We start from the raw sequence: 141610 nt of genomic DNA on the forward strand, positions 1-141610 counted from the left end.
CCAAACACTTGCAGGTTGCTATCTAGCATACAATAGCAAGACACTGTCTTTAAGTGGTGACAGATTATATCTAACCAGTTATGTTCCCTTTCTGCGTTAACAGCAGAATTAGAATGAATTCAAGTCAGTGTTAAAATTTCTGAACCTGTAAAATATTGTCATGACATCTATGGATCATATTAGGAGACTGCACAGGTAGTTCCCATGGTAGAAGGTCATCGCACCTTATGTCCTCTGAACACATAGGAATCCTGTACTTCTGGACATTGTTATAAAGGAAGCACCACTGCACAGTTTAAATGTGCCTATGATATCCTTGATTTATCTGCAACCTCCTGGTGAAAGTTGTCTGTAGTCAAAGGCTTGACAGTATCCATGCACATCTACTCTTCTTGGTGAAGGAATTATGATTAGCAACCACAGGGAGAAAACAGTTGTATCTTTATCTACAATGTCACTATATCTACAAGTCAGCCATGCAGCACCTCTTTGCATTCCTCTCTGGCATTATATTTTATTATTTTTAAACAAGTGAGCAACATTCTGTAGTCATCTGTGCAACATTGACATACTTGCATACAGTTGCATTGACTCACAAAGGGTCTTACTCCTTCTCCTTCTCAAACATACGCACATCCCTCTCACTCCTATCACAGTGTTCATGTTCTTTCCCTCCGTCCCTGTCTGTTTTTGTGGGAGTCAGAATATACCAATGTCATACTCAGTTATTGTCACAGTAAAAAAAAAAAAAAAGTTTGAGTTCCTAATGCCCAATTATATATTTCAATTACACTGAAAACTGTCGTTTGTATCCATTTTATCCACCCCTGAATTCATTTGCATGAGAACTCCACTTGCTTTGATTTTCTACTTGCTGTGAGGGGGAGGTGATGGAATTTTGCCAAACACACGTTGTAGTTCGGTTGGTTTGTGCCTCTGGTGAGATGACAGGGATTATCTGTTCTTTGTTGATCTGCAGTTTCACTAAGCAGGAGAGCCAGTTCTAGTCTTCATACATCTGGAACCTGTTGATTTCCTTCATCTCTGAAGATCAGGATGGGACTGTACAGGACCAGCACACAAACGGCTGGCCTTACTCATGTAATGCTTTAGTTTCATGCCTGGATTTATATTTCATTAAATCGATTACATTTTAGAACCATTTCAAATGCCATTTTAAAAAGTCACTCAAGAAGTCTGATCTTTTTCCATTTGGATTTTATTTTTTATCACCATGTTAAGTGTGGGATTCCGCACTGAAAGAGGAAAACTGGATTTAAGGTGGCAGCAGCTCAGATGAAACGGTGAGGTTTAAGGTGGCAGCAGCTTAGATGAGGTACCCAGCTGCTGGGTAGAGCAGCAGGGAGCCGAGTTTGTGCTCAGTGGGGACGGTGGCCTGCTCGTGGGCGTGCTTGCGGTAGTACCTACGCAGGGCGGGGCTACCTGGGTGGCACTGGCGCACGTGCAGGAAGTATTCCTCGGGCCGCGTGGAAGTGAAGCCGCAGTCCTCGCATACGAAGATCTTGGAACGGCGCTGGCGGTAGGCGTACTGCTGCCGCACTCCGTGGATCTTCCGCAGGTGGGACTCCAGGGAGCACCGCTGGGTAAAGGCCTTTTCACACAACTCACACCTGTAGGGCCGGATACCTGGAAGACACGTGCAAGAAAAGTAGCGGGTTACTCTGTGTGTGTGTGTGTGTGTGTGTGTGTGTGAGAGAGAGGGAGAGAGGGAGAGAGAGAGGGAGATTGTCACCTGTCAACAGTATTTTTCTCAGTCATGTCTGTGTGTCTCTGTATTCTTAGCGGTTTTGTGTAAACTCACCTGCTTGTGTGTATTTTAGGTGTGCAGGTGAAAAGTTCTCATCTCAGTGTTTTTTTTCCGAACGAAGAAGTGGTGTGTGTGCATGTGTGCCTCTCTCACCTGTGTGGGTGCGCATGTGCCTCTTGAGGTCGAAGGTATCGTTGAAGCCCTTGCCGCAGTACCTGCACAGGTGTCTCTTCACCACGCTGTGGCACTTGAGGTGACGGGTGAGCATGCGCTGCAGAGGGAACACTTTGTGGCAAACGGCACACCGGAAGTCCCCTGAGCTGGGGGGAGCGTGTGGCTGAGGAGGAGGAGGGGAGGGGCGAGAGAGGCAGGAAGGACGCAATGAATGACTTGAAGAAAGCTCAGTATTTTTTACATACAGTACATCACGGAATGAGTGTGAATGAGTACATTATTGTAATTTACATTTACATTTATTCATTTAGCAGACGCTTTTATCCAAAGCGACTTACATAGGTTACAGTTCTTTACAATGGATTTTACAATGGATTCTTTACAGCTGGATATTTTTACTGAGGCAATTGTGGGCAATTGTGGGTTAAGTACCCAAGGGTACAGCAGCAGTGTCCCAGTGGGGATTGAACCGGCAACCTTTCGGTTACGAGTCCTGCTCCTTAACCACTATGCTACACTGCCGCCCCGTGATGTAATTGTATCGTATGATAACTTGTCCATTGCATACTGACCTTTACGCGGGGAACCACAGCTGGTGCAGTATGGGGATTGTAATGGCTATGACTGGGCTCCATCGGGCGGTGTTGTAAGAGAGCATGCCACGCCTGGCTTGCTTGTCCCCCTGGGCCTAGAGCTGAGGGTAGGACAGCAGGCTTAGGGCACGGGGGAGGGGCAGGGGGTACAGGGAAGGACACTGGAACGATCCCAGTTCCTGAGAAGCAAAGGAAGAAAGAAACAATTTGGATTTAGCCTTCAACTGTTGAACATTTTAAATGTGATCAATTACACTGTACTCTGTACTGGACTAAACTGCTGCTCTATTTTTTCATATACTGCAACCAAATACAGACAGTAGCAGCAACTGACATAACATAGTCCTTACATTTTCAATGGGTAACCTTTGTCTGAATATCTAAGAGACTACTCCTTGTGGATAGAGGATAAAAATGGATAAAGTGACCTAGCAAATTACTGAATTCTCTGAATACAAATTATCATTAAATTCATTTTTATAATAATTAATAATTCTTGCTGCCAATTAGTCGATTCACTTTTTCCTTAATAGAATACAAGTACCACACTTGTATCTGAACTTCTGCAAAAGTTGACTAAACACTTGATAACATCACACTTTATGGCAAGGCAGTGCAGCTGTAACACCTCCTTATCAAAAAAATATATTTGCAAGGAATGAGTATAGTGACATTAAAACAATCATTGAATATCAGATAAAAAAAGTAATGCAGAAAATAACAAGACATAATGAAAATGTATCACTACAATTTTGAAAGCTGGACAAAGAGGGTGTTAATCCTGATATCCTTTCTTACTTACCTGTTTGGGAGCTTTCTGTACATGTTTTTTCTTCAGCATCTCTCCATCTCCATCCTCCACACACCCCTCGTTTCTTCTTCACCAGGAATGAGCGGGGCATCGTTGGCTTCTCTTGCCTACTGACTTCCCCTGCGGCTCCAGTGTTCTTGTGTGTACCTGCTGATGCTTCACCGCCAAAGAACTGACCCAGTATTCTGTTGTGTCTCCATTTAGTCCTGTCTACAGCTAAAGCGGTGGGTGTCAATTTACCTCAATCCCCGTTTTGCCCTCCCACCCCTTCCTTGCCCAGACCTGGTAAAGAAAATCACAGCGCTCATTTCCCTAGCTTTTCCCTGACAGGGTGCACCTGTACCAGCGTCTACGTGCGCTGCTTTAACTGGTCACCCACTGGTTTGCATGCCAGGCAGTGAGAATCTGGCCTCCCCATTCAAGCAGCCCTTGCATGCAAATGGGTCCTGGGCCGTTGCTGTGCATAGGCCACGGTTCGAGTAACAGAGGCTCACGGGCAGGCCCACAGCCTGAACTGCTAGTAAAATCATCCTTTTATCGGGTCTGTGCTCCAATTGTTCAGTAGGCCCCAGTCAGTCAGACATGGATAAAGGTTATTCAAATGGGAAACAATGGCAGAATCTTTCACTGTTTACTGTCTGCTTCTCTTAGTTTAGGGAAACTAACCGGTTTCAGCTGCTCCCCCACCTTTCTTTTGATTTCGCTCAATCACTGAAAACAGCTGTCAAACTTAAAAACGTCAGAACAAACAATGGGCCTACCAATATCAATAAAACACTATAACTTATGATTATCCCTTGGGGACACAGGAACACAACACTGTCTTGTTCTGACAAAGTGAGGAAAGCCTGGACTTAAATCTGGTTCTACCCTTTCCACCCTGTCAGGGGAGGCTGTGGTGGTTAGGCAAATATTATAGAGGTCAAATGAAGATCAGGGCCAGCTCATGGAAGATAGAACCAGACATAATGTATCCAAAGTACAGTATCCCCTATGCATGGGCTTTTGGAAACACTATTGCAATATTTGTCTTTAATAAAAAGGAGGGGGTTAAACAGTACTGTGTTGGAGTGCTGTGGGGAGCCAGGTGGTGGAAAGGAGGGTAATGATGAGAGTACTGTCTGATGCTGTCTCCAAGACCCGCTCTAACTGTATGCAAATGTATGCCTGCGTGCTGCAGCAGAGGAATCACTGTGCTGCATGAAACGCTGAAGATAGATCACTATTCCACAGGGAGGGGCAGGAAGGACCCTAATGCTCCTTAGAATAAACTTGCAACAAATGACAAGAATCTTTAAAACACCTAATCAGGTTGAATCAAAGCAGGCAAGGTGCACTTTTAAAATGTGTTGCCTCTAATGAAGTTAAACGTAAAAATAAGAAATTTAAAAGAGGAAAAGAAAAGCTTTGTTCAATTCGTAGAGGATATACAGCGCCTACACAGCGCCGGCACTGTGGGATCGTGGTTTGTGTAGTAACATTGAAAAAAGAGAGGAATTCTGCCTTTTGTGCAAAGTCAAATGAAAAGAGGCAGCCCGTGCACACAGACACTGCACACCTGCTTTGCATAGGTGGATGTTTACTGACCAGCCAACATGAGTGCAGGGGGAGCCTGTTTGACTGTTAAATATTTCTCTTTGCAAAACCAACCACACCTTGTGAAAAGACTCTCGAAAGAAAGGCAGTCAACAGCCCAGGGAGTGGGACCACTTGTTATTTCAATGTAATGATCAACACAGATTCATCAACAGTGGATGTAATTAGGACCCATTGCATAGTGACCATTATGCATGCATTTCTGACCCCAAGACTACTAAGATATTGTGAACCTGCCATTAATAATCTATCCCGGTGTTGCATACTATTTAATTCACTGTTATTTTTGGGCAAAGACAATACTACCGCATTTTGATTGTAAAGCTCACTAATGAACTTGAGGATTCCTTGTTTTTATGACACCAGTTTCACATATCACACTGAAGGACAGTGCATTTCATAAACTGCTGAAAGTTTCCTGCTTGAGAGCATCCTCAAGTTAATGTCAACATTTCCCAACCAGGGATAGTTGAACCTCCATGGTTCAAAACTGACATACATATACATACACACATATACAACCACTCTGGGAGGGTAAACTCTTGACATGCGATGCTGCGGAAACATAATTATGTCAGATCTCCAGAAATTACTCAAAATTACCCAGCCCTGGTGCATGGCCCTGGGAATGCGCTGGTTTTTAAATGGCTTTAGTCAAAAATTTCGAGTACCCCCTCCAACACTGCAGGTGGCAGTAATGCACCTTTGAACCGGCCGATGCAAAGGATCTACGGAAATACTATCTATTAACCCGGATAGCGGCTAGACCGAAGCTGAGAGCGCGAGTGGAAGGAAATTCAATTAAACAGTTCTCGCAATTCGTTTCAGTCAAAGTCGGCCTAAACAGAAACATGTAAGTTAAATAATACAGTTAATGTTATTAGAGTAATGTTATAATTTCAGAATGATCGGTAACCATTGATAATCTTGATAGATAGCTACCCAATTGCTCCACGCCTTATTAGCCAACGTAGCTAGCTAAGTGCAGCTAATTTAGCCAATTATATTTCTAAATTAACTAACATATGTACGTAGAAAGCTGGATTGCGAATCTTCTGTTTCAGGTCGAGGCCGATGGGTAGTGCCTGGTTAGCTATTTAACGTGATAAAGATAGCTTGGATATTAGTGTGTCAGATGTCTAGGTTGAACAGAAGCTATTAACTTATCACGTGTGCCGTTCGGTATGAATTTCTCTCTCCAGGAGTCTGTTGAATAAGCCTAAGTCGGAGATGACCCCGGAGGAACTGCAGAAACGAGAGGAAGAGGAATTCAACACGGGACCACTGTCCGTGCTCACCCAGTCCGTCAAAAACAACACACAAGTCCTTATCAACTGTCGGAATAATAAGAAGCTGCTGGGCCGAGTTAAGGCTTTTGACAGGTATAGGACGTCCATGATCGCACAAAATACAGTCAGAATCTGTAGTATGCAACGGAGTAAACCACAGTTCTAACAGTGACCATGTTTATTCTTTGTGTGTGTATGTAGGCATTGCAACATGGTCCTGGAGAACGTGAAGGAGATGTGGACAGAGGTGCCAAAGAGTGGCAAAGGCAAGAAAAAGTCCAAGCCAGTCAACAAAGACCGTTACATCTCAAAGATGTTTCTGCGAGGGGATTCTGTGATTGTGGTGCTGAGGAACCCTCTCATTGCTGGGAAATAAGACTACTACCTAAAAATGTCCTGTCTGTTGTCCTTGATCCTGGCCCTCACTGAACCTCCCTCCCTCCCCTCCTGATTGGTGTATGTCAGAAAAGGTGAAAGCTTAAGAGAGATAAAGGAAAATCTGTAAGAGGGGGCTTTGACCTGTCTAACCTGGGTTTTGTGGGTGTGAAAAGTCACATATTGGACTATATGGATACAATAGGTGGTCTTTTAATAACATACATTTTGAGAGTCTCAAGTGACTTGTACATTTTGTTTTGTTAAGACCTTTTTTTTATTAAAATGCAGAAAACGGAATGATGTTGATCTCTTGTTCACCCTCCCATTTATAATTGTTTTCAGATGTGTGTTGTACACCTTTTCCCATCTCTACATTGTGACAGCTTGCCAAAATTGGACGTTGGGCCTGATATTCAAGTATTCAATGAACAACTCAATCAAATCTAATTTGCAGGAAGCACGGCTGGAACAAAAGCCACCATACATGGCATGCCTCTAGGGTGCGGTTTGGGAAGTACTAGTCTAATGATCCATGCCAATCGGAATCAGAAGCGGTCTTTATTGGCCAAGTATGGTTTCACACATACAAGGAATTTGACTCCAGTTGCAGCGTCTCTCATAGTGTGTTCACACAATGATTTACAAGGTGACAACAACAATTGCCATCCAACAGTAGTGGAACAACAAACAACAAAAGTAGTGCAGGACACATACATAGAATCGTGTACGGATGGAATGAATGAGGTATATGAACAGATACTGCACAATAAGTTAAAGTGTACAAGGCCGTGTGCTAAGGGTCTGTACAACAATTTGTTTTAGATGAATCCGAGTATCCTTTCATCCATGTGGCACGAAAACTAAACCCTGCATTCATAGCCATGCCTTAATTGTGCACCAGTTGTTTTTTCCTTTTCTATTATTTTAGTAAATTGATTTGTGTTTGTCAGTACACAGGTCTTATGAGGGGATTTATGCAGTGCTAATTTTAGCTGGATTAGACACTTCATTGTATTTTTGCTGTTAAACCTTAACTACAACATAACAGATTATCTGCCTTTCACTTTCTGTAAGTAAATGTAACAGAGCAATAGGGGGACAAATGAAACACTACTCACGTCACTGATTCAACACAGTACAATACTGTTGAACAGATGCACACGTACAGGGTGCCCTTATATGCATTAATGAGGAAAACCACTAGATGGCGCACTTTGCAGTAAGTTTAAACAAACAGTTTAAGCACCCACAGCTGCGGAGCCGTATCTTTAATTGTGCGGATTGTGCCATTTTCACCTGTAGTAACTATTTTATAGAATTTTCATGTACATTTATTTTATTTACTATACTCCAAACCCAACTGTTTACACGTACTCTGTTTGATAGTTTGTTGGACCAAAGTGATTTGTCAAACTGTGTTTAGGGTCCACCTAACATTAGATAGTCCAAGACCAGTTCAGTTCTTGAGACTCCCTCATCAATGCACAGTTGATGCTTTATACACAAGCCGAATTATCACACTCACAAACAACAGGCTGGAGTGTGGCAGATTTTGCCAAGCAAACCTCCCACATTCTCACATTTGTCCCCATGGGCCAAACAACCAAAATTACTCAAATGCATTTTCATATACAACACACTTATCAATAAATTCATCACTGCAATTCTGCTGTTTCTCACTAGTCACATGCCTGTCATGCAGGAAGTAGAAGCACTGAGAACTGGCAGAGCGGAGGAGTGGTGAACCTCAATTTTCCCCCACTCGTAATCAACTTCCAGATGACCTGAGATTTTACAGCAGCACCAGTTTCTTGCTTTTGTTTGTGTGTGTGTGCCTCTGATACACACACACACACACACATACACACATCCATGAGTACTTTTCTCTATCTTTTCTCAATAACCCAGATAATATTGAAGGAAAAACATTATTAAATCACAATCAATTAACATTCCTCAGGATCTGTAAAGAGGAATCCTATTTAACTGTCATGTGAATGTGTGTTCATCTTCTCCCAATAGGATGGGCACTTTTTTCAATGTGAAGAAATAAAAAAATACAAAATTTTTCATTTATCATGCAACTTTTGTCATTTTAGAAGAAGAGATTATTGTATACTGTATGTGCGAGGACTGGTAGGTTTTGAAAGTAATTATGAATGTATGCAGAATAATTTTTTCCACACAAAAGATGGATAGTTGTACGTAACCCTGTGTTTTGTTAATGAACTACAAAAAAGCTATGAATCTGAGACCTCAACTTCCTGTTTACAAAAAAACTGTCAAAAGACAGAGGAACCCAATGATCCTCTGCATCCTTGTCAGTTATACATTTTTTTGCACTGCCACCAATTTATAAAAAAAAAAACTTTGCATACAACTAGTTCCTACAACACTCACAAAGCTAATGTCAAGGGAATAACATAAAACCATAAGTCTGTGAACCTCTGTCTCAACCTTGTCTTTCAGAATAGGAGCATGGCATGCAATTTTTAAAACTATTTTATATTTAAATATTTTTTATCAGGTACAGAGAGGGATAAAATTAATATACATGTTTAGGGAGTTCACATGTCAATATTCAATTACACAGATATTCACTGCACAAGTACTTCAACATTGCATTCTATGTTCTCAACAATGTATTTATTCTGTTATACTTACTGAAAATGGAAAGCACCATGTCAGATGAAAGGACATTTATAAGATTCAATTCATTGCTGTACCTGTTGGAGGCACAGGGATGGCATACATTTGTTACATTACATTTGTTTAGCTGACACTCATCCAGAACAATTACACAGGTAACTATTTTTACATTGTCTATTTTGTACAGGTAGACATATATTAAGGCAATTTGGGTTTTACACCTTGTCCAAGGACAAAAAAGCAGTGGCCCACCTGGGAATTGAACCTCTGGGTTCCAAGCCCTGCTTGCTATCAATACACAATGATGTTGCTTTTAATATTCTACTGGTATGAGATGTTCAGCAAAGAAAAAGTGAGTAGCTCCCCAGCCATCAGAACAATGTTCTTGCAACATGTCTGTACTGTTTTAACAGTTTACAAAAGTAGTTGTGAAAGCTAGTGCCTGTAGTTTCAGGTACACTTCTGCAAATGACCCTGCATTCCTTTCTCATCAAAAGGACTATTGATTTGAGAAGTGCTGTTAGCTGCTAGTATTTTTATTGTTGTTATTTGACCACTGCTTGTAATATGAAAACATAATAGAATCTTTCAATGTATGCATCCAGGTGTTCTGCGTCAAGACTTCCATAATCACAATCTCTACACAAATGCAGATGATGCTAATGACAGAACATGAGTGTGTGAAAAAGAGCAAATTGGTGTGTGTGTGTGTGTGTGTGTGTGTGTGTGTGTGTGTGTGTGTGTGTGTGTGTGTGTGCGTGTGTGTGCAGTAGTGACAGACAGGAAAGAATGTGGGTTCATTAACTGGTGCACTTCCTTCCTTTGTCGCTTTGTTGATTGTACTTATTTCTCACGGAGAACTGCATTATCTCCTACTGTCTGTAGAGCTGTATGTGAATAAAAAAGGGACCGCTAAGGGGCACAGGTAAGAAGAACAAATCTTACACCGTGTCTACACTTTTCGCTATGTTTATTTTCCTAGACATATTTTGGCCATGTCTGTGTACAGTATATCAATAGTGTATTTGCTGTTGTCTGTCATTAATCATTTCTGCAGTATTTATGTTGCTTTCTTTTAAGTCACCGAATTTACACCGTTGCCGAAAGATGACCATCATTGCTGCTACCCTTTAAACCAGTACTGCAGATCTGGCTGCAAAGCAAGGGAAATTACGACTTTTAACTGTAGGGACAGTAGCATTAATGAATGCACACTCATTGGGAAGAGACGGAAAGAAAACTGTTGAATGTTCACAGCCATTGACCAAAGCGTCGGAAGGATTGAAACGTTATGAAAATTACACGAAATCATATTCAAAAGCGGAAAAAATAGCCTGTCCTTCCGAAAGGTTATTTAGAGAGAGATAAGTATAGCTATTGATTGGAGCTGACAAGTGTGCTCCGCTAACCTACTGTAACGCTACTCACTTTTACTCGCCCACGACAAAGACCAGGAAATTGTCAAGGTGTGTTTTTCGCTCCCTTTGCTTTGTTCACAATATCAAATACAGCATGTTATGGACATGTGTCTATCATTATTATTGTTTTACATTACTAATTTTCTTTTCCATCGCCGGTCTCAGATCTAACACCGAAAACACAGCGGGGGAGAGGACCTGCGCTCTAACCTAACAATGAGGTACGGGTAACGTAGCTGAAAACTCATTTGCGTTGCTCGTTAACTTAACGCCAACTGCGTTCACCTGGTTTGGCTGTACCTAAAATAGCTTGCTAGATACTTATCTACATTACAATGCACTGCGTGTTACTAAGTTATGCAGCCTGGCTAGCAATATGTTACTGATTTTGGTTTGTGATATCTATTCAACACGTGTTTATTTTGTGAGCTGCCTGCCTGCATAGCTAGCTAGCTAACGTTAGCTAACGAACTGCATGGATATCCAGTGAGATGTTATACTAGCTCATATAGCTGCAGACTGCAGGTCAAATATTTCAGATATTACGTGGGCTAACTAACAACTGGTTCATGTGCATCTCTCTGTGTATAATCTGAACTTTCAAGATAGACCAAATTGTGAGAACATCAGCGCTAGAAGACTAACAAGCACGCAGCACCTGACACTAGCTAAGAGCTGCTTATCCTGCAATGAAAACTGTCAACTTTTCTCGTCTCGTTCATTGTCGCTAAAATGTGTTGCGAAGAGAAATCGAGATTTTTTTTAGTTCGTCAGTTCTACTGCAAGATGACTAACTGGCAATCCTGAGTATATATTCACTGCAGTGCCCCGCCGTGTGTGGTTTTTAAAAGCAGGATCTTGGTCTGTATGTCTGTTGATTTGTTTCCTCTTCAAAACATTCCCTGAAATTCAGATTTCACATTGGTTGACGCTGTGTTGCTGTTTGGTACACTGTGCACTGCTGAAATTAATTTGTAAGTGAGGAAATAAACTTCTAACTACCTAACATTAGCCAACCAACCACGTGCTACCGAACTCTATGTCATGTTATGTGTTTTCCTGCACTTTTTAAAACGCTTGGCACCATACCCGGAACAACACTCACGTTAACATTCAGTAATTAACTTCTAACATGCAAAAACTGAATTCATTATATCATGAATTGACGCATGAACGAGTGAAAATTGCATGTAAGTTATCAAGAGTTGCAGAGGAGAGAGCAACAGAGAAGGGAGCAGAGGAATTGGAGAGGAAGTGCTGCTTGAAAATGCGTTACTATCAGTTTGTAACAGTAATCTTGGTCTGTTAAACACATCATTGTAAACAAGGCACATTTGCGTGCATGGCTTAGTTATATAACATTGTGGTTGTTATTTGCATGTTAATGAAAGTGGAACATGGCACGTAGTGACACATTATTAATTTTTTGTGCAGGCTTTACAGAATTATCACAGCAGGGGTTTTTCCCGTGTTATCTTGTTTGTACACACTTATGGTTATGTAATGTACACAAACGTTTAGAACAAGAAACACAGGCATTAGTTGACAGTGTGATGGTGCCAACTTTCTTGCTCTCTTGTTCTGTGACCAGTGCAGTGGTGCTAGTTCTCATTAAGGAAACCGTAAGAGGAAGTAGGTCTCACAACTGCAGTGATGACAGACATAGATTTCTTTAAAATTCTCCACATAATATGCTTGCAAAACAAACTGCCCTTTGTGCAAACCTTGTTGTTTTTCTAGCAGCAAGTTGTTGATAGCTTCCCAGCATTATTTCTTAGGGAAACTCCACTGGGTCCTTCAACACCAGCATGATTGTGTGGCCTGAATGACCTTTGTCCTGAAGCCTGGTGCCAGTGGGTGGACTAATGGCTCCACAGTGTGGAGGTGTACATAGGCAGGGTCAGGAGTATGATGGCTGTGCGCTTACAGTAATAGTCACACTGAGTCAGTGATTATGACTCAGTGTTTGTGGTCCCCGGTATTGAGGTGGTTAGTGCTCACATTCACCTTTCAGTGTTAGTGAGGCTTGATGTTCAGAGTGGTCCTAGGCTCAGTTTAGTCATTAATGGGAGAACAGACATTGGGTACTGATGACTGGACCCTGATCACAGAAACGTGTTATGCCAAGAAGGAAAGCGCCTCAATCAACTCATCACTTTTGAGATTTGTCTCACTGCCTTCACCCCTCTGCCAGTCTGCCCAGATTTTACCATGTGACCACTTGGTTCTGAGATGGTGGGAGGCTTTTCTTCTGCCAGGTGAGCCAGGCAAGACTCCATTGACAATATCTCTACAAAGTTCTGCTGTTTGAGTCAGGTGAAGTGTTGTCATTGCAATGTTGTAACTGAGGACCATGTGATAGAAAGTAAGTCCCTGACCCTTGCAGGGACCCTTGCTTGCATGTCCATTAGTGGGCCCATTGGAGGGAAGAAGGCTTAAAATGGAATGAGACACGCTTTACATACATATAATGAGAAAGTGTAATGGGATGCATTTGAAGCATGCATCTTTGCAATCATTATGTGGTGGAATCTTTTTTGCAGATGGAGACCAATGAAATACACTGACAAAGAGAAATGCAATCACTTGACAATAAGTGGGCCATATCATTGTGCTTGGCCTGCTCACTAGTCACACAGAGCAAAGTATTGGTATTGCTCAGGGTTAGATTGCTTGCATACCCGTCCCAATCTCTCTCTGACTGACAGCAGTAGACTGCAGACTCCCACAGCTGGGATCTGTTTCTTCACTGTGAGAAGCAGGAGGATAGGGTACAGCAATGGCCTGGGAAGGTATTAACCTATCCCCATTGTCCTCAGTGCACACTATTCGGTATGTTCATGACCCATATGACTAGCAAGGCAGCAAAAGTCAAGGTGCTTGCAGTCTTATCTGGCAGAGTTGGAACATATCTGCTGTTGCTCATATATTTTTGCCTTTCTTGCCTTGTGGTCACTGTGGCTGAGAAAGAACTTGGGGGTTTATTTTGAGACTAGATCAAGCAGCCTGGTTTTGCGCTTTTGAATGTGTGATGACTGTCAGTACAAGTTAAGGGCTGAATTGCCATTGTTTTTATCATAGTTGAGCACGCACATCTTGGTCAAAATGTTTTCACGTAGTTTTTTTAGATTCCATGTTCGAGAATAGGTTCACTGCAGACCTCTGTTGTCGAAGCAGATCTGCAAATGCAAAATGGGGTGCTCTGCCAATCCGCTATAGAAAGACTTTCAATGCATGTTATCAATACATTAGCCATAGTACATCCTTTCACCCTACTACAGAACAACTGATGGAGACACATTAATAGGCCAGAGAGAATCCTGTGTTATATAGTTTGTGCATCAGAGTTCTACAATGACATTACCACTGTGTGATTGTGAGAGAAGAAGGTGGGGAGTGTCCCTGGTATTATTATTCCTGAGCAGGTTCCTCTTTTCTGTCAATCACTGAGGTGTAACTTTCAGTCATCCTCTGCATGTGCTGAACCCTACTAACATGCACAAATAACCCTGTTAGTTTCCCTACGAATATCATTCTGTACCTCTACAATGTAGAGAAGCTAGTTCTCTTCCTCTTCCCACCGTAGTGCATTCACTGAACATGTTCCGCTATTAATTTAAAAGAACTGCTGTTTCATAGTTTCCTGTCCCTCTGTTATTTCAGTTCATGGTAGCCTCCCAGCCATAAGGGCTTTGGCTGGTCCTCCAAGGAAATTATGGCAGAAACCTGATGGCTGACAGCACTGCCTGAGTGCCAGTGTTCATTCAGGGCCGTTGCTGTTTCATGTTTTTTGTACCAGAAGCCTTGGGCATGTCATCAGCTGCAGTTAAGGCAGGTCAGAAATGACAGCACAACTCAGCATGAATCACATGGCACTTTTCCCTAACAGTCATTAATGTGCTCTACTTAGATGTCCCGAGTTGTGCTACGCTCTGCTATTGTAGGGCGGTTAAACCAAGGCCCAACATGTGAGTTTCCACAGTGAAATGACCTTGGTAGCCTGTCTTGGCATTGCGTGTATTTGTAAATATATTCATCCCCAGCGGTAGAGAATTTGAGGAAGTGGAGCTATGTTTTCTCTCGCGTCACATAAAAGCAGAAGTCTTTCTTTCAAGCGGAAGTGTCACAGTGTCTCACACGGCACCCGACACGGGGTGGTCACCTCCTGTACTGCCATTGCATGTTCGTGATGCCCACAGGGCAAGGCACTTAGTCTATGAATTAGTACCTGTCCCACTAGTCAGTTTGATTTCGGTGTACATAGATGCAGTGCAGATAGTCAGACTCTCTTGCCCAGATGCACCACACTAAGCATAATAAATCCCTGCACATAAGAGACAGAGCCAGTGTGCGCCTTTCCAAGTGAATGCAGGTGTTGGTGGTCTGATAACGGACATGCGGTTACCGCCAGAGACAGTCACACCTCCCAGACAGCTGCGTGGGGGGTGTGGCAGTGCTTCCTGACTGGGTGAGAGTGATGATCACCTCACCATCTCTTTGGCAAGGCGAGCGGCCTTGGGTGTCTGCGTAACAAGACAATGAAAGCCATCAATACATAATGGCGAGTTTTCATCAGAGTGGTAATTTGCCCTGGAGACTGTGCCAGGATTACATGTTGGTAAGGAATGAATGGAGCTCTGCTGTAGCTGTTTGGTCGATTACAATGGTCTGTGTGTGTGTGTGCGTGTGTGTGTTTGCATGCATATAGAGAATGTTTTTCACTTCAGTTCTGGTCTCAGTTGTTCAAACACTATGTGCAGAACCCATCACCTCTTACCCACCCCACTTAACAGTGGCAGGACTCCCCCGCAGATGCTTCACAAGGTGAGGCCTGAAACCTGCAGTGCTGAACCAGGCTTTGCACGTTCCGAAAACATCACCAAACCTCATATATGCTTATGCCGACATTTCTGACTATGCACTCCAGCAGTGCACCACAGTTTCCTGTTAACCCATCAGGAACCATGATGATCGTGGCTACCATGGCAGTTCCCACTGAGCCACAGCTCTGTCTGCATTTGATCCAGACTACATGAGTGAAAACCTCTCCTCCAGAGCAGCTACATAAAGGAGGTATACCTCACATCAGATTCTGCAGAAATTTACGGGACAGTTATGGCAAAGGTCCGCATTGGCAGCTCACCAGTGTAAAGTTGGTATCACCAACTTTGTCATGATACCAAAATGCATTAGGAAAAGTGGGGGAAAAAACAGGTACAAATGTGTACTCTGTGAGTTGTTTTTTTTTTCTTCAGAGAACTCACAATTGCCGTTGAGTGGGTATAATTATTCAAGAACTAACTAAAGTAATGTCTAATGAAAATATTTATGGTCAAACCCTCTGATTGAACAGTCTTTGAAACCTTGAAATAACAAACTGTCCCATAGACATATGACAGTGTATGACTTTATTTTTTATTTTGAATGTTTTGTTTTGCTAGTTAGTGTAGTTTGGCTGAGGTAACGCGAGTCTTCAGAAGACATAGTAACAGAATTAATTTTTACTTCTCATATTGTCACTGATGTTTTATTGACAGCGTTTTATCCCGTTTCTAATTTAATTTATTTTTTGACGTATTCTGTTGGCCTCTACGTGATGACTCATTATTGTTTAATTATAGTAACAAAAGCAGGATGTATGCAGTGAATAACGATTGAAGTAAACGCAGGTAAAGGTTTTTAAACCGCAAAGATATCCACTGGCCATGCTTGCTACTGCATGCGACTGTGGTTTGGTGAGAGAAAGTCAGAATCGTTGAGAGTTGCAGACATTTCCTCTCTCACTACCATACTTTCTCCTCTGGTCCTGGGAAAGGCCTAAGATGGTCACAAACCGAAGCTTCATTTTGCCAAAGGGGTTTTATTATTTTTGAGTTTATTGAAACTAGGATTAATGTAGCTTGGAGGTATAGGTTGTAGTTCACTGCTTTTCTTCATTACACCTTGAGTTTGAACTCAAGCCACTGTGCACTAACCATCAGAGCTACCATGGTGACTCATCATTTATTACACTTTACTGCAACGGTCTGCTCAAGTGCACCTTTATGTCAACGTTGATCAGTTCCTGCAATATTGCTGTCAGCACAGATGCAGATTTTGTTCAATTTTAACATGTTGGTCTACTTTAGTCTAGCAGTGTAGTGATTCATGTGAAGTTTGGGAAGTGATAGTGTATGGGAACAATCAAGATAGTGAATGTGCTTTCAACGCGTGTTTACCTGTGCTACAGTGTCAGGTATGATCCTTCATGTGCGTGTCCCAGTCAGGGAGCTCTGCATGTCCATATTAGGCAGTGCTGCAAGCAGGAAGTGGCCGGGGCCACAGTGCTGTCACAGGAAGTTGGCGATTGTATCACATTTTGCATTGAACAGGAGGCGAGGAGGGACTTTATCACACACACTCCATGCAGCTTTGAAGTGTTTGTCTCTACCACCTCACTGATCTTGGTCGTTCGACATCAGCACAGCACAAATGACGGTGACACAACAGTGTTTCTTTGTGTCACTGTGTCAGTGTGCCATGCACACTGATGATGTGTCATTCAGTGTGTCACCATGTCAAAATACCAGTGAACCTGCTGTGAGAGTCTGTCAGTTTCACGTCTAGCTGTAGCTATGTGTCACTGAGCCCACAAGCAATCAACTGACTGATTCTGACTCATTCACTCTTAGTCCCAGTGTATCTGACACAGTGGCATCATTAGGTCCGATCATTCGGGGCTATAGCCCGGAATATTTTAAGCCTAGCCCCAAATATTTTCGCCCTGAAAAAGGAGGTGTTTATAGCAAAACAAGACTATGTGACAGAGCGGAACTTGACTTGCAGCGTCCGAAGGTGTGATATTTATTTATTATAAAGGTAGATATAACCTCCCCAACCTACCGATGCCGATCTCCCTTCAAAAAAAGACAAGCCCCAGGCAAACATGACTTAGCCCCTGATCTTTTCAGTAGCTAGAAACGCCCCTGGTCTGACATGTAGATTAATCTGTAGATAACGAATTCCCGGATTGTGTGGATAACCTGCACATTCTAACTGCTCTGCACCATACTCAAAGGGGTGATGTAGAGCAGAACTGCAGGGTGTGCACTTTCCTTTGCCTGACATGTTGTCACAGCAGCAAGGGCTATTTCGTGCTTCTTTCACTTCTTACAGCACTACAGAATGAACAATGTATTGGATTGTATTGATGGGCTAGAAGCGCAAAAGTGCAGATTGCCATAGACCTGTGACACTCCTGTTACAAATACCTTGTGCTTTGCTTTGCATGCCAGCAGCAAGACTGTATGGGGTTTGTTTTTACTTGGGTCGTATTTATGGAGTGATGTTGAAATGTAACTGCAGATCCACAGTAAACTATGCTGACATGTGTTATGTTGCTACCGCTGTGTGACAGCTAATATCTCCATAACCTTTCTTCTACTCCCCACCCCCTTTCAGCGAGTCCAGTATCTGCCAGGCCCGGGCCACTGTAATGACCTACGACGATGGCAGTAAGAAGTGGGTCCCAGCCGGCACAGGTCCCCAGGCCTTTAGCAGGGTGCATATCTACCACAACTCTGCCTCCAACACCTTTAGAGTGGTGGGACGAAAGTTGCAGACAGACCAGCAGGTATGGGGCACGTGATGGGCACAGGGACATACCAGTGAGTGATTCGCTAAGCTCGTCCGGACAGAGTGTGTCACTTGCCACAGACTGGGGGTTGTGTGAATTAAGGTCTGTGCTGAAAAGTGGATTAGTGGAGATGGGCAGGGGGTTAGTGGCACCAGTGGAACCTTGACACGTGTGTGGGGGTGTGTATCTGTGTCTGTGTGTGTGTGTGTGTGTGTGTGTGTGTGTGTGTGTGTGTGTGTGTGTGAGTGTGTTCTGGGTCTGCTTGTCTGTGCTCTTTATCACCCACAAAAACATTGAGCTGTGTAGTTTCACTGTGACTGTTAAAGCTGTGGGCTCAGCGACTCTTTCTGACTCACTCTGCCTGAGAACGTTGATGTGTGTGCATGAATGTACCTTCTCACTTCTCACAGTGTCTGAAGTTGCTCTCTAGTGCCCCCTGGTATGTCTGGTAGACAGGAGGACTCATGGCAGGTTAGCACAGAGCCCTTCTTAGTACCTCCATGTTCTTCGCAACATGAGAGAAGTGGAACAGAGCTTGTCAATCAGTCAGTCTAAATTTCCTTAATAGGACTCCTAACAAACCAATAGTGAAATTACACTTTGTGGAGTACATTACAGAGAACCAATGCCAAGTATAAAATATATAAATTGATATTAATGGGGCAAGAAAATCAATACAATGCCAACCGTGCTTACAGAGAACAAATTGCCAAGGGCAATAACTATATGTCTATACTGTATATTAGATGCACGCACTGGTTTATGAGTAATGAGATGCAAAGATGTGGCACTGTGCAATCATGTATTGAAATGGTTAAGGTTCTTGAGAGGGTGAAAATTATGGGGAAATTAGCTTATCATTGGACAAATAAGTTAGCTTATCATTGGACAAAAAGTGTTTATGAAGTGGCAGCCAAAAATCAATTGAAAGTCTGCGGAAGTGGAAGAAACCAAGAGAGCTAGCTTTCTCTGACACTGTTCTTCCTGGCCCCCATGTCAGATCAGTGTTTGACACCATCCTCTCTGGCCTCCATGTGAGATCAGCCTCTGACACCATGCTCTCTGGCCTCCATGTAAGATCAGCTGTGTTTTGCCTTGTGCAGATCTGGAGTAATCCAGGTGTTATCCAGGTGTTAAAGTGAATATATCATCTCAACAACTTCTACTGAGACATGACGAAAAATAACAGAGAGAAGGGTTGCTTATAGGTCCCCAATGGTCTAATATTTGACAGTACAGTTGTGGCTTTTTGCCTGTATTGTGCTCTGCCTCACTTGTAAGTAGCTTTGGATAAAAGCCTTAAATGAGTAAATGTAAATAGAAATGGAAATGTACAGATTACTCCTGTAGTGATGATAAATGCTGTCAAAAGTGATAGTAATGTTGACAAATAATGATAAATGACAGGAAATGATAACAATAACCTATAAAATAACAGTTATATTACTATAGTGAAGGACAAATGACTTGACAGATGTGGTCTTTCACTTACGTAAACACTCATCTCTCTAAACCTGGACATAGCTTACTGAGAGTAGTGGGGAATTTCAGATAGTAATTGGATAGGATACACTGACTCTCCCACAGTTACACACACACACACACACACACATACACTTTCCTTCACATTCCCTCTCCCATTCTCTGCTTTTTTTTCTGGAGTTTTTGTCCTTTTCTATTTCTCTGCTACTTGACCAAGGTCATGGGAGGAATGTGGTATCAGTGCAAGTCCTTCGATGAGACTCCACAGGGATAGTTGCTCCTCCATTCTCTGGAATGTGAGGTTATAAAGCAAGCAAGAAACACCCGTGCCACCAGGGCACCCACTTTCACACAATGTACATGTCCTTACAAGTGCAGTTGTGGCACCTCCCTCTGGATTTAAGTGACATTGCACCAGACTTTATCTGTGCATTTGTGTGAGATGTCCATAATTGTGTCCTGTAAGTGAATTTATCTGCAGCAGGACATTTGAGTAAATGAATATGTGTTAATATACATAATTCTTATCCAATATGATTTGAGTGGACAGAGGACCACATTTCATATCTTGCCTCTTAAAATATGTTTTTTATTAAGAAGAGAAACTGCATATTTGCCTCTTTTATGTATACACACACTCACAATCTTATATTTACACAAATTTAGTGTATATGACTATATCTGTACAGAGTGTATATTGATGTCTTTCATGTGACATGCCTTGCCCTTATTCTCTTCCAGGTGGTGATAAACTGCCCAATCATGAAGGGACTTAAGTACCATCAGGCCACTCCCAGCTTCCACCAATGGCGGGATGCACGGCAGGTGTGGGGACTCAACTTCAGCGGCAAGGACGAGGCAATGCTGTTTGCCAACAGCATGATGCATGCCCTGGAAGTGCTCAGCGGAGCAGCAGGTAGCGTTTTCAGTCTTGACACTCTGACCCTGGTAATGTGGCACAGTGAAGTGGCTTGTGTAACGGGTGGGATCTTGCTGCATTGTGTATTAGATGGTACAGGGATCAACGAGCGAGCGAGTTTCGAACCGGGGCTCTCACTGCTCGCTGCCAACCCCTTACAGCCAGAGCCGTTGCCAATCGAGCTAAAGCAACAATGCTATTTAACCAGGTCTCGGGGAGTGACGTTACCGCGGCAACCGCTCAGCTACCTGCTACCCACTACCAAGGCTTTTATGCAGGACTCACACAAGCTGTTAACTTCAGCTCTCCTACACTTGCACCTCTCTGCTTTCATCCCTGGCCTCCCTGAGTTAGTTGTGAGTTTCCCCTAACAGTTCTGCGCAGGGCATTTCATTAATGTCCTGGGTATTGTTCTCTCCTTCCTCCATGCGATGGTCTGTCATCGAGTACAGTCCTGTATCCACGAATGACCTGTATTCAACCTTGACAAGGGTGCTTAAATCAATAGTGGTGAGGGAAGTGGACTTGTGGCCAGAGAGTTTGAATCCTGTTGTGCTATGTAAACGCTCACACTGATACAGGTACCTGTGCTCATGCAGACAGTACACTGAAACAGAGGTTCATGCATGCACGCACACACACACACACAAACACACACACACACACACACAAATCTATGATGATACTGAAAGGATGCAGAACTTCCAAGCAATGGATCACCTATTCAGTGTAGATTTGGAAAGTTTGGTTTGGAGTTTCAAGCGACTTGTTTAGAAAGTCTCCTTTGTCTTTGTGTCTCTCCCTGTAGGCGCATCCTCTCTCCCACGCCCTGTGCAGAATGGACCCTCCCCTGAGGAGCTGGAACAGCAGAGGAGGTACCTCTGTTTAAAGAACTACTTTTTGACTTGAAAATTACTTATACTGACATTAGCTTAGCCGGAACAGTGAGTGTCAAATTAAATTATTCATTTGTGTTTGAGTGTATTTATTTCTGTTTGTGGGCACACACAGCTTCAAATGTTTGCACGAGTGACTTTTATCTTCAGAATAAATATATGTATGTTAGTGAGGATGAGTACCCATGTATTGCACACCAGAGATTCCTCCTCACCATTGAGCTCCGACTGTAGACAAGCTGAAGCACAGTTCACCCTCTGCAGCAGAACTTTCACACTTGTGTTCAAACACAAGGGATTAAGTGCATTTGGCTCTGCGTTAGCTTCTTAGATGAAGGGAAAAGGTGCATGCATCAAAACCTTTAAATCCAGCCTCATTCCTACTGGGACCCCTTACCCGCCCTGCTCAGTCTCTGCATTAGCTCTAATCTCTTCTGCTAGCAACGTCCTCAGCTGCGAGTAGTACAATAGGTTAGTGCGATAGTACCAGGCCCCTTTAAGGTACCTTGAGGAGAAGCAGAAAGAGGGTTGTGTGGGGTTATGATTTCTTGGGACCCCCTCCCTCCACACCTCCAAAGTTCCCACATTGTCCCGTGAGGCACTTTTTTTGTTTACCGTGATTTAAACTATAGCTTTTCATTTTGATATGGCACTTTGGAGCAGTAAGTTCTGCTGTGTCTAGAAACTAGAAGTCTGTTAAGTAGCAGAGCTGTGCCGAACTGTGCTAGGCTGCAAGCGTGGCTGTGCACCTGCAGCCTATGTTGGAAATTTACCAGACGGATGTGTATGTAGGACAAAAGAAACGATACGAGAGTTCTGAGTTCTTGGCTAATAAACCTGAACCAACCAAAACATGTTGACTCATTTCCTGTAGCAAGAAGCTTTGAAGGAGCACTCACCTAAAATCTCAATTCCGTTGTTTCTTAGCTAAAAAAATAGTTCAGCTCCATTATACTTTTTCAGTTAACCTGATACCTCCAAACTGGAATATGTCAAGAGTTATGACATATAGAATTTTGGTTATGACACATAGAGTTTTAGAGCAACTGAATCTTAAGGTATACGGGCCTTTTAAACTTTTTTCTAAATTTCAGCGTTGAGCTGCAGTGAATTTCTGAGTGATATCATTCCTTTTTTGATGAAGTGCTCCTTTGCTCGCTTTTGCTGAGGGTAGCACACCTGGGCAGATGTGATTTGTCTGAGTCTGGCCACAGTTTGCCGCTGAATGGGAGGGGCTGGACTGGAGCTGTAGGGGCAAGCGTTGCAGAGAGACAAGTTTGGGTTGAGTCGCAGACAGATTAATGGTCAGGAATAGGAGAGATGGGCTCTCCAGGACAGCAGGGACCACAAGGAATGAGGAGGAGTAGGCCACGCAGACCTGGGGAGCTAGACATGCAGGCTGATAAGGTGAGCTTTTGCTCCTGTTTTCTAGCTCTGTGCTATGGTAGGACTCTGCCTTGTCTATCTACCCTCCTCATTCTTGGATATGGGACTGAGAACTAAGAGCAAAATATCAGGTGCATACTACAGTACTAATCTTGATGGACACTTATTACAAGAATATGAACATGATGTTCTCATGTTTCCATGGAATGTAGTGTAGTTCTCTTCCAAACATTCTCTTTAGACTACAGTGGTCCGTGTGAAATCCTTTCTGTTTATGAGTCTTGGCTCCAGAAAACTTGCGGCTTAGTGTAGCCATTACAGTGTCAGAAGAGACTACCAACTATACAGGCCACTCATAGCAGAATTAACAAATGTATGTTTCTTTGTTTGTTTGGCTGGTGCCCTTATCCTGGGTCACTTCGCAGGTGCATCTTTTATTTTGTAGCTTGTATCTTGTATGAATATTTACTGGAACAGTTGAAGCGCCTGTCTAAAGGGCACAATGGCAATCTAAGTTCCTTAACCACTGCAACCCTAATTAAATTAGCAGTTACACTGCCACATTAACCCACACACATTCACCTCATAACTATCACATGGTGTACCTAGACATGAACACACCCTCACCATCACACACATGCATTACAGGTAGGTGAGCCGCTGAGCGATTGTGAATCTAATTTTGCATCCACTATGTAGACAGGAGCAGCAGAGACAGGAGCAGCTGGAGAGAGAGCGCATTGAGAGGGAAAGACAGGCAGCAGCAGCTGCTGCCCCTCCAGCTGCTCCACCTGCCCCACCTGCACCCCCAGGAGGCCCCCCACCCCCTCCAGGCCCACCTCCCGCCCCAGGGCCCCCACCGCCACCAGGACCCCCTCCTCCACCTGGAAGTGGACCTCCTCCTCCTCCACCCCTTCCCTCTGGTGGAGGTGGAGGAGGAGGTGAAGGTGGTGGAGACAGTGGTGGTGGAGGTGGGGGTTTGGCTGCAGCCCTTGCTGGGGCCAAACTACGCAAAGTGGCCAAGGTGAGAGAAGCACTATGCCAAGCATATGCTATTTATAGTTGTGTAATGCTTGTTATAGTTGTGTAATGTAATAGTTGATGTAGAATAGTCCTGAATGTTCCTGAATATTTTTAGATGTTATTTGATTAACAGTTGATAAACATAGGTGAATGGTCAGAATACCGTTGCCACTGAAGACGTGCTCCATACTTTTATGTTTCCTACCGCTCCCTGTAGGATGACAGTGGTGCTGCAGCCCCGGCAGAGAGCAACCGCAATAGCGCACCACCACCATCAGGGGGGGGAGGAGGAGGAGGAGGAGGAGGAGGAGGAGGAGGTGGAGGCCTTATGGGAGAGATGAGTGCCATCCTTGCACGACGGTTAGTACCATCCGCTCTCATCAGGCCCAGCACCAGGAGAAAATACAGAGGGGTACAATTGTAATCCACAGGGGATGCAAAAAGTCATATTTAAAAAAAAAACATAATAAATACTACGTAGACATTGGGATGTAAGGAGACAACTGGGGGTGCACTGAGGCCCATTTGGGGGTGCAATGAACCCCTAAGCACCCCCATAGCACCAGGCCTGGCTCTAATAATTGGGAGGGTTGCTACCAATCCAGTGGGTTTACACCAGTGCACACCACAAAATCCCATAATATATTTTATCTTGATGTTGGTGAACAGTCTTGGAAAAGTGGTTCTTAAATGTGCACCTCTACTGAGAAATGGAAGAAAAAAACTGAAAATGACTCTGAGACATCTGTGTATACATTTGGGACCCATCACTCTCTTTGTACTATTGCTTAAGCAGTTTACTCTTTGGATATTCAGTGCATATCAAGTGTCATAACTCAAGGGCTGTACTCTAACATCAACTCACTGAGAAACAGAAAATGACACAGTGTAGGTGGAAAGTCATTCCAAAAAAGTTGCCATAAACTCCATAAAGTTGCTTTATAGCATGAACAAAATCTGATATTTCTTCAGAGCAGCATGTGGTTTTATTTTTACATCCTGATACATAGCTGAAAACGCTGCAGCATCTTGACTGTGTGCTGTATCCAGGACCTGACATAGTAACTCACCTATCTGTCTGTCCAGGAGGAAAGCTGCAGATACAAAGCCCCCAGAAAAGACTGAAGAGCCAAGTAATGTAAGTCCCTGACCATCCATGCTAGTGTGAAACACTAAACATTACTGACACACTCATGGATTTACTCACAGTTGTGATTTTGGATACTTGTAGTAACAATAAATTTTGGCTTCAGGAGCAGTCTGAGTCCTCACCAACAAAGCCAGCTGGTCAAAGTGGTGAGTAAAGGGGATGAGTGGGGTTAGCCACCTCATTGCCCTGGCTCTATGCTGTTAAACATTCTCCCACAGGGTGAATATCTAATCTAAGAAGTTGCTCTCTCACCCTGTAATGTGTCTCCCACACTTATTCAGACACAGAATAATAACTGCCACTGCTTTATCTCTGCAGAATCTTTCATGATTGTGATACAACTCATTTGATTCTTTAGAGTCGGTTCTGGTAATAATGTTCATTCACACCCCCCCCCCCCCCCCCTTTGTGTGCCAGATACTGTTAAGAAACCTTGGGAAAAAAGTGCACCCATTCCAAGGTAAAATCTTCCTCCTCAGTTTCTCTCCCTGTCTTGTTCCTATTTTCTGTGTGTCTGTTTGTCTGTACTTTTGACTGTCTCTCTCTCTCTCTCTGTCTCTCTCTCTATTTCTCTCTCTCTTTCTCTCTGTCTCTCTCTCTATCTGTCCCTCTTTCTCTCTCTCTCTCTCTCTCTCTCTATCTGTTTCTCTTTATGTAAGTCCCAAAGTTAAGGAAAGGTGTGCATGTTTCAATCAGGTCTAACTCCACTCCCAAGAGTCAGGAATCCACTCCCACCTCTTCTGTCCCTCCATCCTTGTCCAGGTACATGTCTGTCTGCAGTGTCCCCAGGGTCCCTCTCTTAAGCTCGCCTTCGCTCTCTATGCCCTAGCTTGCCTGCAGTCCCACTCCTGCCCTCCTGCTGGCGCTGCAGCATTACTGTTTTTAATATCCTGCGACATGATTTTGACAGGGTTCTCCACACTGCTAAACCCTGGAAAAATGTTCACACTCGAGAAACAATTGTTATGCATTGCTGTGTCTGAGGGGAGACATTTTATGAATCTTGTGAGTGTGTTGCAGCAGTCAGAAATGCTATCAGTATTTTGCACAGTTGCCCTGTCAATTTCAGGCTTCAAATTCCGTGTTTGTGTTGCAGACTCTCCACTGTCTCCCCAACCAGTGCTGTGTCTCTTTCCTCAGAGAAATAGATGACTCTTATTACACTTTTCCTCACCTGCCTGTTGCTGCAGACCTAAGCGCATTCCATCCTGCAGAACCAGGTGTGTTCTGTTGTCACGTGCATTCGCATGCCCCAGGATGGCGCCGTTTACTGGAATGAATAGGATAAGCAGGGAGTGAAACCCTGGATAATACTTACAGAGGAGAGCATGGAGACAAAGTGCTTGTTCTGGTGGCAGTGATATAGGTGTCCCTCAGCAAGGGGTGAGCAACTCTCTGTCTGTGCATATGGGGGGTTCATGGGGTGTCACCGTGGCAACAGAGTCAATGGACATGGGGTTGTTATGGTGATGGGCATCTGTTGCTGTGGCAGCAGATTTGCCAGTTTAGGGGAGCTTTTGAATCTTGACTGCTCTGTGTCTCTCGCTGTCCCTCCCCACCCTGCTGGACTTCCTGTCAACCCCTCCCTCCCTCTCCTCTCACAGGGTAAAGCAGGCAGGTGGTAATAAAGACAACGGAAGCATTGGAGACTCTGACATGGAGAGAATCAAACAGGTCAGTCTACTGCCAGCACCTCCACCAGCACTACCACTGGTTGTGCTGTTAATGAGAAGTTTGTCACAACAGGCATGGTGTTTTGGTTCCAGCAGAGATCCAATAGCTATAACTTGCAGGTGCACCATGTATGGCTCTGTCTTTCAAAGATGGGGTCTCTGTGAAGAATCGACACAAAGACCCATAAACCTAAAGATAAACTGTTGCCTGTGTGCCTAGGAAATCCTGGAGGAAGTACGCAAAGAGCTGCAGAAAGTCAAAGAGGAAATTATTGGAGGTGAGTCCCCACTCGCTGAACCCCTGTTCTCATATGAGGAGCTGAGGAGGAAATGCAGAGTACTCTTTATGCAGTCACCACCAGAATAACACCATCACTATCGTTGTTCATTCAAAATATAACTGTCTACCTTTCCAGTATTGATGGTTCTCACCCTTAATTTCAGAAAAATAACTATTCTTGCTGAAATGCAAAATGCTTGATTATTTTGTGATACAACTCATTTTTCTTTAAACTCGGTTCTGGTAAATTATTGCAACTAAGTGCTGGTTTCCCTCCCGTTCTCACAGCATTGATTCAGGAGCTGCAGAAGAGAGACACATAGTCCTGCAGGATCAAGATAACTAGACCATTGCAGAGGGATGGTGGGAGGAAAGGATAGATGGAGAGTGGAGTTTCATTAGAGCCTTCATCTTCCTCCTGCAGTACCCAGGGATTTGTCCTTCTCTCCTGTCCCTCAGTCTTTTCTCTCACTTTACAACATACATTCAAACACACTCCAGTGCACCTACACACACACACACACACACAAATTCATCCCAGGGAATTTTTCTGAGAGCACACTTGCCAAGCTGTCCTTCCCTTATACACCCACAGTTTCAGATTGACTGCTGTAACCAAAACAAAACTCTTTCTCTCGCCATCTGCCACAGCCTTATTTCTTCATTATATTACAGTGTTCAGAAAATATCACAGATCTTAACAGTAACAATGCACAAGTCACCATGTGTGACTCTACATTCCTATCCCCCACCTAACTGAAAGAATTTCAGCTGCAGATGCACTATTCTCAAAAGAAACTAGTTTTTAATATTTGTTTATCTTTGAAGTAAGTTGCTGGGGTAGACTTCTCAGGAAAAAGATGAGTTGTGAGTGCAGCGCTGGATGCAAGGGCTATCTGTGTGATAGTGTTTGAAGCTTGTAGAGACATTTCCAGATGAAATGTTTTTGGCCTCAAATAAGCTGAGGTTACCTGGTTACCTCTAGGTACGTGGCTTCACTCATCTTCACTCCTCTCAATTTTTTTTTTTACCTCAGGGATTAGCAGAATCAGCATACACCCAATGTTGAAGCCACTAGGAGCAACAATGAGGTGCCATAGACCACCTTTATTCAAAGGGATTCCTTAAGTGTCTTGCTTGGGGATAATGGCTTGCAACAATGGAATTGTAAAAAAAATGTTGATGTTCAAGAATAGATGAGTCCTTTTATGAGAAGTGGAGGGGTGGGGCCTGTAGTTTGGAATGTGTCACTTGGCATGAATGCTAAGAACAGGTAATTTCCTTAGGCTCAGTCCTGTGCATGAGATCTGTGTGTGTCTACCTGTACTGCTGTGGATCAGCTGAGTGCAATCCTGTCTGTTTTCCCCCTAGTGTGACTGAGACTCATGGCTCACACAGTGATTCTAATCTGTGCTTCTATTCAGTTCTTTCTTTGACTTGACTTTGACTTGTTTTTTCTATATAAATGTACATTAAAATATAGAAAATAAAAAGAACTTGGTCATGGCCTGATATGAATATGTATATGTTTTTTGAGAAATTAAAACAAATTAGAAATACTGTTTTGAGTGAGACACCCTGATAATGTTTAATATTTTTGTTATTGATGTCTTTTTCCACTAGCCTTTTAAATTTGATCAAGAAAACAGCGCAAAAACACTGTATTAAAACTGCCTTCATCATAAAATATAGCTGCTTCTTACACTGTGCTGGAGTTTGGAGTCTTTTGTTCTTGAGATATTGCCATATATCCCTTATTTGCTTAACAGTGTGTCTTACCCTGGGCTACATTCACAAGGATACTATGTAAAATGTAAAAGTGGATATTTTATTCAGCATATGTAGGTCACGAATCTTAGATAAGGCTGCCAGAGCAAGTTCCTACCTGGATGTAAACTTGAACTTCTCTGGTCATAATCTTCAGATTTCAAGTCCCTTGCCACTACTCCACAATGTCTAAAACAGTGCTGGATGCTTTACGTAGGATAATAGTGTGTTTTTTATATAATAAATAATGTTTTTTGTTTGTTTCTTTTTTGACGAGAATACAGTGAAGACAGTCATCCAATAATGTGATGAGTGATGAAACTGATAACTGATTACATCTCCAAATTAGGGTATAGAAATCCTGGAGGCTTTGAAGGCTTGTTTTTGTTTCTGCCAGGAGCCCAGTTAGCCAGATTGTTGTAATTACCCATGGAGTTCAAGTATGTTTCAGAAATGTGTTCAGGGGGATATGAATATGCATGTTTCATATGATAGCATAGCAGTCAGTTAAACAGTAAAAGATGGCCATACATGGGCAGGAGTAGGATTGAGTCACACTGCAAGAAGGCTTGTTAATGCTGTTTCCTGCTACTACTTAGTGATACAATATACTTATTGCATTTGAGACCAGAACATAGACATGAGTAAAGTATTTTCTTTTTGATTAACCAGGCTAGGTTAGTAATAACGTCTAGGACTACCATGTAAATTATACTCAGGGCTATGTTTTCACTGCCTAATCACAAAAAAGTTCTTCATGATTAAATGTGTTCCTTAATTTTTGCATTTGGGTCTTTGAGCAGTGTTCATTGGTCAAGAAGGTCTAACAACTGAAAAATCAGAGGTCAGCCTAAGAATAGTTCATTTGATGTCATTAGTCCATAAAAAATAGTAGTCAGTGCTCTGTTCCAGCCACATTCTTTGACATATAATCAGATATCACACATTCCTGTGCATGTAGGTGAGGCATTATAAACACAATCACAACAGTTGTAGATGAAAGTATTTTGTAAGGCAGACATATTAATAGGGTTAACAACATGACATTAATAATAAAGGAATATAGAAATATGTGAAATGTTACTGTGCTGCTGTTAATCCAATAGCACACTGAATTGAGGTTGTATCTGGACAGGACATAGGGCATTCTTGGTCATGTTTTAAAACAACCATCAATAGGATTAAGGAGGTAAATTCAAGTTAAGTGGCCTATTGTAATACTGGAACTTTAGGTGCAAGAACTTTAGCCTCAACATAAAACAGTGTTCATAAAACATATTTTGCTGTGATTATCAGAAAAATACAAGTCTTTTGTTTCTGTCTCATGCAATACAGAGACGATGAGGAGGAAAATAAGACATATTTGGACTATATAGCAGTTCAGCGATTTTGAATTAACACTTTAACAGTGATAACTACATGAACATGCTTCCAATGTCTGTGACTCATAAGTTTTTTTGTCGACTAAGATAACCATATAACTATACAAAAAACTGAAGGCATCTTCTTTTTACCGACAAGGTATCCATGATTTTTTTTCTTGAGTTTTTAAAATCTACTGAGACATCTTAAGACAATGCATGTAAATCAGGTACTGCTGACACAATTTGGTGGATGACAAATTTTTGGTGGATGACAAACCCAGGTTTTGTGGTTTAGAGTGTCCCTTACCATATTTGCACAATAATAGATTTCTTATATCTACACTATCTACAAAGTGTTCTGTGTGAATTTCAGGTCACCATGAGTAATAGTGAATGACCAATACCGTTTATTTTAGAAGGTTATAATGGTAACAACTAAATAATATTTAGTCTAAACGCTAATGCTGTTGGTATGTCTGAGTGAATATCATTTTGTGCATTATACTACAGTTATTATACTATAGACCGACAACCTAATAAGCTATCATGGTCACATACTATTAAATTATTCCATTACAAATGCACCTTAAACAAGCTGTTTTAATTTTTAAAGCATTTGTGGACTTACATATAGTTACATTTCCTAAAATGTGTTAAAGTTAAGACCAAAACATCTAAATTGGAGGATTAAATTCCACTCTAATCCTAATAAGGGAATGAAAACATTAAAACAAGACTTTATGAATATTTTCATATTTAGCTCTACGTGTAAGCATACAAGGGACAGTAATATTACTACCAGCCAGTGAAAATAACTGCTAAGGTTTATCACTTCTCCTTCTGTGCCATCATCATCGTTAACTGTACGATCTGAATGTGTGTATACGTCATTTCCTTTTGGGGCTCATGCGGAGTTCCTTTTTGGATGTTAGGCATTGAACGGGGCCTGTTGGTAATAACTGCATTGACGACACGGGAGAGGGGAGTGAAGGGAAAGGAGAGAAAGAAAGGGGAGAAAAGAAGATAAAGCCAAGAACAATAATAAAGATACGGGAAGGAAATCGCATATGATTGTCAGCCAAGTGAATCTGTAATCAACAGAGCAACAGTTAAAAGGGAAGTATAGCCGAAATAGGGAATTGTGGCTGGCGAGCTATATGCAAACACACCGCAGTGGACAGAAAAACAGGCACAGCGGGCACTCGCTTGTTGTCTTATTGGGGCTGTTCGATCACTGCAGAGTCCAGTATACCAGTTTGGAGAACAAGCAGTGAACGTCTTCGTACCGAGGGTGCATGAGGCTCAGGCTTCGCCAGGGTGCCTAACCTAAGGTAAGGGGGGGAGCGCTGAACTGTCGCCGCACAAGATAGATGGCTGCCTAGCTAGCTATCGTTTGAAAGGAAAGTGACAACAGTTCCTTAGTGCTGTTATTTATTGTCGTGTGAGGTGGTGTGTGTGCGTATTAACCTTTACCTCACCGCGAGTTTATGGTCGGCCCATAAGAGGGAGAAGGAGTAGATCAAAAGTCTAGCTAATGTTGAAATTAACTGGTGTTTGTGACGAGAGGTTCAAGGATGGACGAGCGAATAGTAGCCACTAATGTCTGTTGACGCTTGCTCGATAAAGTTAGCCGAAGTGGCTAACGATTAGCTAGTAAGCTACTGTTGGTGTTAAAAGGGGAGGGGTGTTTGTTCGGACGTTAGCTACAACGTGAACAGACATCAGCAGTTGGCAGGTTGTTTTATGGTTAACGTTAAGTAGACAACCTTCTTAGTTGTGAGTGAGCACACAGCTCCTGTCTAATATCTAGCTTCCCTCCCCTCCCCCACTGTCCCGGTTTCTTTCAAATAACAATAACCTTTGGCATAGGTGCAATTATCGACCCGGGTCACTGTTCGCTGTGCGAGTGCGTTTACATTCCGCTTGAAAGCTAAACAGTAGATTGAAAGTACACCAGGATGTGGATGTTAGCTAAATTAGTTAGTGCTGCAATGCAAGCTAGGCATTAAGTTACTCAAACCAAGCTAGCTAGCGTTAGCTAACAGTTAACGTAGCCGACTGGAGCCAAGTTACGAGCATATCCAGCAAGCTGGCCACTTAGCAAGCGTTTATAGCTGATGAATTGAAGCACGTGTTTAAGTACAAGACAATGACAAGTTGGCTGAAACTAACGTTAGATAGGTAAAGATAGCTGTTAATATCTAACGCTAATATAAACGTGATGGAGTTAAGTCGCCTTAGGTGGACTACATAGCCAAGGAGTGGGAGTGAGTCCCTCCTCCTCTTGAATAAGTTTATCTGTACTTAGCGAGAGACTACGATTGTGGGCATTGTACCTTAAATACTTACTGCAGGAGGGAAATTCTACTAGGCCAATCTGACCTTGTCAGCAGTTTATCATAAGGTCTGTATAGCTAACGTTGGTTTACCACCTTCTTAAAACACACACACACACACACATTGCGTACTGTATGCAGTAGTCGAGCCTGCTTGCTAACTAGCGATCAGTAAAACCTATTCAACATTGACCATTCGTGTCTGAAACCCAACTTTTAATGAACACCTTCATACCATGCGTACAGCTTTCAAGAGTGAGCGTTAGCTAGGAGCCTTTGCTGTCCTGAGGCAACTGAAATGGCTTTGCTGCCGGTTATACGTTACGTGGACGAGACAAAGGTAGTCAACTAGACTAGCTAACATTGGGTAGATAAGCGTAATACCTTTCGGCTTTAGGTACATATCTTAAAGCTAAGTTAATTAGGAGTGTACTACGGACAAACTGAAATGTGAAAATCGGGCAACAGTTGTATACAGGAGCTACCTGCTAGATCTAGGTAGTTAACTAGCCAACGTTCGTCTGCATCCTTAGATTACCTGGTTGGCTTGCTATCCAGTAAAGTGTGCCAACGTGATATGTCTAGTTCGACACAACGGCAATTAAATGAACATTTTAAACAATTAACTTTAATGTTCTTTGGCTAGACCCTAACTTTGACCAGACTAAGTTCTTGGTTTTCCTAAAAACTAGCAATTTGGCCACAGGAACTTGTAGGGCTAAATAAAACATTGTAGAAGTGGACCGATCCAAATACATAACAGGTTTAGCGGTTTTCCGTGTCGGTTCTAAATTAGTAAAGGTCATATTTTAATCTAAGTTAAACACATGATCTATCTAGTGTTTGCATTATAAACTGCATGGCTATGTTAATGTGAGCCCAGTGTTCTGCTCTGTGCTTGCAGCCTTGGTTCTGAGGTTGCCAAAGTTCATAGATCTGATCCATGACCGCTCGACTTGCCGGAAAATTGTCAGCACCATCAGTTCATTTAAGAAGGCAGTGGTGACTACTAGTTATCAAGAAGGAATACTGCAAGCTGAATAAATATGCAAAATTGTAGTTTCTTCAAGAGTAAGTGTATGGCCCTCTTCATTCGCATAATTATTCGGTATTTACTTGCAATCCGCTTTCTGATTGAAGTGCGGTATTGTTCAAGGAAGTGGCTTTGTGACTGGTACTTTTGGAAGCTGCAGCTGAATCTAAGAATTAAACGCGGGAAACCACATAGTCGTGCAATACCCAAGCAATTATTTAATACCGCTTCTGAAAAGATTCGTATACACATTGTCACAGAGTAAGTGACAGGAATAAAACACACTTAGAATTTCAAACCCTAGTCATTTGGCAAGGATGTTGTTAGACACAGGTTTCCCCATTCCTGTCTGTCACTTGACATTAGGTATCGTCCTTAGTGTTTAACCTTGTACGTGCTGTCAGGATGCCAGCTGTTGACAGTTTTGCAGACATTTAGACATTAATAGCTGATTATAGAGATCTAATCTGGGACTGAAAACACTACTTAGGATAAATGATTCAGTCTTGCAAATATGTGCACTTGGTGCACATTCCCCTTGTGCTGAGAACTAGGGAAGAATAGAAAGCACAGAAATCATCACCCTGTTTTAATGAGTACATAGTTATGTGCCTTTGTGTGTGAGAGTAAGAGTTTGTAGTTGTGTAACAGGCAGGCGGATCACAAGGTGAGGATTTACTTTCAGTAATCCAGTGAAGTGCCCACAACGACAAAGAGGGCTGCCAAGGTTTGACTGGACCTGACTGGGCACTGGGAAATCCTGGCCTCGGGAGCAGAGACTGTATTCTGAAAACTAGCCACTGACCACTGTGGTACAAACTGGGAATTTCACATCAAAAAGGGGAATGGGCAAAGAATGTGTGCTTGAGAAGACAGCAGCAACAGTGACTGTCCTGGGTATGAACTGGGTCAGGGATTCAGCTCAGCCAGTGTGAATAATGTCTTTGCTGCTGACACCTTCGGGTGAACAGGGAAACCCTTAGCTCCCTGATTTTAATGGAAATGCAGTCATGACACTGTCTGCCCTTTTTGAGATTACAAAGCTATTTATTTCCTTGACTTAAAATGAATCTTAAATGAATTCTCTGGTATTAGCACTGTATTGCAAGAGCAGGACTGCATGGCTGAGATGAAAGCAGTCCTGTGATACACACACACCAGTGCAACTATTTGTACTGCAAGTCCCACGGTGCACTGCAGTGAAGTGGATGCTAACTGGACGATAGCCCCTACTTAAGTGACATCATCCAAACAACATGCAGATGCTCAACAACTGGCAGGGTCCTCAGATCAATGTGACGAGGGGACCCGAGCTGACCTACCCACCCCATCCCTGGCAGAACAAAGTCACCGAGGGCTTTCAGTCAGGGATCCCTGCACTGAGGGCAGATGACATGGCTTGGTTCAAACCCAGGCCATTGGCTATTTAGTGCCCCTTTCACTTGACTGAGACCTGCAGTCTTGTCAGGTTGATGTCGTGAGCATGAAGGCACCCTTTTGGCTAGCTGGACTCAAGATGCTGCAGAGGGGTCCCAACTTCAGCCTCTACCTGCATTCGTTGTTTTTATTGTGTGGGGAGTCAATTGGACCTCATACTGTACCAAGTACTGGATTGATGAAAATGTCATTAAGCCTTTTCAATGGTTTCAGATAACGAATCAGGGAGCTGTCTATGCCTTAAAATCATTTGTTGCTTAAGTTACTCTGGTCATCTTCTGGTACAGTGTGTGGCAGTGTATACAGTTATCTGTAACACCTGTTGTTTTTCTCTCTCTTACTTGCTCCCTCTCACCCAGGTGTTGTCGAGCATTATCAACGGTGACGGCCACCTGATCCCTCCCCCCCTCCCCCTCACAGCATCGCTGCCGCCCACTCCCCCCCATAACCCCCCCGCCCCCAACCCCCAAAACTTCCCGCCCCAGAATGAACGAAGTTAGTGTTGTGAGAGAGGGGTGGCTCCACAAGAGAGGTATGGACAATTTATCTGTTTCTCTGCACCTGCCTGTTCAATCTGTGTGATGATACCTGTTTGGGTTGAGGTTTGTCTGAATCACTAATTATGTCTGTCGGGGTGGCCAAATCAGATTGTTATAATGGTGAAGCAAACAATATAACTAAACAAACAACAAAACAGCAGCAGCACAATTTTAACTCCCACTGCAAATTTAGTTTCAACTGAGTTTGGCGGGGTTTTTAAGCACCAGCACAAGGTGACACTTTTTAAAAGTGAAGTGGGAGGTTAAATTGGTCACGCTATTGCATTGGGAGGCGACACTTGTGCATGTGTATCTGGCTGTGATCGGTCAAGTGCTTTTAACACCAGCGTCATTGTCTAGGTGAATATATCAAGACATGGCGGCCTCGGTATTTCATCCTGAAGAGCGATGGCTCCTTCATCGGTTACAAAGAGAAGCCTGAAATATCCGACCACAGCCTGCCTCCTCTCAACAACTTCTCTGTGGCAGGTAAGCTGGCTTCTGCCGGGCAGGGAGGGAGGTTATTGTGAAAACGTGATTGATTAGAGGAAGGTGGTGGTGTAGTTTGTCCTGGGGTTTTATGTCAGGAGATACTCATTAAATGGCAGCGCTCTGGATGTGCCTGTTCATTAAATCCCCCGCCGTAACTCTTTGTGGTCGTGCACCTATTCAGAGTGTCAGCTGATGAAGGCTGAGAGACCTCGGCCCAACACGTTCATCATCCGCTGCCTGCAGTGGACCACTGTCATTGAGCGCACCTTCCACGTGGACAGCAATGAGGAGAGGTGAGGGAGGTGGGAGGTGGGGGGTGGGGGTTACAGCAAGGGGCACGGGATGGTGAAGTCCTGACTCCATGCTAGTGTCTCAGCTTCCTTTTCTGCATGCTGTCTCGATGACAGTGTGCCATCCATACAACCATATGCTTACATAAGCACATAATCACTGTGCCGAATACTGTCTTGAAGGGAGGAATGGATGCGGGCAATCCAGGCAGTGGCCAACAGCCTGAAGACGCGGGAAGAGGAGGAGCCTATGGACATCAAGATGGGCTCCCCCAGCGACAGCAGTGGCATGGAGGAGATGGAGGTGGCCATGTCCAAGTCTCGGTCCAAAGTGGTCAGTGTCTTTAATGCCCCTGTCTGTCAATCAGCTGTATTGTCTCTTCAGGACTTCCTGGCTGTTTGCCTCTTGGAATGTTTGACAAGATGGTTTTCTAGGGTCGGTGTGTATGCATGCATTGTTGCAGATAAATGTGCTTCACGCAGTGACTCTGGTTGTATAGGCAACCCTCTCTGTTCCTCACACAATCCATGATGTTTTAAGTGCTCCTTGAGTCTGCGCTAGCCATATTGTGAGTACATGTGATTTTATACATGCACATCCTCTGTTTCTCCTCCTAGACCATGAGTGACTTTGATTATCTGAAGCTCCTGGGGAAGGGCACCTTTGGTAAGGTGATCCTGGTCAAGGAGAAGGCCACAGGCATGTACTACGCCATGAAGATCCTACTCAAGGAGGTCATCATCGCCAAGGTGTGAGGGGTGGGGGAGGCCAGCATGGCACCAGTGGGGTTTGCAGTATACGACAGCCACGGTTTAAGTCTGGCTGATAAGACCAAGTACATCTTCACAAATCTTTACTGAGGCATGAAATGTCCTTATATCCATCATATCTCTCCGTTTTATATCTATCAGTCATATCAGTCATATTCCTAAAATTTAATGTACTTATGCACTGAAATATGTGACTGTGCTGTAAAGTTATGAGCGAGAGTGAGGGTAGTAGTAGTTAGTAGTAATAGTCTCATTTAAGCCTTTTGAATATGTGTGACTCAGATTTTGTGACGCCCTTTGCTGGGGTTACACTGTGTATTTGTCTGCAGGATGAGGTGGCGCACACAGTGACGGAAAGCAGAGTGCTGCAGAATACGAGACACCCCTTCCTAACTGTGAGTTCTCAGCTGTGCCCTCCCTACGACATATCTCAGTCTTCTGTCCTGTCTGTCCATCCCTCTGTAGTGCTCCAGTGAATGCACTAGCCCACATCCTCCCCTTTACAAACTTCGGACCTCCCACTCTTTACATAGATAACCTCAAATTCCTTTGTAGCCAAATGTACGTGGTGATAACCCATGTTCATTACATTACATTATGTTACATTACATTACATTCGTTTGGCAGACCCGCTTTTCCAGAGTGACTTCCAGCACAAAAGAACAGAAGTGTATCCATTCAACTTGAATGAGCAACAGTTCACACATGTTCACACATTCTTATGGTGGCTTAGATGAGTAGGTTATGTGTTTATGGATTGTGTTCTCATTGTTTTTCTTTATCACACAGACACTAAAGTATGCTTTCCAAACGCATGATCGGCTGTGCTTTGTAATGGAGTATGCCAACGGAGGAGAGGTAGACATCCGCTTGTACACACAGACACACAAGTACCAGACTCCCGTCTCCTGTCACAGTAGTAAATCCTCTTCTCCTCTTTACCCAGCTGTTCTTCCACCTGTCCCGGGAGCGGGTGTTCACAGAGGACAGGGCGCGGTTCTACGGTGCGGAGATCGTTTCAGCGCTGGAGTACCTGCACTCGCGGGATGTGGTGTACAGGGACCTGAAGGTGAGGCAGCACAGGATGACACAGCTCCGCCAGACAAGCGCAGCCCAGCCAGCCAGCTTTCCGCCATCCTCTCATCTGACCAGAGTCGTAGACCAGGGCCTGTAAATACTGGAAAAGCTTTCTGAAAATCAGCATTAGGGTAGTAAAATCTTGGCATTGTCCTAAAGTCACATAGCTTCTAACTGTCCCCTCTGGTTTCTTCCCACCGCTCCATCTCTGTTTTCTCAGCTGGAGAACCTAATGCTGGACAAAGACGGCCACATCAAGATCACAGACTTCGGTCTGTGTAAGGAAGGCATCACCGATGGAGCCACCATGAAGACGTTCTGTGGCACACCGGAGTACCTGGCACCTGAGGTAAAGTCCGCCTACCAGCTGCCAGCGCAGCGGTGCTTCGACTGATGCCATGCACTTGGGCCTGGGACTGACAGGTGTTGTGATAGCCTTGTTTTACACACCTTGTTCTCTACTTCTCCCTGCAGGTGCTGGAGGATAACGACTATGGGCGGGCAGTGGACTGGTGGGGGCTGGGCGTGGTCATGTACGAGATGATGTGCGGCCGGCTGCCCTTCTACAACCAGGACCACGAGCGGCTGTTCGAGCTCATCCTCATGGAGGAGATCCGCTTCCCCCGAAACCTGTCGCCTGAGGCCAAGTCGCTGCTCGCCGGCCTGCTGAAGAAGGACCCCAAGCAGAGGTAGGGAAGAGCTTTCAGCTTTACCCTCACTGGTTGCTTTCAGCTGTGCTCACTGGTTGCACGCAGCTCTGCTCGTGCCAGTTGCTTCCAGCTAAATTAGCATCTGCTCTGTTGTGAAAGCATATTACATTACATTACAGTTATTTAGCAGACTCTCTTTTCCAAAGCAACTTGCGTAGGGTACAGTTGTCACCTGTTATCCATTTATACAGATATTTACTGAAGCAATTCTGGGTTAAGTATCTTGCCCAAAGGTACAGCAGCAGCGCTCCAGTGGGGAATCAAACTATCAACCTTTCAATTACCAGCCCTGCTTCTTACCACAATGCTACACTGATGCCCCATATTACTAATGCATGTAATCACTGAGCGCTTTAGGGGTACAGATTGCATTTCTACAGTCGTTCATAGTGAGAAATATCCAGATGCAGCTGAGACACAGGTCTCTGCATGGATTTTTCTGTATATTGTGAATATTTCCACATTTCATCTCACTATTTTCTACAGGCCTAAATTATCTACACGCTCTTAATTGTATAATAACAGCAAAATTGTATATGCACACAATATACTGTAGCTTTGATGTTTGATGTTACATTACAGCAGTAACGTTTCAGAAATATTCATCTTCACATAGTTTGTGCCCAACACACCTATTCATGGTATAACACCCTAATAATGTTATAAAAAGTATTCACATAATTAACGCCTGTCAGTTTCTGAAATGCGTACCTTCGCATGTCCTGAAATCACCGGCCCTGAACATGACTTGTGGTGAAGCTATGCACTGGTCATGAGTGATTGGGAGTGCTGTTATGCTGGAAGTCGCTCTGGATAAGAGCGTCTGCTAAATGCATGTAATGTAGTGAGTACCAGTACGGCAAAGGTAACTACTGTGCTGTCCTGCAGGCTTGGAGGCGGGCCCGACGATGCCAAAGACGTAATGACACACAAGTTCTTCGTCACCATTAACTGGCAGGATGTCCTGCAGAAGAAGGTGAGAAAACGCTAACACTGAGCGGATGAGGAGAGTGACAGAGTATGTGTGGTGCTTTTCTCCTCTTTATCGGAGCTGACTGGGCTGGGTTGGTCAGCCCGCCAGACTCAGAGTTGGCACACAGGGTGGAGAAAGCTTGAGTAAGGGGGAAACATTTTTACGGCGTCGTCACTAACGTCATAACAACGTTATGCTTCTTTCTTCTTTCCTCCCTCAGCTGATCCCGCCATTCAAGCCCCAGGTGACGTCGGAAACGGACACGCGCTACTTTGACGACGAGTTCACGGCACAGACCATCACCGTCACGCCCCCGGACAAGTGTGAGTACTCATTGTAGGTTAAGGTTAGGGTGGCTGGAGATGAAGATTTCTCTGCGCATTTTACTCTTTATGCAACCGCGTTTTGAAATCGCTGATTTTATGTTAGGCTTGTCTCACTGCAGCAACCTCAGCATCTGCACAGGAATGCTATAGCAGGGCGAACGCTGTTGTGCAACACAGCCACTCACAGCAACGGCTGTTTTTGCACTGTTTTGCAGCACAGTGCACTATAATGGGGTGCATGCACATTGTTGGATAGGAGTTCCTTCGCAGGCATCATCTGAGCAACTCTTATGCACCTGCCAAGTTGCAGGTTGTCTGAGGGTGAGACAAAGACCGCTTGTCTAGTCTTATCCCCAGTGGAAGTAAATTCATTCTGTTGCTGTAGGATCCTGGTCATTGTTTGCTGGTTTCAAACCCAGGCTGAAGGGGCTAACCCTATGCTCAACGCCAGTGCCTTTGCCCATTGAGACGTATCGTTCCTCTATGATTTGATTCTTGCAGTACTTTGATTCAAAGTGAGTTCCAAATAATGGGGCAGAATGGTATTTTGTCTTACACAGAGCTGTTCTATAAAGTAGGGAGTGTTCTTGAGTTTTTTTTTAAGCATGAAATTTAAGTAAATTAAATAAAATAAGAATAATAATAATAATAATTAAATAAAAAGTTTTCATGATGTTTTCATTGGTGGCAGTGTAGCATAGCGTTTAAGAAGCAGGACGCATAATCGGAAGGTTGCGGTTTGATTCCCCATGGGGGTACTGCTTCTGTACCCTTGGGCAAGGTACTTAACCCCCAACCGCCTCAGTAAATATCCAGCTGTATAAATGGATAATATTGTAAAAACCTGTATTGATGTAAGGCACTTTGGATAAGAGCATCTGCTAACCGCCAGTAATGTAATGTAATATAAAGACATGAGGTCTCTTAGACAGTGTAGGCTGTGGAATGTCCAGTTTGTCAGCTGCATAGCTGTCATTGGTGTTAAAGCATGCCATTAGGCTTGAACACAAGGTGTTTCATCTGTCGAAATCACTTTCATATTCATTTCCACTGGCATCCAGACACTTAGTTGCAATGCCGAACTTTGCATACCATTGAGAATCGTGTTGAATGTCGTAAATGAGCCCCAATCACTTCTTATAAGAGGGTCGCTTGGTTCGTACAGGTTGAATTTTCAAATGCCATTAGTTTATAAATTATTCTGCTCCAGTGTTTTTGATCACTGTATGTTGTCAGTTCTGAAATCTATAGCTCTCATAAGTACAGTGCACTGTACTGTGAAGGTGCATATTTACAGGTGATGTGTGAAGGTGTGTGATGAACACGTGCTGAGTTGTTACGTTGGTGCATATTGAGTTGAACTGTGTGTGATCAGTTGTCCTGTGTTGTATTACAGTTGACAGCCTGGACTGTGAGGACCCAGATCAGCGCACACACTTCCCCCAGTTCTCCTACTCGGCCAGCATACGGGAGTGACACTGTGTCAGGCGCACGCACGCATGCATGCATGCACACACTGCGGGAGACTGGGACCACCAACTCCCGGCAACACATACACTCACAACATTGACACAGACAGACAGGACACAGCAGGAAGCAGAACCCACAGGGCGAACTGACGGCTGACCTCATCAGGAGAAAAGTGCCTTTTACTGGCAGCTGTCTATCCGCTCTCCCCTGGCCACAGCCCAGCCCTTTACACTACACGTGCAGTACCCAGCCTCTGCCATAGCACTTGAACAGCACACACCCGGCCAGACGGTGGCCACACAGCACACACACCTATCCTCCCAGAGACTGCAGGAGAAAAAAAAACCCTACCTAATGGAAAAAAAATACAAGAACAAAATTCTTGTTTAAAAATAAGAGAGAAAAATATATATTTTTAATTTTTTTTTGTTTTTGCCTCTGATTGTTACGGTTTTAAAAGCCATATTTCTGTGATTTTTAAAAAAGTGCTCTTTCTGGAACTAGCTGTTACCAATAGTATTGAACTGTTCCTAACAACAGAGAGAAAGAGGAGGGGCAAGAAGAATGAGAGGGGAGCCATTTCTCTTCCCGCTGTGTGTGTGTGTGTGTGTGTGTGTGTGTGTGTGTGTGTGTGTGGTACGTGAGAGCAAGATGCTTTGTGCCTGTGTTTGTGCTGGGAAGGATGATTGAATCTCTGAAAGTGTCTGCATCCTCAAGTGTGTCTGTGTGTGCATGTGCGTGTGCGCTTGTGCATGTGTCCTTTGATCCTGTCCATGGACAAGTGGTATGGGGGATGCAGCACACAACAGATGTGTGTACACATCTCTCCCTCACACAGAGTTGGAGCTTTATAAGGAAAAACATCCTTTACAGTTGGAGGGAGTTATGAGGGTGACAGCAACTAGGATTGTTTAACTCAGTGTCCCCTTTTTGGTCTTGACATAGACTGCAGGCGAGGAGGGGAAAATATGGCAAATGGACAGTTAAATATTTCACTTTGTTTCCAACTTCAGTTGCATTGAGATCACAAGTGTTATTTTTGTAATAATCTTTATCATGGAGGAATTTTTGATGGAGGAATTATTTTACTCTGTACAATAATTTTTCACAGTGCAAATTTGGGTATGAAGGGTAAAAAAGTTGCTTTTGATCAGGTTTTGAATTATTCCTCTGTTGTGCTTAGTCTGCAGTTAAGCACCAATAGGTTTGTTTATAATCAGACATCAGAGCTGACTGATACAACTGGGGGTGGGATGGGTGGGTGGGACAAAATGAGCACTTATACTCTCAAAGCTGTCTGTCTGTTCAAATTGTCAGCAAGGCAATTTTTTTCTTTTAGATAATATATGGACTTCATTTTTCTGAATGGTCTACTGTTGTGTTAAAAGTGGCCACCAGAGGGTGCTCCAACCACACAGATGTATTGATGCCCAATGAAAATGGCAATAGTGGCGGGGCTGAGCTCTGGACATCTACACAGAGTGTGTACCAGAGCATGTGCACACATGTATATTCACATGGCGCTGTGCTGCATATCTGTTGGCCAGGCTGAGGCGTGGTCATGGGTGTTGCAGACATTGTGATGTAGTGATGTGAGGTTTTTATTGTTTTGCCTTTTTAAACAAACTTTTTAGACACATCCAGTCCTTTTTTTTTCAGAATTTTATTTTCTGTTTTGATTTTTTTTTTCCTTAGTCCCCATTTCTCCTGAAACCTTTGGATGACAATTTTAGACTCATTTAAAAATATAGAATATATGAAAACAATTTTGCTCTGTGTTTTTATTATGTTATCCATGTTTATCATTTCATATTTGTTTGTTCCATTGTGTGACATGAGCTGGGTTGGGGGTTGCAGAATGGAAGGGGTGTGCGTGTGTGTGTGTGTGTGGCTGGGGAAGAGACCAAATGGTCTGAAGGAGGTGAGCAAGCTTCTACGGCTGTGTGTTAGAGAGGCCGTCTTGAGTCGTCTGCTCAGGAATATACATAATTTACTCTCCCTCTGCCACGTTATCACAGTGGTTTCAGGTGCAACAGGAAGCTGGCCTCTCTGACATTCACACTTTCTCACACACAAAAACCACCTCAAGCTGCCAGATCTCACTGAAGCTCTGCCCCTCAGACCCCTCCAGAAAAGATGCACGAGGATTGATGAGAGATCGGCTGAAGCATAAAGATTAAATCTGAATGGCTAAAAGGGAGCCCAGGCTAGTTTTGAATGAAGCTCGCGCCTTTCAAAATGCGTACAGTACACAGCAGTCCTAAGCTCCCATCTGCCACACCAAACTGAAAATTGTTATGGAGTGGGAAGGACTTATGAAAGACGAAGTAAAACTCTGCAATTTAAAAGTAGAAGATAGAAGAGGGCCTGCTTTTTGTTTATACTGTAGCTTTGCTGTAAGTTTGCAGCACCTCTGCATTTTGAATGTGACAGTCAGCCATTAAGAATGTGTTTTTTCCTCAGTTCTGGTGTACAACTAGCTTTTTTAATTCTTTTTGGGGGAGGGAGGGGTTGCATATATAGATCCTCAAAAATTGTCAGTGTGCAAGAGGAAATGCACATGGAAGATGCTTGCAAAAAGAAGTTAATGCTTTCTGCTGTAAGCCTTTCAATGTGGCAAGTGTGGTACCTGTAAAAGATGACAAATGTTGACAATTGCTGTCCTGAGGATGAATAACTGCTAGTAAAATATTGATACAGACTTATTTGTCTGACTTTTTAAAAATCACATATTATATCTGTGTTTTGTGCTTTTAATCATCATAGAAACGATTACAGTGTTTTCCATACAATCACACTATTGCAATGGTATCGCATTAAATGTAATTAAATTCTGTGTTTATGAGCTTTAGAATATCAGAACAGTGCAAAAATAAAATGAATGCATTTTGGCTTGTGGTGGTTTTATTTGCACCTGATGACAAAAAGCAAAGCTTGCAAAAAACAAAAAAAAAAAATTCAACTGCCAGGAGCTGCCGATCTTGCTGAAAGAAAGACAGCAAGAAGAAAGTAGAGGTTTGAGACCCAAATGGTTAAATGCAATGGCCCTTGAGCTAGTCCTCACGCTCGTCTCCTGGTTTTCATAAAGCGTAACATAAACGACAAATTGTCTCCTCATAAATTACAAATTCAAAAACAGCTAAGACAATTAAATAGACAATGCAAAGAAGTGTCCCAAGGTACTGGGCTAGAATCAAGCCCATCATACATTAATAACAAATAATTTCACACAACTGTAATTGCCTTTATGACGGCCAAAAAAATTATAAGACATTCAAATTATAAGAAAATAAAAGGAACCAGTTGGGGAAGTTTAGTCAGAGGGTATGTTATGTACGAGATATTTCCCAACCCCAATTTGCCAAAAATCTAATACAAAATCAGTTTAGAGACAGTGTTTGAACTCCAAAACGAGAGTCTTGCTGGAAGATTCAGAGGTGCTGCATTAGAGTCTACGCTCTTCTCTTCAACGTGACTCATTCTGAAAATACAATTTTCAGGTAATTTTGTGCTCCTTATTCATAATTTCCCTGGACTACCATGCTAAAATATGTTTGTATGTAAGTGTAAAAGCAGTAAATTTAATAACCAGCTGTTTCATCAAGTAAGATAGACCTATGCGCTCTCAATCTGACTGAAACATTTGTAAAGTAATTGGCTTGATAAATTAGTTGTTTGGAAAGGATGACTTCATTTTATATTAATTCTTAGAAAAAAATAAAATGTCATGGTTGTCTGTTTAATGTCCCTAAATGTCACGATCTCTGGCAGATAGCTTTTTATTCATTAATAAGGCAGCATTATTTTAAAAGACAGTTTTTCTCTTTTTACAGTATCTGCCTGTTTTGACTGAAACAGATTTCTGTATGTATGTATCTCCAAACTGTGCATGACAGTCTTTATCTTTTGACTCTATACAATGGTTTGTGCTCAAGCTTTAGCTGTTTCTTATGAATAATCACAAAAACGTGTCACTCCACTGCTCGCAAATACCAAATACGCATTGCTCAACTGAACACATTTTTTTATGATGTGTGATGGATTACACTGGCTCTCTCCCTCAAAATATTTGGTTGTACAGTCATTCAAGTTCTGAGCAAAATATACGCTTGTAAGACTTTGTGCTTGTGTGTAAATATTAGAATGTGTCCCTGAGGTGTGATTCAATTCTTTATTGTGAAATACTTGAGATGTCACACAGACAGTATAGCCTCACCCCAGTCCGTCTCAATTTCAGTAAACTCTCAAACTTGACATTGCAGTCTTGTGAAAACACTCTGGTACTTTCCATATACGCATAACAGTCAACAAATATGGATTTCTAGTCTTTTTGTTAGGCAAAGAGCCAGCATAAATTACACAATTACAGCTAAAAGGGTCTCTAAAAGGCGGGAGTTGGCTTTAAAGGATTCATCACAATTGTTAGATTTACTAGTGAAACACGGTAGTCTTACATGGATAAATTCCTCACATATTACAGATGGTGACAGAAAAGCATAGGCTTCATGACTTCACAACTTCTACAGCCCGTGACTCCCACTCTTAGAAATATGAGTTGACAAGAAAAAGGGCCTTTCATCTTACAGCTCACTTTCGGCCAAAAGAAAGTGTCCAAAGACAGCAGAATGGACGGAGTGGTGGAGGGAGGCTACAGGAAACAGGAGCAGCACTGGAGCGAAGAGGAGACGACACAACTGGCAGAGAAGGAGAATTGGAACAAAGACACAGATGTGAAGAAGGTTGAATCAACAGAGAGGAAAGTGGAGGAGAGGGGTCAGTGGGGGAGTAAGGCAGAGTTCCTCCTGGCCATAGTGGGCAGTGTGGTGGGCCTGGGCAATGTGTGGCGGTTCCCCTATCTCTGCTACAAGAACGGTGGAGGTATAAGTCTCTGGTATTTCGTGGACTACCTGTGTGAAAAATGTGCTATTAAAATTAGGGCTCCTTATTTGACTCTAAGAACTTAGCCAACAAATGATTGTATTTTATTGGTTTTGGATTATGTAATGTTACTGAAAATTACATGTTGTCCTCCTAGTCTGTTGAGAGCGTACTTTCGGTAGCTTTTATGGGGACAATTTTTTCCTGTCAGAATGTATTTCCAGCCATAGGCAGTTTGAAATGTTACATACATAAACATTTGTTTTAAATTAAGAATACTGGGAAAGACCAGATGTAAGGAGAGGTTTTATTTTATTAACGCTATAGGGCTCAGGTTAGGTTGCAAGATAGATGATGGTGGTGTTTTAGAAGTGATACAGTATATTTCTGTGTGTTGTGCACAGGTGCGTTCCTGGTTCCCTATCTCCTCTTTGTAGTGGCATGTGGTGTGCCTCTGTTCTTACTGGAGACTGCTGTTGGGCAGTACACCCGTCAGGGACTCGTCACATGCTGGAAGAGGCTATGCCCATTGGCTGAGGGTGAGACACGTCTTTCTTAGTGGAGGGGTAGCATGCATTCAGTTGGAAGGGAAGTGGAATCACTGATTAATCATTGCTTATGATTATGGAAATTTTAGGAAAAATACTAACCATTAATTAATACTAACCACAAGCTTTTTAAAAAATATATATATTTTTAAAAAAAAATACAATCTTACTTGTAATGTCTAAAAGAGAGTACTACTGTAATGTCTTTGAAAACAACTAGATTAATGATTCATGTGAAGGTAACCAACAGGGTAGCACCCACAAATAGCACAGGAGTAATAACTGTAATGGGAGCCAAGATGTCATTTCTGTTACCTGCTGTACTGACATCATTGTGAGCCCCGCAGGCATTGGCTATGGGGGACTGATGATCCAGCTCTACAACTGTGTGTGTTACATCATTATCCTGGCCTGGGCTCTCTTGTACCTCATGTTCTCCTTCAGCTCCAATATGCCCTGGGCCAGCTGCAGCAACACTTGGAACACAGGTACACCTCACACCTGGAGTATTGGCACACACACTATTCAAGTACACACTGATTTGAAAGTTAATTTAACTAGATCAACGATTGCTTGGCAGGTAGATAAAGAGGCAGATAAACTCTCTAGCACAGCACTGAAGCTACAGTATGTAGCAAGATGGTTTAACCAGATAGCTAATGTAATGTATAGCAAAGTAGCTAGAAAAATTGCAAGCTAGCTTTCTATAATAGCTATAACACAGCAGCTGGCAAGCTAGTCCAGCCAAGTAGCGACTTTATTTCTACAAAAGGAATATTTGTGCATTTTATTTTATTATTTATTCATTTTATTTTAGGCTTGGATGATTCATTAGTGTATATCACATTTTGCACATTTAAGTTAGAATGTTGATAGAAAATACTACCTGATTTATTGTTGTTTGAATTTATGCGGATGAGTGTCTGCCATGTTTCTCATTTGTATTTCTCTGCATTTAAGCTTGTAAGTGCATATCGGTGGTTTGACCGTTCTCTGCCTGTAACGTAAAGTTGTGGGTCATCAGCTTCAATGTTCTCTGTAAAGTCATCACTTTCACAGACCTGTTCAGATAGGGAAGTCAAGGGCACCACAAACCCCCTGCACACCCTTCCTATGGAACTGGAACACTCTAGATATGGTAGACTCTTAATTGAAGGGATTTAGAGAACAAGGGTGTATGATGCTGGTTTTGGACACAGTTGTAACCATGTCCAGATTCTTGATATACACACAGTATTGTCACAGTAACCATAACTCCTGCAAAAACTGGCTGTTCTTTATGTTTATGATATTTATATAAGCAAAACTATCATTTAATCAAAAGATTTAACCAAAAGTCACCCCGATCAGTGGCACCCACAGGACAGGTTACTTCCCCACAGAAATATTTCTTAAATCAAATTGCAATCAGCATTTCTGAAAACATTCAGTCAAGCAGTTCCACATTTTTTAAAATTTAAATCAGCCAACTGTGTGGAAGTCAGGAAAGAGACCACTGCAGCCAACTGGACCCGCCAGACCAACGCCACCTCTGCAGCCATGGAATTTTGGGAGTGAGTTCACAACACAGATCCACACAACCAAAACCACCTTTTCAATCTTTGTCAAGCGACACATGACATCAGCACCACATGTCAAAAGATATTATCGGTTGAAAAATATTGATAGTATTTAATCCCTCTCTCCATGAGTGTAACACCCATTCCTCTTATGATGTGTTCATTTGCTTTATTTTTCTATCATATCCACAGATTCATACCACTCATTCATATCTGCTCCTCTCTGAGTTTTCCATTTTGTCATCCCAATCCATGTCTCTTCTCCTTCCAGGCGTAGAGTGCTTTCTATTTCAGGGGGCATTGGGGAGGTGGGCCATGTCAGATGGGAGCTGGCACTGTGTCTCATGGCAGTTTGGGCTACCTGTTATTTCTGTATCTGGAAGGGGGTCAAGTCCACAGGCAAGGTTTGTATGAGAGTTTGTGTATAGTTATCATGGTCTGACACAAAACCATATTGAAGTCATTCTGCTTTATACTGTATATATTCAGTATATAGTGTGGTTATACTAAGTGGACTTAGACTAGAGTTATTCAAAAAACGTTTTTTCTACACTTGAGAGGAGTTTTCACTGTGTTCATATTAGAAGCATTGTAACACCTTTGGTTGTAATGTTGTTGTAGGCTATAGTTGATCAATGCTACATGTCACTATGAAATGTTATAGTTGCTAGCTACATACAGTGCTTAACATAACTTTGCCCTGTAGAATAGCACAACATTGGATGCAGCCTGAAGCAATACTAGTTCAATCATGAGTGATAAGTGTCTTCATCTTTTTAAATACTTGTAGTGTATGAGTAACTGACAGGAGGTACAAGCGTGACAATTAGCAGACTACATTTGCATTACATTTGTTAAAAGTGAGCATAGAATGGGCATAGAGTCTTTATGGAAAGATAACTAGTTAGCATGCTGGTTACATGTTAGTTTGTTCAATAGCTGTTATACAACAATTGTTTACAAACATACAAAAGTGACACTAATCCTCAGCAGTAATACAGCTGACTTCTTGCCTGAGGTAGCTATTTGTCAGTTTGTCAGCTCTTGAACAAGGAAACATTTTGTGTGCTTGCTAGCTAGCTCAATCTGAAAAAAATAGATAATTGCCAAGCTAGACCTTTTCTGCTCTTGTATATACAAAAAACATTGCTTCTTACCTTGATAGTTGCTTGGAAATGTTCATCTAAGGCAAAGGCTGGAGATCTCCAAAACACACTGGCATCTTTAGGATACAAAGTGTCAACAAGTACCATTAGAAGTGGCATGCATGAATATGGACTGGTTGCAATGATGAAGCCTCTTCTGAAGACAAACCATGAAAAGATACACCTTTAATTTGGCAAACTACATCTGAATGACTATTCTGCATTGTCTGTGTGTGGCTCTACACAGGTAGATGATAGCTAAATGTAAACTTCAATAAAGGACCCAAACCAAGTTTCCAGTGATGTAGTTGTCTTTAAGTTTATTGATTTGTTTCCATTTAAGAATTTAAGGAATTCCATTTAAGGAATTAAGAATTTTTGGATATATGTATGTTTGTATTGTCCTCGATATGTATTGATACCCCTGATGAGGTAATCCTCTCTGGCCCTGTGCTACCTATCCCAGCAGCGCAAGCATATTAATATAATGAAAAGTGTTTGTCTGTTAAGTTTGTTATTTACTAAATAAAGTCTGTTATTTACTGAAGTGTAGCTAAGAATTTAGTTCAGGCATTTGGTACAGCCATGTTATACATTCAGTTATCTTAAGATGTTGGGTGCAACTTTACAATAGAGAGCTTTACTTTTACTTTAAAGAAGACCTAAATGTATGACCTGGGTGTTACAAGATGTATTTTCTTGGGCATTTCTTGGGGTATTGTCTTGGGCAAACATCCACTGTTCAACATATACTTAGACATATAAAGTAATGTACTGTATCTCTTTCTCCAGGCGGTGTATTTCACAGCCACATTCCCATACCTGATGCTGTTGGTGTTGCTGGTTCGAGGACTGACTTTACCTGGGGCTTTTCAGGGGATAGTGTTCTACCTGTACCCTGAACCAGCCCGTCTTGCTGACCCACAGGTAGCCTACCATACCATCTCTGTCAGAGAATCTGGTCAACAAAGTTGCTCCTCATTAACATTCTCCAGTCGTACCTTTTAGTATTGAATGCCACTGATGTGCATTTTGGCTGAGTCTAATCACTGTGATCTCTGTGCAGGTGTGGCTGGAGGCTGGAGCGCAGATTTTCTTCTCTTACAGTGTTGGAGCAGGTGGTTTGACAGTACTGGGCAGCTACAATACCTACAATAACAACTGTTACAAGTGAGACCCCTCCTATCTCTGCATATTTGTGTAGATACTAGTACAGTGCAAAAGATTTTTATCAGCTCCAACCACACAAATATTGTTCAACAATTCAGTTTTTTAAATAAAAGGCTTAAGAGCAGAAAATGTGTTTTATCCATTGTCCATTATCCATTCTTTTTGAAAAAAAAAAAAAACTCAACCATGGACATCTTCATTTTGTTTCAGATTAATACATATTTTAATAATGTGTCCTGTCCATAAGAGCCCAGGTATTTTAATACAGCGATGGTTCTATTGCAGGGACTGTTGGCTGTGTCTGCTGAACAGTGGAACGAGTTTTGTGGCAGGGTTTGCAGTGTTCTCTGTGCTGGGATTCATGGCACATGAACTGGGTGTCCCCATTGAGAAGGTAGCAGAGTCAGGTATTACACATTCAGCCAAGTTTTTAATCTTTTTTTACAAAGTTTATCATCTTTTTATGAAGCAGGGAGGGCAGGGAGGAAAGGAAAATGGGAGTAAAAAAAGTAGTGCTTATATGATGCTTATATGAGTATAATGACTTATTATACTAGCTACAGATGGTGTTGTCAGTGTTGATATGTTTATCTTTTTCTGAATATATTCTGTATTTCTGCACTACTTCTCCACCTGTGACTTTTCAACAGGCCCTGGTCTGGCATTTATTGCATACCCCCAAGCAACATCCATGATGCCCTTCCCTCAGATTTGGGCTTCCTGTTTTTTCATAATGATTATTCTTCTTGGCCTGGACACCCAGGTAAAACTTCAGGTGTATTGTAGCTACCCTTAGTCTTACTTGGCTGTGTCTTGAGTCATAGATCTCTCTGCAGCTCTCTCTCTTACTCCATTATTATACATAGCACACCTATCTTCTTCCAGGAGAAACACACAGGCACCATCTAACCTGTGTTTATGAACCTTTTAACACATAAGTACGGTGGAAGCTACTTAATATTCCCTATGCTGTGTTAAATTAAGCATGGTGTGATTTTAAAAGGGTTAAAATCGGCTGCTCTGAAAATGACAATGAATGGTGATGCTAGTCTGTTTGACGTTGAAACCAGTGGTGAGTGGCAAAATGTTTTAAAAAATGACATTAAGAGATTTCTACGTGAAGTAATATGATAGTAACTTGTCTCATCTGCTCTCAAACATGCAGTACCTGCCTTTCATTCTCTCTGTTAGTTTGTGTCAGCAGAGGTGGTTATAACTTCAGTGAGTGACCTGTTTCCTGCGTTGCTGCGCAGAGTGGGAGGCAGAGAGATCTTCCTGCTGTTCTTCTGTGTTTTCTGCTTCCTAACTGGGCTGCTCATGGTCACAGAGGTGAGAGGTCATGTGGGTTCAACAGCCCAAAGCGCCACTATACAGAAACAACAGGACCACGACTGTATTCCTCCTCTCATTCAAACTCATGCCCTCCTTTGTTCTCTCTCCTCCCCTCCAGGGTGGGATGTATGCTTTCCAGCTCGTTGATTATTATGGCAGTAATGGGGTCTGCCTGGTCTCCATTGCCATATTTGAGTCATTGACCGTGGGATGGGTCTTTGGTGAGTATAAGGAAGAGTGCTGGTCAGTACAAGAGTCCGTTGGACAACCATATAGCCATACAACAATTCTTACTGTAGGTTTTTACTAAGAAACTGATGATGTTCAGATCGTCTGATCACTGAATGTTCACATTTCTTGCCTCTGTGTTGCACTGTCAGGGCCAGAAAACTTATATGATGTGATTGAAGACATGGCTGGTGTACGCCCTAACGCCCTCTTCAAATTCTGCTGGCGCTATCTCACTCCTTTAGTGTCCCTGGTGAGTCCCTGCTGATTGACAAAATTAAGCAACAGTCCTGAGAAAGAGTCTTTTGAATGATTCCACATAATGCGGTCCACAGTTGCCCAATAGGTAAAAATACCTAAAATAATGTATTTATGGCACAAATGAAGACTTAGTCCAACAATCCTGAAGTAAACTGAATTCCTTACACTCAATAAGGGAACAAATGAAAATCTTTGCTGAGACAAACTGCCCCTTCTCCCATAGTATATTTTTTAATATAAACGGACATATTAAAGATTTAAATCTTGAGGCAGCTCTTTCATAACAGAAATGGAAGGGGGATTATCACCATGGAGGGTGCCATCTCAGCTGTCTCATAAATATATATGCCATCATGTAATTCCCACATTCATACCTTTACACCATTTTGTAATGTAGATGTGTACTTAGCATAAGCACATTACTAACCACTCTCCCTGACATTCTCTCTCCTCATCAGGGTTCACTCATCTTCTACTTTGTGAAGTACAAGCCCCTTACCTTTAACCACTGGTATGTGTACCCTGACTGGGCATACACACTGGGCTGGCTAATGGCACTGTCCTCCATTGTGATGGCTCCATGCTGGGGGATTCTCAAGCTCTGCATTGCCAGAGGCACCATGAAACAGGTGAGAGCAATATATTCAAGCATTCACAAGTGAGAAAATATAATGGTTTCATTACATTACATGCATTTAGCAGACGCTCTTATCCAGAGCAACTTACAAGAACATAGCATACCCATGCAATAAACATAATGAACCAACCAAAAATAATGTACAGTAACTTGCTTTAAACCTGCAAAATCTTATTTCAGCACAGGCTTTCCTGTTAAGTAAAGAAATCAAGACTAAATCAACTCACAGGCTGAAAAGCTAAAGATGCATAAAGCATGATGTACAATTTAAAAATCACTAAATGCATGTTGTAAATGTTGTAGTACGAACTGTTTCCCACAGCGTTTGTCTAACCTGTGTCACCCTGATGATGACCTGCCCCTGACACAGAAGCACACAGCTGAACAACAGCCTGTTACTTCAGGAATGGAGATGGTAGTGATGATAACAGAGGAACCAAGTAATAATCAATGAATGTGTGAATAAGTATAAAGAAAATGAATTAGCCAAGCATGTTATTAACTTCAATAAATGAAAGGTACATTTTACAGGCAAGGTATATGCTTACAATTATCCTATCAAAACACCTTAAATATTAAAAAAGGTATTCTGAAACTATGTGTTCATGTTGGAGCGGTTGTGGTTGGGGGGGGGGGGGGGGGGTGTTGTTTTTTTTTTGTTTTTTTGAAATCTTGCAAGATCATCTTTTTTTTACTACCTTTTTTGAAATGTGCTGATGTGATTGTACCATGAAATACAGAATGCAAATCACATCAAAATAATCATTTTATGTATAATTCTGACCAGCTACCAAAGGGTTTTACAAAAATTACTAACAATTCTGCCACCTGTTCCCAGCCTTTGTATTGCATGTTGTTGATTTTAGACAATAAAATATATATCTCATGATGCATTAGGTATTCATTAGTTTCAATTGATTTGGCACATTTTAGCAAACTTAAGTCTATGTTCTCAAAAAAAGTTAACAGCCATTTAAACAAAATTTCAACCCTGCAAACAGCCAAAGTCCACTGCAAAATGCATCTATAAACATCAAATATCTTCATCAAAACTATAAACCCGTGGCACATGTTGAGGAGACCATATATTTACCTGTATTGTGTGTTTGTCTGTCTGTCTGTCTGTGTTTTTTTTTTTTTTTTTTTAATTGGATCACAATTTTGGAAATGGTGAAATGTATTTTTTACATGTTGCTTCATCCAAGTTTGTTGGGCTGTGTCCTATGTGAATTTTTTGTGTTTGTTGACCTTACAGTAAGAGGATGACCAGCCATTGATGATTCACATGAAATTACAATTTACTTCAAAAATAGACAAAACGAAGTGTAATGAACATATTTACATAATTGTGTGCTGACTGTTGAGTGACCAATTTAGCAATTAGTACTGTCTGAGCTGACTATTTTGCTAACCCACCTGACATGACAGAAATTTATCATATGACATCAGGCCAAATCTACATGCATTTTAACTTAAATGTAGATATTTGTTTGTGGTGTTTAGTAAAAAAAAAAATAGTGTTCGGTTGTGTAATTTGTGTGAAAGAAATGCAAATGTAATATAAGTTTTGCAAAAATGAAAGTTTATACCCTACAGGTTACACCCCAAACACGCCCGATCTCGGAAGCAGCGGTGCTGCATGTTTTGTAAGCGCCATCTCACTCACTCATACAATCGCTAACGGCCATACCACCCTGAACACCAGAACACCCCCGATCTCCTCCCATCTTGGAAAGTAAGCGGGGTCGCACTAGATCGCCTAGGAATGCTGGGTGTTGCACGCTGTTTTTCTCCTCTGCCGTCATTATTTCCTCAACAGCAACGCGCACTGCACAGCTCCGTGCTTGTTTGAGATTTCGTGTGCAATCACGAAAAAATAGCAGCCAGAGTCGCAAATTAGACAGATGCAGCGTGTTCTGTAAGAGCCCTCTCGCGCACGCAGATAATCATTTGTGGCAATTGCACCCTCAACATGCTGATCTCTTCCGATCTTGGAAGGTAAGCAGGGTCGGGCCTAGTTAGTACTTGGATCGGAGGCCGCCTATGCCAGGTGCTGTAAGCCTTTTTTCTCCATGGCCGTAGGGGAGCGCTAGATCCCCAAATATTAGCAGTTTTTTTTTTCCTTCATTTTCTCGACTGCAAAATGCACTGAGTCGCCTGTCTACCCTGTCCTTGAATTTCAGGAGGCACACTGTCAGTAGCACACATTAGAGAAAGACGCTCAAGAAGGTTGTCACACAGTCAGCTGTCGTGATTGTGTTGTAAGTGTTTTGGAATCATTGCGCTGAGTTCTTTCTTAGTTCAAAGTACTTGTGGCTGTACAGTGGTGACGTTATGTTTATATAATTTATATGTAACCACGTTGTTTGAGATGGTTGCAGGTGCTGCAGGGATGTAGAAATGTACTCAACACGATGCACGAAATTTGATCATAGGTTTCCAGTCACCGGCAACTCGCAGCTAGCAGACATCTCAAAGTTGCCCTATGACCCATGTATCATGACTCAAAGTTTTACATCCCAAGTTGCCAAAAGAGCCGCCAGGAGAAATGGTGTTGCAGTCGCTCCCTCGCATTCATGATTCATTTGTTGAACTCTTAACTGAACCCGCCAGCGATTTTAATCCAGGAGTTTGACCACAGCTTGGTTCTGAGTCTGCTGCCAAAGCATAGCATTGTGTTTACTGCCCCAGTCGACAATAAGTTGAATAGGAAACCTCGTTAGGTAATTAAGGTTTGCGTTTCGATCACGTTAGCGTCACAGCGAGCCGCTTCTAAGCAATAAGTGTATATTGATGGGCGTATGTTGCTAACATATCACATCTAAGCGTTCGGTGCAATCAACTATGACGTGAGACCTTGTGTGCATGTCGACAACCCAGCAATACAGACAGACTCCTGTTTCGATGTTCTCTGCTCGCTAGTTTGCCAATATGGAGCCCCTTATAGGACGTGGTCAAGGCTAACAATTTATCTAGACAGGAAGTATTTATTAGATGTTCATTAGATCCAGTATGATTCATCGTCACTAGCGTGTAGCACTGGATTAGGAAATTACAAGAAAGATTTATTTTTCAACTAATTTCTGCTCTCTTTCATTTTCCTTTCATTTCCTGTCTTCTACCATCAGTTCTGCCCTTTTTCTTCCTCCCGCCATCTGTCCACTCCTCCTCCTCCTCCTGGAACCTGTTTTGCAGTGTTATCAGTAGGAACACTGTGAAAATGAAGTGAGCCCAGGGGATGCACTCTTCTCTACATGCCTCTTCCAGGAACCTTGCCCATGTTTCCATCAGTGCCAGCAAAGACGGAGGGGCAGAATGGCTAAAACTGGAAGAAAGCAGCGCCAGCAACAGGGAAGTTCCATGAATCCAGCTGCCCTCCATAATGTGCTTCTGCAAACAACAGACCTTTGCTCCCACAGTGCAGTGGGTCTTGGAGGGCTGGGGTGGAGAGGGTGGTGGTGTGATGATATCTGAAGGGAAGGGTGGGGGTGAGGGTGGAGAGGGGAGGGTGACTTGTTAGAAGGGAGGGAGGTAACGTTTAGGGTGCAGGTGATGGTGGGGAGATGGAGAAGGATAGATGATGCTGACAATTGAGTTGTTCTGTGTATTGGTGTAGCTGGGAGAGAAGTGACAGTGAGTGTTGACAGGAGAGGAAGGCTTTTTTTTCTGGAGGGCAGAGAAAGCAGCATTTGGTTGTCTCTGAGGTTGTAATCTCTGTTTTCCTGTTTCTCCCCCATTCAGTTGTCTTCATTATCTCTCCATTCCCCTGTTTCATCACCACCTTATCCCTTCTTCCCTCTTCTCTTCCCCACTTGCCCAGATTTCAAGACCCCTTGCTTGCACTGTTACCACCAGGCGCAAGTGGATTTGCAGGTGTATATGAGACCAGGCTCCTGTAAGGCTGACCCTCAAAGCCTGGCAGTGAGTGTGTCCCCAGACCCCATCTTAGGCAACACAAATCAAGTGGATCACCAAGGAGAAGATTCCATATGCCCTACATGCTGCTATATGGCCTTTTTGACTGAGGCACAGGTCAGGATTGGGAAGGTGCCGTGGCACCTGGCCTATGCCCACACACTCTCTTTCAGCAAACAGACTCCATTTCTGGAAGTCTGAGACTCTTTGCAGCTTCAAGTTTCCTTTTTTTATATTTGTCCAACCATTTCTTGTTGTCTGGGGCGGTAGGTGGGTTTTTAAAAATGGTAAATGGACTGCATTTATATAGTGCTTTTTCTACTCATTTGAGTACTCAAAGCACAGTTATATGTGTCACATCTACCTACCAGTGGCAGAGGCTGCCATACAAGGTACCAACTGGCCACTGGGAGCATTTGGGGATTCAGTATCTTGCTCAAGCACACTTCAACACTCTGCCAGGAGGAGCCAGATTCTAACCAGGGATCTTCCAATCTCCAGTCAACTGCTCTACCTCCTGAACCACTGCCGCCCCCAAAATAAAATGCTGACTGCACATTACATTTTGGACACAAAAAGTCAGCCATTTTCACATTTCCAGCTGAATTCCCCCCCCCCCTCTTTTCTGTTTTTTATCACCATTGCAATCTCATCCGTTGTTAGTGTTTTTTCCCCTATAATGTAGTCATTGCACTTATTTTTCTAAAAAAAAAAAAATGTAATCTCTTGGTTCTTCTCAACAATTTATCTTTCTTTCATTTTCCCTCCTACACACTCACGTCTACACATACCACACATATTTTTCCTGTTTTTCAGTTTCTGTTGGAGCTTTGTCATTCTCAGTGAAAGAGACTTGCAAGGGTGTCTGGATCATCCTGAGAACACTATCCCCTCCTCCCTCTCCTTCAGCACAGTCTGGACTAAAGGCTTTTAAAAATGGTCATCAAAAACCAAGGAAAGAAACTGATAATTCTAGAAAAAGGGGGGGACTAAAAATGAAATGGAAGTCAGGAAGAAGCTGAGAACAGAAAGGAAAGAGAGAGGTTATACTGAACAGGAGGAATGTACACAGGTTTACTGTTAACATCTGACCACTGGTGTTTTTTGACTAGTTTTATGTTGGTGCTGTTACTCCCCATCCACTCCCATCTCCTGGATCAGAGCTGAAATACAGGTTAGCACCCAATAATCTGTCAGACTGTCAGTCTGACTATGGGAGGGGGGACCTGGTTTTCAGTCCAGAAGTTGCTGATTTTTTTTGCACTCATCTGATTGCCTCTAAGTTAATTCGGTTGTGAATTTACTGAGGTTGAATTTAATTTTCTAGCAGTTCTGTTAGCGCTCAGTCTGTTGTAGGTTGGGGCGGCATAAACTGACATCTGTTGTTCTTGCAACATTGCTGTTGCATTGCATTTCAGTAATGTGACATTGTGAGAACATTGTGTAGTGACCTTCTGTGTTTGCTGTGTACATTTGTATTGAATAACCTTATCTACTTCCTTGTTTGTGCGTGTTTACTATTGTGACAGAATGACTAACATTGCACAAAGGTGGATTTTCATTCTTTGGGGCACATTTCCAGAGACTATAAGTGCTGCAGGAAAGGGGGTGTGTTGAAGAAAGTTGCCACGTTGAATCAGATTTCATTGTGTGGCATTGTTGTGGCGGTTGTGCAGTAAGACTCCCCAGGTTACCCTTTTTGTAGGGTACCCTTTAATCTGTACTGTTTGGAAATGGCAAACTCTATCCTCCTTGATCAGAGTTGATTACTCACTGCTTTAATTCAGTGCCGTTTATTGAAATATGGCAAAGATACAGACTAAAATGATGTATGTTAGTTAAAGCCAGCATTGTTTTTTGCCAATCTGTTGTACTTGTGTATATCAATTTAGTATCTCTTATTTCCAAGCAGCCAAGACGTTTGCTGGTCAATGGAATTTTCTTCCAAGTGAAGATTGAAGAAAGGTGGTTGGAGTATGTGGGTTAAGTAGAGTGGGTCCAGATGGCGAATGTATGTTGTTTATTGCAAGATAAAACTTTCTAATGGGAAATAATTATAATAGGACACGGGGTTCGCTATAGGGTTGTTGATGCCCAGTACTACTGCATGTTTAGTCTGTTTGTTCTTGTATGGTTTGTACAGATCATTGTATGTACATAATTTCAATCATATCTTCCTATTTTGTAATAAACAATGAGAGTATATACGTAGTATGAAACATCGTAATTGGTTGCCTATTGTAAATTGCCATGCAGAGGGAAGCCGTGCACCATTGCTGTCTTCACCCCGCCCCCGAGCCTCGGCAGTTTCAATCAATTGAAGGTTATGTGGATAGCTGCCTGTACGCCACTTGGTTATTGTAATTTAACTCGTGTGTTCATAAAGAACTTAACGATTTTATTGCAGCTTCTCAAAGCATAGAGGTAGGTTTCGTCGACCAGACATTTAAGTCTTTTTTCGTAGACAGAAAAACAGTAAACGTGTGTTTCAAACGCTGTTGAGCCCGTTAGCTGACTACCTTGCTGTGCATTGAAAACACGTGAATAGTGTGTAACTTAGCTATCCGGCTGTGACAGATACTCGAACGGTGACAGATCACTGTTTGCTAGTGGAATACTGGGGAGTTAAGGACTAAATTACGCTAGCCTGGCGTTTCCCCTCTCGGGTGTGCTACCATGTGGTTCGGATTTTGGGGACAGATGGAAAGCAGACACCGAGGCTTACAGGCCTGTGGCTCAACTTCCGTCGCCGAAATGTTCAAGAACTTCATAGTCTTGGTTTTGTAGCACATACATCTACTAAGATACTTCCAGACGTAACAGCAGTTATGGTGTTAACATCAGATCAAGTCCGTAATTTAATTTGATCTTGTTTCTCTGATTCGGAACAACGAACGGAGCATAATTTCTAACACTCGTTCAAGATGCAGGGTACCGGCCGTCACGAGAGTAACGCAGCTCGACCCCTCTTTGGGGGCGCACTGTCGGCAGTCATCCCGCACAACGCTAGTGACATCAGGTGAATTTTTTAAGTTTGTTGCACAATACTCTTGTTTATTTGGAATTTCTTTATTTATGTATGACATGTAGCTAGCTACCGTAAGAACGAGCGTCTGTACGTAGGTTTTGAAGTTAGTAATCTCGTGTATCCATGCTCTCGAACATGAACCACCAGTAAACTGCAAGAAGTACTAGTTAAAGGGGCTGGAATTCAAAATCAAAAGTTGGACATCCACAGCTCGTGAGAAGGAACATTGCTTGTGCAACCGTATATTCAGTGTGGAAAAAAAATGTTTCAATGGATGTGTATGATAAAGCAAAAAAATTGGAGTATCATGTTTTGATTATAGACACATGGCTGACTAAATATTCACAGTGAGACATCACATCCAACAAAAGTGAATCACGTATAGTGTAGCACCATAGAATCACCTGTCAGATTTCCTTTTCATTGTCATAGTTTGCCTTTCATGTGAGTAAAGTACCCTGGGCATTATTTGTCCAAATGTGTTTCCCTTTCATCATGCTCCTGTTTCCATCCCTGTGTCATACTGCACTGTTTGAGAGTGCAGTGAGCTGAGAGAGATCCCAGACAACCAGGAAGTCTTTGCTCACAGACATACAGACCAGAGCCTCATTGTGGATCTGCTGGAGTATCAGAGTCATGTGGAAGACAGCGAAGCTGCCAGGTAGAACGGCACACCATCACATCTGTTCTTTTGTGCTGGAAGTTGCTAAATGAATGTAATGTAATGTGTTGTTACCATCCTGTCAGCAGTGGTTACATGACTTTAGTAGAGCTGTGTATGCACCTGCGGTTACTTCTGAGGTCACAGGAGTAACAAGATCATAGCCAGTCCCAAAGATGTACATGTGGGATGCACATGAAAGCTAATTGGAGATTTAGCAGCCTTATGCTAGGAACAAGCATCTTGCTTGTGTGGTGGCTGAGCTACCAAATTCTACCATAAATGTAACTGATTATAATTTGTGCCAGGCAATATATTCTTATTGCTGGGTGCATAAGGCTGTAGTGGCTCATAGTTTTCAGGAGAGATTCCCCTTTTTTTGGACAGATTGTATGACAGTAGAAATGGAAATCAAAGAACTGACAATTCTCACATATTGTTTTGCAAATGAAAAAAACAAGTGCAGTTGGGGTTTAGAAAAATTAAATTACGTTCAGCTGGTAGGCCCCAGAAAGTATCAGAGCAAGCTTCACCCAAAATCCACCCATATTCTCTCCAAGGTATCACTTTGAAGACCTGGCTGGCAGTTATGAGGCATCAAGTGCAGGGGCCTCAGTGGTGGGGAGTGTGGATCCCCTTCCGAAGCCTCAGCTTTCACTGCAGGAGTGCAGCTCTGCCTGGTTACTAACTGGTACACAGCACATCTCCAAATTCAATGAGGAGGTCAGTCTTGAATCTATATATCCTTCTCCTCAGTGCTTTATCTCAGTCCTTGCAATTCCTGATAATGAACAATGAAAAATTAGATTTGTTTTTAGGTAGATATAACCCGGGGGTCTATTTATTCTTGCAACTTGGTAATTGATTATTTTGAGACCTCTAAAGGATTGCCACACTCCACAATCAGGTTTGCCACTGCTTACTGTGCAGTAATGACCAGTAAACTTTGGCCCCCTCTGGGCCTTTGTTGAATATTCTTAACTGTCTTTGTAAACCTTTGCCATATTCTCTCCCTCCAGGCTAAGAACACAGTAAATATCCACCTGGGCCTGTTCCGTCTTCCACAGTTCTCTACCGACATCTTAGTGACCTTCAATGATCCTGTTCAAATCAAGTAAGCTTGAGGACTGATAACACAGACTCATCAGACTAATTTGCACTTAACTCCATTAATCAGATCAACTAATAAAATTTCAGTATTGCATTTGCTGTGTTTTATTCTGGAATATGATGTATTTTTATTCTGGTCCGTGTGGCAAATACATCACAAAGGGTAAATGAGTGCTACACTAAAGTAATTGGTTGATTAGTGTTCTTTTGTAGTAAATATGATTAGGTATTGGCTGCACTGTTACTGATGGATAGAGATCTCCATCTCCCTTCTAGCCCACAGAGCAGCAGTGCAGGGGTTGATGGAGTGATCACAGCCCCCTGGACAGTGCAGGACTTCCACCAGCTGCTGCAGACTCTCAGACTCCTGGACCCTGGAGTGTTTGGATAGGAGACTGCCAACCATGGACACATTGTAGATTCTGCAGATCCTTTGGAAACATTTAACCTACGAGCTGAGATTGTAGTCCGGGTTATCTGTGTGATACTCCATTGGGCATTGCTTCCTACATAAACATAATATTGGTTTCAGTTGGTTTCAGTTTACATGAACAGCGCATGAATTGCTTACCAAGGTTGTAAGTGTGTAAGCTTCTGAGGAGCCTTCTCTAAGCTGAATGAACCGAAAGTAGGTGATGAGATTGTAAAGTTCTGGAAGCTCTTTGTGGATTAACGTCATATTCAATTAGCAGTGTTTGATTTTGATACTTTAAACAATGCACTGCACGGCACCAGAGGTACACAGGTATAAAAACTCAGATAAAGTTAGTGTTTGTTCCTTGTGACTGCTTGGTGACTGGCATACTTAGCTAAAAAACATTCTCACGCAGCACATCTCACATCTTTGTACGTTAAGTTTTATTGGTAATAGACTACGCTGCTGAAAATGATGTGGGGGCATGTGTGCAACTACAGTAATTTGTATTCAGATAAGTCAATAAATAATACGTTTGTATGTAGAACAAGTAATATAAATGCCAACGCATACCCAGCAGGAAACTAACTTCTTGGGTAATACAGGCAATACATCTTTAAATACTACATTGAAATTTTACTGGCACCTTTGTTGTGGTATCCTTTTTCAGTGTGTCTGTAGATCTTTTGCAGACCAGAAGTATTTATCGGCACAAAGTTGGCTGAGTGTTAATACCTCTGTGGAATGTTACTGATGGAGCTAGTGTCAGAATCTCACTGTCAGGCTTCAGACAGAACACCCAAACATACATATTATTCAGTTATTTATTTTAAATGACTGAATAATATGTATGTACTGTTAAGTACTGATCTGTATATTATACATTAGTGTTTATTTTTATTTTTATGGTGATGAGTATTTTGTAATATTATAAGTTATGTTTTTCTAGGGAGAGTGTAAATGCCAAATTTGCAATACCAGATACCAAATTTTTCTGCAGATGGTGAATTATATTTGTTCGGATGTTTTATAATAATAGTATTTTAATGCATCTACACATACATAATTTGCTGTTGCTGTTTCAGTAGATTTGGGTCTTGCATTTTAACTATATCATGTTACATCAGACATTATTTTACAAAAACTTTAATATGATACGCCATCCATGTGTATTTGTTTGAAACATTCTAAACAGATGGTGTACTTACTATGAGGGCATGGTACTCTTTTATAGATATATGGCTACAAAAACTTAACTGGATATGATGTGTCCACAAATGTGGCATACTGGGAAAGATTGGAAATAACACTGGGCTGAGAAAATTAACTCTTTTTGCCCATTGTCACAGGTTACCCTGGAAACAAGGCTAACCCTCTTCTTACCTTCATGTGTAACTCCCTTAATATTTAACTGCAACACCTGAGAAATGTATGTCTAACTCTAATCCATAGACAGTGAGGCACCAGTTTAATTGCTTATATCACCAGATAACCACAGATAATTTTTGCATTCTTTGTTCAGAAGACCTGCAAGGCTTTGTTCCAAAAATGGTTTGATTTTATTTGATTTCATTGACATTGATTTACAGATCAGATACAGTATGTCAGTACTGTTTTATGTATATAAAACCACTGAAAATTATGAAATGTGTGTAAATTGAAACATATATTGAAGCATATATTGTGTGAATCATTTGGGGGTAAGGCAACTGGTGTGAAGGTACAGTAAAATATTTACTGAAAGTCACTGCCCTCATTTGAGTAGTTCAGTGACTCATTTAGTTCAATATTAAACCTATTTCAGTGGATTCACAGCTGAACATTACAGCTGTCTGAAAGCACAGTTCAATCAAAGCCTTTCCTGGATTTAACTTATGGCACTCACTTTCTGAAAAGTTGTAGGAAAAAACAGTAAAGGAATGATGGTGAATAAAAAGGCTAGGTTATACAATTATGACTTGGTAATGATTACTTTAAATGACTGCTGAGGTCACAGCTTGAACCTGGAGGTTAGTGTCACCTTAGACTGCTCTGCTTGAATTAGTGTTAATTGTAGTTTTAAACCACCCTCCTCCAAAATGACCCATTTTCTGTTATCACTTGCAATTATGCAGAATTTCCTCAACCCACTCAACTGACAATTGAGATGTAATTCAGTAAGCAAAAAAGTTTAAAATATTTTAGTGATTCATTGGACTGCACATAGTAAAGTACATGTATGCATCCATCATTGCACCATCTCGTGGAATACTGTCAGATGAAGAGCGTTCACATAAATAACACAAATAAGATAATGAAATGTTCCTCCGACTTCAAACTCCAATTTAAAAAGGGGCAAATTTCACCTGCATCTTAACTCCATACAAAATCAACCATATTGTAGCTAATGTTTTAAGATGGCTAGAGGAGTGCATTTCTTATTATGGCACATGAGGTATAAGTTGTGGGAAACCATTCCTATTGTACACTTTGGTCCCCACTGAAAGGCTCTCTCACCTTTTCTGAATCACCTACTGTACAGTTACTGCCTAGTCTGCCCAGAATTGGTCTCATGTAATCGCACTATTTAGTTAGATTTGCCAGTGACTTTTTTTGTAGGATGAATGGACATCCAGTCCTTAGTGATGGTATCTCCTTTTTAACCTCACCTCAGGTTTTAATTGATTAGATAGGAAGTAAATTAACCTGTGATTATGGGGCTTTATTGGCTGCCGCTGGTGCCTGCCTTTGCTAACTGTAGAGCTGGTAGAACTTGCGTAATTCATTCCAGAAAAGCAAGGAAAGAATAGTGTGAGGGCCCAGCCGAAAGTAGGAGGCCCCCAGGCCCTTATACAGACCGAACAACCCCTCTTTCTTCAAGGTCTTGGAGAAACAGTCTGAAAAACCTCGATACAGCTTCCCCTGCAGGTAACAAAGACACAGTCACAGAGTGCTATGTGTTGGAGCCCCTTCAATACCTCCCCCAAACACATACACCTGAAGGAATATTGTTCATTTTAAACCTTTCACAAAGCTCAAGATGGAATAATGTTCTTCAGAAACTCAGTGAAACCCCAGGAAATATAAGCTACTTTAAAGCTTTTATTGGTTTGTATGTAATTCAGCATAAGGATACTGCATGAACCTATTTCATAGTTAGAATAAGAGGTGTGTAAGAGGACAGGAAAGTTAAATTAAGCTTGAGAAGGTGTTGGTCTTACCTTGCCCAGGTCATCAACAGGCTGATTGTAGAGGCGCGTACTGACAACATCAAAAGGTGTCATGGCCAGCACCACCACCACGCTGCTTATCATCCCCGCACTCAGAGCAACCAGCCAGCTGTCCTCTGAAAACACCTGTGGAGATGAAGAGGCTCAGTCTCCTAGACTTGGTATGTGTCCTGTTCCTCTACTACATGAATTTCATGGAACAAACTCCAAGGTCCTGGAGTGTGTATTTCTCTCTCCCAGTGGCCTGGAGGTCTCTCTCAGTTCTCTAGGCTGAGATTGCCTCTCGTAGTATCCTCATGTGCATTGTCTCACTGTTATGGAGTATCTATGTCTAAAACTGTGACTTCACCAAAATTCAGCATCTATTCTCCAGTTAAAGCAGCTTGATATTTTGCACTGATTTCATCTCCCCTTCCATCATTACATCTTCAGTCTTGTCCCACCGTTTTGTTCCTACACCATCTATTGTAATAGTATCCATATGCCACACCCTCCTCCACCCTTACCTGCAAGTCAGTGATGAGTTCTTTGCAAGCAGAGAACGTGGAAAGCTGGGCAGCTGACCCAACACTGACCCGGGGCACAGCTGCACTTGAGCCCCTCCACAGTCCTAGAATTCCGTGCTCCTTGTGAATGGCTGCCAAAGCATGAAACATCCCCTGGAAGAAGAGGAGAAAACAATCAGGCACCAGAACTTTGCATCATTTTGGCATTCTTTGAGGGGTGACAGTATAGCATAGTGGTTAAGGAACAGGCAAGGTACTTAAGCCATAACTGCCTCAGTAAATATCTAGTGTATAAATGGATACTATTGTAAAAACTTGTACTTGATTTAAGTTGCTCTGGACAAGAGCATCTGCTAAATGCCATTGATGTAATGTAATACTGTTTAAAAATTAGGCAATCATCAACAAGACTTCAGAGATTTCAACATTATTAACTGCAGTTGCACAACTATGGAGAATTTACATAAAAGTTTGGTTTAATGTGTGATGCGTTGTATAAATATTATAATATCATATAGGATACTGTAAATTTTCTGTCACGGTCCTAAGAGATCATGTTAAAACTTTAAGTAGCTTAAAAGATACACAAGCATACTCAACCTTTTGCAATATAATAAAATACATGAGTTTCATCACATTCTTAATAGAAAAACTTTCAACAATTTGTTCTAAAATTTTCTCCACAACAACTAGGGCCATATAGCAACTTGTAGGTATTGCTAGCTAGCTAACTTAAGTCCCATTTAAAAGCAGTTTTTGACAAGTTGATCAAGTTTATAATTTTCCCAATGTTACCCACTCTTGTGAAATATTCATCATCCTGTGACAAGAAACATTTAAGACTTTAATTGAAAATGTCAGTATTTCAAAGGGCTAGCAACCAGTTTGACAACTTCATAGACCACTTGTAGCAGACATGGTGATACCATCAGCACTGTCACCACCTACCACACTTTAGTAGTAAATTCAGTATTCAGATTTGGTACAATTGGCAGTGGGAGGGGACCTGTATTATTTGTTTTACAAATTAGCTTTGTTTGATTGTGTTTTTCTTTTGCTTTTATGTTTAAAACTTGCATTGACGTCTATAAGCATAAAAAATAACTGCACTGTTGTTTTCAGTTGGGGGACAGTGGGCAAATCAGTTGTCTCTCTTGCTCCATAGCTCAGGTGCTTGTGGTAAAGTTGGATTTAATGTGTGCAAGAGAAAGAGTGACACTTTAAAACCTGAGAGAGATTAGATTACAAAAGGACTCACTCTGTGTTTGTACTGGTGTCCAACTGCAATGGAAGAGGTGGACTGACTCTGAAGGTGTGTCTTTACCTGTAAAGCACAGAAACAGCATTCATTCTGTGACGCAACTTTCCTTCTCTTCCATACACCATACACTAAAAACTGACTACATATATCTAGAGGGATAAACAGTGAAACTGTCTGCATGCTTTAGCATACACAAGGTAGCATCACAAGTATATACAAATGTTTCCTCTTAGAATTGCCAAGGTGTAGTTCATACTTGGTCGCTTAGAGAAAATATTCCAGTTCAGTTGATAGTCATATTTCTGCTCTTGGAACCTTTTCTGAACTGCCTCAAGATAGATTCGACTCTCACCTTTAACATACACAATCAACCGGCGCACATTTTGAAAAATAATGTATGTACTAGTACTACAAAAATATTTTCTTTGGCTTAGCCTATGCCCTTTCTCGGGCCGATTTAGCTTCGTAGTTTACGCAAAGACCTGCTGCGGCCACTCGGGTGCCATGTATGGTACGACAGCACTGTCTAGATTTTAAAGTAAATTCCCAAACCACTATGCGACAATTAAACAAAATAAACTCAATGGATTTTGTTTGCTCATGATCATATTCTTTCTGCTAATAGCCTTAAAATGCGGGTTTATCGTCTAGGGCTTTAACGAATGCCATGTTAGACAGTACGTATGGAACAAATACTTGGTAACCTGAGCAGAGCCATACTCACCAAATATATCGGACTGCCCATTACGGCTCCCACTACCCCAGCGACTGCCCCGGCCACCGTGCTCTTGACTGTGCTGACTCTGCCGTTCGTGTGGATGTACCCGGCGCTCTCGATTATGGCATAAGAACCGAGTCGGACACCGTTCATAAAGAACTGATATAATAGTCCCGGGACTAACCCCTTTTGTAACCCAGTGAGTCCGTCCACTTTTCCAATAGTATAGAAGGCATGGAACACGTTGCGGTAATACACCTGGTAGGAGCCACGGCTTTTAAGCTCTCCTTGCAATTGCATCCGAGTCTTCACTACCTCAAGTGGGTTCGTAAAGAGACAAGCCCCACAGGCAGCCACACCGCTGAGGACAAAATCCATATTCACTGTTTCTGGATACTGTTTGCGTAGCTTCCCAGACGACCTTATGATGATTTAAAATTACATAACACGTCCTTCATTCAGAAACCTGTCACTGGTGAGGTTTTGTCTGAATGAACGCACATCGAATGGGACACGGTTAATCGCAGACAGTACAAAATGTCCAGGTCGCATATGTAGTAAAAATCACTCCTTCTAGCTACTTCCACTTCCTTGTTCCAGGTTTTCACAACGTCGAGTTTTGCCCTCTAGCTTCTCCTTAGTGTCCCTTTCTGTCTTTATGCATCATACATTCATTGCAAGCGCGGACATATTGCGTGTGCTTGTGTCAAACCGAGACTAAAGGAACGCCTCCCATGAACCAGCCGGGCGTCTTGCCCAATCAAAATGCTGAGTGAGCCTCATCCCTCACCATGCCCCCCATGATTGGATAAATGGGGAATAATACGAGTAGGGTTTGCACGCGCTAGATACGAGGTTGTACGGGCTGGCCTCCTCAGGTGGAGTGAAATGTCACAAAAAGCGACAGACATCAACGATTAAGAAAATGCAGACGAATTCAGAATTATGAGATTTAGCGATATGATTTTTGAACATCAGTTAAAAATGCTAATTACCACTGTATCTGCATAAAAATAATTACTTTTTATTAACGATCTAAAACTAATTTTCGATTCCATTATGCATATTCATCGGTTAATTTGTTAATTCTTTCACCCTTACCTAACAGCTCTGGGCAAGCTTTCACGTAAATGTAAATGCAAGGCCCCACAACTACTATGGAGGTTTTGGTCAGCTGAAATTTTTAGTGGCCCATGCGGTGTTTCCATTGTCTTCTAAACGGGAGGTACACATGCTGTGTCAGATGGCAGCTATTGTTAGAGAAAGGGCGTTCCGGTGGAATGCCCGGAGACATTAACTTGCAACATGACTCATGAGTTTCGCTCTTTACAGGGGTGGGGGTGGCGTGCTAATGCTAATGAAGCGCTGGATCCAGTATCATCTGGCACAGCAACAACTGGGCTGTGACATGACGTCCCGTAGTAGGCCTGCTTTTCTCTGTGAGAAAGTGTTTGGGATGTCAGTAAAACTGGATAGCCGTTCGAACAAATAATCTGAAATTCACAGAATATTCAAGTGCACCTGCTTCCACCTCGTTTATTTCCACCTTTTTATCAATTACTGCAATGATTGTAAGAATTGTTAGTAAACCATTATCATACATGCACATCCTACAAACACTTTTCACGAACATTACTTGAGACTAAGCAATGAAAAGGGGGGTAGGGGAAATGCTTTGTTGGTTATCTTGGAAACGGAGGCCCAGTAAGGATTTTTGGTGGGTTAAGCAAAGAGACAGAGGCCCCCTTTGGGCTGGAGTGACCTACATTCCACATGGTCTGATTTCACACCGTGACGGGGACTGCATTGGTACTCAAGTTTTCAGTATTTACTTTATAGCATTTTCCTTGTATCCACCTATATTTCCAAATTTTAAATGCTATTTATAAAAGTGAAACTCACAAAAGTAAAAGTCATAGATTATGTGATCAAAATCATGATTTGTGATCAGAACGGCTTCAGTCAAAAGAAGTAGCATGAGGAATACAAAATATTCGTTAACCAGTGTTTGAAGGGTCTCATTCCAATCCTGTGAAATATGCACCCGTCCACACTCTCCTTCCCCCGCTCGTTCTTTTGATAAAGTATGTTTTATTTATACTAATTTGTGTGTTTTATATGTTATATGTTAGAGCAACTTAGTGGAACGGGCTGTTCTCTTGTGTGTGCGTGTGTGTTGCAACTGAAATTTGAGCAAGTCATACAGTTATACAATATTTTTATTTCAAGGGAAAATCTCGGATAAATCTATTTCGTTCGCTAAATGTAAGCAGCATGTGATTACATTTAGTGGTATGCAGAGTTTGAAATAATCATGTGGAAAGGGGATTGGTCAAAGGCGAAGTTCTCAAGAAAATCCACATTGAGCAATTTCATGCATATGTCTGAATATGAAGCGCCTGTTGTCTGCAAAAATGTCAATTCTGGAATTTTGCCGTTTACCTCACAATCGTGACCGGGGCATCTGGTCCTAGCTCAGCAATTTAGCAATGTCTTCCTCGTACTAGTCTCACTTTGGTTTGGCGTGATACATAAAATGACGCTTGGGAAGCCCCTGAAAGGCAAGAAGCTCACCGAGTTGTGTTCTGCGAGAAAACCTAAAATCAATTAAATTACATTCAAATATATAATCTACGTCTGTGGCACAGATTATACAAAAATCTAGTGAATGTTAAACTATCAGTATTCTACCCGTTAAGGAAATAGGCTAAAGTCTCTATCTACCTTTTTCAATAATACGCGCTCGCTTGTTGTGAAATTTAATGGGAAATGTACGGTCATATAGGCCTAGCATAAGTTTTTTTTCTTCTACATAAATATTACTTATAGACCGAAACAATAACCAACGACAAAGACTCAGTGGTTAAAATATATATGTATGAATATATAGATTTAAGACGGTTGTTACTGATATTTCTTGTAACATATAGCTTGACTTAAAAACATTGCTAGTGTCAAATATGTGCTTTGTTCTCAGTGATACAAAGGTAAAAGTGAAAGCACGCCGACGTCCTCTTTGCTGTTCTTGAACTTCTGGTAAAACCAGCGCACAAGATGGATCAGGAATCCGCGGTATCCACGTCTAACTGCACACTGCAGTTATGATATTCAACATATAACCGCAATATAGACTCTGGTTACTAGATGGCGCTTTGCTGATGTACTATTGAAATACTATTCAAAGGTAGCGCTAAAGATTCGACTTGACCAATGCCTTCGCGCTCCGTGTTTAGGAGTAAAAGGCGTTCATATTGTTAGATAGTTCGTGGTCAGGCTATTTAAACTTTCGGAAATTTCCGTATTTATCAAGTGTTTGTCAGATAGGGTGTTTTCCTAGACATGGGAAACGTTAATGAATGTAGGCGTATGTTTGCCAGTGAGATCATATGGGCTCACATAACCACTGAAGACTCAGTTGGACTTGTGTCTTAAACCGCTTACACAGTAACTTTTTGTTTTATATCTGAAAAAAAGGGCACAGACAAGAATAAATAAAGCTTTGTAGAACTGATTAACTTGTGTAGTCTTTGTGTTACTGTGGGGTGTGCTGTGTTGCACTTGTGAATTTGTTGAAATACTAAATGTGTTTGGGATAACGTTAATTTTAACAGCACTTCGTGGTGGGTGGATGTATGTTTGCATGTGGTAGGCTATGTTGTATTATGTAGAAGGCACTGCTGTACTCTTTTTAAACTGGTCTGGATAAGAATGTTGCTAAGATAACTGACAAATGTAAACATTCAACTGCAATTTAACCTGATAAAGGTGTAAGTAAAACTATTGAAAATGGCAAATATTAAAAATGGTGCTGGCATTTAAGTTTTCCATTCCCATACCTAAATGGTGAAATACCTGTAAGAGGGCTGTTGTCCTTTTTCATGGTGATCCATTCCCCCGGGGCTCCTCCAACCCTGGAAAGATCTCCCCATTTTGTCAAGAAAGTATCTGCAGGTATGGTTGCCCTGGTGAGCACCGGCCCCAGAGGAGCTCGTTCCTAAAGGCCAGGAGTCTCCAAGTCCAAGCTATCATACTGTCTCAATGCTGGAACATAACTTGGTTCTGTGAGAGCTGAAATTCTGTGCTGTGAACCACTGTTGCGTAGGGTGCCTGTGGAGCAGCATCTTGGGACCCACATACAGTAGGTGTCCTCCCCCATGGGGACCAACAGCCTTAGGTATTCCCTCACCCTCATCTGCATTTTTGCAGAGAGGCAAGACAGGCACACGTCATGAGATGAAATATTGTAATATTCAATTTTGTAAAGTCAAAAAGTGACAAAATGTTTGGGGCCCCTGAGAACGTATTGCAAAATCGATTTACCTCGTGACTTAGAGTAAAACTGGATGGAATGTAAAAAATCATGTGAGTGGAAATTTTACTTGCTTCCCTCTATTCTGTCCATTAGTCATCTTGCATGCTGTCTGCATTGTTGCAGCCATTTGAGCAGCTTCTTACTAATAGCACCTCTCCCTGATATCATTATTTGACACCGGTGTTAGCTGAAGAAAAACACTAGAACAGTGAGTCACTCTAAAAAGACTGAAATTGGAAAACTTGAATCCAAACCTGTATTTTTTTCTAAACATTTTATTTTGATTAGGATTAAATTAAATGTAATTCTACTACCATTTGAATGAAGGAAAGAAAAAAGAATACATGTTCTATTATGTTAACTTTTTTCCCTATCAGGGAACGACAGAGATTATCATTTTGTGATAATTTTGTATGAATTCCACTTCATGAAAGGTATCGTACCGTGAGCCAAGTGTATTATCTTATGCCGACACTGCACTAGCACTCACTTCCTCTCAAGACTGGTGGACACAGTTCAAGACAGCTTGTCTGAATGGATGTGATTGAGTTTATAAACCTGTTCCTTCACGTCTTACAGTCTGCTGCATAGTCTGCATCTACAAGATATTAGTATTGGAATCAATGGAAACCTAATGCTGCAGCAGATGGCAGTCTTTGTCGTTTCTCTAAGGTGCCAAGGAGTGCTGATTTCAGTGTGCACATGCCGCACAATTTCAACAAGAATGACAGCAATCTTGAAATGACTGTTAAAAGATCTTACAGGTGGTAAAAAAATCACAAGGGCTTAACCACAGGCTCCACAAACTAATAGCAGAGTAAATCTGTTTAAACACCTTATGGTTTTAGCACAGATACAATTCTTGCAAATGCCATTATGAGTTTTCTGTAAATCTGCAAGATTTGTTTTTGAATTTCACACATGGGCTTAAGACGTGACGTTCCAAATCAAGAGTCTGGAGAGGAATTTTCAGACAATCCTTACGCAAATAACCAAACCGAGACAAACCTGTCCCATCCATGGCTATAAAAATCCCACTCACCACTTCCTTTCTGCATCAGCTGTTCACCTTTTCCACCCAATCTCTGCCTTTTTCTTTCCCTGATCATGATGTCCGTATGGGGGATCAACAGGCCAGGTGCAATCCCTTCATCGGACTACAAGCCAAATAAAAGTTCCTCTATAACCACATCACACACAAACTTCATGCTTTGATTTTGTGGAAATTTATATCTATTGAGCTTAAATTGTGTAGTGTCTCATGTGAGACTCGCAAGTGACAAGACTTTCATGGATTTTCAAAGAGTGGATAAGGAATCTATTGAGCTGTTTTGAAAAAATGAGCATTTACTTGATCCATCCAAGTGCACCTACCACGACAAGCAATTTTCCCATGGTAGGTGAAGAGAGATAGTTGGGTATACTCCCAGGAGTGGATGAGGACTCTGCATGTCCTGGAGTTTTCCAGAGCTTAATTTTATAGGGCATCATCATCAACAAGTAGACAGCACTATACAGTACAGAAATTACTCACACACACTTGCCACACTTCCTACCCCCTCATTGTTCACCTATTTGCGCTGTGAAAGACGTTATGAAGAGTTTTCCCAACTGTTTTCTGCTTTCCAGCTGCAGTAGAACAGGTTGCTCCTCCATCTCTGAGCAGGGAGCATTCACTGTGCTACAAAGGCAGGGACCGATTTATTGATTGCATTTTAAGTAGAGCCCTTCTACAGCCTCAAAGCATTTTATCATCTCAGCTCATCTCAACCACCACTACTGTGTGGCACCACCAGAGTGATGCATGGCACCTATTTTGTGCCAGAACACTCACCCCACATCATCTGAGGTATCATGGAGTGGATTGGCCAATTAAATTGTGGGATTAAGAAACGATCAAATTGAAAGGGCATGGTCAGGATTTGGCTAGGACACAATTGGACCCCCATACTCTTTGCAATAGGTGTCAAGGGGATCTTCAGTGCTCACAGTGTGTTAGGACCTCAGTTTAATGTGTCATTTGAAAGACAGTGAGTAGTACAGCACAGTGTCTCTGTCACTATGCTGAAAAGGGAGCAAAAGGGAATCATTTGAAATTCCACCTGCAACCGCATGCAGCAGTCTGATGCTTCCCAAAATAACCCATCGAGCAGATGACCAGTCTGTACTGAGGCCTGTTGAAATGAACAAATCAAGCCTGTTGAGTCTGTTGCAAATGAGGAAGTGAAAACTGTCAAGCTCTGAAACCAATTTATTGTTCAGTAGATTCAAGAGAACTATAAGAGAGTCAGAGAATGAGACTGGGTGGCTACAGACCACACACTTCACAAGAGTGTATGTGCATAGAAGTTGTGGTGGAGGCGCAGTGGGAATTTATACTTTTTTGGTTTGTGGTTTTTAAACACATCTGACCTAAATAAACATCTGCTGAGCATCTTACTCTGAAGCATATTTTCAGAAACACAGGAAATATCTACAGTTATGAATTTTGTTACAGTTTCATCGCTTCATCGTGTCTTTTAAGTGTGGTCACCTTTGCATTAGGGCATATTGTAGTCATCTATTTATTTGCATTTTGCGTTTTGACAGCAATTCCTTTGTGCATATTAATATTACTGAAAATGGAACACTCAAGTATTTTATAGGTATCTTAGATATACATTTTAGCTCCCTGTTTTCTAAACAAAGGCTGTTGGTGCATTTATGCCAGTTAATGTGGTGATGATGATTAGTAACAAGCTCTACTGGGTTAATAATAAATAGTAATGATTATGTGCTTGCAATATTTGGGAAAAAACAAAAGCTGATCTGCTGTTGCATGTTATCACTTGACTGGTCAAGTATGACGGAAAATGATTATAATATCCTGCTGACACATACTCTTCTCACATAACATTGCTGTGACATTGACACAAAAATAAATTGCAGTAAGAATTTAGTATTCTGATAATGGACTACAACTCTGTTTAGATGTGGTGCGGAAATGAGAAGTCGGCTGGGTTGTTAAGTATGACATGCATAATATTTATTTTCAGAGTATGTTTACCCAGCAGTGGGAACATTCTATAAACTTCTGCCTACAGACTTCTGAGACATGAGGCACTGATGCACATATGTCATTTCTTCACTTCCACCCTCTCTCTCTTTTTTCAGTTACAGAAGATCTAGAGGGGCGGGCTGTGACTGCAAGAGCCAAGACAGGAAGTTAAAAAAAAAGAATAAAAAGCATTACTCTTGTGTGTGTGTGTACCTTTTCCTCTCTCATACTTTTGGCTGGTTCAGATACCTACGTACTCAACACACCCAAAACTACAAGGTAAGAATGAAGTATTTCTAAACATTCCTTCTTTTTCTGCTGTTAAAATTTGCATAGGAATCTGAAAATCTTTGACCCCCTGTGCTGACCGCCTCAGACTTTCATTCATCACTGTTGATCTGCCTGTTAAGGCTAATTGTCTACAAAGTCAGGCCCTATACAATAGAATTATATTGCAACAGTGGATATTATATGCAATTGTTTATTATGATTCCTTTAGTATAAAGATGTCCTCTAACAGGAAAGTGAATAATGTGAATAAATATACAGTATATTTAGTTATTTCATTCAGCTACACTAAATACAATGATGTAAGGCACCACTGTAAAAAAGTAATCAGGAGCCTGAGAATGTAAGAGCACTCACAAGAAGAGTTAACAGCAACATGCTGATACTGGCATTAGCTTCAAGATGTCCTCTTTGATTCAGTTTTTCACAGTGCTATTTCTTTTTTAAGACTAGACTTACAACGCACCCACATTTATGCTGATTATTTATACCAAATTTATTTATGCTTCAGAAGACATTATCATTTCTATTCATTAGAATCAGCAGTGGTGCATGTCTGTGCTGTAAAGGAATCCCCCCCCCATCTGAACTGGGTAGTATTCTTAAGATTAAATTTATGGTTTTATTAGGCAGTGTCAAGTTTGTATAGGTTAATGGATCAGGTCGTCTTGCACAACACTGTTTTTGTGAGTCACACTCCACCAACTTCATGATTCATTCTTTTATGCAATCGAGAAAAGAAGGAAATATGTAAGCAAGCAGAAGCTGGTTTTATTCCGTTAGAGAGATATCAAGACAGATAACTGTATGCCCTGCAGTAGTGCCTCTGCACCAGTGTGCACAACATTCTACATGCTTACGGAAAAGAAAATTGCTTTACAGTCTGTTGAAACCACACATTATTTTTAACTCTATGAAGGCTACGAAGCTGACTGTTGACAGTGGCCACAGCACAGACGTCATGAGTTTTACAATTTCAGTGATGGTCCAAGTGTGTTGTCCATTTAGGCAGGTGAATGCTAAACATCAGGGGGCAGGGCTTCAGAAGGACTTGTTGCTCAGGTATAGGATGTGATTCAATGTTTTAAAAATGGAAAAACATTGGGACCGTTCCTGTTTAGTTCATTTAATTTTATCTGTACATAACTTCTCGACAATGTGAATGAAGCCTTTGCTTATTTCAAATTCTGGAAGTTGTTTATTCTAGTAAATGGAAATTTAAGTGCATACCGTGATTACTTTTTTAATTGGTTGGAATTGCTCCTCCTGTACATAGCATTATTACCCTGGCAAGAGCAATTAGGTCAAACATGACAAAGAGGGTGAAGCAAGTTAAAATTAAAATTAGTTAAAACTGAAATGGAATAACATCAATTACTGCTGACATCAGATTCTTACATCTTGAGTACTGTTTTGGAATATATTAACAAAATTTTTGTTATGCATTTATTTAAAATTTTGGTATGGTTCAAATGTGTCCTGAAGGGTAGAAAAATAGCAAAGGCTACAACAAGTAACTCAAGAACGGCTTGATTTTTAGGTAGAACAGGTGAGTTAGCAGACCATTCCCATGCCATAAAACTGAGACCTTTTTCATTTTCTGTTTGCACCTTTGAGACTTAAATTAGAGGTTTTCAGCTATGTCTTAGAGCGTACTCACTGTCTTGCTTTTTACAAGGTAAAAGTAACTCAACCATCAACCATCATTTTACAATCATGAACTCCTTTAAGTAATGGGGAGTACTGAAGCATGTATGCTTGGATAATATCACGCTATAATGCAGCTGCAGTCTGTCCAGCATACTCGATGTAGAATCTACCTCAGTAAAATACTAATAAAAGCATAGCCCTTAATTCTTTAACAATGTGCTAATGTGTTCCTCACAAATTAGTTCTGATTCGGGCCAAAAAGCTAAGCATTTAAACTACTGATATTGTTATAGGAATGTTTGTCTGCTCTCTGAATAAGGCATTTGACAACAAGGGATGTAGTCCTTATTTCTTTACCAGATAACCATGAGTCATTCTCTGTCTTTCATCCTGCGTTTCCTCTTCAGAATGCTCCGTATCCCAGCAGCAGCAGGGCAGTTTGGGCCAGAGGCTCGGGAGTTGGGACTAAAGGGCTGGAGGGTGGAGAAGATGAAGGCTGTACCATTGCCCGCCTCAGAGCTAGGGGCCTTCTACAATGGGGATTCCTACCTGGTGCTAAGCAACCGGGGAGATGAGGGGGCGGACCTGCACATGTGGATCGGTAAGTTCAAGGCATGTAACGCACGTGTGAAAGAGAGGAGGTTGGGGAGAATTCACCTGTGCAGGTGTACTGAGACATGAGGGGTAAGGAGGGTAATTGGGCACGAGATAGTTATGAAAGAGAGAGAGCTGGAGAGAAAAAACTACCAGGACTAAAGTCCCTAAGAGACAGAATTTAGCAGATGCTGACTTACAAAGCAAGGGTAGACAAGTGCATATAATAAAGCCACATGAACATAAATCTGAATAAGGAATACAGACGTTTTGTCAATTAGTGGATGCTCTTGTACAGAGCAAGTTACAGAGTAAGCGTACAAAGTGGATCTAATAAAGTCACAGGAACCATGCAGAATACATGCAGAACACACATGACCACCTCCAAACAAGCGTCAGCCTCTCACACAGTATTATGATAATTCTGCTGTTGCAAATACAGAAATCCTACAAAACAACAAACCACATATTTCAGTCCATCATGCTGAACTGAATACAGACAGGATTATAGTATTACAGTTAAAAAAAACAACAAGTGCAACAATACCCTACAGTAATACACAAGAAAATGGAATATATGCTATGACAAGGTTGTGGAATCATGATACAATCTGCAGATGCCTTTAAACTTTAGACTTCAGTCTACAGTACCTCTCATAAAGCTTCTGTACATTGAAATGTCCAAGTATTTAGGATAGGGATTCATCATTGGCTCTTCACTCTTGAAGATTATATTTTTTCATTGCAACGGAAATATATTTTGACCACCTGTATGATAGCAAGTGAACACACAGATAGTGAAATAGAAATTGCTCTCTTTTTTCTGCTGCAGTACCACAAAGAAGGAATACAGAGGGGCTCTGGAATGTCTGGTCAGAGCGAAAAGAGAAAAAATAGATTAGAGAAGGGAAGAGTGAACAGAGAAGAACAGGTTTATGCAGACTTTTACAAGAGAGTTGCAATAGTCTACGCAAGAGAGAACCAGGGATTTGACCAGGAGTTGGGTTGAAAAGGTGATGATGAATGGGTGGATTTTTTTGATTTTGTATAGGAAGAGTCTACATCATTAGATTTTCCCTTCATTTCCTTATGTATCTGTTACTTCCCTTCCTGCATCCCACTTGTTCCCTTGCCCCTCCCACCACCTTTGTGCAGGTGAGAAGTCATCTCGTGATGAGCAGGTGGCCTGTGCCATGCTAGCCACACAACTGGATCACTTCCTGGGTGTAGATGCCGTCCATCACCGGCAGGTCCAGGGCTACGAGTCCCCCGAATTCATGAATCTCTTCCCCAGAGGGGTCACCTACAAGGTGGGGAAAGAGACAGTGAGGAAAAGGGGATGGGCTAAGGCATTGGGATGTTGGAGAGGCAGGGTCCCATTCTGATTGTTCTCATCTTGTTCTTGCGTCATTCAGACAAATCACATTATTTTGTGAAAGTGCCCTTGCTTGCTCCAAAACCAGCTCAGCATCTTAAAATACCTCCAGGAGTCATATAAAGCATACCATTATGTGCCATTGTTTCTTTCTAAATACTTGCAAAAATCACTCAAACCAGTCTCTCCTCTTTCTCAGGAGGGGGGTGTAGAGTCAGGGTTCAGGAAGAGGTCTGATTCTGGCCACATCCAGCGGTTGTATCAGATCAAGGGCAAGCGGAACATCCGGGCCAAGGAGGTAGACCTGGACTGGAAGAGTTTCAACAAGGGAGACTGTTTCATATTGGACCTGGGAGAGGTGAGAAAAGGGAAGGGCAATTGAGAGGACACAGCAATGAAACTGGAGAAGATTAATATTTTCACATCAGAATGTGATATCTTCACACATTCTGTGAGAGTAATATGATGTTAATATGCCTTTCCTTCATATCAATGGTCTTAATTTTTGATCCTGGAAAACCCTGTTAATGTTTCAATAAAATGATAGACATTAACTGAATTTGTTCTCAGGGCAGGGAACTGTAGTGGGTGTGATCTCAGGTTTGATTGGTTGTTAGGATGAAAGCACTGACTACTGACAGAGATGTATTTCTTGTGTAGTATGATAACCACTTAGCGGTCTCACGGTCTAGACAATCTTGTCATGGGTTGGTTCCCAAGCCAACATGTTTGAGAAACAGAAGATGCGGGAAATTTCCACGTTAATTCGGGACATGGAGCGACATGGCAAGGCCAATATCATCAACGTGAGTGAGGGAGAAGAAACGCCTGAGATGCTACAGGTGAAAACTTTATTTTACTTTATTTTATTCTGACACCTGCAGAAACGGTACAGTTTGTACACTCTGCCATAATTTTAAATTACATAATGTTAATTCTTATCTATTCTGTACGTTTGTATATTTTAATAAAGTGATGTACACAAAGCAGTGCATTTGCTCAAGAGGACCATGATGATGTCTAAGTCCATGCTGCAACCCATTGTAGCCATCATAGGCACTGCTATCAGACTTAGGCATCTGCTTGACGAAAGCATAATTCTTGACAATAACAATTATTGCTATTGTTATTACTGTTGTCTTAACCCAGCCGTCATCCCCTTTCACCCCCTGATTGACAGGTCCTAGGCCCAAAGCCAGATCTGAAAGAAAGTACCCCAGAAGAGGACACACAAGCTGATATTTCTAATTCTGTTTCTCTATACAAGGTGGGAGCAGCACACACAGACACACACACACACACAAGTTTGGCGTGTCTCCCTTGAACTGCATAGTTGCATGTTTTTCTCTCCACAGGTGTCTGATGCCACTGGGTCAATGACACTAACCAAAGTATCGGACAAGAGCCCCTTTGGGAAGGACCTCCTGTTGCGAGACGACTGCTTTATACTGGACAATGGAGCCAATGGAAAGATCTTTGTCTGGAAAGGTGAGAGGAGGCAGGAAACAGTGAAGAGGAAATGGAGAGGAAGAGGATGAAGGGAAATAAAACAAGTGTAGGGGAAGAGAAGAAGGGAGGTAAAGGGATGAAAATTTGGTGGGTAAAGAAAAAAGAAAATTTCAAATGAGGATTTAGGATTAGACTGGAAAACATTCTCAGTTTTCTTGGTTTCTGGGACAGACTCAGATAATTATGGAGGTAGCCGTGACATGATTCCCTAAGGATTGCTGTTGCAGGTAATAGTTTTAGATTCTCACAGATATGTTTTTTTGCGTCATGATTCTTTATGTTGTCTTGTGTTCATGGCCATGCTTAAAGGCAAGGAAAGACTGATCTGCATGTTGATTATGATCTGGTGGTGTTATTGACTGACAGGAAGTGGAGCCAATCCAGAGGAGAAGAGAGAGGCTCTAAAAATGGCTGATGACTTCATTCAGAAGATGAATTATCCCAGAATGAAGACACAGGTGCCTGAAACACTCTCTCTCTCTCTCTCTCTCTCTCTCACACACACACACACACCACACACACACAGACTTATACATAAACAGAGACATATCACTGTCAAAAAATCTGTTAATGACATCTGTAATGCGCACAAGCAAGTTCCTGTGTTATGTTTTTAGAGTAAAATAAATGTGTGAACACAGCACAATGATCTGTCAGTTTTTGTCTCTTACATCACACAAAGGCAGGAAATAATTTTGAAGTATGTCCTGACATTCTGAGCCTCAAAAGTCAGCATTTAAATGTCTAGTATAATCTTCATGATGTTCCATAGTAACGTTAGACTTATGGAAGGTCTCTTCATATGCAACCATTTTCACCAGTAATATAGGACATGGTTTATATAGGACAAGCTTGTGATATCCTTGTGACAATACACATGATTTTCTCCTATATGATATAAGTGAAATATAAATAAAATGAGTACCAAGTTTCATTCTGCTGTAATTTTTTTCTGAACAAAAACTGAAAGGGTTATTTTCACAGCACTGTTTGCATCATAGTTGGGAGTTTGCATGGGCTTGTGTTCCCCACTTCACCTGTGTGGATTACTTATTGTTGCAGGTGGAGATTCTCCCCCAGGGAAGAGAGACCATCATCTTCAAGCAATTCTTCAAAAGCTGGGACTAAATCTACTGAAGATGTGTGACGGAAAATTATTTTGAAAGCACACAACAAACACACAGCAAATAACTAGCCCAGAGACAATGTGCTTTTAAAGACACCTCATAGTAAATAACAGTAATTTTTCTTTAAGCTTCAAGCAAAGATGGTACAATTCAAATAACTGTCTGACCGTTGTGCCTTGAAATGTCTGCATACACATAGAAGACCTCAGAACGTATCAGAGACCAACGTCATTAGTTTGACATTTTAAGCTCACAATGATTTTCATTGTTTCTGAGACTTCACTAAAATCAGCCTGTGGTATTTCTTAGAAATACTGTGCTGCAGTAATATTTAAACTTTCAAAGCGCAATGGCTGCATCCTATTTCATTATACTCACTACCATTTACCAAGAAGAAATTAAGCTGTACATACAGACCACAGCATTTACATGAAGCGAAAGTGTGGACACTGTCTGTTTCTCTGGTTAAGGACATGTGACATTTGAAAAGCAAACAAATAAATTATGTTGTGTAAAACTATGATAAGGCTGGGAGGTAAAGAGAGCTGGCGTCAATTTATCTATGAACCCCTGGATAAGGGAGACTACTAAGCAAATAAACTGTTCTATATTACATTATGATACAGTTGATGGGTGAGGTACAATATTGGTAACCCTGGAAAAATGTTTAGTGTGCAAACAAATACGATAATCTAAAGGCAGAACAGGCCAAGACTGGAAAGTAAGAAAATTTTAAGATCGAAGAAAAAAAAAAAGCAAATTGGTACAAGTAGATGGCACTGGCATACAACACGCACCTCTTATGTATAGGTCCTTGTCTAGCTGTACAATTTTCAGTGAAACTCTGAGATCAGCACCTCATGACCTTGAAAAACTCACACTTCTTAATTTATATGAACTTTACATGTATGTTTAATGGTTTGCCCCAACTTGATTCCTGTTTTGTGTCTGTTTGACTAAGGAAGTGAAATACACTTCCTCTTTCTGAGGGGAACTAGTGACTGGGAGAAGGCATTTTCAGCAAGATGAAAGCAAAACAAAGAAAGATGGTTTAGTTTATTCTCTGAATTACTTGCACTGGCTCTGAAACATACATGAGTAATATTAAAGTTACATCACCCATTGGGGCTACTCGCTAGATAGTAAAGTAATTGTCCTACTGTCTAGTGAGCTGTACAACTGTGATGTATGTTGTACAACTCTTCCTTATGAGACAAAACCTGGGTGTGCATTAGCTACTTACATACACAAGTAAGCACACCTTCTGGCACCAGTAACTAGAATTTCCTATGAGGAAGTGGTGCAGGTATGAAAACACATTTTGAATTTAAATTATTGTGATGCAGTGATTCATTCCTGACTAAGGGTAGAAATAATCTTATAACTGGGAACCACAATGGGGATTTCAGTAAAAATGACTGAAAATCTCAATAGAATATTGTCCTCAGACTGACATCAGAACAGAAACAGACATCAAACTGGAAAAAGATGCTGTAAAAGCAAGATATTTAATATCAGCTTGAGCTGATCATTTAAACAGAAAAACAAAGACTTTGTATATGTGAATGATTTATATGCAATTCCTTCTGTCCAGAGTGACAGTAATTTCTGTATTCTGAAGTATTTTTAAAAATTTTGTAAATCATCTCCTTCAAATTCTCTACCCTGCAAGTAATAAATTATTAGAGTTTAATTTGTGAATACACAAATATCATCCAATAAAAATTTCCAGTGTTTTATTAATGAACAAGAAATTCTCTTATTGTGTATTGTACATTTTTATGTATTTATTGTGTATTTTATTGTGTACTTGTATTTGTATTATGTATTGCACAATGCACAATATAAATACATAAAATGCAGACCTGGTTCATACAGACTACCCAAACACCCGTCTAAACAGATAAAGTCTTAAGCTGCCTTTTAAAAGAATCCACGGAATCAGCAGACCTTAAGAGTGTGGGCAGAGCAGCTCGGGGGGTCATTTCATCTTCTATGTTTTCTCTCTTTTATGTTGTATAATGCTCATGTTTACTTACTTACTTACTCTCAGCCAGGTGCATTATATGACAGTACATTTCCCACCTATCTGAGGTCCACTGCCCTTGATCTGATGGTGTAGCCATCTGATCCATCTGCCTCAGGATTTCAGAGACATACAGAGCACAGTGAAGCAGAGGTCCACCAAGAGAGCCACTCATGACCCCTGGCTGATCCCAGGTCAGGTGTAGGGAGAGGGAGTGCCCAGATCTTAGCTAGATACATGTTTTTCCTGTGACTTCATCAAAGGTAACAGGGTTTTCACTAGGACTGCATACTGATTGCACGTGATTATATTCCAGGTTTGCTTGTGTTATATAATCAGCCATTCAAAAGTCACATCTATCCTCAAGCACCCTACCATTCACTCAACAGACTTTAAATAGCTTCCAGGTAACAATCATATCTTGCACATGGCTGAATTGCAGGGGTCATAAATCAGTCTAAAGATCACAGTGACAGCGCACTGTGAACAGACTGCAGCACACAAATCTCTCTCTGTCCGTTTGCTCCAGACCTCTCCACCAGCGCAACGGTCTCTTTGTTCACCCTGTGTACACGGTAATTATTGAATTAATTGAAATGGACAATTATAGAGCATACACGGATGTTGTTTTAGTAGTGACAACCAATCGTTTGTGAAAGGGTGATGAATTTTGTGCATATTTAAGACTAGACCTTTAGATGGGCTTTTTAGTTGTCTTTTGTGTTGATCTTATTTACTTATTCCATCTAATTGGGGCACTTTGTTCTTTTGTATATGAAAAGTTGTTACTACTGGTATTTTATTCCACATTGTCCTTCTGAGTGATCAACAGCTTTGAATGGAATCGCAATCATTTTAGCACTTCATTCACCATATAACCACACAAAAGCTTAAAAATCTGCTCTGATATTCTCACATTGTGGGTGCTACATGATGTATATTTTGTGTATGTTTGTTTCTCAGTGTGTTGAGATGTGTGTGTGTATGAATTTTAACAGATATTTCATGTTAAACATTGTGGAGGCATGACAACATTCGAAATGAAGAGTATTCTAAAGGAGAAGAATATGAGTAAGTTTCATTTCCATTATCAAATGAAGTGAAAGTGATTTTAAATTCTAAACTGTTCAAAGCAAATTGCATATGCTTAGAGCATTTAGGCAAAATAGCATTTATTTTTTTACATAACTTCAAATTTTCAAAAAATGCCTCTTTAATCCTCTTACAGACCGTGACAACGCAGGTCATGGATTGCTTCTAATAACTAGCCGACACTTAAAAGTTGCGTTGGATTTCTCGATTAACTGAATAAATGTTTTATCTTCAAAAACCTACAACTATAATTTGTAAGATGTGTGTTGTTTCTTTATCTGTACTCACATATATTCATGCAGCAAATGTGTAATATATATTATACTAATCATAAAAGTAATAATGATAACAATAATTAGTAACAGTCAAATGCTAAGGTAATCAAAACAGAAGTTTTGAGTTATAACGACTTCACATATTTGTATAATTTCAATATTAGAATATTATTTGATAATATTTGCAGTTTTATCAATTTGACTTTTGATATGATATAAATGTAGTTAATGTGTGTATGTGTTTTTGTGTCTGCGTTCCTAAGAGCACCAATTCGCTCGGGTGAATATTGAGACCGCTGCCCAAAGCCACTCCGTCGGGGCCGTGCGCTGGACACTCCAAGAGGAAGACTTGCAGGGCCACAGCTCTGCCCCCAGCCAGATTGGCAGCTCCACAACCAAATCAAAAGTACGAGGGAATGATGAAGGTGGAAGAGATGGAGTGAGAGTAAAGGGATAGAGGATGTACGGAGAGGAAAGACTGACTGTGGGAGAAGATGAGATGGAGTGAAACACACATTGTTTTTATTTAACAGATGCTCTTATTCACAGCAACTTACATAGGTTACTGTTTTATCCTGCTGCCACAGGAATAGTTGCTGGAGCTACTGAATAATATAACAGATTTGTAGGACAGAATAATATAACAGATCTGTAGAGAGGACTGGGAAAGAAAGACAGTGAAACCAGGAGAGACGGGAGTAAAGCAGAAAGATGTGACAGATTGAGTTGGCCCACTCGTAAACGGGGATAATGGGTTTTCAGGAATGGAACGAGTGTTAAGAGTTGGAAAAAGGGAACAGAGCACACAGACTGTGAGGTAGAGCACCATCTATGGTGTCTCTTCCTCCGTGCACTGTTACCATTGTTGTTTTATTTTCCTGTCAACAACAGGACCTGAAAGACATGCGCACCCTGCAGGAGTGTGTCAGGTTCATCCACCAGTGGAAGGAAGAGGTGGACCGGGTCTGCAAGGTGGGTCTGAGTTTGAGTGGTGGGGGCAAGGGGAGATTAGTATAAGGGAGGAGGCTGTGGCAACATTCAGTTGTTGCTAGGGGGAACAGGAAGGGGGAAATGTTGTGCGAAAATTAGTATGGGACGGGGGGGAGGTCCTTGATTTTGGCGTGAGCGAGCAGGGTGGATTAGTTTCGGTGAGGACAAGGAAGAGGACAGGAGGGGGTGAGTGGGAGGAGGACAGAGCTGTTAAGGACTGAGTCACTGGGCAAAATATTATTGAAATTAGGGGCTCCTAATGCAAAAAGAAGGTAGATAGTGTGTATTTGCTGTCAAGCTTTGAAGTAGTTCAACCTTTTGACGACATGGGGAGCCTACTTTGTCCAATCGCAGCTCAATTTGGTTCTGTTTGGTTCTGTGCTGATGTAATTAGAGCAAGTTTATCTACCTCATCGCTCCAGTTTGATGGGGTGTATTTCTCTGGGAATTTATGTGATGAAAAGAAAGATACTATGGATATATTACAGAGAGAGGGGGCACCCAGTGAGAGTGGGAGCATTGGGATAAGAGGTTGACAGTTGAAATAAGGTACGGTAATACTGTTGATTTAAACTGTCAGAGAGGAGATGATGTGCATAGAGGGAGAAAGTTTCACAGAAACAGGAAGAGCAGCGTAGCATTCAGCCTCATTACATCATGAAACGAAATGGAATGAAAAGCAGCTCACACACTCTATATGTGGCAATTTTATGTCCCAGTGTACTTTACTACCGTTTCTATCATAGGCTGGTGAGCGCTGAGCACAGGCTCCAGCTGGCACAGACTTGAGTTTGCTTTCCTGCCGGTAAACCCTTCAACTTTATGTCTGATCATGAGATTGATTGAATAACCTTATTGTTTTTAATAGACAACAAAAAGCAGCTGTGACCCAAGTTGCTGGTGCTCAACAAGTTGAGCCAGTGCCCTCCCTGCCTGACAAAAACATATGGTTCAAAAAATGCAAAAATGATTGGGTCTAAAATAAAATATGCCACTATCCAAAAACTAGATTTTTTGCATTCATCATGAATATGAAATTCTTTAAGTGTCGTCATCAAACTATTTTGGTACATTCTTGTACTACTCTCTTGGAACTTCAACCTCCTCTGAGGAATGGAAACTAGGTTTAGTGTTGCCAGGGAGTGACCATCCAAGTAAACAAAATTAATTATTAGCAAGTTACATAATACAGTTTTGTATGACATCAAACCTGATAATTCATCATACTTTAGCCTTAAATAATTACCATCTCCAAGTCATCATCCAATTAATCTGCAATAGAAAATAGACAAGAGGACAAAGATGAGTTTTATTATGGCCTATGATTAATGTTTATTTAATATTACAAAGGTAGTTGAGAGTGTACGTGTTCGGTGGTGCAATCATTTCCTGGCAGATGACATGCAGACAGTTTTAGATGGCACTGATACAACTCAGGGTCGGCTGATAAGTGATATTGCCTTTATTGTAGGGCCTGATGATAACTGAACTAGCTTTTACAATGAGGCAGTATACTACTCTGCTGGATGCAAACTGCGTGGGCTGGATCTGCCGGGATATCTAGTGTAATAAGCATGGCTGAGAGCACAGCAACAGCGTGACAGGGTTTGGCGATGGCAGGATCTGAAAGATGAGGAACAGGGGCATTTTGAGCTTTGGTTCAGGGAGACCTGATCTGCTCAGTACTATTTTCAACAAGTGAATATTGGATTGATGTACAAATGATGAAACTTTTTCCATATAAGGGCAAGGATGACACTGTCAAAAAAAAAACCCCAACATGCTGTATGGACATCCACACACGGCATTGTTTAGTGCTGCTGTTGATGATGAAAACGTGTTTACCTCACTGACCCTACCACGTTTCTCCTCCTGATCGCCTGTTTTGTGTTCATAATGCTCTACAGTTTTGCATTGAACTGCATTGTGTTTGCTGTGCTGGCCCTTCCTGTTTTGCATTGTATCGCTGCAGTAACTGCGTTGCAGAGCGGTGATGGGCCGCATGGTGTGGATGTCCGCTTTTGTTTATTATTCTGTTGTTTGTTACTGTTGCGTGCACTGTGACGCAACTCACTAACCGCGCGACTGTATTACCACTTCAGCACGGCAGTGATGCAAGGGCGGGCAGCAAGAAGGCACAGAAATCTGACCCCCGGACAGAGCGCAGTAAGGAGGAGTGCCACAGACTTATCCTGCAGTGGGCGGAGGAGCTCAACAGTGTGGACGTGGTGAGGCATGCTGGGATTGTGTTGTCTCGGAGGAAGCAAAGAAGAGTAACACAGTTGAAGGAGGGAGAAGGATTAAGGGAGGGAAAGATGTTGCATGCTGGTTAAAAGTTATGATGTACCACTGCATTGTGGTGATGATGTACCACTGCAACAGGAAAGCTTTTCCTTATCAGTAGGTACAAGGAGTACTATGTAGTGTACTATTCCCATAATGTAAAGATATACTTTGTGTAGGGCACGCAACTTGAGTTTGAAGTCCTCAGTACAAATAAAACACCTGTACCCTGAACAGTGAGTAATGCAAGCCTGCACAGATTTTCACTCACAATCATCTATCGGAGGATCATAGCTGCCATTAGTGTCAGTGCCCTGCAGTTTCTACAGTCTTCCCCTGTTCCACAGCTGTTCAATCAGAGCCCGTGGAGACATGAGAAAGATGCAGAGGAGGAACAGGAGAACAAAGACAAAGACACGGACCCCAATGAGCTGGTGAAGCAGAGGAACATGGAGTGGGCCAAAGAGCTACAGAGCATGTCAGAGGTCAGAGGTCATGTTGCTCTGCGTAAATATGTGTGTGTGAACATGTGTGCATGTTTGTGTGCGACCTGTGCAGTCATGCATCTGTGTGCAGCAATGGAGGGTGCATTGGGGCTGTAGTGTAGCAGAGTGGTAAGGAGCAGGACTCGTAACTGAAAGGCTGCAGGTTCGATTCCCTTCTGGGGCACTGCTGTTGTACCCTTGGGCAAGGTACTTAACCCAGAATTGCCTCAGCTGTGTAAAAAAAAAATCAATAAAATAAAATTGTAACCTATGTAAGTTGTTCTGGGTAAGAGTGTCTGCTAAATGCCAATAATGTAATATAATAATGCAATGTAATGTAATCTGTGCGCAGAATTGTGGCGTGCCACGGGAGGACCTCACTCAGATGCTGCGTCAGCTGGAGGTGAGGAAGAGGGGGCTGGTGAGCCTTCTTCCCTTCTTGGAGTTCATCACCTGGTCTCTGCTGAAGGAGGGCAGTAAGGTGAGACTCACTGCACCAAGGCTCCTGCCTACTGCCGATGACACTCTCCACTTCACTCTGTGTGTGAAAGTTTTACACCTCAACGTGGCTTTCAAAACATTCAGCTGCTTAACATTCCTGTAACATCGTAATTACATTTTCATGTTTTACTACAGCACAGTATTAGGTCTGTGTGAGTGTTTTACTCACACATTTACTTTTACACTTGCACCCTTACTTTATTAATAAGTTAACATAATCACATTAAGATCTGTTACTGTAACTTAGTGTTGTCAAATGCACACACAATGGCTCCATTGTCATTAATCAAAGAGCCATCATGAATTAAAGCTGTTCTGTGATGTAAATATTTCAGGCTATGATGTATCTCTTTTTCTTTTTTTAGGGTGTTGTCCCCCAGCTGTGGCTGTTAGCTAAACAGCGCAGCTGGAAAGTAGGTAAGTCTCTTCTCATGAATTCCATCACCCTGAGGTTTTGCATTGCTAGGTCCACTCTATCGAATCTGTGTGATGTACATGTTTATAGTCTCTTCATCTGGTGTAACTAAACTGTTGCATTCCACTTTTGAATCCCATGGGTCTTTATTCATGTGGAACCATACCCCAGATGGAGGGTGTATGTACCAATGACTGCATGACTGTCTTATTGCCTTTTGTTACTCTTTGCACCGCTGAGCTGACCCAGGATCAGTTGACCCAAATACTTGTAAAAATGTTTACGCATATAGAATAGGGAAAAATTGATATAATCTCAATAAATCTTCAGAAATCTATTTAGTAGATTTTGATTTTATTTGAATAGATTTTACCAATTTTATTTGAAACAAAGTTAATTCCTAATATCTTTCCTGTTGCTATTATTTTCAAACAGGAATGCAAAAATACATACCAAATTCAGGTAATTATTCTTTTCATGTATACATATGGGTATGAGAATAATATTTATTTAACATTGGATGGCTTAAAATGTATTGTTTTAAATAATTTTTCATCTTGTTTTATCCTAGTCTGGAGCTGGATCTGCAGTGCATCAGGTAGTTATTTTCAGTCGTTACTGAACTAAACTTGTTGGTATTTCCTCATTGTATTACAGCATGATTACCAAGACTCCTCCAGCTCATGCAATTTTTCAAATGTACAAATGTTGTCATACAAATGTTGAAAAACAAATTCTATATATGTGATTAGAAGTAAGCAATCCCAGAATGTTCTTCTTAATAATAATTCATTCTTAATATGTCAGCATATATTAGAAACAGGAATCTTTTCCTCTTCCCTCCACGCAGCTGACGTAACTTTAGACCCCATGACAAACCACCCCTGGCTGCTGCTGTCTGACGACCGTAAAAAGGTGCAGGAATCTCTGTCCGAAATGGAGGTGACCCAGAGCAAGCAGCGCTTCGACGGCTGGCCGTGCGTGCTGGGCTGGGAGGGCTTCTCCAGCGGCCGACACTACTGGGAGGTGAACTTGGCCAACAACGGCTACTGGAGGCTGGGGGTGACCACCGCTTCCTCCAGGAGACACGGCCGCTTCCCCATGACACCCAGCGAGGGCTATTGGACCTTGTGGCGCAGCACCCGGCAGTTCTATGCCTGCACCAAGCCTGAAACACAACTCCCAGTGCACCAGGTTCCGCGGAAGGTAGGCGTCTACCTGGATTATGAGGAGGGCCAGATCTCCTTCTATAATGTGGAAACCAAGACTCACATCTACACCTACTCCGACACCTTCCGTGACAAGCTCTACCCTCTCTTCGCTCCGCTTGATGGACGCACTCTCATCACGGTCTCTTCTCCGAACTCTGACCCAGAATTCTAATTCTGCCCACCACCCCATGTCATCTTATCTAGAAACAGATGCCAGATATATTTACACCTCAGATAGGTGTAGGTACTGTGTATTCTGCCCCAGAGCAGTGATTACGGAGCAGTTTCAGCTCTTTCACATAATGGTTGTGTTTGGAGTTAGGGTTGGGTAAACTGATCCTGGATTGGTTGTTTGGGTCATAATGCACCCTTAGCTCTCAACTATAAATCCATGGCCCCTCCTGTTCCCTAATCCTTCACCCCTAATACTGCGGTTGACACCGTTGCCTCTGTACCGCCACTCCTCACATTGCAACAACGTGCTTTGCACTTCTACCCCCTGCTACTTGTCAACCTGAAGAAGCAATGGGAAGTTGTGAGTAGCAGGCCTCCCAATCTGATAGCACTGTGGTTTGCAGACACAGTTTCAAGTGTATTGCTATCAGCACCTGGGTAATATTAATGCCCTGCTCTCCCAGGACGAATGGTACCTTTAGGTAATGTGTGGAGTAAAGAGCCCAAACACACGGCATGAGCCTGCTGCTACCTGACGGCAAGCGCTTTCACTGTCCCCAAGTCAAAATAGCCTTCCAGCGTAGGGCATGCGCGCACACTCAACACTCACTAATATTGTGAACACCCACAGACGTGTATAAACAGTAATATTTTTAAAAGAACACATCAGTTAAATTTCAACTGTTTGATGATGTTATATCCATTAAAATGCATTAACAAACCCTAAGCACAGGACAGTTACAAGACTAGATTTACTCTATACGTATACTTACTGTTGAAATACTATTTAGCTGAGCAGCCTTGCTGCAAGTTTGTCAAACAATGCAAGATCTGCCATAATAAATACTGGCATGCATTGAGTTTAAATAATATGAACAATGGATCATTTATGAATTGAACTGTATCTGATGTCAGCAGCCATTCCACCACATAGTTTTATATCAAACACCTGAAGCTAAGTGAAGTTGGCCCTGGTTAGTATTTTGACAGGAAACCTCGTGGGAAATCCAGGTTACTGCTGTTCTACCTGGTAGTCTACACATTTCAGGTTGTACATTTACAGTTGTGGGTCCATGTATTCAGAGGTTTATATTTCCTATCTTTTGTAAAATTATATGGAATCTTGCTATGTGCTTGGTTCTTGACTCAATAAAAATGGAAACAGAAAAATTGTTTGTTGTTGTTTCCAGGCTGCAATGATCATCAGATCTCTGGTAAAACAACCTATTCATGAACCAACTGTGATCAAACTGTGGCCTAACTCCCACCAGGCTTGGAAAATAACCTTCTAAAATAGGATTCAAATATAATGTATTGAATTATAAAATATGGGAATAATCGCAACAAAAACCAGTTTCAAATGTTGTAAATCAAGTCACCCATTTGTTTAACTGCCCGCTGAAATGTATTTCCCCAGATTTGCTTGCCTACTGGAAGCAGTCCCACTGCTATCTGTTGAAATATGCTTTGTGGACACAATCTATGGTTCCAATCTATGGTACCTTTGCACCTGTGAATCACTTCCCTCTGGAAGGGGGGATGAGTCGTGGAAGGAGTTTATCACTGTATAACCGACCTGATAATAAACAATATTCATCAAAACCACTGATCTCCTACGTGGAACAACTGTGCTAGGAATACTTACAGAATTGAAGCTCGTTATTCAGGATGCCTCTCACAAATAACTTACTAAAATTGTTAATGCGCACAGCCAAGCAGTGGGGCCCTGCACAGGTTCAAAAGGAGACATATTGCCAATGCTTGGGTCTACACTTCAACAAACAAACTGAAAAAAGCAGGCAATTTACTCATTGGTGCAAACTGGTATATTACAATTCTAGCAAGATACCAGGCACGTATATTTAACCCTGGTAATCAAATGATATAAAAAAAATGTATACATCGAGGAGCAAGTATTTTTCCATTTGGCTCTCTATTGTTTACATGTAGTATGTTACCGCTCACAGCATTATTTGGGATAATGGTATACACTACTACCACAAAGAAAGTCTTCAGTGGTTTTGGCCTGAGCTGTTTTAGCTAACAAAAGCCACCCCCCCCCTTTTGCTGAACTGTGATGAACAACAGAGACTAACGGCCTGATGGTCTGAAGACAGCCTCATAAATATTTGTGTGTCCTGTGCCGCTCTACATACCACAATGCAGTTGTGAAACAGCCCTGCAGGCAGGAAAAAAAAACCCCACAGTCAAGTGTCAAAAGGCATTCAGTGTGGGCCTGAGTCACACTGACTTCTCATTGGTTCATTGTGGAACACATACTCATATACATACTCAACGCCTGACCAAGATCTCACCCCGACCAATGAGATACACCAAAGGAACAGCCACAATTAAAAAAAAAAAAAAAAATTTTATTTGATTTCTAAACATTTCTACAGATTTTTTTTTTTTTTTTTTTTGCTTTTCCGATTTTTTGAAAAAAAAGACAACTTTCTATCACAGTACTACCTCAATGAAGAGGGTGTTGTGCACAAATTCATCTGATGATGTCAGTGTGCCTGCACATATGGTGTTCATATGAGCAAAAACATGAGCCTGTGTTAAAGTGTGTGTGTGTGTGGACATATGGTTGTGTATAAGAGGAAAAAACAGTAACAACAAACTTACAAACTACATACTGAAATTAAAAAAAGTAGAAAAATACAAAATGGAAAATAAAAAATATACATAGTGACAGATGAGTGCTCCATCATAGCCACTCATGTCTCAGAAAGCATGAGAGATGAGTAAGGAAGAATGATGAAGAGAAACTGCATCCGTGGCAGGAAAGTAGCACTGCATTAGGAAGACCATCATACCAGTACAGCACTTTCTTAGACTGAAGGTCTTCACAAAGGGACAAACAGATCACATTTCGACTTTGGTGCGACTGTAGTAAGACCTGCAAGGCTGAACCGCTAAACCTCACTGAGCCCATGAAATAAACCTATAAAGCAATGGATCATACTCAGGCTAACTGCTAGCTTGCAGGCTAACCAACTCCTCCACAACAATTCAGCAAAATAAACACACTTTATCAATTATCACCATCCAACAAACACATTGGTCCTGCAGAAGTTTAAAAAAAAAAAAAGACCAAAAAAAAAAAAACAGAGGAGGAGGGAGGAGCATCTGTTCCAAACATTTTCTCAGAGGACCATTTGTAAAGTAACGTGAGGGAAATAATTGCAGCCGAAAACATGGATTGGCAGGTCAGTAGGCTTCCACTAAAGAGCTTCACTTTCATGGCAGACATGTTAACTAAAATACAGTTGAATATTCATCAATGACGGCAACTACATAGCAGAAGGGAACTACACAGTACGCTATTTTTATGTCACTACAAATGATCATGCAATACAGATTTTCGCAGTGTCCCACTGAGTTTTTGCCCCCGTATATGAAATCTAAAACCTTCCTTTGACAGTAATGAGGTGGGAACCACTCCTGTTTCTTTTCTTTTTTTCTTCTTCAGTCAGAGTCAGAATTCTTCTCCTCCTTCACAAGCAGCTTTTTCCCTCTCTTAGGTTCCACTCCATCACGTTCCTTCTCTCGCTTGCTGTTGTTTTTTGAGTGCCTGAGAGAGAAGGACAGGAGAATGTGAACTTCTCGCTAGTTCCCCTTCAGAACTGGGCTCGTCTCACTGTGAAAAACTCTGCCCGAACCCACTGAAGCAAAACCACTGCAATGCTCTGACACGCTTGCACACAGCCAGTGGCAGTTCTTCATAATGTAAGTTGCACAGTGCACCAAATGGAGGATGGGTGTGATTTCACTGACTTCACCCCCAAACGGCAGCAGTTTCAGAAATGGCAGAGTGCCTGAGAGCAGTGAGATATGAAATGGCAGCAGTGTGGTGTAGTGGTAAGGAGCAGGACTCGTAACTGAAAAGCTGCTGGTTCGACTCACTGCTAGGGCACCACTGGTGGCTTTGAGCAATGTATAGCGAAACCAAAATAAGATGAGACACAATGTCATGTAATCGAAAACCCCCTACTCATTCTGACCCTCACCCAACTGGCCAGAGCCACGTTAGCAGCCCTTCACCATGCTTATGGTTACCTGACAGAACTATAAAATAAAATAACCCAATTTTTCCCTAAAAAAGTTTAGCTGAGAATTACGGGTAATTATTTGAGCCAAAACCCTTTCCCCTTAAACTCACTCCCCAAAAAATACTCCCTCTTCTCCCACCAATCGTTTTCCTAAATTTGTTTTGTCTTTTTGTTTGTCAGTATAAATATCCTTTGTTTGTTCTGTTTCTTTATCATGTCTGCCTCTGGAAAAGCAGGACCAGTATGAAACATCAAAAAAAAAAACCCACTGTGAGCTCCTGGTCATCGAAAGCAGATGACATGGCCAACTCAGAACTTGTGCCATCGGGCTCAGCCTCCACTCAAAATGAGAACCTTGACATTTGAACCACTCGGGAGCCAATGAAATGTGATGCATGTCACGTTTAATGCTCAGCAGATGACTTTCACACAGTAGCTTGATGACAGTCTGCCAAATGCATGAATATGGCACACATCTGCATTGCCGTGATGTGATTTGCGTAATGTGTCTGTGGTGCACATGCCAGTTGTGATCTTAAGCAGAGAACGACAGAATGACTGTTGGATAGAAGGGCAGACACTCACAGCTTCTGCCGATACTTGTCCAGGTCAGCCGCCGGCACCAGGTCTTTCAGCTCCAGGCTCTCATTGATCTTCTTCAGCATCTCATACCTCTCCTTTCCACGGATCTGCACGATCATAGTGTGATTATATGCATGTACCGTTCAATCTCTGACCTCCCCGAACAAAATGCAGTTACATTTCTGCATTGTGAAACACTGCAATGCCCTGAGTGAGGAGGCGGTTTGGTGCACCCTGTTCCTATTCACCTGCAGAGTGAAGATCTCTTCCTCGTTGCTGGAGCTCGACTTGGTCTTCTTGCTTCCTTCAGGGCGCGGTGCTGACTGGGAAGTCTCTTTGAAGCCTGCGAACACGTGTCAGACACACAGGGTTAGGGTGAAATTTGGACTCCCATTTAAGAAAGAGCTAAAGAAATCAACTTCCTAAAAACCCACATTATGAACGCCATCCCCACCCCAACAGCAAACCCTTACCCACTCAAGCAAGACAGCAAATGAGTGGCCTCAAGACCAAGGAACACAACCAGAACGTGGCCTTGCGACTCCATCACCGCCCCACACACAATCCTCTCCCTTTCTTACTCCGTTTAGTCCCAGTTGATGCCTTGTCAGCAGTCTTCTCCTGCAGCTTCCTGAAGTTATCTTCCTCTGTCTTTCTGTCACGGCCCGGACAGGCACAGACCCGGACCTCAAAACAGCGACGTCCCAAAACCTGCCCCCTGGAGGATGGGAGAGGGAAAGAGACGAGAGACTTGACCGTCAGGATGGTTTTTCCTTGAGACCAGGTCCCTCAGAATAGCCGAGGAGGCTGAAAGTATACCTCAATTTCCAGAAGAATGTCAACACAGTGATGGATAGAGAGGAAGACAATGTGAAACAGCGACACAGGGAATGTACAAAAATGCAAAATTCCAAGTGCACAGACACAAATATACAGAGCTCAGGAGACATGAAAACTCACTCCTGCGTCTCCAGTGTGATGATGGTAAGGATGGGCCTGCGATTCATGCCCCCCATGCAGCTGCTGTTGCACATGAAGTTATAGAGGACAGTGGTGCACTCTGAACCAAGCTGTGGAGAGACAGGAGAGCTTCAGTTCAATGAGCCCCACCTGTTAAATCAGCTGACACACAAAGTTTGCGTAAAGGGGATCGTTTTCTGATCGGCGGCATGCACATGTATAAAAGTATCGTTGTGAGTTTTAACCCTAACCCTAAGTTCCTGCATATTTACTTTTCCCCAGGCATCTACTTTCAAATCTGTATAGGGGACTTCTGTACTGAATAACAGCATTTTCCACTGTGACAGGAAACAAAGTGACTCACTCAAATGTTAGCATTCAAGGTGAGGAAAAGAGAAATGCTCATGTTCCACACAAGAAACCTACAGTCAAATGCTGAATACAGACTATAACTACTTTGCTACACTTCATGTAATATTGCTCATATACACTTCATCATTTGACCACCAGTAAGGAAGAAGTACCTCTGTTTTATTCATTAGAGGATATGTAATCGGTCACTGGACTGTTTTCATTACCCACTTTTTCTGGTCTGGCAAATTATTTCTTTGTTTTCCAAGACTCCGTGACCCCCTTGTATAACACAACTATCAGCTGATCATCAAATTCAAAGAATGCAGAGTAAAAGAACTTGCAAAGGATAATGACCATTTTAATAACCATTTTACTGTCTAGCTAACTAAAGACCACTAACAACACAGTCAAAAAATATGAAATGGTCAGAGCTGATGGTATACGCTTTTACCAATAGCCTTCACTGGAGATATTTTTTTTGCACGTTAAGAGCCAAATCCCTTGCTCAGTCAAAGGCTCAGTATGAGACAGAGATGCCAGGCACTCGTACAAAGGAGAAGGGAATACCTGTGGAGGCTCGTAGGGCACCAGGACGCTGTGTCTCAGGGTGTTGCTGTCCTCGACGTACTGTGTGCGCTGGCTACCCTCCACACGAATCAGGTGACTAGGCGGGGTGGAGCCTGGGGACAGGGAGGGAGACAGGACAAGGCAGAGTATGTTTCAGCAACGACTTAAGTGATTATTTTAAAATTTTAGATTTATTTTTCTGTTCAGTTCCCAATAAACTTCATGGAGTGAGTTTCTCCACCTGCCTTTACGTATTCACTTATTTTGACCAAGCCACTACACACCATTCTACCAAAGATGCAATGATGATAATATCATTAACAACAATAATTTATTTATATACCACCTATCATACACAAAGGTAAAAGTGCTTTACGATGTGCTATATTAAGATAGTAAAGTTTTCTTTGATGTGATACGATGAGTGGGACCCTTTCACCATTCATGTCATTAAAGGCCTGCAGGGAGTTCAACCCATCAGATGTCCAATTTACTGCCCCATTAAGGCGGCTACCGCTCAACAAATGGCCATAAAGCAGAACTGGCTGGGGTTCAGTTCATTGTTTATTATTCCACAGCCTTTCCACAAAGCCTATGGGGATATCTTCTGTGTCCTGGTCAAAGTCCGACCATCTAATCAAACCCTGATCTAACCATCCCTCTGCTGTGTCTAATGTGTGGACGTTGTTCAGGCATGAAATGCCTTCCGGGGATTGCTGTGCAGTGTGTACGCATGTGTTCAGCGGAACCGATTCCTTTTAAGTACTTAGTCATCAGTACAAAGATCGAATCATCCTTAACCCTGTGTACCAACTCCTCCCTGTGGATGCGGGATACGGTACCGTCGTTGTTTTCGGAGGTCCTCTCGTGATGAGGGCAGCGGCGCACCACCTCAGCCACGTGCTCAGACTTTTTGTAGACTGCAGTGGCTCGCAGCTGGGCGCCGGGGGGAGGGGGGCTGTCCACCAGCATCTGCACCGGGCATGTCTTGGCCAGCTGGCAGTATAGCTTGTTCAGATCAGGAGAATACTGTGGGGGGGGGGCATATCAGAACAACTCGATCAGTTCTGGAGTACTGTGGCAGAAGAGGAGCTTTCGAAGGACAAGACGGATTACCAACACACTCTGTCCCATTAGACCACGTGATCCCTCCCACATCCCAACAAATAAAATGCATTTTCCCTGTATCAGTTCAATACAGTTCTAAAATACTAGATACACTGTGAAATAATGTTGTGTTTTATATGGTTGATTCATTACTTTACATGCAATTAGCAGATGCTCTTATCCAGAGCAACTTCCAGCACAATAGAACATAAGTGTATCCATTCAAGTTAGATGAACAACAGTGTCAGACCAGGCTTATAACACTCACAGACCAGTGAGTGGGAGCATAGCACCACCATACCAAACTTGTGCAACCTGACTAGGCAAAGAAAGCCAAGTACACTAGAAAACAGAATCCAAAATACAAATTTATAAGGCATAATTCTAGTAAATACACATTCAATAGCAAGTTCATTTTGTTTCAGCTTGGTGATATTTAAGTATTAAAATGTATATGGAAAACTATCTATAGCTTCTGTGAATTTTTATGCAAATACAAATTCATACAGGCAAAAAAAACCCCAGTCCTTGATTAACACACTCATTATATACCATCCACACACACAGGCAAATGGGACAAGACCAACAAGATAAACTTAATTCCAGCTAACATGTTCTTTTTTGGACCCCATCATGTTGCTGGTCAGATGAGAGCTGAGATGAACCTCCTAACCGTGCATCCTTACCACATCTTCTTTATGGCCTTCGTTAAAAGCTAAAAACATAGATTTGAAAACAAAGGGCTGGACAGAAGTTAACCTGCTCTTACCTTCTTAATAATCCTCAATATGTTCTTCACTAAGCACAGCTTACTCAGCACAAGCAGGTATAAGCGTAAGCATAGCCCAGCTCACATCTCCACACAAAGCTCCCCTCATCTCTTTCTGGATCAGCAAAGCAGTCGTTTTTCTCTTATTCCTCTTAGACTCTCTTTGATTACATAATTTTCAACCGTTCTTCCTACCAGCCATTTTTCCCCTACGAGTCATTTACGGATTTTAATCACTGCACTCCAGTTCTCCAGCTGGCAATATTATCTCAAGCCCGCCCTGATAAACCCCTCCCCCTACCCCACACAGACAAGTCCTGACATGCCTTAAACCATGGGTTCCTGCACTCTCAAAGCCTGCAACCTATCTGTTGAGTGACCAGCTCCCTCTGAAATAATAATATCGATGTCTAAACGTGAAATTAAAACAATAAGTCATATTTCAGCATGTGCAAGTATGAAATATACTCTAATCTTTAAATTACTGACCCCTACAAATATGGGATTTTTCTATCAAAGCATGCACTATAAGAACATGTTCTACAATTCAGGTATAAACCTTCTTTCATAAACAACTATGTAAACCTGTGAGCACACTCAATCAGAATCTAAATATACAGTGTATGGTATGTACACCATTTCCAGTTGTAACACATCACTGGGTCCCAGCCCATACTTTTGGAGAGTGCAATGCCTTAAGAGCTACAGTTTTCAGAGTGTGGGTCAGGACCCAGATTGGAGTGGTCAACAGAGGAAAATGAGTTGAGACATTGCCTAAATCTAATTTTCTTTGCATACAGCTTCACTACATGTAAATACAGTTCATCATCAGGTTTCTACCATCCTACTGTGACCATCTCCCCAATTAAAACAAGCTAAGCTAGACTTCACGATGCGTATAAAATCAAGACACAAATCAAATATTTTTCATTTGGACCATCAGTAAAAATGCTTGGGAAATACAGCCTTGAGCACTCCTTGGTAATCAATGAATACTGCTCATGTCCTTGAAATGTTCTCAAGTCTACACTTTGTAGTTATCTACATGTATGGCAGTCGCCATATGGGTTTCCATTAAAAATGTTTTTGTTATGGCAAGATTTCAAATGCACTACTAATTTGGCATTTCCCGTTTTTATTTTGCCAGTTTGAAACCCAGGTGTTCCTGTCTTTTGAGATCTCATGTACAAAGATGATTGCGCGTACACAGGCCATTTTAAAAATTGCAAAAACTGCACAGATACAGTACAAGTCTGTGTACACTGTGTATATATGTGACACTGACACATATCTCAGTGTGCATCAGAGAGGGAGTATCCTCAAGATGAAGTCTGAGTGCACAGCCATGCAAGAGTGTTGAGATCTGCATTTACCTAAATACATTCGTAAACAAACACGCCTCCAAATTTAGCAATATGGTAACCCCTCTTTACTGAGACGAAAGTGAAAGAGATATAAAGCAGGAAACAGCTTCCAAAAGAAAGTAAGCAAAGAAAGTCAAAACCAAGAGGGCATTGTAGGAGTAAGGGGCGGCGCTATTTTAACCCCCTCCTTGCCAGAAAGGAAAAAAAAAAAATTACTAAGAGGACATGCCCCGTCATGTCTTTAAACCATGCATCGCAAATCGCCACAGAATATCAATAAGGTGGGGTGGGCCTAAACTATACCTGTGAAAATAATGATCCCCGGCAAATATCAAACTTCATTATCCATTATCAATGCATTTTCAATCACCATGGAGACGTTAATATTTGCCAAAGCCATGCATCACCGATGCCCTGTTACCTCCTCCTAAACAATGGACAGAACTGACTGACCATGCCATGCCGCATATGCACAATGGAGACGAAAGGATCACTATGCTGACGGATTGCTGAACAGGTAGGTCTAATTCTCTTTGCTTTTCATCATTTACTGTGTGTGGAGATACGTATATTCATGTACGAGCAAGTTATAGCAATGATATATCAAGAATGCAAAATTAGTAACTATGACCCAGTAATAATAATGATTCAGTCGTTTCCTTCCAGTGCTGGTCTCAGATCCATTTATGATTACAAATATGAATAGGCACTAAAACGTACACGCGTGTTTACAAATGTACTGTGTGCAAATCTATAATTTACACTTATTTCCCATTAAATTCATGCAATGATTTTGTTTGACGATATTGAAAAAGGCTTTACTGAGATTAAAAACCAGAGAGTATTAGGAATACTTCCTGACTCCCAGTAAGTATGGCCCAAATTTGTTTCAAGTTACGACCAAGTGCTTAGAGGTACTGCTGTACTAGATTCCTGACCAACTCATCTGTCAAACTAATATGGTTTAAATGTACAAGTATCTAACCCATATTAAATAGTTAAATATTTAAAAAGATTAAAAAAGCAAACCATAAAAATTGACCAAAACTTAATTGCACACCTATACAGTATTACCCAAATTTGTGTAAAACAGGGAAAAGGATATTTCCAACAGACATTCAATTATATATATATGCTGAATTATGAAATGATACATCGACAGTAATCTAGTAATGTTTTTCTGAATACTGAATTTTAAAATTTCATTAAAGTTAATAAAAAAAAGAGCAAAGGAAGAATAAAACAAAGAAATAAAATGTTTGTACACCCATCCTAGGATGAAACTGTCACCACATTTCAGAGAGAGGGGCAGACACTCACCGTGCAAGTCACTGATTTAGCAGTGCTAGACTGCTGGAAACGCAGCTGGAAGCCCAAAACCCCTGGGTAGTCAGTGGTGGTGGGGACAGTTGAGGAAGGGGGGGCGCCACTGTCCAAGGCTGACACAGAGGGCTGGGGTGCTGGGGTCGCAGGCACATCAAACAGCTGTTCGTCAAACTCCTCCTGGAGATGGCCCTGTAGCAGGTACTGCATATCAAAGACAAGGAGCATTTTAATCATCTGTTTCACTATTTTCACAAACAGTGAAAGTGCAGTGAGAGTTGGACACTGGATCTGTGGATCCTGAGATTAAATCCCAAGTAAAATACAGCTATACATCTAGGACACATCTAATTACATCTAAAACTGTAGGACTGGTTAACTGCTCTGGATAGACCACTCATACTGTCTCCTTGTGAATTGTGCTAACCCTGATAAAAGTCAATAATGGCATGTGGCAAACTCACGCAACAAGCTAAAATTACAGTCAAACAACTTCCTCTCATCTTTCCTCCACATTAGATTAATGCCACATGCACCTACATTAATGCCACATGCACCTACAAGCAGCCTGCAGAATACCAAAACTGCCATGAGAATAAATTGCTACAGCTACTGCCTTGGCTGGACGCATTGATAAGTACTGCTCCCGAGGGTGCTCCACAATATCAGACTGGGCCCAAGACACAGAAAGGTGGCACACCCCTTGATCAAAATCACACATCTAACATCCATGAGTGCATGGATGAAAATGAGGGACATGATTACTATAGGTATGAACCCATCACTGCAAAGCTGCTGGTTGAATGGGCAAGAAATTTGATGGAAATTGCTTCCACAGACTCAGAATACGAAAAGTACAACATTTGCTTTCCCAAAACAACCATGCTCACAGGATGAATTTCTGCTCCCAATTTCACAGTAAAACTGCTAGATTTTAATATTCATACCCATAGCAAAAAAGGTATCTCGTTTATTTGTGTTCGCTTATTATGTAACTGCAGTTGCGCAACATGACACTTTTAGGATACTGGTTTTTAAGTACAAAATAGCCTGAGTAGTTTAAAAAAAAAAAAACAAGACCATATGCATTGAAAAGTTAGACCAGCAGCATACAGTACCAGTCAAAAGTTTGAACACAACATTTATTCTTTATTTTTACCATTTTCCTCATTTTAGAATAATAGTTAAGACATCAAACCATGAACATAAATGGAATTATTCAGTGACCAAAAAAGTGTTAAATCAAAACTACAAAACTACAAAATCACAGAAAGGTAATTATGACTCAGATTTTTCATGTTTTTTTCCTCCTGAAATGAGCTAATCTCTTACGAATATCTCATGCTGAAAGATACCAATGTACAATTCTTGCCACTGCATTTTTACATCAGCTATGAATGTAGGAGAGTAAAGCATAGATATAGGAGATTAACACAAACTAGCAAAGCAATTTACCCACAAGGTACAAATTATTTTCACTGAATTCAACTTACGACAATGACAGATTTCTCCTCCTGACCAGTTTAAAAATAAAGAAAATATAAAAAAACCTGAATGTATTTTGTAAATAAACTATCTACGTACCTAAATTACTTAGATAGAAATATTTGCTGCTGAAAAGACGAAAGCTTGTCTTTCAACCTTCTTTATTTCAGAGAGGAATGTGTCCCATTTGTGCCACCTACTGCCTCAGTGTGCAATGAGCAACTGAGAGTGTTTGACACAGTAGACTTGAGGGGGTGTGTTTGCATATGCAATCTGAGTGGAAGAGCAATTAATCTCCTGCGGTACAATTCAGTGGCATATGTAAACATCCAGCCTCATTTCAATGTAAATAGAAATACAGACAGACTGCTTTAAAAATGTGGCTTTCCACTTGGACTCCCGTCTCCACATACAGGGCAGCCTATGGTCAACTTACTTGTGCATGACTCCTTGATGGAGTCTTTAAGGCTGTCATCTTGTCTGTGGATATAGGTTTAGAGTGGGAACCACACAGATCGACAAATACTGACGATATAAATAAGTATAGGAAAAAAGCAAGGAATTTACATCATAATACAAAATATTACGTTAGGATCAGAAAACAACTGTTGTAACAGATCTCTGCCAGTTCCTTGTGCTATGACAGGCTATGTCTGTAGATGATTCTTCTCTGGACCACACAGACTGCGCTCGAATCAAAATGCAGTCTGGCAAATGTTATCTTGCTTTTATGGTAACAGTGGCAAGGTAGAAAGAACTCCCGAGATTATGTGGGAGAGCCAAACTCTCTCTCAGCTACTCAGTCAAGAAGTGAAATATAGTCAAACCTCATGTGACCTATAAATTTATCAAGCTGAGTAACTGACAGGAGTGGCGTCATCTGGCTGTTCTCCACACTTTGCACCACTGCTCATTACAAAGGGACAAGGTGATATAAAGCCAGTAAATTTGTAACTGGCCAAAAACTAATTCTGTGCCTTACAATTAGTATTTGAGCTACATTTTCCCACATTTTTCCCCAAAAGTACAACATGTAAACAGCCCACCCCCTGCCTCCATGTCAGATATGAGATACTTACACTTTCCAGACTATTCCAGTTCTGATCACCACCTGGAACAGACCTGGAAAGAGAGAAGGAGAGAGAAAACATTATGGCCAGAACTGCTTGTTTTCATTATCTTAACACTAAACTCAGTGCCTGTGCCAAGGCACCATTGCGTGTCTCAGTACAAAAGCAGCAGCACCACTGCCAAGGTCACCTTTATTCCTGAGATTTGGGTAGGTACTCGGGGAAAGTCAAGCTCAAATCAAGTTCGACAGAGTAGTTCAACCTTAACAGCAGGGCTTCTGTGGGCGAATGCCCTTCAATACTTACACCGAGTTCCACAGGTCCTGAAAAGTCTCCTGGTTATCAAAGGCAAGGCGCCCGGCCTCCTCCTGCTCATTCATCGTGCCTCTCTCTTGCTCACAGTGGCACAGAAGCCAGACAGGCAACACAAAGCTAGAGCAAACACAGGGAAGGGGTCAGTGGCAATTAAGACGTCTAGGACCAGATTTGGTCGTTTCACTGTTCTAAGGCACTACTAAGTATATTCAGAATGTAACTCTAAACTAAAACTAAAACTTGAACAGTAGTTATTTGATGTTACACATACGTGTTATATGCATCTTATATAACAGCAAACACGACGACCGCGTCAGTCAAAAGGCAGATAACAGAACTTGTTGCACTTTCAACAGCATTAGCTACTGTTAATTAGTCTACCTTGACTAAATAAGATGCGTCAAAGCAGGATATTTCATACAATTTTCATAGAGACGCCAGTTATACATACTACCAAATACACATTTATTTAGAGGCGGCGTATCAGTTTATCAGTTCTCAATCTAAAGATCCCGAAGAGAATTAAAGAATACATGCGCCTAGCTAGCTATGTTCAGCGACTTCGTTAAAAGCATTGCACTACTGTCTAGCTTTAATTTAGTCGCCAACGTTAGTACTTCACAATAAATGGCCGTTGTGTGGCCTAACTTAACCTGCCTTGCCAGAAGATCTTCACAATAACATGTTAGCTTCCTAACTAGGTCTTATACTACGAACCCTGAACACAAACAAATAAATTTGGGTTACGTTTTTGCACACTCAACACAATTAACACTGAACATTATGTTTACTGATAACCTGCAATTGGGAGCCAAAACTTTATTATGCTCATAACGCAAAGCCGGGCTGCGTGTACAGCTAACAACATATCTTGATTAGCAAGTGAATTTATTCTAGGCAACTAACTCATCTAAATGTTTCTGCACGGTCATCTCAAACTAAGTAGTCTAGCTAGTCAAATTTTCTTCAAAACTGTCAAGTCCTACAACGGCCTAAACACAAACTCTGCGAAGACATGAGGCATCTTGTTAACATTCTAGCTAAAATGTGCTTTTTTCCCCACTTCTACTGGCTAGTTTAGTCAAAATCTACAAAAGATAACATTATACAAGTTGGCTGTCCATTTGGTAGAATTTCAAACGTATTCAACCACCAAAGGAATGTAAATTGCTTCATCTTTTCACATAAACAATTGACTCGTAAACCATTTAACCAACAGTACAGCTAAACAGCTAGCAATCTACAAACAAATTGAAATTATCTGAGTGCCTATCATAACTTCCGATATCTAAGAGTAACCGACTTTTCAGGGACGATCACAAACGTAAGGTTAGCTACCTAGCTAACAGTCATGGCAGGCCGCTCGCCCGAAATTCAGGCCTTTGATTAGTTACCGATATCAATCAAAACCAAAAGTCTTCACTTTTATCTGCCTGTACATATAGCTAGCTAACCTTAGCTAACCACATAGCTTGCTATCTTGCGAATAAAGTCACAGCTGGTCGAGTAACTTGCTAGCTAGCGTTAATTCAATTTCAAAAATTGCTGACAAGGTCCTTGGTTACCTCTTCTTCGGAAGAAATATCTCCGCCTGTCTTCCGCAATGTACTCACACTCTCACACTATGTCAGAAATGTGATTTTTTTTTTTTTTTAAGCAAGAACACTGACTCTTTTTCTTTTTCTGTCCGATGAATAACCATGTGTCGGGGATTCCCCTAACTCACCGGAAAAGGGGGCGGGGTTTAAAAAAAATTTCTCACATGACTATGGCAGATCTACCAACCAGAAGCCAGGAAATCAAAGAAGTGTGTTTTCGAATTAAAAGCGCAAAACACGTATTCTCAAAAATACTTAGGCCATAAAATGGGTTAGTCGCAGATTTTTGACTTGGAAAGACATTTGTTTACATATCTGTCGGTAAAATGGTAACGTAAGTCAATGATCGTGGTTTCCTTTATAGTTTACATGGTGTATTGTCACTCAAAACGTTTGTCCAAATTTGCCAGAAAAAACTGCTGTTTTTTAAAGAAAAAATCTTTTCTCCAATTTCACTATTATAATATGTTAATGTTATGTTTTTCTTGTTACCATTTTTGCAGTTGTATAATATGAAGTGCAATATAGGACACAACCAAATAAAAATGAATCAGCTGCTGATGGGTAATGTTTACAAAATTGGCAAACTTGCTACCAATGAATACAGGCTCAGGGACACGACCACCCCCCACCCCCCCTTTTTTTTTTTTTTTTTTGGTTGCTTGCTGGTTGCAGGACATACCCTTTTGTTCCCATACCTCACACACTTCCACCAAAAATTAATCTCTAAACCACTTGTGTAAATTGACAATTACAAGGTACAAGAATGCTTAAAGTTTCAGACAGTATTTACACAACCTCTACCGGATGTAATGATTAATTTGAATGGTGGCTGGTTAGATGTGAGCAGCCGCTGACATCTGGGCATGGTGATCATGGGTTCAAGTCCAGGGGGATGCTGCTTGAGTACTTTTTAGAGAGGGTCTTTACCTCAAAAACAAATTTTAGAAAGTAAATTATCATCATGTTGACAATTTGCACATCTGCTAAGCAAACGAACAGTGCTCTGCTGTGATGACAAGATAAATGCTTAGCAAAAAAAAAAAAAAAAATTAACGACAGGCCACTGTGTTAATCTTTTTATATAAATGGGAGTATACCTGAACTGACATCCATTGTGTCTTTAAACACTTAACACTTTTGAATCTGGAAATTAAATGTATAATGGAAAAAAAGAGGAAAATTTTATTTATTCTGTTTTAGAGACAAAGAGAAAAAGTTTAGGAACTTAAAACTGGTTTGAGAACGATCTAGGTGAGTGTCTGAACATTGCAATATGTTTTTAGTCCATTTTGAAACAAGGAAATATCTAGCCATTAATTTCTGATTTATTTAAGTATAGTTTGGTTAATAACAGCAATTAAAAAAACAATGATTAGTCTATACAACTATTTTATATTTAAAGTAATGTAAAGATGAACTAATAATACAAGTTATCATATACTGACACAATGTACAAGCAGAAAATAATTCTGTTGATTATTACCAAAAGAAAAAGATCTATTTAGTGATTGAAAAAACATAAATGTTTATTATGTCTCACATGGACATATAAAATGGCACCCTCCATACATTTTGCATGCAAGAATTAAAGCTAGGCTTCACGGACAAATCCAAAACTACCTCATTTGGAAACTACACACCATCGGTCTTCAGACGATAAAAGTTCGGAATAAAAATTATACATGATGACCACATAATCTCTTACACAATCATTCAGAGCTGTCACAATGTAACATACCACAACAGAACCCTCCCATGTCATGCAAGCAAAACTCCCTGTTTAAGTGAACCAGGATCCCAACAACATTAGAGGGAAATGTATAAAAACGGGAATTTAAATGCATACATAACAAGGCATTGCGAGTTGAAGAGAAAGAGTGACATTTCTAAAACCTAGTCACCAACCTGTCATTGTTGAGGTTTGGAGATTCACAGAGTTTTCCACACTCGGGCTCAAAATTCAGGTAGGAGAGAAAAGAACTTAAGAGGGTTTTGTCCAAATCCATGATTAGGAATTGCGGACAACAAAAATGGAATGACTGACTCAATATTTTAACCAAACGAAACCGGAAGGGGACATTGTCTTATATTAGCTGGGGGGAGGCTGACAAATAGGAGCTAAAGACGTCAAGAAATACACCAATATCAACCAATGGAAACGGGTAAAGAATTTGGCAACTTACAAAAGCCCTCCAAAGCCAAAGCCAAAGCCCTCCAAAGCCCCCTGCATTTGTACGTAAAGCAAAGATGTATGTAAAAAGCTATTAAGAAACACAAAGAAATTCTAATGGTACAAAATACATGGCAAGATTCCTCACTTAAAACACACCTGGCTTGCCTAGAGAAGAGAGAAAAGCATTGTTTGTCCCAGAGAGGTGATATGACTTTGCAAGCGAAACAAGAAAAAAAAAGATACAGATAAAGCAGTCATCTTACTCCTTCCGATTCCAGTCAGAGGCTGATTCACTGATTCATCTGAGCTGGCCACTGCTTTCAGTTGAAAATGTCACACATCCCTTAGTTAAGAAATGTCATTAACATCCCAGTTCAGCCCTTTGTCTCTCTCCACTCCAGTTTTTTCCTCTAATTTAATAATTCTAGTGTTTAAGTAGAATACAGTATTATGGCCACAAAAGTGCTGAGTAACTCTTTCTCTCCTTATACCCGCTCATACAGCATTGTCAACTTCCGCTCCACTTCCCTCCCACTTCTGGCAGGTATTCAACACTCTTCTTTCTGTCTATATTTAATCATAGACACATGCCTTTTTCTTGTAATGTACTAGTCACACCCACACAACAAACACAAACCCCCTTGGATATGATCAGATATAAACTAAACAACGAACGAGAGGTCTAGTGAGCATATGTTTCCCTTATTCCGGATCTAAAACTGATGGAATTCCCGGAAAGACTTGAATAAACATGAAAATTCATGTTCCTCATCCGTAATATTTCTCCAGAAACCTCTACTTTACAGAATATATTGAGATAAATAGCCTCAAATATGAATATGGCTTTTAATTAATATTTTGCCATATCAATACAGGAAGACTTGCTTCCCCTGATAAGCACTAACATGTACAAGCTTAGTATATTCAATCTATTTCATAAAGGCGGAAATGGAAGGCAACAAAGGAGAAGAAAGAGCTGAGGACAACTTTGTGGTAGGCTTAAATCAGTCTGAATTAAGATTTTCTTGTAATGTGTCTGCTGTTGTATTTTTTAGTCTTTCAGCTGTGTTAGACAGCCTGGTTTCATTTCCATTTTATTTCTCTCAGATGTACAAAGAAAGAGTCAAAGTCCACGATAGACAGAGGGAAAGGGAGGGAGAGGGAAAGAGAGAGAGAAAGAGGAAATGACCCAATGTGATTCTGTACCCAATCAAAACTCTGTTGCTGAGAGTGAGGGTTCAGAAGAAAAGGTCTACTCCCTCCAAGTCGTTGCTCCTCTTTCATAATCATCTTTTAATTCTCACAACACTAAACCCTCATTTTTTCCAGAAGGAGGCATGACACTTTACTATGAGTTTCCTTACATAGATTTCTCTCAAAAGGACTGTTTAGTTGATTACATTTGGTAAAAAAATTAAGTTTGTTTGCAAGTGTGCGTTTGCAATTTTTTTTTCATGGTTCTTCCGTATTGGCTTTGTTTATTTCAATTCACAATACAATAAGAGCAGTTCTCTTCCGCTCCGTCAACTTCTTAAGCCACTTCCACACAGAAACTCAGCTCAAACTTGGGTTTTGAATCCCAGTTTTTCACATTATTGCCTTTATATACCAGGCCATATTGCTTTTATGCCAAGCTGCACACTGAGAAAGGTACTTTATCTGAACCCTGAAGCATCTGCTGTCAGGGTTTCGGCTGTTTCCTAGGATGACCAATTGATGGCCTCACAACTTCCTGTCAGGGTTCCTGGCTGCTGCTTCTTACAAAGACCGCCAAATAGCCTCAACTTCCTGTGTGTTTCATATGTCGTTTAATTAATGTTTTCCACTTGTGTTGACTGTTTATTAGTTTCACTTGTGTTGTCTGTTATTTAAGCCCTGACCTTTTTCCATATAGTTGCTCAGTCTTGAGTTGCCATGCTTTCCTTGTGCACTGTTGTACCAAGCTTGCTTTGTAGTTTCTTGAGTCTTCCTTAGCTCACTGTCATTGCTCCCCCAGGCTAAAGGGCTTTATAATGGTTTGTTCTGATGTAGTTTATCAGTTGTAAATGACATACATTAGTTATGTCTGAGGGGACCTCCCTTAACTAAACAGACTGACATAATGATCACCCTTGGTTTGCAATACTGGCCATTTCTATTTTCCACATGGCCACAGTGAATATATTGTGACAGCCACAGCAGACATGGGTACAACCAAAATACTTTTAACAATACTTTCTGAGTGTGGCTGATGTCTACTGAGCTGGCTGGGAGTGTAAACACAGTGTTGTTCTTTTATTAACATTTTCTTTATACATTTTTCCTTTTTCACCCCGGTTTCAAATTACCAATTACATTTTAGGCTCATCCCACCACAACAGCCCAAGCACTCGCACAGGTGCAATGAGTGCAAGGAATGTAATCCTCCAAGTTTCCCAGCAGACTACAGCAAAATCAGCATCACCTGGAGCGTACTCTTACTTTGATATGTTCTCACAGACATTTTCCGAGTAACCTGCAGGCGTTACACAGGGTGTTTGAGAGTGGCAAGACAAGAAAGCCTTTGCAAACATACCCACCCCTATCCCCAGCCGCCAATTCATTTCGCTGCTGTGGGCTCCCAGTCATCGTGGGCTGATAATACCCCTTGGCTGTCCTACCTGGGATCAAACCTGGGCTGTAAGGCTCAGCTTGCATTCAGGATGAATGCCTTAAGTACTGGGCCACTGGGCCTAAAATTCCTGGTTTTTGTGGACATGCATTGTGTTTTGTGGCTTTGATACTAATTTCCTTGCAAACATTCCCTGTAACAGTACAGACCATGGGCCCAGTTAACTGATAGCCTTTCCTTTTAGAGACAGTGGGGTCCTTAGTCTTAAAATAAACTACTGTTTCAGAGAAATTTAGTATTGTCTTCTCTTTAGTTTGAAAACTAAGATGGAGCAGAATGTATGGTTTTCATTTACGAGGTTGTCCTTCCAGGTCAGGAAAAACATGTAATTATGCCCCCCAGTAGTTCACCACGTGTTCTGGAATGTACTGTAAATGGATGCCATTGCAGATGCAAGCCTTTTCTAAATTGTCTCAGACAAAAAACCTTTTGAGTCATTTTCTTGGCAAGCCTTCGACATCTGTGAATCAATGTGAAGCACTTTAATTGCAAATCAATTTTTACTTAAAATAGACCAAAATAGTTGCTGAAAATTCAACCTCAGAACAAGTTAGCTGACTTCAGCAAATGTATGTTTTACTGTCTATTCACTGCATTCATTATCAAATGCATATATAAATTTGTCTCTTTCAAACAAATCAAGTAATACAGATGGCGATAATATTCATTGTGGATTAAAAACATTATTTTTATTTATTTGATAAAACAACTGATATAACTTGTACTCCTGCCATCCACATGCTTTGCTGGATGGAAAAATGTTCCATCTGTAATAATTTGTCAACGACTTTTTCCAAACCTATTCATTTTTAGTGGACACAAGACAGGCAACCTATGCATCTTCCCAAATTTCCATCTCAGCTCTGAATTGTCACCAGTTGTGCAGTTTTCACCATTGGCACATCATACTCTGTGTCCACTATCTCCCAATGAAAGCTGGAATTCATTGACTGTTGATATAGTCAGTGAAATGTATTGACAGAACGTTCATAATGTACAGGGTGTGATGATTTGTTGTCAATTGACTCATTTTAATTGTGAATTTTCTCCTTATTAACACTGCTGAATCTGAGCATCACCAGCACCACACCCCACTAGTTTGAGTCCTACCTCACACATAGACCCATCAAGGTATCTTGGGGGGGGTATCTAAGTCACATTAGCTAACCACTGGGGTATCTCAGGGATCGGTGCTTGGCCCCTTCCTCTTCTCACTGTACACAACCTCACTGGGCCCAATCATTCAGGCGGACAACTTCTCCTAACACTGCTATGCTGATGACACCCAGCTCTACTTCTCATTCCATCCTGATGACCCCACATTCTCAGCACGAATCTCTGCCTGCCTCTCAGACATCTCAGCCTGGATGAAAGAACGCCACTTTCAACTCAACCTGTCGAAGACAGAGCTCCTTGTCATCCCAGCCACTCCTTCCATTCAGCATGACATCACCCTACAGCGTGGCTCAACAACACTAACTCCATCCAGGTCTGCAAGGAACCTTGGGGTAGTTTTTGAAGACCAGGTGAACTTTAAGGACCACATTGCAATGACAGCCAGATCATTTGCACTGTGCAACATCAGGAGAATCATGCCCTACCTATCTGAGTATGCTGCACAGCTCCTTGTCCAGGCTCTTGTCATCTCAAGACTGCACTACTGCAACGCTCTCTTGGCTGGTCTACCTGCGTGCACCGGTAAGCCTCTGCAGTTGACACAAAATGCGGCTGTGCTTTTGGTTTTCAACTAGCCGAAGAGGGCCCACGTCACACCTCTATTTGTCTCGCTCCACTGGTTCCCTGTAGCTGCCTGCATCAAATTCAAGGCCTTGTTGCTTTCATTCAGAACAACCAACAAAACTGCACCTAACTACCTGAATCCTCTACTAGAAGCCTATGTTCCCTCCTGACTACTGAAATCTGCTACCAATCAGTGTATTGTGGTCCCATCACACCGCGACACAAAATCACTATCCAGAACTATCTCTGCCGTTGTTCCCCCAATGGTGGAATGACCCTCCACACTTCATCTGTTCTGCCAGGTCCCTCACTATTTTTAAGAAGCATCTGAAGACACGGCTCTTCCGCACTCACCTGATCACCTGAATCACTACTACTTAAACAAATTTCATATGTCCTAAACTCTGTTTTCCTTAAAAAAATTTAAATTTAATGCTTTAATGCACTGTGTCTACCAGCTAGCTTGTACATTGTCAACTATTGAAACTTGGTCATGCAGCACTTCTAATATTGTGACTCCTTGTATGGCTTTTGCTTGTGTTGTTGTACTCTGCCTGACTTGTAATTTGCTTTGGATAAAGTCTCTACCAAATGAATAAATGTAAATGTAAAAACTGATGAAGGGAATGGGGCATGGATGACAATATACTGAAGTAAGTTTGGCCAACAGTCATTTGTTCTACCAACTTTGAGGCAAGGTATCTAATAAAAAATAAAATAACTAAGTAACGGACGGGAAGAAATGGTAAGACGGGGTTAGGGCTGTGTCTGGGAGCATGAGACCTGCGCCTTTCTACAGGGCACTGCTTTTCTGCACCTTCATTTTGAAACCTGCAATCCAGTCCTTCCTCCACAAGGTGCTGATACAGCCTCCCCATGAAGCCACATGTTACACAATCATCAATTTTGTTAATTTAATGATCTCAAATTGTTATAATTACTACTGTACTTGTGTGCTTGCACACTCACAGAAGGAGCAGCATGACTATTGATCAAATTTTATTCAGCAGCAGTTAATATAATCTGTTGATGTTACAGACATCAAATTAATGGTTTCTATTGGATTGGAATTGGAATAGCAACTGATAAACATTACAGTCTTCATCATCTACACAGTTTAGAGTGACTGTGTTGTAAATAAAACTAAAGTTGTTTTTAAAAAAACAGATTTGTTTTTGAAAATACATTATTTCTCTCTGTCTTCTGTTAGTACATTCCTGTCAATTCATGTTTCCTCTGATGCAAGATATCAGCTGCATGAAGCCATAGCCATATAATGAACCACATTATGTAAAGACTAAATTCAAGATTTAAAAAACAGTCTGCAAAGTGCACATAGGCTAACTGTTGGTAAAAAAGAAAGGTCTGGCACACCGACATAACGGATAACATCAACCTACTATTGATCAATTTATTGCATTAGCTTTGTAAGTTACAGAGATCCCTGGTGGATTTCAAATGAGTAAATTTTAAATAAATGAATAAATTGAATAAATGAATTAAATGTTTGAGAAACAGGTTGCAGGGCAGGCAAGGCCCTACTGAGGAACATTAACAAGCTCACTTAATAATGATAATGAGCAGCAGCTACAGCTCCTTTGAGTAGGGCCAGTGCTGTCCATGGTACTGCAGTACCCCTGGTTTGCAGAGGTACCGTACCTGGAGGGCCGGATACACAGGAGAGCAGACCTGTCTATGTCTGTGCCACCCTCCCACTGTAACAGAGATTATAACTCCTATTAAATGTCTAATCAATACAATGCCCACAAAATATATTACTAGGCTTATTTTTCTAACTTTGATAGTTCAGCCGTTTTTATCTAATGACGTTGACATGTTAGCGTTGAACTGTATGCCATGTTAAATCTTTGTTATATCTCCATCCTAGACACACGCACACAACTCTCCGGCTTTGCCAATTTCAGCTCACACAGTTGGTCATGATAAATCAGACATGTCCTTGTTGGTCTTATGCCAAATTAGTTGGCAAAATCAGCACCATGTAGAAGAAAGAATGCTCCATCTTGTGTCGTTCCCAAGTCTCACTGCCTGCCCCCCACTTTACCTCATTGCCTCGCCCTGACTCACAGCTCATAGGTCACAGGATTCATGTTTCGCTGGCCTATATTTAACCAGTCAGTAGGCTCCACAAACGGTCAGGTTGCTCTAGAGGCAACTACTAGCCAATGCCTTTACTGAGCTTTTTAAAACTTGTAACTCGAGTTAGATATGTTAATGAGAAAACCAAAGAGTACATTAATTAAGCTCTTTTGACTGTATAATTTTAATAGCGTTTGTCAGCGTTTCACTTTGCTATTTTGTATTATTATTATTGTTACATTTGCTGTTGTTATTTTGATGTTGTTATGTATGCAGCTTTGACTATTCAACTATTCAGAATTAGTCTATTAAACATTTACCTTTAACAGCTAAAAATGTTTTTTTTTTTTTTTCCGATGACGTACGATATGAAATCAAACACAAACAGTGAAAACTCGATGAAATCTTATGTAACTCTCGTACACTATTTCATTCCGACCGTGCGCCGGAAATCTCAAGTTATTACATCTGTAAAATAATATGCCAAAAAATGAATGAACGATAAGGCCTGTAGAATGGCATTCGCGAGGCCTGCTGATGTGTATAAAATCCACATGCATTGTTTATCGTATTGCTAAAAATGCACTGCCATCATATATTTCCTTTAACAACAACGAGTAATTTACTTTTTAAAAGAAAATACACCAAAAAGAACGTAAATTGCATTTTCTCATTCTCTCATTTTTGAGATAGGCTACCATACCCCTGCTACTGCGCGTCCCTGGTGGTCGAAACGTGCTCGCCTTACTCCACCCCCCTCAGTTTATGAGGATTGAGAACGCGGCTGCGCAGTCGGGAAGCCATAACGGTTAATATTTTTCACCCTGTTTCGGGATCCGTGGTTGCCTGCGTGAGTGTGAGGGTGACGGAGGGTGTGTGTAACTCACGGTCAGTGTGAGTTTTAGGTTCACACTGTCAGACTTAGGGCGACCCCTGTGCGAGTATTAAAATAAAAAAGCAACGGGAGAGGAGACGGCTGACAAAAGACGGGCAAAAACGGCGGAGGAAGAAGGCATAAAGGGAGGCACCGCAGCAGACAGGGGAGACGGACTGAAGAGACGAGCAGAAAAAGGAGACAGGGGTTGGAAGAGGAGAAATAGCACAACAGGAAACACATTAATCTAGGAAAAGCTTGTGGACCGGGTGAGTGAGTTGTTAAACGGTGTCTCCACAAATCGAGACAAGCCCTTTCAGTTCACTCCTCTGTATTTTCCGTAGCCTACTGTCACATCGTTGCATGCGGCTAAAGATAACTAGGCTCTATTTTCTCGAACGAATTGCCTGATCGTTAGATTCTTTTCGGTTACATTATCACTAAGATCTTTTGGTTTCATTTGATATAGCTCCAGTAAAGCAGAAAAACAGACTTATGCGGAGTAGGCTGCAGTCTTGACAGTTATTAACCTAGCTAGTGCTAACTCAATGTACAATTCATTTACTGCCAGTAATCTCACAACAGTAGATCAACAAATCGTATTTTCATAAAATGGTCATTTTACCGGATAGTTATCAGCACATTTTTGTCATGCAATGATAATAAAATAACTTGTGAAAACGCGACATCCATCCACGAGTTTCTTGCGCCATCATTTTACTTTGAACTATACAGCACAGTACAGCAGTTTACATGCGTGTTCGGGCCAACCCGACTGTCATTTTGTATCGAACACTCGATTTGCTAGGCCTTGCTACATGTAGGCTGCAGCGTAGCCTATTAGCTTGATCAGCTACAATATTGCAACTCATTTCGTTATTTACGGCTCCCCTAATTGTGGGCCTCAGTCCCCTTTTCAGTGCCTATCAAGCCGCGGCGCTGTGATGGATTGACCGTTAATTCGCACCAGGCCGAATGTGAAATAGCCTACTGTCCTCGGATGGGGCGGTATGGACGTATGTCGTTAGCCTAAATGCACGTTAATAATGCTTTAAAGGTATTAATGTAACATTAGTCCCGAAAAGACAACACAGAAATGACTGTCTGTGCGACACTGCGAATTTGTCAAAGGCTGCCTGTGGATTAGCTTTGCTCGAACAGCAAAGCGCAGTGTAATTCCATGGACAGGTATGTGCTATACTATAATTCATGGATATGAAGCATGCTTTCCCGATCGGTTTATATCGTTTTTTTTTTTAAGAATCATCTGCAAGCGATATATGACAATTAGCGAGCTAGGTAATCAGGGACAACATTAATCATAGCACACCATAACCTGTTTCAGCTGTTTGACAGTGATTTTTTACAACGTCATGGTCAGGCTTGGTTACTGTCTGGCCGCTCGGGGAATGACTGTATAGGCAGGGGCCTTCCCATACAGACTCGTGTAACGGCGCTATTCCGCTTATGTCACAGTGCTATAACGCCACGTGCTGTGTTTTTCTGCATTTATTACGTATTTTGAGTTATTAAAAAAAAGAGTATTAACCAATCTCGCTGTCTGAAACTGTCCTGTATTCTACTTTGACAGCTAGCTCAGACTGGCAGCTAAACTGAGTGTCAGGCAGTCATCAGTTAACAGGTGCCATCCATGTTCCTGTTGCTTAATTTAGCATTCTCCCCCTCTTTCTGATAGCGCCATTAACCATAGGCTACTCAAATTCAAGTGTAGTTATAACATAGATGTTATTAGCGTAATTAGTGATTGTTGTGCAGCCATTATAGTTCGATTAAGTGAAGCACTTTGAGGAGTTGCATTGTTGTGCATTGCATGACACATAACTATTATAGCAAGAGTTATTTGGGTATCCCCTGTACCGTTGGAAGCTAAGGACTGTAAAGTGGTTAAACGCGTCAAATTACCTTGAAATGAGTATTATTAGCTTACTACGCCTGATCGAATGAATACCCTGCTGGAGTTTTCGTTTTCACGTATTGCGAACGTAACATTTGTTATAGAGTGGCTCATGGCGCATGTTTGAGGAGTTGCTTTATAATTGCATTGTCATTTCGTTCAGGAAATAAGATATTGCATATACGTGTGATGCATCTATGTATAGAGTACCACTCACCGTGGTTTACCTTCTCTTTTGTAGTTTTCTATACTGCTTTCTCTCTCCCTTTTTTAGGCTCTCTCTCTCTCGCTCTCTCTCTCACACACACACACACAGTCCCTCCTTTCAACTCACTCACTTTATTTTAATCATTATCCCCCCCGAATAATTTCATACTCGAAGAACCATAGTTTTGATTACTGTAATGCTGAATCTCAGAACAGAGATTATGATAATACAATTACTAAATATTTATATTATTAACAAAATGAAGTGAGAGAAGAGTCAAAAGAAAAAGGGGGGGAAAGGTAGAACAGTAACATATACATGTAAATTCTTAGAATAAGTAAATTTAGGTGCCTTACTCTCTGTCTGAGGATACATGTATGGCAGTGGGATGTAAATAATTAGCAGCTGATTGTGAATGAACGAGGACTCATCTGTACAGTAGCATGATTATCGTTAGAAAAGTACTGAGACACCTTACTGTGTAGTAGAAGGAAGAGTGTCCAAAAGTAGAGCCATCAGTTAAGGGTACCTCCAGGCATAGTGATGGACATTCTGAATTTGCATGAGACAAAAAGTTTGACTGATGAAAGAAAAAAGTAAAGTCTACAATTAATTATATAATGTAAAGTTTTAAGTTGTAACTTCTCCTTGAATCCAGAACCTCTCAGATGTTATTTATACAAATCACACTGAAGCACATTCAGAACACGTTAAGTACTTTTTTGGCCCTTTTAAATGACTTCATATGTTTTTCCAAAGCATTAAAAGATGTGTGCCTGTTATATAGTACCTCAATCTCTTGCAAAGCCTTTACTCAGATGCATCTACCTAAATATGAAGTGATGAATACCAATTTTTAGTTTTTTAGCATGATTCAGCTGATGACTCAACCCAGAACCCTGTAGCTGATCTGACATAGATAGTGTAATAAATTACCTCTTTTCTTCTTTTGTTTGTTTAAAGCACATTAGTAGTTTGATTAAAGGTATAATTCAACGGCAGTTGAAAGTTCCTGTCCTGTGGTAGTTGGCATTCATTTCTCAAGTTCAGCCCTGGAATGATTAGTGTGTACTTCTCACTACAGTTTCTGAATGATCAGTCAGTGCCTCTCTCCTCCCTCAGCACTATCATGGCAGATGCAGACTTGGACTTCCAGACTGGTGATGCAGGGGCGTCTGCCACCTTTCCCATGCAGTGCTCCGCCCTGCGCAAGAATGGCTACGTTGTGCTGAAGGGTCGGCCCTGCAAGATTGTTGAAATGTCCACCTCTAAAACCGGCAAACATGGACACGCTAAGGTTTGTGGTAGAAGAAATTGTAAGTGTGGGCAGTTTGCTGTGTATATTTGGAAATGAAGAGAGTCTGTGGCCCATTAAAGATGTGGTTTGTTGGTAGGAATGTTAAAAGTGTGTCTGAATTTTCACTGGCCTGCCTTAGCTGTCATATGTGATATGAGCCAGAGGTGTTTGTACAGAATACTACAGCCAATCCTTGGTCCAATAATACAGTAAGTTTATTGTAGCCCCAAATGAGTCAAGTAAAAGTAGACATGTTTACTCAGTGTAAAACAGCTATAGCTAGTTGCTTTTCAGTGATTTACTCTCACTAGGTACCATGTTCTTGTACACATGTCATCAGTGGTATAGTAGTATAGTATAGTCAAACATTCCATTCAAAATACATTCTGTGGTGTATATATACCATTATGTCTTTGTGCATTTCATAATACGATAGTCATAATTTAAGGGTATATATATCAACACATCTCTGATTCTTGTTGGTGTCTTTGTTGAAGTTGTAGTTGTATGGTACCCACTATGGGCAAAGTGTTCTATGAATATTATACTTAATATTTGTTTGTGCTTGTTGCAACCATTGGTAGAAGGTCTTTGTATTATTAGCTAATCAAAGCACTACATACCTTGGAATGTATTACTTCTTCCAAGGAGTACGGTATTAATACCGTACTCCTTGGAAGATCTTAAATCTGTCAATTCAGGCCACTAGTTTGAAAAGATCAAGATGCAAACTCAATGGGGAATTTCACACAGATTAGTGTGTACACCAAGAAAAGTTATCTTAACAAGCTATATTATGGCAGCAGGAATAGAAATGTAGTGGTTCATTAGAGTTGATGGTGCTATTACATACATTATGGTTGCACCACTTACAGTAACTTACTGTCTGCAGTGTCATGCATTTTTACCATAGGAGGCTATATGCAGAAAAATATATCAGTAATGTCTTTTGAATTGATCCACTGAACCAAGTATTTAGTCAGCCAATTTAAAATATATTGCTCTGATAGTCTGTGCACTTGAAGTGGATGAGCACCTCTGACAGTGATGGGATTCTCTGAATAAATATTTATTTCAGCTGCGCTCAAAATTTCTAAAGATCTAGAGTGTGCTCTTATACTCTGTACACAAACTCTCTGGTGACGTAGTTAGCTAGCTAAGATGGGTAAATAGACTATACTGGACCTATTCAAAGAGCAACAAAACCAATGCATTTTGAAGTGTTAATTGAAAATACATAATTTAGCACCATACAGCACTGAAATGTTATCATTTGCTACATAAAAAGTACTGAAGGGCCATGCTACTGGCCACACTAAAATAATACGTTACCCTAGTTCACTCTCGGAAATAAGCAAACATTATTCCCTATATGTATGCTGGATCCACGTATAACCAGCATAATTCAATGCAGGTGTTTTGTTATTACAACATAAATCATAAAATAAAGGCACATGCAGGATGAACCCAAGTCTGTATCAGGTAATGAGAGGCATTAAAACACAACAAACACATTTTGTTCCAAAATTTACCCAGTCATGTGTGTTCACAAATTATCAATACAAATAGTTGGAATAAAGTCATTTCCTAACAAGCAATTAACCAAGCTTTAAAATCTAAATTCCATCATGCGTTTTTTTTTTTTTTTTGTGAGAGTGGAATGGTTTGAAGACGTGCAAATGTGATTCAGATGAATTTGCTGAATTTCAAGCTTTTCTGCAACTGCGACAGCGTGTGGAAAAACTCTAGGGAAAACTTGCATTAATTCTGTGCAATGAAATGCCACAACTAAAATGTAGTAGAGAAGAGGTGGCTAGGATGCTGAGGACAGAAATGTCAGTGTCCAGGGTCACTTGACACTGGCTGACAATATTGTGTTCGCAGGTGCGACACACGAAGACCGGTATATGCTATGACTGATGATGGCCAAGGCAGTCACGCATTACCTCCTCTGCACAAGATCATTATATGTGATGTAGCTGTCTCCGCAACAGGTATCTTCCTGCATCTCAAAATGCTGGAGAGACACCTGGTTGTCACTGTGGTCAGATCAGCTCCCACAGGGTAAAATTGCTGCTCCTGGATGGAGGATCCCTCTGGGATGATGCGCATTGTAGTGAATTATGCCCATGCGGGCACACTGAGCTTCATGCAGCACCTCCCACTGAAAGATATGATTTCTCAGAGAAATTAACACATTTCTGTTTTACGAATTGGAGCCGTAGTCTTTTGTGGAATTTCTAATGCCCCTAAGTATGTAAATAAGTCAGCACACCCAATAAATTGGTGCTGCTATAGTTGCAAATGAGCTTGCCTATGTAAGCAGTACCAGAGAGTTCAACACCAGAGATATTCCAAGGTCAGTAGCACTTGAGCAGTAGGTAGGAGTAGCTCAGTTGGAATGCAAACCACCATGCTGGGGCAGATTTAGGGTGTTACACAGACGGCTAAGGCAGGCCAGTGAAACTAGGTTCATGTCTCTTAGGTGCAGCAAGGAAGGTCTTACACAGAGAGGTGGCACTTTGTTCAGTACATGGGGACAGACCGACGTTGTCTCCGCCTTAATAAGTCTGAGTTTTTTTTTTTCTCAGGTCCACATGGTTGGAATAGACATCTTTTCTGGGAAGAAGTATGAAGACATCTGTCCCTCCACTCACAACATGGATGTCCCCAACATCAAGAGGATGGACTATCAGGTACGTTGGCAGAGAGAGAGAGAGGGAGAGAGAGAGAGAGAGAGAGAGAGAGAGAGGGAGGAGGGGAAGAGAGGAATGAGAACTGCTGTATGGGAAGTAGCAGGAGACAGTCAGGATGGAATGAGGAGGAGGAGGAGCACTGAGAGATATGGGGGGGTGGATGGGTCAAAGTTTTGCCAAGTTTCAGGAGTTAATTGCCTGCAGGATCTGGCAGTTATTCATTTTCTCCATGCTATTTGTCCTTCATCGGTTATCTCCTTCATGCTGTTTTTCTTCTTCCCCTACTCTGGCTCTCAGTTGATTGGCATCCAGGACGGGTATCTGTCCCTGCTCCAGGACAGCGGTGAGGTCAGGGAGGACTTGAAGATGCCTGAGGGAGACTTGGGCAAGGAGATTGAGACTAAGTTTGATGCTGGAGAGGAGATACTGGTAAGTGATTTTTTTTTTTCTTCCCCTGCCATCTGCTCACCCCCACCGACATCTCAAGCAGGACAGGGTATGTAAGAAATATGGTGTCAGACTTTTTATAGGAGTTACCTTCTCACAAATTTGTATCATTATCATTAGTGAGTTCCAGAATCTACTTAATATCTTACATCTTCCTATATCGATTCAGATTTTTCAGAAGAAATGTGGAAAAACTAATAGGACAGTTAATACAGCCTTTAAGTATGGTTTTAACAAGCAATGTAGTCATTTGCTTGAATGAAAGCCTGATAGGTTGTCCCAGTAAAAGCTTCCCAAGTATGGTGTAAAGCCTTTGGTGTGTATACCTTTAATGCTTGCATTTGCAGTTGGGACTCTCTGCCTTGTGTTTTTGCTCCCTCTTGTACATCTTACCAACCACAGCGTTCTTACAACATGTCTATAACATTGTGGCAACATCATCGCAATGCTGCAGTATCACAGCCATGTTGACTGAACATTATTTGTCAGCTGTGTTAACGCATATAATGTCTTGCATATTGTGCTAGCACTGCACCAAGCCAATTACTAATGCATGGGTAACATGGCATTATAACATTGTAGATAGACGTGCACTATCAGACAAGCGACTGGCCCATTAAATTGTCTGCCAGCTGTTGTCATTTTTTTTATTTTCAACAGAATAAACCAATGTTTTTAAATTAATTTATGATAGGTTTGTGTGTACTTTACTTCTATGGGTTTTACTGAAAAAAATGCAAAGAAGAAAACATATACAGCTCTGAGAGCATTAAAATGCTCCCAGTACATGTGTGAGAATCTGGAATATAGGTATTAGTATGGTCAGCTGAAAATCATTTATCAGTATCAACCCAGTAAGTCTGTTTTGGTTCTCAACAGACTACATAAACATTGAAATTGTTGTATTAGCACCACACCAAAGAAGTCACATCCTTGTTTTCTTTCATTCCTTTGCAACTAATAAAGTAATTGATTGGATATGTATTTGTACTACATGGTTGCTGTGGTCTGCATCTCTTTGCCTCAATCACTAATTATTTGGCTCTTATTTCCTTTCAGATCACTGTTCTGTCTGCAATGAATGAGGAGTGTGCAGTTGCAATCAAAGCGATGGCTAAGTAAAACACTGCAGGTAAACAGCTCACCTGTCACCTCATTTGCCACCGCCCTTACCTGCATTATGATAATCACTATAATTCGTGTCAGTGCTTTATGATTGTGTAATGTTGTGGAGAATATGAAAGTGTATCTGTAGATGCATGTAATTTCTGCATGCAAGCCATTCCGTTGCGCAGTGCCATTGTGTGTGATTGTAACAGAGTGTTAATACTGTCAGGACTGCATGTCAGTGTGTGGCATACTGGTGTGAGTCTATTCATAAAGCAGAGCACATACACATAAGGCTGAATTAATGCTGTTTTTTATTGCAAAATTTGCAGATCATTTTAATTGGTTTCATGAAGAACTGTTTGCTTTGGCAGTATGTAATTTGACAACAGAAAATCAACTGCTTTATGAATACTAACCATGGCCCAGAACTAGAACTCCCAGAGGGCATTGTGCAGAGAACACATGATTGTTTTCATGGTCACGATCGACCTGAGATTTCTGCCTGCACAGCTGCGTACATATCTTAAGTTTACAGTGTGAGAGTAAAAAAATATTTTGGGCATCTTGCAGATAACATTGCACTAGCAAATACAGCAGATATCAACAAATTAACCGTGTGAAATGATGATTTCAGGAATTGTAGGCACAGGAATCCAATTAAACAGGAGTTTTCACACCTATAAATATGTGCTCAGAGTATTGTACTCTCCAACCTCCCTGTCTCCTGACCATCGCTCTCCCTACCAGTTGCACTGTGTAATATATTCATGTGTCAGTTCAGCATCGTGTAGATTTGATTTATTTTTAATGCACAGTATTCCTGAGGGTATCATATTTATGAAGCAGGTCTTTGTGTGCAGGTTGTTTTCAGTTGTATACAGTCTGTAGGATTATGTTTGACCAGTTAATCTGATACATCTGAATTTATTTTCCTACCCTCTTTCTCTGTGTGTCTGTCTTCTTTTTTCTTTGTTTCTTCTTTTGTTTGGTCTCCTCATTTTCAGGGGATGGCGAGATGCATTGGACCCAAAAAAAGAGAGAATAAGACCTCAGCATTGCCATTCTCCCACTCTTTCTTTCTTAATCTCTCTTTTTCTCTTTCTTTACTTTCTAGCGCCTCTGGGTGAAATTAGAAATAAATGTAACACATAATTGGAAATGGTATACAGAGACAAGATGTATATGTATATATGGTAGCTATGGTATATATACATATATAAACAACAGGAAAAAGACAGAAAGGAGGGATCTGTATTTTCTCACACACAGTGTGCCCCCTGGGAGTAGGCAACAGAGGGCAGGGGGGCAGGCACAATAGGCTGCTGTACCTCCCATGAATGCAGAATGGCTTTTCTGTACTGATTTTTTAAGGGCTTCTACATGTGACATGAGTCTTCGTTCAGTTCAAATCGATAATGTTACTACAAGTTCTGCATTTTTCCCCAATTCATTCTCCGTCACCCTACCTGCCTATTAAAACCATTTTATGGCCATGGTAGCACATAATTAAGTTGCAAGAGACGGTTGTAAACTTTTGGTTCAGTTTTCACACTAAAGGATTGCAGTTCAGTTGTTTTTAGGCTTGTCTTTTGTCAATTTAAGTGTTTTTCCTCTAGAAGTTCAAGACTTTCATTTTTGATCACCAACATAGAAAGATAACAAAGCAGAGCTAGTACGAAAATAAAGCACTTGCTCCCTTTCGACTCAGAACTCATTGTTGAAGTACGTCGCCTTGATCATACACTTCACTCCATGTTCATTGTTCCACATGTTAACATTTTCATCGATAGATATAAACAACTCTAATGTTACATTTGCATAAATACCATTATGGCACCCATTTATACTGCCAGACTGCTACTGCAGTTGTGGTATTGTACTTCACATGGGATACTCTGACAATACGAGTACACTCTGATCCTCATTTAGTCACAACCATTCTGATTTGAAATTTGATGTCGCTGTGACACAAACCATGACAGTGTCAGAAATCATATGAATTCCCAAAGTCTCTACTTTTCCCTAAGCAAGGCTAATCAGAGTCTGAGCATGAATGCTGCCAGACAGAGACTGCTGTGTATTTCATATGTATTGACTGATGTCAGTGGACAGGGAAAAACTCCAAATAACTGATTTGCTGTTACTTTCTGAGAAACCAGTACTATGAGAGGTTATTTATTGTTTATTGAAGATTTTACGTTATGAATACTGATGCTCAGATAAGTGGATTCCCAAACCTAGTGTTAATTTAAATATCTACACCCATCATAATCGTAAAATCCTAAACTAGTGCTTAATGGAGAGGAAAGCTGGGGTTAACATCCCCTGTAATTTTTCTCAACTTCTGCCTGTGAGAGACTCCCCAAGTATGAAAGGAGACTCTTATGTACTAATTGAGATAAAAACATGAATTGGGTTGTAGTTTTGCCTTTGACTCAGACATAATGTTGAGATTAAAGCAATTTCCTATTCTTTAAATGTTGTAAAAATGTTGTGGCAATGTGGTGATGTCATCGCAATGTTACAGAAATGTTATTATAATGTTGAATGTTTGCTGGGGTGTTTCCTCTTTTATTGTACCTGACCAATGGTTCAGTTTTCATTTCCATTTGTCAAACTGGCAGACTCAACCACAGTAGCGCTATGCAGTCATGTTTCCCTCACGCACTCCAACTACTGTATGACAAACCACTAAACTGTAGTTTATATAAATATGAGGAGTGTCCTGGATTTTGTGGGTTTAAAATCACTGACATCACAGTACATAGGACAATCATTTTGAGATGGTTCTCATTCTATTTCTGACCTGTAGAAGACAGCTGACAAGAATATAACCCACACTTTCATAGGAATAAATTAGTCCACTAAACTTAATTTTTCAGAAATAAATTTTGCGTGGGTTATTGCGTTTTCCAGGACACATCTCATATGCTGAGAGCAGAGTTACATTTAAGCTTATGGTCTCTGCACCCTAACAGTCAATAACAATGTTCATGTATGTATTTATATTATATTTATGTACACATTTATTTATTCACAGGAAGTGCAGATGAGGGACACATTTCAGTGTTGCACTGTTCTGGGCCATCTCACTTTTTGTAAATCCCTAATCTCCCATATTTCAGCTCTGTCTTTATTCAGTAGCAAACTGTCTCTCTAGCTACACAAATTTGAATTCAATGAGGAAAGTACAATGTGCATTGTTGTAAACATGAAACCAGAATTACGATAAACATACGAATCAAAGGTAATATTGAGAAGATACACAGACAGGGGTCCCGCAAGTGCTGTATGTCACTGTATGCCACTGGGTTCTGTTCAGTCACCAACAGTCATTGTTTGACGATTTTGGTAGAAGCAGATATTTGGGATTTGTGCACTAATTGTTTAATTATTAACTAATCTGAGAGTTAGTTTTCCATTAATTGCAAAATTGAGTGGTTGGGGAAAGTTTTTTTTTTTCTTTGCTAACTGAATTTCTCTGATGTCATCTCGAAATAAGTTGAATAAAACTGGTAATAAGCCTATGTAAAGAAACAAGCATTTGTGTTGTAATGGAATCAGGGCATGTTACCATTCCCATACTGTTTGATTCTACTGTGGTAAAAACAGAATCAACAGAACAACAGAGATCAAATTGAGAATTGAGAATCAAATTGATTGAGAAATCAACAGAACCTGAGAATGGTGAACAAATACCATTAATGTAGAATTACTAGATTGGATCAGTATTTAATTTGTCTTGTAATGTTGTATACACATTGGCATGGCACGCATGATAGCTGATATTCTCAGTCACAGCAGTATGTTTATAAAGAATTCTGAAGGAGAAAAATATTCATTTATTACAAGGATCCTATCAAATAAGACCCTTATCTCATATAAATGCAAGTGATGGCCTTTGGGTATTGCCAGTCTAATTATTCTGTATGTATGACTATCAAAAGTGAATTAAACAACTTCTATGTACCATAAAACTGAAATATAATTGAAGAGAATGTAACTGATATTATCCTATACGTTTTTGAATGACACAGATGTATTATCTGAACACCATAAATATACAGTACAGAACAGCATCTTTCATGTTTGTGTTACCCAGCTGGTCTTTCTTCTGTTCTGAATTATAAGAACTGCAATATCTTTTGCAAAAAAAAAAAAAAAAAATCATTTCAAGACATGTACAAAAACAAAGGTCGCACATTCAGAATGGAAGAAAAATAAGATTTAAAAATAGAAGAGAACAAAGCATTAAGTATCAGTGCTTCAGTCCTGATTGCATTAACTGTGTACATGCAGGTTATTCTGCCATTGAAGCTCTCAATTAAAAAATGGAACTTGTTTTTCCTCTGGAACAAAAGAATTTTTGACAGTCATTTTGTGTTCATTTCTTAAGGCTTGATGTTTAAGAAAGTATATTTTAAAAATACGCACAGGGAGAGGTATGCACACACAAACACAGTATCAGACATGTAATTTGCAAATGTATCTGGTAGTACAGCAAGCAAAAACTCAAAAAATGCTTTTGTTACACAATCATTTATTTTATATTGAACACAGATTGAAAATAAATTTAAATTTGCTGTCTCTACTTTGTTGTCAAGTGCAATCATGACATAAGAACTTGTAAAATACAAACTGTAATTGTTATATAATGTTAAAGAAAACATTCACTATAGCCTGTGTGTGTGTGTGTGTGTGTGTGTGTGTGTGTGTGTGTGTGTAGTGTGAGTAGTAGTCATAATGTAATTTCATGCATGAATGGATTCTTCCTCAGGTTCAAAGATGTGCGTACTATAACTATTACAGATGCAAATGAGGGTAATGAGAAAGCTTTGGCTTTTTTCAGGACACTTGTGCACATTCAGATACAGAATGGTTTTTGTCTTCAAGTCCCAGGGACAAACCAGAATTATCCTTGACTATACTTGCCCTCTGAAATGTCCCTTGCTTAGCAGACACCATTATCCAGGGTGACTAATTTATCCTGCATTGTAATTATCATCCATTTACATCTGTATATTCACTGAAGCAGCGCTCAGAGGAATAACAGCAGTAGGTCCCCTCATGGGATTTTTATCTGCCACCCAGCTTTTAACCACTGAGTCACACTGGTACTTAACTGGATTGCAATTAATGAAAGAAATCATTTCTGGTAAGCAGAGGACAATGAAAAATATCACTCTGTGTGCATACACAAGATAATCACATACATCTTGATGTACTGTATCTGTCAGGTCAAAAGTCAATAAACTGAGAGAAGCACCCCCATCCCTCCCTGGTCACTGGTAACCAGGCTACTTGCTATGGTGATAGAACCTCTGCCCTGACTGGCTGTGGGAGAGGTAGGTGTGACGAGGAGTTGGTTGTGGAGAACTCTGAAAAGTAGCCTGTTGAGAGGGGGAAGAAGTCAGTTCCACATTATGACAGTAGCATTAAAAAGCATACGCTTATGGGAATAGTATTCAAGTCAGACTAATGGCAAATCCAATTTTGTATTTTGTCATTAACTATTCTTTGCTATGTGCACACACACAAAAAAGAACTGTATATATACACACACACGCACTCTCACTGTATATATACATATACATATATAACTTGTCAAACAGCACAGGATGCTTATACATGACACATATCATTCTGATTATACTGCATGCAAGTTTACTTCTGAAATAATCATGAACGAGAGAGGAGGGGGACTGTGCATCATGACTCACCGAATGGGCCTGCTGTGGAGGTGTCCCGTGGGTGAAACTCCCAGGGGAGGCTGGGCGGGGAGGGTGGCTGTACGGTAAGCCAGACTGTTCGAGACAAACAGCATGAGGAAGAAAACTGCTTGTTAAAGGTAACCGTTTGCAGTAAGTACTTTTAAGCTGTAAAGTTTACCATCACCGACCCCTCGTGGTGTGTACATTCCTGAGTGTGTGTAGATGTATGTCACAAGGAGAGAAAGACTGCATGTGTGCATATCTGTCAGGCAGAGACAGAGCTGTTCTGAGTTTATACGTACGTGTGTGTGTGTGTGTGTGTGTGTGTGTGTGTGTGTGTGTGTGTGTGTAAAAGAGAGATGCCAGGACAGAGCTGTCATTTCACCTTGGCAGAAGGGATCTGCACAGCGATGGAGGAGCTGGGCAGGAGTCCTGCAGCACTGGCATGCAAGGCCTGGGGATGCATGGGTCTCAGAGTGCTCTGAAAAACAAAAGGCATACCGTTAGTGACACCTCATCGCACAAACAATCAATGTTGTGTAGTCACGGTTACGGCCTTTTGTGCCACTTGGTCTGTGTAACACTGATCTACTGATAATTCTGTCTCGTGTAGATATGTTACCCCTGTCATTTGCTGCAGAGAGAAATCAGTGTTCCTGTTTCAAACGTTTGTATGCACTTAAGGAAAGGCACCCCCTCTTCCTTTCAGAAGAACTGACTCACTGAATCAGTGAAGCCAGACTGTTGATTGGCATGTTCCAACTGCTTCTGGAGGGGAATACCAGCACTTGGGATAAAACCTGTGGAGGGAGAACATTGCCAATAAGACACCAGAGTGATATAAGATGGAGGGTTACCGCACACACACAGCTGAAACAGTTCATCCTTTTAGTTTCATTTGCCTGAGAAAGAAGGAGACGAGTAATAACGTATGAGGAATAATCAGCGATGTGTGTCCCCGCACGCACTGGTCCAGCTGACAGGTGAAGTGGTAGCCACACACAGACACAGACCTGGCTGAGAAGTGAAGTGGCTGTGGACAGTGTATCCCTGCTGCTGGTGAGGGAGGTACTGCATGGCCTGAAACGCTGAGGCACCTGGACACAAAACATGGGAGAGATCAGTGAGCACTGAGTTAGTGATACAAAGCGCATACACACATACCTATCCCGTCTCCCCAAAACAGACAAGTCATCTCTCCACATACAAACACAGGGTACCTCTGAGCTGAGAGCTGCTGGCATAGCTAACAGGAACAGGCTGGCTAGGAGCATACGGGGAAGCATGCTGTGGCTGGGTGACTCCATAGGGCCCATGTGTCGCCTGGCTGGCTGAGTACTGGCTATGTTCAGAGCTTCCAGCACTGAAGCCAGGCTGAGTCTGGAAGTGACGCCCCTGTTAAGTGACATTTTCCGCTAATCAGTTCTCACACACATAAACAACCATAATTAAAAAACTGCCTATTTTCATACACAACTTATTTCTTAAAAATTTTTCTTTAGCTCAGAATTGTGAAAGTCTGACAAACAGCCAACATACTCTTCAAACTTACCGGAACTACCGGAGATTGAAAAAGTTGTTTACTGCGCTCCCCCAACAAAGCACCAGGTCGACCATGACTTACTGGGCTGCCTGAGGAGGTGTGTGAAGGAAAGAGAGATTTGACATACATATATATTTAAATACATTTTCAAAAAATTATTAACACAGAAAGGTATTCCACAGCAAAATGCACTGCGGGAAACAGATCCAGAAGAGTATCTGTCCAAAGTCAAAATAGTTGTCTTTTCAAATTCCAGAAGCCCAATTTCACAACAATCATTTGACTTGAGTTAATCAATGGAAATGCGCTTTGAGGAGAGATATTCTGGAGGGTCTGTGTCTCTTACCTTGCATACTCAACAGGTGCTGACCTGAGTGGATGGCCATGCTGGATTGGTAGGTGGCCGAGGTCAGAGTTGTCATGTCACTACAAGGCAAGGAACAAGTTCAATAAGCATCTGAGTTCTATTCATCGCCAGTTGCCCTCTATGAGGATTTTTACAGTAATTTAATGAGCCACCTATACCTACCCAGTTTTAAATGGTGTAAAATAATTAGAGCAGGTTGTGCAAAAGCTTACTGAAATTTGCATTTATTGAAAGCATTCAATCACATCTGCAGCCTGTCCATTTTAGTTGTTAAATATAATTTGTATATTTGTAATGATCTCATCATCTCTTTAAGACAAAACTGTTATGATCTGCTACAGTGCATATGAATGGCACAACCCAACCATCTCTGCTTTACCTCTGCTCTTTTCTCCGTCTCTTCTCCTCCTCATGGAGCACTTTCTTCAGCTGAAGGAAGAGCTGGTGTTTCTCCTCCTGCAGCCCCTGTAGCTTCTCTCCCATTTTCATGATCTGAAAGACGCGGGTGGAGGAGGAGGCAGGGATGTGAATCGAGAAAGAGACAGACTGTGGCTGTCTGAGTGCTGGCACATTTGTCTACACTATCGGTGCCTGTGCTTTTCACCTCGTCCTGCATCTTCTGCACAGACATCTTTTCCCCCATGTCTTTCTTTCATCCCCCCCCCACACACACACACACACACACACACACACACACACACACACACACACACACGTCTCCCTCTCTCACCTGTTCCTTTGTCTCCTCCAAAGACATCCTCTCCTCCATCTCTTTCTTCCTTTTTCTTTCTTCTTCTTCTTTCATTTTCTGTTCCATCATTTTGTCCACCTCTTCCTCCTCTGTGGCAGAGAGAAGTCATTAGTGGTTGAGACTATTAGGAGAGAGAGCATCAGAGGAGACAAAATATATCGAATGACACTGAGTTACAACACAAAGAAGTTTATTTTAGGATCTAGAAAAGGAGCTTGGCTCTGCAGTAGTGCCTTTGTAAGAGGAATGTGGGGGGTAGAGAACTCACCCTGTCTCTTGCGCTCCCTCTCTCTCATAATGTGCTTGTGTAGGGCTCGTGCCATGGCGTTGGACAGCTTGGGTCTCTCAAGTAGAGCAGGCATGGTAGCTTGAAGCAAAGGACCAACTGAAGAGTACAGAGAGAGAAGAAGAAACAGGGTGGGGAAGAACACAATGGGGAGTAACTCATTACATTATTTACAGTCCTGGAAGATTTTTATTGAGGATAACTCAGACAATCGTATCCTTTGTAAACCAGCAGTTTTATCTGTGTATGTAAGAAGTATTTTAAAACGCACAACCGCATGCGTTCAGTAGCTGTATCTCTTGGTAGCATGGAATCTAAACACTAACAACTGCTGTAAAAAGCCGCTCAAAAATGTAAAGTTCTCAACGAAAACAAAGTATGTCCATCGTTGATAATGGGATGTGAAACGCTATTTTTATTTTGCTCTCCAAACTGGCTAACCAGCTAACAAATTACTACCTCAACACTCTTCAAAACTAAACCCAGCAAAATAATTAGTGCTCAATACTAGCCACCAATTTGCCGGGAAGACCCAATACGTTAGCGAGAAATAGCTAACTAAACGTTTGACCGTAATGTTAGATAAGGAGTTGGCTAGACTAGCTGGCTTCATACCACAGCCTCCCAATGTAGCTAGCTAGTTATGTAACGTTAGCTGGTTAGTTAGATTGTTGCCCAGCTCATATTTGGTTCTATATCATGGCAGCGCTTCACACAAGAACAGTTAATTTAACCTAAACATTAAATTTCAAGCCCATCGCTTGCCTTACTTCAATAACATTAGCTAGCCAGCCAACTTCAGCGAACTATTACTATAACGTTCGATTATGTAGCTAACGTTGGATGGCTAAGCATATTCTGACATACCAGACTTGTAGTTGCAACACAATTTGTGGAAACGTATAAGTTTTCCGCTTTGTTTGAAGATCTTTGTCCGTTTGGTGTTAGAAAGAAAACAAAGTAAAGAAAATTATGAAAAAAATACAACTAAATATGCTTACGGTGATTGAGCTATCAAGCAAAATACGTTCTGGTATTTTGGTATCAGAAGCGTTGGACTTCCGATGTCATTGACTAATCACTTCCTGCCGTAACCGGGGTCTGGAATTATGGATCTTGTCGTTTTGACTACCTTGCTCCAAAATCACCACTTTCCTCAGCCTAGTTTGTGAAACGCTCCAAGTTGAGTTGGACTACTATATATAATTCTAGTCAGCTTGAATTGGTATCTGTAACGCCTTGAAGAACTTAGTTTCCAATGAAATACACGTATGTATGTATGTATGTATGTATGTATGTACCACATTTGCCATCAAGGATGCTTCAAATTGCTTTTATTTCAATAGGGGCAATATGATCAAGACCTTACACAGGTTATAGCCAAATTAAATCCATTTATGCCAGTGGGGAAAAAAACTTCCTTTAGTCATTTCATCTTTGCATTTTCTTCCAGATTTATTATACACAGCTGACATTTATCTTTATTTATACAATGAATTGTAGTAAGCAAGGACCATAAACAGTACAGTACCTACTATACAGCAACTTTACATGTTGATTTAACTTAAAAGTGAACTAAAAACATACAGTAATTGAAATTATATATTGTGATTTTACTGTACCCCTATCCCCATTTGAACAACATGCTTGAGTTCTGAGAGCAAATTGCTTGGAAAATTGCATTCAGCTCAATTGCTAGTGTAAAGCACAGCTGTTTTCTAGTGGGTGACTATACAACTACAGCGAGAAAACTTTAGTTTGCACCTCAGTTTGCACTTGTTTTTTTCCCTGCCATGTGTTTGCCAATTACATGTTCATCAGTGTGCCGTTATCACACTGAACTTTGACCTTGTGGTTAACATCCTGCACAGAGCACGGCTGTTGTGCAGCTCAGTGATGCACTTTACTTCATTTTATCCAATACAGATTCATCTGAACCTGTATGAAGTATGAAACCATTAACGCTCAAAGAATTCATGGGTTTATTTTTTGTGATAAGTTGTTGGCAGCCAAATGGTGTGTGCAAAGAAAATTACTGTACAATTTTTATGACTAACGTTAGGACATTTGACTAGACCGAGGCCCACCTGAAGAACCAGTTTACAATTCATTGAACATACCTGAGCTTACCTTGTTCAGTAAAAATGTTGCTGCATAGCTTCACTGTATACTCTGATAGTGGCAGCACAACTCAGTCTGAACACCCTGTGTCAGAGTTTTGGGATGACAGACACAGCACAACCAAAGTGCGATTAAAAAGGTTTCATGAATGAACCAACAAATATTCAAAATATTAAAAAATGAGCAAAAAATGAATAATGAAAGAGCTCCTAGGTGCTTCAGCATACCAGCTCTAACTTGCGCTCTTGAGACCAGCTTTATATATTGTTTCCTCCCAGTTGGAGTCTACAGGGGCGTATCATTTTCAGGGTGCACCCCACAAAATGTCATAATTCATAGAATTGATTATGTAGACATTGCTCTGTGTCTTCATCTATGTACACATTTATGTTTCTCTGTCAGTCAATGCTGGTCTGTTAATGCATGCATAAGCAAATCATTCAATGATTTAACATGCTGTGTTTATTGATCATATTTAGACTCTTTGTTCCCTTTAGTTGAATACATATACATTTTTTCTTGAGGATGATTGTGTTTTGTATTAAGCATGCGTGTGTATACTTACATTATAATCTGGATGTTCTGTACTTGTTGTTGCTCTTCTTGTTCATGTAGTCTGTATTCGATGTCTCATATTAGACTTGCAGGTTGCCCTCGGTAATTCCAGCCAGCGCAATTACAATGTAACTTCTTCTGCCATTTCTTATATAACAGGCCATGCGGAGACCTATCTAACAGATCCGGGAATGACAAGAAATACTGAATCTTGGAACAGCAACAAGTAAAAAAAAGAGGTCTGTTTCTATTTGCACATAAAGCATTCCGGTCTGAAGTGGTCAAATTAAGAATGTTTTGTGAAATGTTATAATATATTAAGGACTACCAATTACTGAATGCGAAGTGTGCATTGCTGGAGATCTTTAATTGCTGGAGTCATAAACAGTAGTCAGAGAAAGACACTGGAAGCATTTGAGTTATTTTTTGACAAGTTTATAATGGTCATGAGTGGAGAGTTCCAGCAATACAGCTGCATACAGAGTTAAAATAAAAAGAATCAAAATATAAGGAAAATACACCTTGCACACAGCTTTTACAAGAGTTTAAGAAACTGAACATCCAAAATAATTAAAACAATATTAACCAAAAATAATTATTCTACCATCAAAAGCAGAAACAGGATGAAAGGAGAACCGTTCATTCTGTCTAAATTTATGCTTCACTCTTTTTCAAACTAATGCGAGATGGTTCCAAGTTGTTTTTCTGATTAGCATACATACATATTCATAAAGTAAGAGGGGGAAGTAAGAGGTATGAAGGAACAGCAACTGAGGGAAGGACACAGGGGGGTGTGGGGGAGTGAAATTGCATTGGATGTTATTGCAGTGGTGGACTCTAGGGGGGCTGAATGCAGTTTAGTTGTTGTTGGGGACAGGGGGGTGGGGAAGCTGTTGAGGGGGGGGGGTTATATTTCTCGCATGCTGCCTCCGTAGACACTTTCATCACTGTAGGCGATGTAGAGGAAAAAGTCTTCCTCATGGTGTTCCTGAAAATAAAAGCAATAGGGACAATAAGGATACTGAATATCTTCTCTATGGTGCTGACATTTCTCATCTAAGCAGGGTTTACAGATCACCAGTCTCACCATCATCCTCATCGATTACACCATTTTTGACCCAATTTACCTCCTTTAATTGCCCTTTTTAGGTTGTCATGATTGTTAGAGACATTTGGTGTAAGTCAGCTTGATGAAATCATACCTCCGCTTAAAACCTACAATCATATGGTATGCTAGGCCCTACAAGTGACAACCAATGCTACAAATGCTCATCGACTCACCTTAATATCCATCCTGCAAATGAATATTAGGCAATCATAAACTTATAACTATTTAAAACAAGGTTTCAGGTGCAGTGAGTGACTGCCGATATCCAGTGAAAAATAACCACACGTGGAAGACACTTCAATTCCCTAAATTTTTACTTGATCTTATGCTTCACGCTGCATTTCCCTTCTCTAGTGAATTAAAAAAAAACTGAGCAGAGTGTTTGAGCCCCTAAAGCATGTTCAGGTGCCCACAGTGATGTTATCATTCTCTGAAATTTCAGCTGAAAAAGACAGTGATCCCTTCAGGCTCTTCTCTACCTCAGTTTCTAACATGCAAAGCAACTATGTTCAGCCCGGGGTTTGTCTGAGACTTAATTTACTGTGGAGTTAATGGTAGCCATGAAACAAACTTAAGATCAGCTGTTTTTTGGGAAAAAGAAAGAAATCAACATCTTTCTCCATTCTACTTTTTAAGAGCAAATGGGGTTTATTTAATCTATCAGCAAAAAGCTATAACTACAAACAACGGAAATGGAGAAAGTGGAAAGAAATACCAAGCTACCTTCACAGAAACATTCAGTGACTTTGTATGTCCTCAAATTATGAGTTGCCTTACAAGGCAACATCAGGGACCACTGGCCAGGGCTGAATGGCCCTGAAATTGTTGCCAAGTCCTGAGGTAATGACACAGCATGATTCCAAAATTTCACAACTCGTGTGGCATGTCAGCCCCGGTTTCCCCAGTTCTGCAGTATCCCAGTTGTAGCGTGTTCTAGGTTAACTCACAGAACAATCACTAGTTATTTCCAAGAATCTTTACATGCCGTTCTTTGATACAGACCAGAAGGCAGCCTCAGTTGCATACTGACTAAATGAAAGTGGCAGAGATGGGGAAGATGGAAGGAAGGAAGGAACAAAGGAAAAAATAAGCCCTGTGGGGGGAAAAAGTAGAGAAGAAATAAACAGAATAACTGACAGGAAGAAGTAGTTCTGTACTCTAGATGTGGAGGAATCAGAGACCATATGCAAGAGAGAAGGAAAATGGGGGAAACAAAATGAGAGACCAAATACCTGGTATAGCAGACCCATGGTTGCTGATGTTGGAGGAATGACATTGTTGACAAAGAAGAAAAGGGCATCCTCAGCACGCAGGTGAATTCGTTTCCGGATGAGGAAGTAGAACTGGCCCACTTTTTGAAAGAGAAACAAAATAAGGCATCTGCTCCCGCCCAGGGAATTTCCTAATTGGACAAGCCCTACAGCAAAAGTGTTTGCTTTATTTCTCCCACAATGCAAAGGTAAATAGTTCATGCTGACATCAATTTCACATCACAGTAAATTCAGATTCTGAACAGGGTAGACTGAACAGGATAACAAGTAATCCCTCTCAGTGTTGAGCTTTACTCTGTAATATTTTCAACACTAAATTAAAATAGTGTACCAAGCTGAATGAGATTATTAAAATGTTTTAGATTTCCCACCTTTCAACAGATTAGAACCATATTTTGACCAAAAACCTTTTAGTTTGAAAAGACCCCTAATTAAATGGCATTATTTGTTGTTTTTATACTGTTTCACATGTAGAATACAGCATAAATGCAGCATTACCAGACCAGAACTGTACTGGTAATCAAGGCAATTAACTAGACATATTGCTCAGGTAACACTGTCAAAGGTCTGATGCGGTTAAGCAACAGCCAAATTAACATTCCCACGGGAACTAGGGAATTTGCAGAAAATAAAGGGAAATTACTATCCACCTGTGAGGTCGGAGGGAACCAGATACTTTTTCTTGTCCAGATCTCCTATCCTTGCTTTTGGGGCTTTCTCCACTATCACCTTAAATTTAAATAAAGAGATTGCAGATCAGATAAAAACACACACACATACACACACACTACTATATCTGCTGGTGTTCTACATTTAAAAAATTCCACACCAATAAAATTTACTCTACTTACAACAAATTAAATCATATGCAAATACCAGAAATCCAAAAATGACTAAAAAAATCATGTATAACCGAACAGTTATACAGACTATAACCCCTGGCTAAGTGTAACTAGGAATTCAGCTTTATCATGTAGGGTTTTAGGTCAAACACGTAGCTAGACAGTAAATTGTAGCTGAAACACGCAGCTTGCCATCGCATAGTATTTGTTCTTTGCTAGCTAATGTGGATGTCTTTACATCAAATATATCATTCCGTGAATTACTGTTGCTTAACCTATATCCCCTTTCACCGAGGGAAAGGTATGGTGTATGTAAACACATTCAGGCTGACATAAACAACTGGATTGTCAGCTCCATTTCCACACGTCACCATTGCCAGCTAACCTAACTTGCTTTGTCTGGCTTGCCTGGATAGATGATAATTCAGACAATTGTGCACCAGACGTAACAATTCATTGTTATGCCGAATGATCAAAGATAAGCACCGTGCGATCAAGCTGGCTACAAAGCCACGGCCATTCAAGGCCCAACCTATTCCAGATAGCTCGCCAAAAAACAGGGCTGAAATTATCGAGCCCCAATAAACTAAACTACATAAATTAGTCACCTATGTGAGGACGTTGGCTATCTTAGCTAATTTGGAAATATTAAGATGTTATAAGGCGTGTTATGATGATAACGATGTTTAACTATGGTTTCCTAAGGTAGCTAACTTCGCTAGCTGGCTGGCTACTCACTGGCACCCTGTCTGGGTACTTCTTCCTTATTTTTTCTCCCTCTGACCGTCTCTTCTCAAATGGATGTTCTTCTTTGTACAGAAATTTCATTTTCAGGGTATAAGAGGACTCCAGAACCAGGGTCTGGATCTCCGTTCAGGGTTCTTCTCTGTGTCGGTTCTGCTATCAACTGTGGATACGCTGTTGACTGCCTAATGACGTTTCTGTTTTGCTTTTCACGACTGCGGCTATGGCGGATGGATACAACAGCAACACTGAAAACAGATAGGCATGCTACGCGAAAAAGGCTATTCACAGAGGTCAGCAAGTCTACGCCCAGTAGGCAGCGAGACGTAACTGGAAATACCCTAATTTTAGGTGCAGGGATTTACTGACGTTGTGTTCTTAATACTACTGCTGAAAAATAGATGACTGTTTTGTATAATGTATTATACAATATTATAATATATAATATAAAAGACACTATTTTAAGTTAATGTCAATGAGTTCATTACTTGTAAGATGTTGGAAGACGACATGAATATTCATTTATTTTTGGGTCGAGGAGCACAGACAAGTACTTCTAACAACAAATTCAAAATATTAATTCATGTTTTTATTTTATTGGAGCCATGGAGTACTGATAGTATTACTGTGCCCTCCACTACACACAGCAAGATGAAGTAGAGTCTCTGGGGATTGTACAAAGGGCAACTGAGCACGTTTCACTCCTGGTCATTTATTGATAAAATCCATACGGTTTAAACAGGATAAAAATATAATAACTGGATAAAATTATATATAGAGGTTCCCTTTATTCTTAAGTGGAAGATCCTTAGATCTATGTCTTTGGTTTTCTGAAAACTATACTACTACAAACATATATTGAAACACAAACAAAACCATATGTACAAAATACTCAATGCTATACAAGAATCAAAATGATTAAATTAAAATCACTTTTGGGAAAAAAAATTAAGCAAACCAGCACCACAAGTATTTGCCATACAGGTTGGAGAAGTGTGGGAAAGTATTTTGTCAATCTACAGTTTACAAAAATACTGCCTTAAAGAATCTAAATTAATCGAATTGCCCAACAAAAATGAAACAACTAACAGCAGAACTCCAATCTCTAAAACCAAGAAAAGCATATTGCCTTAACATCAATGGCTGAGAAACATAACACCTCCACCTTCAATATATTAATATTATTAAAATTCAGTCAAAATCACTATTTTAAACGAATGTTAAAAAAGAAAAAAAACAGTGCTACATGTGATGTAAACCACAGGTAAATACCACCAATCAACCAACATCAAAATAACCACCAATCAACCAACCAACAAAGCACAATCTATCACCCCTTCTGTATACACATTTGTAGTTTAGCAACTGACTGAATGAATGAATTTATTACAAATGTATTTCCATTGCAACAAGGCCTCAGTTGATTAAAAAATTCAGCTGGTACTTTTCAGATGGTACTTTTTCTCTCCTTGCATCATCAGAATCATCTGAATTTATGCAAGTTATGCATCAATATCCCCTGATGTTATATGCATTGAACGACATTTTAATAATTCCATCTGAATGATAACTGGATTGAATGTGAATGTAACTGACAGGCAAGTGGACAGTTTCCCTTTTCATTTAGCTATGATTACCTACAATAGTACCAGTGTAACTGTTTGTGACACAAGTCATAACTTTGCCAAAGACGCGCAAGAACAAAACCGTAAGAAAATAGTGATGAGGCAGTTCGTCATGTGACACTTCCCAGCGGACGTTGACGTAAGAAGTGAGCTCTGTCGTCACGTGAAGGGGGTCAGATATCATGCGGTTTTTACAAAATTATCAGACTTCACAATCATTTTAAATACTTTACTGTGAAGAAATACAATCATTTTTTAATTGCAAAAAGTTGTTTTCATTTCTCTTTTAGAACCTTACTTTAAAGTTAGCTACT

The 141610-nt window shown here is 41.1% G+C and overlaps 13 protein-coding genes across 14 annotated transcripts; 8 read left to right on the forward strand and 5 right to left on the reverse strand.

The window, feature by feature from the left end:
* Positions 1–1327: 1327 nt before the first annotated feature.
* On the reverse strand, positions 1328–2081 carry zgc:171929 (uncharacterized protein LOC100124596 homolog). The gene is made up of 2 exons (XM_036523864.1): positions 1922–2081; positions 1328–1647 (listed from the first exon to the last, which is right to left on the reverse strand). Exons 1-2 carry the CDS (start codon positions 2034–2036, stop codon positions 1328–1330), a joined length of 435 nt encoding a protein of 144 aa, XP_036379757.1. The 5' UTR covers positions 2037–2081.
* Positions 2082–5694: 3613 nt separating this feature from the next.
* Positions 5695–6899, forward strand: LOC118775416 (small nuclear ribonucleoprotein Sm D2). Its single transcript, XM_036525324.1, has 3 exons — positions 5695–5795; positions 6145–6324; positions 6433–6899. Coding segments are annotated over exons 1-3 (357 nt in total). The 5' UTR covers positions 5695–5793; the 3' UTR covers positions 6608–6899.
* Positions 6900–10103: 3204 nt separating this feature from the next.
* Positions 10104–28710, forward strand: LOC118774875 (vasodilator-stimulated phosphoprotein-like). 2 transcript variants are annotated; one of them, XM_036524442.1, is made up of 14 exons: positions 10104–10183; positions 10842–10897; positions 18117–18288; positions 20515–20689; positions 21501–21567; positions 23674–23998; positions 24215–24357; positions 25084–25135; positions 25251–25293; positions 25565–25607; positions 25844–25909; positions 26752–26821; positions 27041–27098; positions 27389–28710. In XM_036524442.1, exons 2-14 carry the CDS (start codon positions 10893–10895, stop codon positions 27421–27423), a joined length of 1254 nt encoding a protein of 417 aa, XP_036380335.1. In that variant the 5' UTR covers positions 10104–10183; positions 10842–10892; the 3' UTR covers positions 27424–28710. The 2 variants fall into 2 exon arrangements, with proteins under 2 accessions (XP_036380335.1, XP_036380336.1); XM_036524443.1 differs by lacking the exon at positions 10104–10183 and adding an exon at positions 10507–10724.
* Positions 28711–35484: 6774 nt separating this feature from the next.
* Positions 35485–42026, forward strand: LOC118774745 (RAC-beta serine/threonine-protein kinase). The gene is made up of 13 exons (XM_036524217.1): positions 35485–35569; positions 35937–36065; positions 36250–36361; positions 36542–36692; positions 36977–37108; positions 37459–37524; positions 37919–37987; positions 38076–38198; positions 38427–38555; positions 38681–38895; positions 39805–39892; positions 40110–40212; positions 41612–42026. Exons 1-13 carry the CDS (start codon positions 35524–35526, stop codon positions 41689–41691), a joined length of 1443 nt encoding a protein of 480 aa, XP_036380110.1. The 5' UTR covers positions 35485–35523; the 3' UTR covers positions 41692–42026.
* A 4284-nt stretch (positions 42027–46310) lies between these two features.
* On the forward strand, positions 46311–57559 carry LOC118774520 (sodium- and chloride-dependent GABA transporter 2-like). Its single transcript, XM_036523866.1, has 15 exons — positions 46311–46563; positions 46968–47102; positions 47459–47599; positions 48577–48664; positions 48942–49074; positions 50608–50742; positions 50882–50985; positions 51271–51392; positions 51636–51748; positions 52177–52314; positions 52436–52538; positions 52698–52798; positions 53265–53435; positions 53766–53883; positions 57264–57559. Exons 1-15 carry the CDS (start codon positions 46311–46313, stop codon positions 57557–57559), a joined length of 2151 nt encoding a protein of 716 aa, XP_036379759.1.
* Positions 57560–59629: 2070 nt separating this feature from the next.
* Positions 59630–63367, forward strand: rangrf (RAN guanine nucleotide release factor). The gene is made up of 6 exons (XM_036525285.1): positions 59630–59782; positions 60283–60377; positions 60931–61047; positions 61608–61770; positions 62067–62161; positions 62434–63367. Exons 2-6 carry the CDS (start codon positions 60283–60285, stop codon positions 62546–62548), a joined length of 585 nt encoding a protein of 194 aa, XP_036381178.1. The 5' UTR covers positions 59630–59782; the 3' UTR covers positions 62549–63367.
* An 844-nt stretch (positions 63368–64211) lies between these two features.
* On the reverse strand, positions 64212–68955 carry slc25a35 (solute carrier family 25 member 35). Its single transcript, XM_036524925.1, has 5 exons — positions 68273–68955; positions 67546–67611; positions 66288–66440; positions 65773–65907; positions 64212–65473 (listed from the first exon to the last, which is right to left on the reverse strand). Exons 1-5 carry the CDS (start codon positions 68642–68644, stop codon positions 65303–65305), a joined length of 897 nt encoding a protein of 298 aa, XP_036380818.1. The 5' UTR covers positions 68645–68955; the 3' UTR covers positions 64212–65302.
* A 6875-nt stretch (positions 68956–75830) lies between these two features.
* LOC118775469 (macrophage-capping protein-like) lies at positions 75831–83071 on the forward strand. Its single transcript, XM_036525408.1, has 9 exons — positions 75831–75894; positions 77961–78154; positions 79303–79457; positions 79722–79880; positions 80215–80364; positions 80703–80789; positions 80878–81010; positions 81398–81489; positions 82094–83071. The coding sequence occupies exons 2-9, from the start codon at positions 77962–77964 to the stop codon at positions 82157–82159; spliced, it is 1035 nt and encodes a 344-aa protein (XP_036381301.1). The 5' UTR covers positions 75831–75894; position 77961; the 3' UTR covers positions 82160–83071.
* Positions 83072–85224: 2153 nt separating this feature from the next.
* LOC118774521 (E3 ubiquitin-protein ligase TRIM39-like) lies at positions 85225–91608 on the forward strand. Its single transcript, XM_036523867.1, has 10 exons — positions 85225–85255; positions 85815–85957; positions 86443–86523; positions 88644–88769; positions 89172–89309; positions 89662–89790; positions 90176–90227; positions 90661–90687; positions 90797–90823; positions 91076–91608. The coding sequence occupies exons 1-10, from the start codon at positions 85225–85227 to the stop codon at positions 91606–91608; spliced, it is 1287 nt and encodes a 428-aa protein (XP_036379760.1).
* Positions 91609–94235: 2627 nt separating this feature from the next.
* Positions 94236–107271, reverse strand: tp53 (tumor protein p53). Its single transcript, XM_036523532.1, has 11 exons — positions 107127–107271; positions 105553–105678; positions 105256–105298; positions 102689–102895; positions 98971–99157; positions 98129–98241; positions 97208–97317; positions 96829–96965; positions 96496–96590; positions 96251–96354; positions 94236–95187 (listed from the first exon to the last, which is right to left on the reverse strand). Exons 2-11 carry the CDS (start codon positions 105624–105626, stop codon positions 95082–95084), a joined length of 1176 nt encoding a protein of 391 aa, XP_036379425.1. The 5' UTR covers positions 105627–105678; positions 107127–107271; the 3' UTR covers positions 94236–95081.
* Positions 107272–116607: 9336 nt separating this feature from the next.
* Positions 116608–128916, forward strand: LOC118774755 (eukaryotic translation initiation factor 5A-1-like). Its single transcript, XM_036524230.1, has 6 exons — positions 116608–116968; positions 119945–120119; positions 122711–122815; positions 123113–123244; positions 124322–124394; positions 125377–128916. The coding sequence occupies exons 2-5, from the start codon at positions 119952–119954 to the stop codon at positions 124382–124384; spliced, it is 468 nt and encodes a 155-aa protein (XP_036380123.1). The 5' UTR covers positions 116608–116968; positions 119945–119951; the 3' UTR covers positions 124385–124394; positions 125377–128916.
* Positions 128917–128959: 43 nt separating this feature from the next.
* On the reverse strand, positions 128960–134066 carry gps2 (G protein pathway suppressor 2). The gene is made up of 12 exons (XM_036525035.1): positions 133898–134066; positions 133013–133129; positions 132724–132833; positions 132373–132485; positions 131973–132052; positions 131636–131715; positions 131304–131478; positions 131097–131180; positions 130807–130883; positions 130469–130564; positions 130093–130176; positions 128960–129762 (listed from the first exon to the last, which is right to left on the reverse strand). The coding sequence occupies exons 2-12, from the start codon at positions 133104–133106 to the stop codon at positions 129670–129672; spliced, it is 1086 nt and encodes a 361-aa protein (XP_036380928.1). The 5' UTR covers positions 133107–133129; positions 133898–134066; the 3' UTR covers positions 128960–129669.
* Positions 134067–136125: 2059 nt separating this feature from the next.
* Positions 136126–139906, reverse strand: gabarapa (GABA(A) receptor-associated protein a). Its single transcript, XM_036524098.1, has 4 exons — positions 139666–139906; positions 138736–138814; positions 138047–138165; positions 136126–136694 (listed from the first exon to the last, which is right to left on the reverse strand). The coding sequence occupies exons 1-4, from the start codon at positions 139753–139755 to the stop codon at positions 136614–136616; spliced, it is 369 nt and encodes a 122-aa protein (XP_036379991.1). The 5' UTR covers positions 139756–139906; the 3' UTR covers positions 136126–136613.
* Between the last annotated feature and the right edge of the window lie 1704 nt (positions 139907–141610).

The sequence above is a fragment of the Megalops cyprinoides genome, chromosome 3 (assembly GCF_013368585.1).
Source record: "Megalops cyprinoides isolate fMegCyp1 chromosome 3, fMegCyp1.pri, whole genome shotgun sequence".
Classification (NCBI taxonomy): domain Eukaryota; kingdom Metazoa; phylum Chordata; class Actinopteri; order Elopiformes; family Megalopidae; genus Megalops; species Megalops cyprinoides.

Coding starts and splice junctions, on each gene's coding strand:
- zgc:171929 (XM_036523864.1), bottom strand. CDS start 2,036: ATGCTCACCCGTCACCTCAAGTGCCACAGCGTGGTGAAGAGACACCTG. Junction 1,648..1,921: donor GCACATGCGCACCCACACAG/GTGAGAGAGGCA, acceptor CGTGTCTTCCAG/GTATCCGGCCCTACAGGTGT.
- LOC118775416 (XM_036525324.1), top strand. Junction 6,325..6,432: donor CGAGTTAAGGCTTTTGACAG/GTATAGGACGTC, acceptor GTGTGTATGTAG/GCATTGCAACATGGTCCTGG.
- LOC118774875 (XM_036524442.1), top strand. Junction 18,289..20,514: donor AGTTGCAGACAGACCAGCAG/GTATGGGGCACG, acceptor ATTCTCTTCCAG/GTGGTGATAAACTGCCCAAT. Junction 25,910..26,751: donor GTCCCTCCATCCTTGTCCAG/GTACATGTCTGT, acceptor CTCCTCTCACAG/GGTAAAGCAGGCAGGTGGTA.
- LOC118774745 (XM_036524217.1), top strand. CDS start 35,524: ATGAACGAAGTTAGTGTTGTGAGAGAGGGGTGGCTCCACAAGAGAG. Junction 37,525..37,918: donor CGAGACACCCCTTCCTAACT/GTGAGTTCTCAG, acceptor TTTATCACACAG/ACACTAAAGTATGCTTTCCA. Junction 37,988..38,075: donor AGTATGCCAACGGAGGAGAG/GTAGACATCCGC, acceptor CTCTTTACCCAG/CTGTTCTTCCACCTGTCCCG.
- LOC118774520 (XM_036523866.1), top strand. CDS start 46,311: ATGGACGGAGTGGTGGAGGGAGGCTACAGGAAACAGGAGCAGCACTGG. Junction 50,743..50,881: donor CCCGTCTTGCTGACCCACAG/GTAGCCTACCAT, acceptor ATCTCTGTGCAG/GTGTGGCTGGAGGCTGGAGC. Junction 50,986..51,270: donor TACAATAACAACTGTTACAA/GTGAGACCCCTC, acceptor GTTCTATTGCAG/GGACTGTTGGCTGTGTCTGC.
- rangrf (XM_036525285.1), top strand. CDS start 60,283: ATGCAGGGTACCGGCCGTCACGAGAGTAACGCAGCTCGACCCCTCTTT. Junction 61,048..61,607: donor GAAGACAGCGAAGCTGCCAG/GTAGAACGGCAC, acceptor ATTCTCTCCAAG/GTATCACTTTGAAGACCTGG. Junction 61,771..62,066: donor TCTCCAAATTCAATGAGGAG/GTCAGTCTTGAA, acceptor CTCTCCCTCCAG/GCTAAGAACACAGTAAATAT.
- slc25a35 (XM_036524925.1), bottom strand. CDS start 68,644: ATGGATTTTGTCCTCAGCGGTGTGGCTGCCTGTGGGGCTTGTCTCTTT. Junction 65,908..66,287: donor AACTCATCACTGACTTGCAG/GTAAGGGTGGAG, acceptor TCATCTCCACAG/GTGTTTTCAGAGGACAGCTG. Junction 65,474..65,772: donor CTGTTGATGACCTGGGCAAG/GTAAGACCAACA, acceptor TGTTACCTGCAG/GGGAAGCTGTATCGAGGTTT.
- LOC118775469 (XM_036525408.1), top strand. CDS start 77,962: ATGCTCCGTATCCCAGCAGCAGCAGGGCAGTTTGGGCCAGAGGCTCGG. Junction 80,365..80,702: donor AAACGCCTGAGATGCTACAG/GTGAAAACTTTA, acceptor CCTGATTGACAG/GTCCTAGGCCCAAAGCCAGA. Junction 81,490..82,093: donor ATCCCAGAATGAAGACACAG/GTGCCTGAAACA, acceptor TTATTGTTGCAG/GTGGAGATTCTCCCCCAGGG.
- LOC118774521 (XM_036523867.1), top strand. CDS start 85,225: ATGAAGAGTATTCTAAAGGAGAAGAATATGA. Junction 85,958..86,442: donor GCTCCACAACCAAATCAAAA/GTACGAGGGAAT, acceptor TGTCAACAACAG/GACCTGAAAGACATGCGCAC. Junction 88,770..89,171: donor AGCTCAACAGTGTGGACGTG/GTGAGGCATGCT, acceptor CCTGTTCCACAG/CTGTTCAATCAGAGCCCGTG.
- tp53 (XM_036523532.1), bottom strand. CDS start 105,626: ATGAATGAGCAGGAGGAGGCCGGGCGCCTTGCCTTTGATAACCAGGAG. Junction 96,966..97,207: donor ATCACACTGGAGACGCAGGA/GTGAGTTTTCAT, acceptor CCCATCCTCCAG/GGGGCAGGTTTTGGGACGTC. Junction 96,591..96,828: donor ATCAACTGGGACTAAACGGA/GTAAGAAAGGGA, acceptor ACGTGTTCGCAG/GCTTCAAAGAGACTTCCCAG.
- LOC118774755 (XM_036524230.1), top strand. CDS start 119,952: ATGGCAGATGCAGACTTGGACTTCCAGACTGGTGATGCAGGGGCGTCT. Junction 120,120..122,710: donor GCAAACATGGACACGCTAAG/GTTTGTGGTAGA, acceptor TTTTTTTCTCAG/GTCCACATGGTTGGAATAGA. Junction 123,245..124,321: donor ATGCTGGAGAGGAGATACTG/GTAAGTGATTTT, acceptor ATTTCCTTTCAG/ATCACTGTTCTGTCTGCAAT.
- gps2 (XM_036525035.1), bottom strand. CDS start 133,106: ATGCCTGCTCTACTTGAGAGACCCAAGCTGTCCAACGCCATGGCACGA. Junction 131,716..131,972: donor GCACCTGTTGAGTATGCAAG/GTAAGAGACACA, acceptor ACACCTCCTCAG/GCAGCCCAGTAAGTCATGGT. Junction 130,565..130,806: donor AGTCTGGCTTCACTGATTCA/GTGAGTCAGTTC, acceptor TTTGTTTTTCAG/AGCACTCTGAGACCCATGCA.
- gabarapa (XM_036524098.1), bottom strand. CDS start 139,755: ATGAAATTTCTGTACAAAGAAGAACATCCATTTGAGAAGAGACGGTCA. Junction 138,815..139,665: donor AGTACCCAGACAGGGTGCCA/GTGAGTAGCCAG, acceptor TTTAAATTTAAG/GTGATAGTGGAGAAAGCCCC. Junction 138,166..138,735: donor GGTTCCCTCCGACCTCACAG/GTGGATAGTAAT, acceptor TCTTTCAAAAAG/TGGGCCAGTTCTACTTCCTC.